This window comes from Zingiber officinale, chromosome 4A, assembly GCF_018446385.1.
Source record: "Zingiber officinale cultivar Zhangliang chromosome 4A, Zo_v1.1, whole genome shotgun sequence".
Taxonomy (NCBI): Eukaryota; Viridiplantae; Streptophyta; class Magnoliopsida; order Zingiberales; family Zingiberaceae; genus Zingiber; species Zingiber officinale.
Window position 1 is genome coordinate 132,977,671 of NC_055992.1, and position 127,525 is coordinate 133,105,195.

Here is a 127,525-nt window from a genome sequence, read left to right on the forward strand (position 1 = left end):
GCTTGCTCTTGTCAAAATTTTTTATAATCGCTATTCACCCCCCCCCCCCTCTAGCGAAACTTCACGATCCAACAACCGCCCCCCTAGGACCTAAGGTTACCACCCCTTAGGATTTTCACCTGCCTAACTGCAGTTAGGACTTTCTTAAAACACTTATTCAAGTACGTTAGACAACAATTAATCTTAACTTTGAACCCTTTACCATTATCAAAACTCGAGTTCAATCGTCGGATGCTTCCTGCACCAACACTAACTCCGGTAGGTTTTTACAGTGCCTTAAAGTCCAAGGGTACCCTTTGTTATCATTGTAAATGATTCTCAATATTGTTCAAAAGGTTAAGAAAGTTTCATATTTTATGCCAATTAGCATGAATCTATAACTTCATATAGGTGACTCGGGACCGGGATTTCTCACCATATCTCCCTTCTACATACTGACCTCTTTCATCTCATTTTAAGTTTTTAGAAATTCGAGTCCCTTAGGTCCATCAATAAGTTTTGATCAAAATCTATTCATAGATCTAGAAAACTTTGATCGAACTAATTTCAACTCTTATGTATTTATTAGGTGAAATCAAGTCTAAATAAATCCTCGTTTACTGTTTTAAGACCCTTCCAATAATGCTCAAAATGATTTGAAATTTTCATTACACTGTGGTGTCGATTTTCGGAAAGCTAACACCGCAACAATATTGGTATGTAAGCTGTGGTGTTGATTCCTGAAGACCAACACCAAAAGTAATTTTTATTAATAAAATCATATTTATTTTATTTTATTTTTATTTATAATTATATATTAAAATATAGAAGATATTAAAAATAGAAAAAAAAAATATTTTGATGTTTTATGAATTTTCTTTTATATTTAATTAATTTTTATTAAAGTTTTAAAAATAAAAATAAATAAATATAGAATGCTGATTAAAGTTAAATTAATTTTAAAGGAACATGAGGGGAAAAATAAAAGAGAGAATAAAGAAGAAATTAAATATTGTATACAAATGAGAAAGAGGAAATAGATGAATAAAAATCTCTAATTATATTAGAGGAGTAAAATTGAAATTAAGTGCGCAAAATAAAACTTAAGTATGTCTTTTGTGTAAAATTAAATTTGAAGTGCAACCTTTAAAAATTTATAGGAAATAAAAAACAATCAAGATTCGGGTCCGGATCTGGATCTGCCAGCCCGCGTCTCTTAACCGGATCCTAATCGCACAAGCGGTCAATAATATTCCAGGTGGATTTCTAGTACCAATAAGATCGACTAAGAGTTATATCCGACTGGACCCCACTTCCCTGCCTCAATTCCCTCCCAAATTCTACGCAGACAAACCGAAAACCAAAGCAGGAAAAAGCAAAGCGAGGTCACAAGACCAATGAACGATGACTTAATTAATTAATTATGTGGATAACAACATATAACATTAGGGGAAAGGCAATACATTAAAAAAAAAAAAAAAAAAAAAAAGGAAAAGCGGAATGAGTTTTTTTTTTTCACCACGATTCATTACTCTTCTCGGAAACGTGCTTTTGTTCGCGAACAAGATCACACATGTAGATTATCCCTTCTAAATGTATGAAAGACGAATTAAAAATAAATACGGTAAAATTTTACAGTAATCTCCCGTAGATCCACAGACGGCAGTGGCAAAAATTCACTATCGAAAGAGTGATCACAAGATCGGAAAGTCCTCCGCAATTCCACAAACCAAATCCCGCCGTCTTAAATGTTCTTCTCTTACTCTCGTCGCACACTCGCAATTTCACACCCTCTGAGATTTGGACGGACCCCTTTTATATAGGGAAATACACTAGGGGCATAATGGACTTTTCCATTATGTGTAGTGGGGAACATGGGCCACGTTCCCCACTATCCCCATTTCCAACATTTCCCACTCGTCCAAGGTAAGTCACTAAGAGTAGTTCATTCAGGTAAGTCACATAGAGTATTAGGGTGCGTTTGGTTCAAGTTATCATGTATAACATTGGTTATGTGATTATCTGATAATCACATAACAAAGGTTATGGAGAATAAAACATAACCAAATGTTGTTTGGTTCAACTTAGGTAATGCAACAAAAAATTATTTGTTTGAAGGTTTTAATGAATACCTTAGTTTAATATTTTACCGTATTACCTTCAGTTACAAAATCAACTATACATATTATTATTATTATTATTATTATTTATTTTTTTATGTTTTTTTTACTTTTCTTTTTCTGGTATATTTTTTTACTTTTTTATGTGTTTTTTTATTTTTTAATATTTTTATATATTTTTTATTAATATTTATATTTTTTTATTTTTTTACATTTTTAAAATTTTAATTTTTATTTATTTATTTTATTTTTAAATTTTTATAAATTTTTTATTTTTAAAATTTTTATAATTTTTAAAATTTTTAAAATTTTTTAAAATTTTTAAAATTTTTAAAATTTTTAAAATTTTTTAAAATTTTTAAAATTTTTTAAAATTTTTAAAATTTTTTAAAATTTTTAAAATTTTTTATTTTTAAAAATTTTAAAATTTTTAAATTTTTAAATTTTTTTAAACATTTTTTTTTTTTTACATTTTTAAATTTTTTTTACATTTTTCCCTTTTTTTCATGTTTTTTCTTATCGGAGGGTATTTTTAGTAAAAAAAATTCGTTAACCCCGGAATCAAGGAAAACCTTAGTTTTCTAAGATTTTCCGATTCCGGGCTGCATGACCCTTTTGCTAACGTGTCGGGCATGAAACATTACTCGGGAATCATCGAATACCTAAACCAAACAAGGTTTTTGTTAATAACCTTGGATGGATAACCAAGGTTATCAAGAATAACCCCGAACCAAACGCACCCTTAGAGAGTTTGGTCACATAGACCATATGAGAACATCCAATCCATACTTAGAGAAAATGGTTCGTGCGACAGCAAGCACACTGAGCGATAGTTGCTAAGAAGATTGTTACACCTTGACTTAGCCGTTCTTTGAGCAATCAATGCTAATAAAGTTGTTACACTTTACTTAGCTGCTCAAATAAATTAGAGACACACTGTTCATGGCACATAGCCTCTTTCCTGGTGGCACATAGCCTTTATCCAGAATTCATCCAATCTTCAAGTGACACACAGCCATTATCTTGAAGATATCCATGTATTGCTATTTACCCAGATTAAATAATTTTCATTTACATCGATATGAACATCTCTAATCCCTTATAATGACCATTATGTCATCAGCATGTTCCATATCCAATATTCACATTCATTTCCGTACATAACAGAAATGGGTCGACCAGTGAATAACAATAAAAGATGTAAATATATTTAATCTTCCTTTTTAGTTAGAATCAATTCATTTTAATCAGTCGCTTTCCTAGTTATGCTCCATAGACCGAATCATCCATAGCCATAGGATACACGCTAAAGTAGCAGACACTGATTAAAACTTAAAGTAAACAGCTAAATAGTCACTAAGGCAAAAATTGAGATTAACATATAATCTCAAAGGTCTCACATAGTAGAGAAATGGGGATTCATTCTCCTACTACCTTTATTGTCGCAATAGCACGTGTGGTATGAATCACATGCTACGATGTTATTCTCTTTACTAAAAAGAGTGCATGTTGTCTTCAAATTTAACATCGTACAGATTTTGATCTAGACATACCTAACGTCTAATCCTGAATTCAACATATGAATTCTAATCTGGCTTTCAACAGGTTCAGTAAATGGTGGGTTCATTTACTTCGATCATTATTTACATATAAATGATCTCATCTTGACACAATTATCAAGGCGACCTCAACTTATGAATCTGTCTCTAATTTCATAATTTCAGCTACGTAAGTTGTTTCATAAGTAACGGTCTTACCCCTATTTGTACTTAACAAACAGAGATGATTGTCCATGTGAGTGGACCAATCTCCACCTGCCAACATGCTCACCGAGATCTTATATGAATGTAACAAATACAACATATACACTGAATAAATTATGACAAATTACACAATCATAACACAAAGTTTGATTGTTATTTCAATATTGTTATATTCTACGAAATCCCAAAGACTTTACATGTTCTTTAAATGACTCTTTAGTCATTGGCTTAGTAAAAGGATCTGCAAGCATAACACGTGTAGGGACATACTCAAGAATAACTTTTCTTTTAGCCACAATATCCCTTACAAAATTATATTTAATTTCTATATGCTTGCCTTTGCTATGATATTTGGGATCCTTGGAAAAAGCTATTGCAGCTTGACTGTCACAGTAGACAGTTACTGGACTCCCACTATCCTCAGCAATTTTCAGATGCTTCAGAAACCTTCTCAACCAGACTGCTTCTTGCACAGCTGCTGAACATGCCACATATTCAGCTTCCATAGTCGACAAAGCTACACAAGCTTGTTTCTTGCTATTCCAGGAGATGGCGCCACCATTCAGCAAGAATGCATAGCCTGATGTGGATTTTCTATCATCCAGGTCTCCAGCCCAATCTGCATCTGAATAACCTTTCAGACTCATATCTGATCCTTGAAAACAGAGACAATAATCTGTTGTCGCCTTCAGATATCTGAATATCCTTTTTACTGCCTTCCAGTGTCTCGGTCCTGGGTTTGACTGGAAGCGACTGACCAAGCCCACAACATAGCTGATATCGGGACGTGTACACAACATAGTGTACATCAAATTACCAATAGCACTGGCATATGGTTTTTTATTCATCTCAGCTATTTCCTCTGGAGTTTTAGGACACATACTCTTGCTCAACACAGTACCTTTCACAATAGGTGTATGTTCTATGTTGCAATTAGACATGCTGAAATGATGTAACATCTTATTTATATAAGACTCTTGTGACAGACCCAAAAGTCTTTTAGGACGATCTCTTATGATCTTCACCCCTAAGATGTATTCAGCTTCTCCCATATCTATTGTATCAAATTGTGATGACAGCCACTTCTTGACTTCATTCACATATCCTATGTCATTTTCAGCTATCAGCATATCATCAACATATAATGATAAAATGACATACTTTCCTTTTTCCAATTTTAGGAAAACACAATGATCCTCATTGATCATCTCAAAACCATAAGATAAAACGACTTTGTTAAATCTTATGTTTCATTGTCTTGACGCTTGCTTTAGCCCATATATAGACTTTCTAAGTCTACATACTTTTTGCTCTTGGCCTTCAGCAATGAAACCTTCTGGTTGAACCATATAGATTTCTTCGTCAAGATCACCGTTAAGGAAAGCGGTTTTTACATCCATTTGATGTAATTCTAAGTCATAATGTGCCACAAAGGCCAAAATAACTCTTATTGATACAAATTTCACTACGGGAGAAAATGTCTCTTCAAAGTCAATACCCTTCATTTGGGTATATCCTTTTGCAACTAAACGAGCTTTGTATCTGTTAATCGATCCATCTGCTTTCCTCTTTATTTTGAGAATCCATTTATTCCCAATAGCCCTTCGGCCCGGAGGAAGATCGACTAAGTCCCAAACATGATTTTGAATCATGGACTCCATCTCTTCAACCATTGCAGCTTTCCATTTTTCTCTAACTCTACATCCCAATGCTTCCTCAATGGATTGAGGTTCGTCATCGTCAATTGGAAGTGTAACCAATGCCTCATTCTCAATATCAAACCTCTTCTTAGGTTTGATCTTACGAACACTTCTCCGTAAGTTGGACTGTTGAGAAGTCAAATCATGACTCGGCATATCACTCCCACTCGGTTGACTAGACTCAGGTATCCCATTTGACACCTCTCTTGTTGATAATATCTCATCCTCCTCAAATAGAGGAACATTTTTATCAACATCACCTCTGATTGGGAACTCTGTTTCGAGAAAAGTCGCATCTCTCGAGTCTATTTTGGAGATGGTTCCATCTAGTTGCTCACTTATGAAAACATAACCTTTGGAGGTCTTATGATATCTTATAAAGATACATTTCTTACCTCTAGGCCCTAGTTTTCCATACTTGTGAGAACTATCATGAACATAAGCAGCTGACCCCCAAGGTCTCAGATTACTCAAATCTGATTTTCTGCCTGTCCAACGTTCATATGGGGTAGATGGAACTGACTTTGAAGGCACTTTGTTAAGTATATAGGCTGCAGTTAATAATGCATCTCCCCAATAGGAGATTGGCAAATTAGCTTGCGCCATCATAGACCTAACCATTTCAAGAAGAGTCCTATTTCTTCTTTCAGATACCCCATTTTGTTGTGGAGTTCCAGGGATTGTTAACTGTCTAATAATCTCTCTATCATTACATATTGTCTTGAACATATCAGACAGATACTCCCCTCCACGGTCAGTGCGTAAAGCCTTAACTTTACGTTCTGTTTGATTCTCAACTTCGTTCATATAACGAATGAAGCAATCTAATGCTTCAGATTTGTGAGAAATCAAATACACATGACCGAACCTAGAGAAATCATCAATAAATGTAATGAAATAGGAAGCTCCATGTCTAGCCTTCACATTCATTGGACCACAAATGTCCGAATGAATTAACTGCAATGTCGATTCAGATCTAATAGCCTTACCAAATGGTTTCCTAGTTGCTTTTCCAGCAAGACAATGCTCACATATAGACAATTGAATCTTAGCTCGAGTGCCCAATAGACCCTCTCTAGCTAATCGATTCATACGTTCTTGTCCTATGTGTCCTAATCTAGCATGCCAAACTTTATCAGTTATATCTGCATCACTAGTTAAAGCAATGTTTGAAAAACAACTATCAATAGCATAATTGACATCTGGTTCTACATCAAGAACCATAAAATCATTTGTTAAAAAACCATATCCGATTGACACTGAATCAATCTTAAGTTCAACAGACCGACTGTAAAAATTAATATAATACCCTAAATCAAGAAGACACGTAACAGAAACAAGATTCTGTCGAATTTCAAGAGCATACAAGACATCATGTAGAAATAAAACTCTACCACCACGTAGGTTGAGTTTGCAAGTGTCGACTCCTTTGACTTCAACTCTTGCATTATTTCCCACATAGATCCACTTGTTGCCAGCTGGTACCCGACGATACTCAACAAATGTAACTCGTTCCCGAGTTACATGGTTGGTTGCTCTCGAATCTATAATCCACAAAGGATAAGAATCAGCTAACAACACTGAACTAGCAACAAAATGCTCTTGAAAAGAAGACACACTTGGATTTACCTTTTTCGGCTCAATGCACTCCCGAGCAAAGTGGCCCTTTTTGCCACAATTAAAACAAGTCAACTTGTTTTTAGGTTTCTTTCCAGTCTTCTCGATTATCTTCTTGATTGGGCCCTATCCCACAACAACAGCTTCCTTCTTCTTTCCCTTCCCTTTCTTGAACCATTTCTTTTTCTTGGATCCATATGATCCTGCAGAACCTACAGCCACATAGGCAATTCTACATGGTGTGAGACATCAGTGAAAGTCTTGATACTCTCACTGTGAGTTAAGGTCTGCTTCATGGTCTCCCAAGAATCTGGAAGTGAACGAATAACTGCTTGAACCTGTTGTTCATCAGTCAACTCATGACCAGCAGTTTTAAGCTCCCAAATCATGTTCGACATCTCCCTGAGGTGTTGAACCATTGACATATTCGGACGCTTTTTGTAGCTGTCAAATTTAATTGTCAGCTGTCGAAGCTTGCTCAGACTTACTCCACTGTATTTTTCTTTAAGGGCAACCCAGACTTCATGAGCCGTAAGATATGACTCATATTCAAAAGCTAGGTCGTCTACCATTGAACTAATCAATATACCCTTTGCAGTGGAGTCCTTTTTCTTCCATGCCTTATAGGCATCAAGATCTCGTCTGTGTTGTGCAGTGGGACCATCTACAGGTACTTCCATAACCTGATTTACAACCTCTAGAACTTCTTGTTCCTTAAGTACATATTGTATCTTGAGGTGCCAGATCTTGTAGTTATCCCCATTAAGTTTTCACCTTTATTGAGTTCAGCTATTATGTTTTTTGTTGCCATAATCTATCATAAATAAACAAATTATTTAGTATTCAGTGTATATCATATGTATGCAATTTATGATTGACTTAATATTACTTTGAGTTGATTTACAAAATCAAGTGACAACTATGTTTTCACTCATCATCCGTATGACCAATCAAATTAATATTAATCAATTCTATTACATACATCCCAACAAATGAACTAATCATTTATAATATCATGAATTCATTAATTAAATGAACTAATCATTTAATATAACATGTTTTTTTAATTAAATGAACTAATCATTTAATACATCATGAACTAATCATGCATCATGTCAAGCAAACAACATAAATAAATGAACATATCATTAATATAAAATTATGCTGTAAATTGTTAACATATAACCAACTGACATGAATGAAATGGACTAACTATTGTTCATACAAAACGACAATAAAAATAACAGAACTCTAATAAACTAGATAGGCAACTACCACTCCCACTATGACAGACACTAGTGGAGTGGCCAAAATAATCTCTCTCAGCCTGGACTCATTTGGGATAATCCCAGGCAGGATAGCTTCAAGATTTTCAATTGGTTCCCACACACACTCTCCCAGATCCTCTGGATCTTCAGGCTCTTCTGAATGCTCTTCAGATTATTCTGGATCCTCCTCTGGAGGATCTTCAGGATCTTCTGAATCCTCTTCAGATTCATCTGGATCTTCCTCTGGGTCTTCAGGACCCCAATAGAGATGAAGCAACTGTCTGCACATCTCTGAATACGAGATGTGTCCATCATAATCATCCCAAAGTTGGAATGCTATCTGCCTAAGGTTTTCTGGCAGTGAATAGACTAGAGCAAATCTTCTGTGTGTGTCTTCTACTGGAAATTCTTCTCACTCGAGTTTCCAGAACAACCGATCGAGCCGACCAATAAGTCATCCGAGTCCTTGAACAGGGTCGAAATCAAGCTCCTTAATCTCCTCCCAAAGCTCATGTTGTCGTAAATCACGACTAGCCATCTGAAAAATTGAAAATAAATAAGTCAGTACAAAACCGACTAACCAGTACAAAACCGGCTAATTTCAATTTATACAGGCATAGTACCAACATAATAAATCAAGAAAAATAAATTTTCTCGATTTTCAGGAGTTAAGTCGACTATTAGAACTAATCTAATTGGTCAGATCCATCGGATCGGTTGATTAGGGATCCAGATCCTAAGCTCAGTCCATTGTCCTTAATTAGAACTAATCTAATTGGACAGGGATTTTGTGCCTATGTTCTGTTACTTTTTCTCTAAGTCCATTTCTATCAATTTCAGACTCATTGATCAAACTCAGATCCATTTGATCAAACCAATGCCCATTGGTTTAAGTCCAACCAATTAGAACAAATCTAATTGTTTTGATCAAATCTGACCTAATAGAACAAATCTGGTCATTTGATCATATTTAGTCCAAGTCCAATTAATTAACCCAAATTGATTTCGGGTTTGGATCAAATTGGTTCGGTTAAACCAACTAATGATTTAAACCTGAACCGGATCTAAGTGGACCATAATTACTCTTGATCATTTATCATTAATGATGAAATTAATTGAACTCAATTTTCAATTAATTAACTAGCGAACAATATTAATGCTAAAGTAGGCATTATTTGGCAAAAGATATATTTTAATTAAAAAACATAAATATATTATGTTTCTTAATTGTAAATGCATGCAGATTTATAATGAAACGTTGCTATTTTTTTTAAATGTATTTTATTCTTCACAGCATGCATTAAACGGATAAAAATTCAGTTTATACCGTGAACTCTAAAAATTATCTTCTGCAACTCCACGTTCTATACCACCTCCGTCCGTTTCTTCGCCACGAACCCACGCCGCACATCATCTCACAGCGACGAACACTGGTTGCCACACACCGCCTCCCCTTTTGTGCAGAAATTGCAAGAGGCAGCCTCGAGTACGCCGCCGGCCAACACACAGAGACAAAACTCCATGAGTGTTCATTCGAGGCATTATAACAGTCGTTGATTACGGCTGCTTTTGATGTCGGCGACTGTGGCAAATTGCAACATGGACGCAATCTTGCTCGGCTACGACAAAACTAGACGGAGACCAACTCCATTCAGGGCAGCGATTATTATCGCTGATCAGGACTTAGTCGTGATTTCGCCCAGTAAAAACGAACAGAACCAAGTCATAATTTTGATTCAACGAAAGGGTAAGGTTTTAGGATTTATCATGCATTTAGAACGAACTACACGCTCTGATACCAATGTAGATTATACATTCTAAATGCATGAAAGACAAATTAAAAATAAATGCGGTAAAAACTTACAGCGATCTCCCGCAGATCCGCAGTCGGCAGTGGCGAAAACTCGCTGTCGGAAGAGTGATCACAAAATCGGAAAGCCCTCCGCAATTCCACAAACCAAATCCCGCCGCCTTGGATGTTCTCCTCTTACTCTCGTCGCACACTCGTAATTTCGCATCCCCTGAGCCTTGGACGAACCCCCTTTATATAGAAAAATACACTAGGGACATAATGAACTTTTCCATTATGTATAGTGAGAAACATGGGTCACGTTTCTCACTATCCCCATTTCCAACAACACAGCGCCGCGATGGATCTCGATTTCCATCTCGATTCCTGGTCCCAACCGTTTAACCGGTCAAGCCGTGACGTTATTTTTATTCCTTCTCCCAATCCAATTCTTCATCTCTCGTTCTTATTATTATTTATCTTTATTATTATCTTCTTTGTTGTTTTTATTCGTTTCTATCATTCATCTCGTATTTCTCCTCATCCTCTCCCTTTTTTTTCGTCCTCTCCTGCAAATTTCGGCCACAAAACAGTGTTAAGTTGCCCTGATTGAAACTATGTCATTCAACTATGAAAAAAAGTAAGAAAAATTCACTAGAATGAACTTCAAGAGATGACAGTAGAAGATGCTCTTCTACTTGACCACGCTCAATCTAGCTCAGTTCTTGACCGAGGACCCTTCCAAGTGTGTTGAGGATATTGATACGCAGACCATCAGTGAACATGAACTCATTCTGAGTTCCTTTGCCGAAACTACATCCTCAATTGTCTTGTCGACTCGTTGTATGCTATGTATAGCATGAATATAACGAATAAGGAGCTGTGGGAGTCCCTGGACAAGAAGTACAAGGAGGATGCAGAGACCAAGAAGTTTATCGTGGGCTGATTCCTGGATTACAAGATGGTTGACTCCAAGACGATCATCAGCAAAGTCCAGGAGCTTCAAGTGATCTTATATAAGATCCACTTAGAAGGGATGATTCTGAGTGAAATCTTTCAGGTGGCTGCTAGCATTGAGAAGCTGCCTCTCGGCTGGAAGGGTTTCAAGAACTACCTGAAACACAAGCGGAAGGAGATGAATGTGGAGGAACTCATTATTAGACTTCGCATCGAAGAAGATAACAAGAGTTTAGAGAGGAAGTTGTTCTCTCAAGCTACTACGAAAGTCAACGTGGTCGAGCATGGTTAAAACTTGAAACGGAAGAACCCTAAGTCTTCCAAAATGGGACCTAGAGGAGGCATCAGTAAAAAAAAAGTTCTCTGGGAAGTGATTCAACCGTGACCGAGTCAGTCACAAATCTTCGAAGTGCAGAAAGCTACAGAAGCAGGAGGCCAATCTGAACGAGGGACCAGAAATGGACAGCCTTTGCGCCTTGGTATCTGAATTGAACCTAATAGGTTTAAACCTACGACAATGGTGGATTAATACTGGAGCCACCAGACATGCCTGTTGTAATAAAAAAATACTCCACAACTTTGCAGATGTTAATGGAGACAAGCTGTTCATGGAGAACTCAGCGACCTCGGACATCATGGGCCAAGGAAAAATGACACTGAAGATGACCTTGGGCAAGGACCTTACTTTGAACAATGTGTTGTATGTTCCCGAGATTCGGAAGAATCTAATATCCAGATCATTATTAAGGAAGCATGGCTTTCACATTGTCTTTGAGTTAGACAGAGTTGTATTATCCAAGAATGGAATGTTTGTTGGAATAAACTATGTATCTAATGGGTTGTTCAAGCTTAATGTAATGACCATTAGACATAAAATAAATAAAAATAAAAGCTCTTCCACTTATATGCTTGAGTCTTCTTATTTGTGACATGGTAGACTAGGACATGTTAACTACGATATGTTGCATAGATTAATAAACATGCACAACATACCTACATTCCACTTTGACCCAAAACACAAGTGTGATATTTGTGTTGAAATAAAAATGACAAGGTCATGCCTTCAACATGTTGAGAGAAGAAATGAACCACTCGGCTAATTCATACCAACGTGTGAGAACTCAAAGGTACTCCAACACGTTGTGGGAACAAATACTTCATCACTTTTATAGATGATAACACAAAATATTGTTATGTGTATCTTCTCAAAAGTAAGGATGAAGCAATAGAGAAATTTTCTCCTTATAAGAATAAGGTTGAAAACCAACTCAATAGAAAGATTATGTTGGTACCCCAAGATAGTTTTGATGTGATCAACCAAGTTAGGTTATGTCATGTTGTGTTTAACCCTGTGTCTAAGTGTTAGGAACTTAGGAGCACAGGACGTCGAGCAAAAGACGCAACTAGCAAGAAGGACGGCACGAGAGAGAGCCGACGAGCTAGGTGCGTCTGAGGGGCGAGGTGCTGCGGAAGAGTACGTGGGCGGACGAGAAGGAGGTGCGTGGCATTTCTGAGGGACGATAAACCGGAGCGGAAGCTTGCTCGAGAAGGCTGAAAGTTGGGTTCGGGTGTGCCCTATTCCGGATGGCCAAAATCACCCAAGTGAGCAGAGTCAGAGCAGAAGACTCAGACCGAGGCGAGTGAAACCCTGGTCCGGGCACCCGGACCAGTCTAGGTGCTCGAACTAGGTTCGGGGTGCACGGAATCGAAGTTTTAGCTAAAACGACGTGGCCAGCACCGTTGCGTCAAGGATAAAGTTTATTTCATTCCAAGCACCTGGAACCCTTTCAAACGCCCCGAGCAGGGCTATATAAGCAGCTCTACTCCCAGAAGCTAACAACAACAAGAAATCTAGAATAACAACACTTATGCTTAAATTTGTTAAAGTTATCTTTGTTTTGTGCACCCGGACCAATCTAGGTGCCCGAACCAGGTTCAGGGTGCACGGAATCGAAGTTTTAGCTAAAACGACGTGGCGAGCACCGTTGCGTCAAGGATAAAGTTTTATTTCATTCCAAGCACCTGGAACCCTTCCAGAAGCCTCGAGAAGGGTTATATAAGCAGCTCTACTCCCATAAGCTAATAACAACAACAAGAAATCTAGAGTAACAACACTTGTTCTTAAATTTGTTAAAGTTTAGCTTTGTTATGTGCTATAAGAGGCTTCTCCGTCCAGAGGAGATTTTAGTGCGCTTTTTCATCTGCCTTGGATTAACAATCTCCCCGGTTGCAACCAAGTAAATCTGTTGAGCCTCGTCTTTCTAGTTTATTTCTTTCTATGTTTATGCAAGTGTTAATTTCTATTATAAAGCAATAAGTCGAGAAAGGTTTCTTTGCTTGATTTGTTGAGAGGCTATTTACCCCCCTCTAGCCGACCGCCAAGGGTCTTAACAAGTGATATCAGAGCGAGTTTGCTTCAGGAGGACTAATCGTCGAACGAAGCACACGAGATGACAGGACTGAGCATCTGCCCACCAAAATTTGAGGGGGAATTCGCGAGTTGGAAAAAGAAAATGGAGGTATTCTTTAAAACCAACTTTGAATTGATTTTAATAATGAAATTCGATTTTGTAGCACCTGAAGGCAATGAAGAATACCAGTGGACGAAGAAAGAGCAGGCCAACTTCGTGGCAAACGATAAAGCAGAGTTCCATCTGCTGAGCCTCTTACTACCATAAGAAGTCAATCGGATCGGCCTACGATTCAGCAAAGGAGCTTTGGGAGAAATTCCTTAAGCTACACGAAGGGGCGTCCAAAGCCAAGCACGTAAGACGGGATCTGCTAAGGAACCAGTTAAGTAACATCAAATTGGAAGCAGAAGAAACCGTTGCACATCTTCACTCGAGAATGAAGGAACTCATCACCGGACTCACGAATCTCGAAGAAAAGGTAAGCAACCGAGATTTGCTAAGGTACGCGCTTAATGCATTTCCTAAAACTACAGAGTGGGCATCATTAGTAGATGCTTACTATATATCTAAAGATTTAGAATTTGTTACCTTAGAGGAAATGCTTTCAACTTTTGAAATTCATGAAACAAGATGTGCAGATTAAAAGAAGGAGTCAAAGCACAACATTGCCTTCAAGACAAAAATGAACGAACGGGATTCAGAATCTTCTCTCGATGATGAAGAAATAACAATGATGGTAAAAAGATTTAGAAAATTAGTTTAAATTAAAAAATCTAATCAAGTGTAGGGTAGAAAGAAAAGAACAATCAGATACTGCCACTACAATGAAGAAGGGCACGTTAAAGACAACTGCCCTAAGTTAAAGATCAAGGATAAGGATAGGGACAAGGATAAAAAGCCCGTTCAAACAAACAAATACAAGACCCTTAAAGCGATGTGGGATGAAACGTCGTTCAAATAAGAGGTAGAAGCCTTTTCTGGACTTGCATTAATGGCAAGTCATCAAGAAGATGAAAACGAAGCAAGCTCGTCCGAAATGAGCATCAAGAGTATCGATAAAGGGGGAGCGACATCGGAAGAAAGCAGCAGTTCATGGGGAGCTACGAATAACGAGATCGACAAGATAAGTCAGGTATGATCTCTTCCTCCCGATAAGTTATTTAAATTTGTTAAATTATTAACTAAAGACTGTTGCAAACTAGAAAAAGAAAATAAAGAATTAAAATTAATTCTAGCCAAATCCTGTCTATTAGAAGATTTTGAAAAATGATAAATTGAAAGTACAAGTAGAAGACTTAAAAAATCGTGCATGCTTAAATGTTAAAAATCAAAATATTAGGAAATATAATAATTTGAACTGGTATATTAATTACCACAAGGGTCAAATTCGGAAAATTTCTCAGAAATATATTCCTAAGAGATTTTTAATCAACCAAGTTGGAAGGAACCTATATTGGGTTCCAAAATCTCATATAAATTAAAATTTTAATTGGACTTAGGGATTTTAGAGAGAAAATTAAATGTTTAATTTCCTTAAAAGGCTTTGACTAGAAAGTAATTGTTTCTCCAATAATCAAGAAGGTCTAGTACCTCACCACAGCCTGAAAGGCAATTAATGAAATAAAATATTTAATTGACTAATTGATAAAACATTTAATGATGATTAAATAATGCTTTAAATAGAAGTCAGAATAACTCAAACATTTTTTAAAATTTTTTTTAAACTTAGATTTTTTTTTTTTTTGAAAAACTTAAAGTTTTTTTCTCTCTCAAAAAAAAATTTTTTTTTTATATCACCTTTCCTTTATTAAAATTTTGGAAAGTATCTTTTTAAAATTCAAAATTTTTTTAAGGACTTCAACTTTCTTATAGTTACCCTTAGATGTTTTGAGGTACCCAATTTTTATGTGATCAAAGGGGGAGAATGGAAGATTAAGTGTAGGGGAAGGTAGTTTAAAATGTTAAAAAAAAATTACTTTATTGTATAATTGTAAATTTATTGTTTTTACTTTATGATTGGTTTACCCTAACTTAACTTGAGTTGCTCACATCAAAAAGGAAGAGATTGTTGGTATCCCAAGATAGTTTTGATGTGATCAACCAAGTTACGTTAGGTCCTGTTGTGTTTAACCCTATATCTAAGTGTGCAAGAATTTAGGAGCACAGGACGTCAAGCAAAAGACACACCTAGCAAGAAGGGTGACACGGGAGAGAGCCGACGGGCTCAGGATGAGGTGCTACGGAAGAGTATGCGGGCAGACGAGATAGAGGCGTGCGGCGTTTCCGAGGGACGAGAAACCGGAGCGGAAGCTTGCTCGAGAAGGCCGAAAGTTGGGTTCGGATGAGCCTTATTCCGAATGGTTGAAATCACCCAAGTGAGCGGAGTCGGAGCGGAAGACCCAGACCAAGGCAAGCGAAACCGGAGCAGAAGGCTAGGACCAAAAAAAGTCAATTGTGTTGACATTCCTAGTCTGGGCGCCTGGACCAGTCCGGTGGCCCAGAATCGAAGTTTTAGCTAAAATGACGTGGCAAACACTGTTGTGTCAGGGAAAAAGTTTTATCCCATTCCAGGCACCCCGAGCAGGGCTATATAATCAACCATGCTCCCAGAAGCTAACAACAACAAGAAATCTAGAGTAATAACACTTGTGCTTAAGTTTGTTAAAGTTTAGCTTTGTTTTGTGAGCTTTGAATGTTGTAAGAGGCTTCTCCGCCCAGAAAAAATTTTAGTATGCTTTTTCATCTACCTTGGATTAACAACCTCCCTAGTTGTAGCCAAGTAAATCTGCTGAGCCTCATCTTTCTAGTTTATTTCTTTCTATGTTTATGCAAGTGTTAATTTCTATTATAAAGCTATAAGTCGAGAAAAGTTTGTTTGCTTGATTTGTGCAAGGGCTATTCACCCCCACTCTAGTTGGTCGCCAAGGGTCCTTACAGATTAAGGCGGCTCGAAGTGATCGAGGCGGTGAATATGTATCACCGACACAAAATAATAGCTCCTTATGCTCCTCAACAAAATGGAATTGCTGAGCGTAAAATCAAACTCTAAAGGAGATGATGAATGCTCTTTTATTAAGCTCCGGACTGCCAGAGTTCATATGAGGGGAAACTGTGTTAACAACTAATTATCTTTTAAATAAGGTGCCTCGTAAGAAAATAGATAAGAGCCCTTATGAGTTGTGGAATGAAAGACAACTGTCCTACAAATATTTACGAATGTATGGGTGTTTTGCCAAAGTGTTGGTACATAATCCGAAAAGGATTGAGATATGACTAAAGACTGTTGATTGCATATTTATTGGATATGCACATAACAGCAGTGTGTATCAATTTTTTGTGTATAAGTCACAAATACCGGATATATACAAGAACTCAATAATAGAATCGAGAAATGTCTCATTCTTCAAGTATGTGTTTCCGTATAAGACCTGAGAGGATGCTAGCTCCTGAAAATGAGCATATGAAATACAAAGCGAAAAAGATGATAATGAACCAATCGAGGTTGAGCCTAGATGGAGCAAAAGAGTTTGGGTGGAAAAATCCTACGGATCAGATTTTATTACTTTCATGTTGGAAAGTCAGCCTCGAAGTTATTCTGAAGTCGTAAGCTCTTCTGACGGACCTCACTGGAGAGAGACAATTGCATCTGAAATAGAATTTATCTTCTAAAATCATACTTGAAAACTTATGGATCTTCCTCCGAGAAGTAAACCACTAAGTTGTAAGTGGATCTTCAAGAAGAAAATGAAGTCAAATGACACAATTGATAAGTATAAGGCCATATTGATAATCAAATGATACCGACAATGAGAAGACCTTGATTACTTTGATACATATTCTCTGGTATTGAGAATAACTTCTATTAGAGTATTGTTGGTCATTACCGCTCTATGAAATCTTGAAATATATCAAATGGATATAAAGTTAGCCTTTCTATTTAGAAGAGGAAATCTACATGGAGCAATCTGAAGGGTTTTCTATGTCAGGACAAAAAAAACAAGGTTTGTAGATTGGTGAAGGAGCCAAGGAGCCACACTTGAAGTTCTACCGTAGTGGTAAGCAGTCCATAGTCTTACCCAAGCCTAAGAGGGGGTGCGAGAATAAGCAAGTACATAGCCTAAAAGGAAATGTCGAACGACGAAGCAAAAAAAAAACAAAAAAAAGGCTTACAAGCAAATATTCGCCGAACGGGCGATTATCCATTAACACTTAAAAGAGGTTTTAACAAGAGAAGGGGCAATACAAAAAGACGTACGCTCGGCCTCACTCCAGGTAATCCAGCACTTCGTCAAGCAACGATTCGGTAAGTTTGTCCAGACTGATGACATTGCTAGTCATCGCGGTTGGAAGGTAGCCGTCGTCCTTCAGCTGGTCGATTGTCTCGTCGATAGTGAGAATGAAGAGGCACAGCGCCCGGTCGGAGAGCCGATCGTTGAAGGCGTCCGAGCGGAGATAGCCCCTCTTCATGATCTCAAATATGCTCGACTCTGCATCTTGATAAGCTTTCGTAGCCGCTCGGGAGGCCTCCTGTTAGAATGTATACTAAAAGCCTAACTTTTGGTATAAACATTTATATAGAAATAAGAATCACATTGGTCAAATGTCTACATTTATGATAAATGTAGTTGTTCAATTAATTTATATTGTAGATAACATGGTGTGTGGTGTCACACACAGAGGATCATGTTATCAGTACCTTATAAATTATAAACAGTAGCTCACAACCAAGATGGAAAGGAACAAACCATTGGAAGGTCGTAGTGTAATTAGGTATTAGTTTATCTTAACTATATAATTACACTAGTACACTTAGAGTGTATTGAGTAGGACCATTAGAGGTCGTTTCTTTTATACTGACTTTATAAAGGAACAAAGACCTCAGTTATTATGGAAGTGTGTGCTCTTAATCCTAATATAATAACAAGCACATATATTTAATATTTATTTCTTTAATTTATCAATGGGTGAGATTTAGTTCGATAAATCAATAAGCCCGATAAGTTGGGAAATGATATCACTTATAGTGTGTGTTGTTGATTATAGAAGGAAACTGTGCCCTAGTAATCTAGGTTGAGAATGTCCCCAAGAGGAGCTTATAAGGATTGTCATGTTAAACCCTGCAGGTGGACTTAGTCCGACATGACGATGAAGTTGAGTGGTACTACTCTTGGAGCTAGATATTAATTAAGTGAGTTGTCAGTAACTTACTTAATTAGTGGACATTTGTTATCTTAAACATAGGGAGACTAACACACTCATAATAAGAAGGAGCCCAAAATGTAATTTGGGATTAGTGTGGTAGTTCAATAATAGTTCTTCAGTGGAATGAATTATTATTGATGAAATTAAGTTGTGTGTTCGGGGCGAACACGGGATGCTTAATTTCATTGGGAGACCAAAACCAATTCGTCCTCTCGGTCCCTATCGTAGCCTCTTGTATATAGAGATTTACACCCACCACATACCCACCTTCTTACCCATTCAATGGGGCCGACCAAGCTAGCTTGGAACCCAAGCTAGGGCCGGCCAAGACCAAGTGGATGAGCCAAGTTGGTGGCCGGCCAAAGCTTGGGTCCCAAGCTTAGGTGGCCGGCCACTAGAATATTAAAAAGGATTTTTATTAAAATTATTTCTTATGTGGATATCATGGTTTTAAAAGAGAGTTTAAAAAAATTAAAAATTTCCTTTTATAGCTTTCTACAAAAGATTAAGAGAATAGATTAATTTCTTTCCTTATTTGTAGATTAAAAGGATGGTTTTAATTTTTGGTAAAAACTTTTCTTATTTGTAAATCATCTACATGTTTAAAAGAGAGTTTAAAATTTGAAATCTTTCCTTATCTGTTGATTAAAAGGTAGATTTTAAATTTTAAGAAAACTTTCCTTTTTAACCATGTTCATGATTTAAAAGAGAGGTTAAAAATTAAATATTCTCTTTTATAAGTTTCTACAAGAGATTAAGAAAAGATTTGATATCTTTCCTTATTTGTAGATTAAAAGAGATTTTAATTTTTAGAGATAACTTTTTTTTTATTCACATGTTTAAAAGAAAGATTTTAATTTATTAAATTTCCTTTTTATAAATCAATCATGAAGGGATTAAATTATTGGAAAAATTTTATAAATTTCTGGAGATAAATTAGGAAGTTTTAATTAATTAAAACTCTCCTTGTTTATAGCTTGTGGTGGTCGGCCATATGAATTGATGAGAAGAAAATTATTTTTAATTAAATAAATTTTCTTTTTTAATGGCAAAAGAATTAAGGAAGTTTTTATTAAATTTTCCTTATTTGCCAAGACCAATGATTATAAAAGAGGGGGTAGAGGAGGCTTCATGGTGAACAACTCTATTATTCTTTTCCTCCCTCTCTTCCTTGATGGCTGGCCTCTTCCTCTTCTCTCTTCTCCTTCTTGTGGTCGAACCATCTTGTTCTCTTGGAGTCCTTGTGGTGGCCGGATCTAGCTTGGAGAAAAGGAGAGAAAGGAGGCTTCGCTATTGCATCCCTTGGAGCTTGGTGGTGGTAGCCGAACCTCATCCTTTCTTGGAGTCATGTGGTGGCCGAACCTTGCAAAGAAGAAGAAGGTACCTTGGTGGTTCTCGTCTCGGAAGATCGTTGCCCACACAACGTCCGGGATTATAAGAGGAATACGGTAGAAGATCAAGAGGTCATTATCTACTAAGTAAGGTATAACTAATATAGTTTTCCGCATCATGTTAGTTTTATCTCCATGTAAAAATACCAAATACAAGAGGCATGCGATTCTAGTATTTCGAATTAGTTTTCGATGTTGTGTTCTTTTGTTTTTCTTTTCCTTGTGATTTGATTGTTCTTTTCGGTTGACCTAAAGTTATTTAAGGAAATTAAATATTAGCTTTCCTTAAAAGGCTTTGTCTAGGCGGTGGTGGTTGTTCTCATATCCAAGAAGACCATGTGCCCCGCCATGCAGTCCTGGAAGCCAATTTTAGAAATTAATATTTAATGGAATTAATAACCTAGGTGATTTGGATCAAACGTGTTAAGTTCCGCAGGAGATCCAAGTCTAAACCTAAAAGAACAAAAAAATTAAACTTTGGATCAAACGTGTTAAGTTCCACAGGCGATCCAAGTTTAATTTAAAAGAACACATGGTAGCTAGGAAAATGTTCAGACCTTTGTACAAAATTTTTGTACAGTGGAACCATTAGATTTTCCGAGTAGCAACCAACACCTCCAACGCGTCCTATATGGTAGCTAGTTCGGCGTCTTTTGTCGAAATCTGGTCTTGCATTGTAGCTTTCTCCGCCTACCAGCTCTCCCACTCGGCGGTCAGGACTTCTTCAGTATCCTTCAATTTCTGGGCTAGAACCCAGGCTTTCTTGTTTTCCAGCTCCAAGTCTTCAATGGCTCGGAGTTTCCTTATGTTGGCCGAGTGGATCTTCGCCTCGAAGGTGCTAACCTGTTTATTCAACCGAGTCAATTGAGTGGCCTGCTCTGTGCTCTTACCCCTTTTGACCTCTAGCAACTCGGTGAACTTCTGCAAATCTACCTTTAGTTGCGCTGATTCAACGGTCAACTGCTCCAGGTGCTCTGTAGAGACTGCGGACTGACTGCTCAAGCACGCAGTTACTGGACTTCGTGCTCCAGAAAGACAAGCCTTTGGCACATGACTAGGTTTTCGATCCAATACTACAAAAGCTAGGGGTTAATAAAAGCAGAGCAAATAATAGACAAGGCAAGTTACTTAGCCTAGTGGTCATCTGGGTATGGCTGTTGGCAAGCTCTCCTGGGGAAACGATCGCCGCACGGGAACGGGCATCGGCCCACACTTGTGCCAACGACCCTTGGATCCTGATCTGGTGCTCGAGAGTGTGGTCCTTGGCATCGGTCGAGCAACCGAATTCTTCAGTGGCCAAATGTATAACAGTCGATATCTGCCTCTAGCCGCTCAACCTGGACAGCTCAGAAGTGGTCTTTCCTTTGGATCTTGGAAGAGGATCCGGCCGGATCGAAGACACCTTAACAACCAGTATAGGAGAGGTAGGGGGCAAGTATGCGACCGAGGGTGCACATATTGTCCCCGCTGGTAGTCCCAACAGAGAGGGAGTCTGATCGGAGGAGACAGAAGTTGGGAGCGTGTCTCCGGTTGCCTCGTGCAGAGCAGGGGCAGAGGCCTCGCCCCGCTCGGAGGACGGGCGCGAGCTGGCTGGGACCAGGATCTGCCAAGCGGAAGTAGCAGAACCAGATGGCGCCTCTTGCGTCGGATCAAGGGCTCACCAGAGGTGGACGACTCCGAGGCAACAACGATGGGTGTGGGTGATGGCTGCTCCGAGAGAGGATCGACCGCGGAAGTGGCCGCCCCCACTGGCCGCTGTCCGACTTGCCTCGTCTTCACTAGCCATTGCTCCCACCTCGCCCACCTTGCTAAGCAGGTCCTCTTGAGAGTCGACCGGCTGCAAACTGAGGTTCTCCAGCTCGGCCACGGTTGCAGCGTTTATCTCTGCATCTGCAAGTTTGGACTTGTCGGCCAGACGTGCACGCAACATGATGCGAGCTGTAAAAGAAGAAGAAAAATCAGTTAGATTCAAAGGTTGGGAGAAGAAAGAGCATACCTAGATTGGTCAGAAGCTTCGTGCGGATCGGGCTCAAGCCGGATACATAAAGGACGCCCTCCAATAGCAACTTGTGAATATGGTACTTCTGACCGGCCAAACTTGAGACTGCCTAGAGGAAGTCCGATCGACTTTTGTATTTTCGGAGTGTGGGCGGGTTTGCTACTTCTAGCTGCCAGCTGGTCGGGAAATCTGGCCGCTCGGGAAAGTGAATGAAGAAGTAGTAGTCTCTCCAATGCTTGTTGAAGGATGTCATCTTATCGAAGAAGACTAAGCTCACTCGGGCTTAGAAGAGAAAAGTCCTCGGCTCGGACAATTTTAGATAATAGAAATAATAGAAAAGCCAAGGAGTCATAGGAATGTCGTACAAGCGAAACAAGACGACAACCCTGCACAGCAGTCGAAAGGAGTTCAACACCAACTGATTAAGAGAGATACGAAAATATTTATAGACTGTGGAAAAAAAGGGTGGATAGGGAACAGCAGACCAGCGGTGAATTGGTTGCTAAAAAACCAGACAAAACCTGGTGGTGGCTCATGTGGTCGATCGAAAGCAAAAGGAAGAACGATTTGATTCCCGGATGGGAATTCGTATGCAACTTTCAAACTCTCAGCATCGTCCCCGTCGAACCTAGACTCGGTGGAGATATACCAGAGCCCAAGGACGGAGACGGGAGGCTGTGAGGAGCTCACCATCGGGAACGAAGAGGTTGATGAAAAGACAACAGAGGGATTTGATTGAAAGGACGAGAAAACTTACGGAGAGGATCGCCGGAGAAGGAGAGGAAGCAGAGCATCACAGGGAAGTTCGAAGATGAAAACACACGAAGCGAGGGAGACTGCGATGCACACGAGGTTTATAAACCTCGTGGTCGAGCACCGAGAGTCGTTTAATCCAGGGTTACGCAAAACTAGGAGTAGATCCAGCCGTCAAATTTGAAGGACCAAAGGTCACATCGCCAACGGATATCTATCTGTTACGTCAAAGGTCTATCCTATCAAAAATGAAGTCGGACGACGTGATCTCTCGAGTCGATCAGAGACTAGGGAATGAGCATAGTCCGATCGGACATGGAAGTCGTCGTAAACACAACTTGTCCAAATTAGTAGAAGCCGTCAATTTGGGTTGGAATTGGATTGGCTCGTCCCTCCAAATAATTTAAGTGGGTTAAGTCCACTACCCATATAGGTCGGCCCGCAATGGGCTTGGGTTAACCAACAAATTGAGAAACACATATAAATCAAGTTTTATACTAATTTATTATTTTTTTATTACAATTTGAAAATAAAATTAATACTTTTCATCGTATATGAGTACTTATTTATATCTATTTACATTTAAAATATTTATTTTTGAATACATTTGATTGATAAAATTTTTCGAAGTAAAATATTGAAGATATAAAACTTTTTTTAATTTTATTTAAAAAATTTTATGAGTCCATAGGTTAGCCCGCCTAATCCCGTAATCCACCTTGAATTGGATTAGATAGAAGATTTTTTAATCTACTAAGATGACGGATCATTCCATCGGCACTGCCAAATTGATGGATCATAACGGACTGACCTGTCCTATCACGGATTGACCTGTCTTATAGCTGGCAGTCCACTCAAGTCTAATCTTTGAATATACAAGGTATTCTTCAAGGTTGAAGAGAAATCACTTCCTCCACTAGGTCAAACATAAGCGAGACATGAGCCAAACCACCAGCCAAGAGATGAGACGTTCCCCTGGGTCATAGTGCCTATCTAACGCTATTCAAAAAGGACGATGATACTCAGCGAGGAGGAAGTAGGAGAAGAAGTAGAAGTTGGCCAACATTATTGCTTGCAAATTGTGATTTGGCAGCGTGCTCCATTTGCAATCTGCCTGTCATTTTCATGGGTCACAGCTGAAAGTGTCTGCGAGGGGAGACCACATTGGCATGCTTCAACTTGTAATGTGTAGGTATAGTGAAGACCAGAAGGGCTCAATGCATCCTCAGAGTGATAACCTTACTTTTAAAGCTAGGCAATGAAACGGATATCTAGAACTTTTCAAGTCACAATGTCAGGAACGAGTTTAAATTACAGGAGGGATCTAAATAAAAAAAAAGTTAGATCAAGCAGAGGAAAAGGATCTAGAAGATTCAAAGCGAGAATTTGTTGTAGTGTTGTGGTCGCAAAACTAGAGGCACAGATGTTTGGCTGTTGCTGCAGTATAGAACTACAGTCATATGACTTTGAATAAGTTACAAAATGCTGACGGCTAATGGTTGCAGTTTAAGAAATGCACTGATAAGGTGACAATGATCATAACTAACACTGAAAAACTACAGTAATCAAAATAAATTTAGAGGCTGTTGAAACTTAACGGAGAGAGAACTTTTGGGCACTTGACAAAAATACTGTGCTCGTCAACAAAAAGTGCCCAAAAGGATCAAGAGCTTGGACAAAGGTTATGGTTTCAACATCTCAAGATTTTTATAATTTGCAATCTTCCTTCCGAAGAGGTAAAATATATTTGCTAAATCCTTTACTAGGGTGGTCAAACTTGTGATAGCTTGTGAAATTACAACACGTTTAACATTATTAATGCTATAACAGACATTTTTATGAATGTTTCATTAGAACTCTCTTTATATGCGCATCTGCATCAATATATTTATATCATAATTATATAATCAAATTATTAGATATATGTATCGACCAAGAGAGTCAGAATTACACAAGACTACTAAGTTCAACAAAGAGTGCCACAATTTATGATACTCGGAAAACACTGATATACCAGTAAAGTATAACAACGAGAGAATTAGAGATCCAATCTAAACTAATAGTGATCCTAAAACTCATCAAGATTTTGCACAAAACAATTTCATTTTTTTTTTTTTCACTGATCTTCAATTCTTGAACAATTATACCAACTTTTCTTTGTTAACAGCCCATAACAGAACAACTCAATTCCGGTACTCATTTCCAGCAATTAACTCTTCTTGCATACAACTACCTATATAGTTGCAAAATTTCATCTCCGAGTGCTCATAATTCATCCTTATGCTCCCATACAGAATTGAGGAGTGTGTGGCATTCCATTAGCCGTAAACAATCACTAGAAATCATCCATCATTCAGTCATAAATTTCCAAGAATAAAGTGACTGCTAGTAAACAAAATATTCACTTCCCAAATCAAAACTTGGTAACCAAATCCTGCAGAAACCCAACTCCCAATTGTTATGTCTTTGTTTACCTCATCATCTCATACACATTCTCTTCCCCCACACTTAATCTTTGACTGTCCCGGCAAAATAACTCATCAAGTCAATCACCAAAATTTTCAAGGAGAAGATGACACAAAAAGTAATATATGAATTCAGAATATTTTGTGGAACATAGAATATACTCTTTATCATCTTAATGCATGCCAATGCTACTATGGTTTCAAAGAGGAGCAAAGCAAATTCTAGAGTTTTAAAATGCATGAGTATCATCACTCTTAAACAAAATCAATACTAGGCTTGAAGTAGTACTAGGGATTTTTTCTAATTCATACTCGACCAACCAAGACAAAATCCACCACCATACTCGGCGGCGGCGGGGTGGAGGGTTTGACGGGATCAGCAGCGGAGGTTGTTGGCGGAGACGACGTCGGGGTCGGCGACGGGGTCAGCGGGGGGACTGTTGACGTCGTCGACGGGGTCGGCGGCGGGGTCGACGACGGACGACGCGGCGGCAGAAGGGTCGCCGAGGGGGTCGTCAGCTTCCGCCGCGTCGTCGGCTGCGTAGGCCGCGGCGGAAGCTGCGTAGGCCGCGGCGGAAGCTGCATAGGCCGAGGCGGAAGCTGCATAGGCCGCCGCTGCAGTTTTGTGGCCGGCGGGACCGTCAGGTACGTAGGCCGCGGCGGTGGTTGAGTAGCTCGCGGCGGCGTTTGAGTAGCTCGCGGCGATGGCTGCGTAGGTCGCGGCGGGTCGGCTGCTGCGATCCATGTTGGTGGACTAGGGTTGGAAGGAATCAAGGAAGGGGTTTGAATAGTTAAGTGGCATAGGGTTTGCAAAGGAATGCAATAATAGAAATTTAAATTGTTTGGTTAATGGATTTGAGGATAATAATTTTGGAATCATATCTCTGTGAGACTTTGAATTGATTCTTATCTCTTACGCGTCTTAATTAAATTAAAGTCATAAAATAAATTAATAAGGTTAATTAAATCCAAATTCTTAAATTAAATTTACAATATATTAATTTTTAAAAACTTTTAAAAATCCTTTTAGAAATTATTTTAAAAACATTTTAATAATTCTTTTTAAATCCTTTTAAAAAATATTTTTAAAACCTTTTTAAAATAATTTTGAAAAAAAAACTTTTAGAAATTATTTTAAACCCCTTTTAAAAAATATTTTAAACCCCTTTTAAAAATTTTTTTAAAATCTTTCAAAATTATTTTTAAAACCTTTAAAAAATCCTTTTAGAAAATTATTTTAAACCTCCTTTAAAATTTATTAAAACACTCAATAAAATACTCAACTAAATACAATAATATGTTTCTGAGTTATTGGGAATAGTAAATAAAAAATAATTATAAAATATCATAGAAGTAATTTTGGAGACAAAATGTATAGAAATTTTATAGAAATATTATTATTTGCTTTAATGGTAAATTTGGTATTTGTTGCATTTGTATTTACAACTCTTTGACAAACCAAACAAATCAAATAACAACATTGAAATGATTAAACTCAAACTCATTCTCATTCTAGTCTACTATCAAATCTATTCTTATTCTTATTTCTACACTCAAACTAAACGTCACATTAATTTTATTTTTTGAATATGGTACAGGTAGATATTGAAGTAAAGAACAACATAAAAATAATAGAGAAAAACAAAATCGAATGTGATGTGACAAAATTATGTGGCTCTCATGTGTTTCGCGTGATTAAAGTTCGTATTGAGTTGATGACTCCCAAATAGTCAACTTAGTCTAAACGAGACTTAAGTTTGACTCGACTCTTTGATTCAGTTTTGGGTCTCAACAACCTCTTCCAGTCTTAGCTCCTAGCCTTGACACAGACAGCAGCCTCTCTCTCGGCTCCCGACCTCAATACAGGTTTCTACCTTGGGTCTCAGCAACTTCTCTTAGTCTCATCTCTTGATCCCAATGCAGCCATTCGCCCTAGTTTGGTCTTAGATTTCAACAACCTCTCCTTGTCTCAAGACCATGTTTCAAGTCTATGTCTTAGGATCACGTCTCAAGATCATGTCTTAGGATCACGTATCAAGATCATTTCTTAGGATCATATCTCAAGTACATGTCTCAGAATCATGTCTCAAGCTAAGACCACCCTGACATCTCTCGATTCCGACAACCGACACTATCTATCCTCAAGGCCACTTCCCATTGACTTCTCCCTTTCTTAACCTCAAAACGAGCCTACACTCTATACTTTTGGAACCCAAGTTAGTTTTGATGTGATTAATCAGGTTAAGTTAGGCTCTATATAATTGATCCTTGTGTCTAATTATGCAGGAGCTTAGGAACACAAGAAGTCGAGCGGAAGACGCAACTAGCGAGAAGGATAGCACAGGAAGCGAGTCAACGGTCTCGCCATCTCGGTGCATCCAAGGGATGAGGTGCTGCTAAAGAGTACGCCTGTAGACGAAAAGGGCGCGCGTGGAGGACCAAGGGACGAGAAGCTAGAGAGAAAGGCTATCGAAGAGAAGGTCGGAAGATGGGTCCAAGTGAGTCTAATTCCGGATGACCGAAATCACCCAAGCGATTAGAGCATCGGAAGAATAAACAGAGTCATTTTGCTACTACCAGACGCCTAGATTGGGTCTAGGTGTCTGGACTCTAGGCGCCCCGCCTGGGATGAACGACCCAGGCGCCTTCATTTCCTTGGAGGTGCCTTAGCACCTTCATTTCATTTCCTTGAGGCGCCCTAGCGCCTCTTGTGGGAGGTGCCTCCTGTTGGGATCTTAGATGGCTAGAGGGGGGGTGAATAGCCTCTTAAAAACTTAAACACAAATTTCTACAAAGAAATTTGTTAGCACATCGGAATTATGAAACTAAAACAAAGAGGAAACAAGCACACTAACACACGGATTTACGAGGTTCGGGGATAACTTGCCCCTACTCCTCGGCGTGTCCGTAAGGTGGATGACCCCTTGATCTTCGGTAGATCACACCCCGGATAAATTCCGGCTAAAGATCCTCCTTCTCGGTGGAGTGACCTCTCCACAAAGTCTCAAGAAATATATATGTTAAAGCACAAGACTTACAGAGCTCGGTGGCAAAGAAGAATGAACTAATGCTTACAACCACGCGAGGATCAGTGGAAACAGAGAACTCACAGACAGCAGTTTCTCACCCGAGAGCTCAAGAACTTAGCACACCTCAACAATCAACAGAACGTTTTGTTTTTTTTCACTTTCTTGCTTTCTTGTTGTTTTTTCCTCTCGCTTTTTACTGCTTCTTAAGCCCCTGTTCTCCGTTGTCACGGATCGTGGTCAAACTGCACAAAATCATCGCTGCAGTCAATCCCTCTTCCTCCTTACCTGGTTCTCTGAACTCACACCAATGAAATCACAGTCTTCACTGGTGTCTTCTGAGCTCGAACCAATCACCAGGAGACAAGCGGATCGCAGCCAGATCACACCAGTAGTCGTTGATGCTTCAAATGCACCATGCGCCGCGAATCACAGCAAAAAGGTCATTTGTCGTATTCCTCTTATGGACTTAATTTGAAATTAGGCTTGGAATGATACCTGTGATCCTGCAAACTCAAAAGCTAACTGCACAGAGGATTATATCACATGAATCAGCCAGATCAAATGCAGTGGAGGAATCGCAGAAACAGCGAACAAATCTGATTGTGTGTGGATCGGTCACCAGACCGATCCATGGACCGATCAGGACATATCCTGATCGGTCATAGCTTGTCGATCGGTCGTGAGACCGATCGATCGCAGTGGATCGGCCGACCGATCCCCCTTCTTTCTTCGAATATCATCTCCTGATCGGTCTCCAAGACCGATCGATTGCACTCGAGTGCTCGAGTGTTTCCTGATCGGTCTACAGACCGATCAGATTGCACTCAGTATGCTACTGAGTGTTTCCTGATCGGTCTACAGACCGATCAGATTACACTCAGTGTGCTACTGAGTGATCCATGGAAACTTTAGTTTCACTGGATCGGTCTGCCGACCGATCCACTGTCTTATGTGTCACCAGATCGGTCTGCCGACCGATCCAATGTACCATGGAATGTCCACTTAGGTCCCTTTCTGACCTAATCCGGAGAACAAACTACCGAGCCCTCTCCGACTTCGTCCGGTCCAGAGAACGAGCTACCGAGCCCTCTCCGACTTCGTCAGGTCCAGAGAACGAGCTACCGAGCCCTCTCTGACCTAGTCCGGAGAACGAGCTACCGAGCCCTCTCCGACTTCGTCCGGTCCAGAGAACGAGCTACCGAGCCCTCTCCGACCTAGTCCGGAGAACGAGCTACCGAGCCCTCTCCGACTTCGTCCGGTCCAGAGAACGAGCTACCGAGCCCTCTCCGACCTAGTCCGGAGAACGAGCTACCGAGCCCTCTCTGACTTAGTCCTGAGAACGAGCTCTCTCCGACTTCGCGTGCCAAGTTTCCAACTTAGACTTTTCCCTTCCACTTGATCAACCTTGATCATTAATCAAACCGAGTTTAATTAACATCTGATACAAACTTAAATCCGTGTCAACATCAAAACAACAGCCAGGTCAGACTGTATCAACAATCTCCCCCTTTTTGTTGTTTGACAACACGATTTAAGTTTAGATCAGAAATGTTCTTATTTTCATAATTTTAGGGGAATCAAGATCCTCCCCCTAAGATGGATACACCACTAAATCAATAACGGGAATCAAGATCCTTCCCGTTATCTTCTCCCCTAAAATCAAGCCTTCATACATCTCTAAACTTAGGTATCCTCTCCCCCTTTGTCAAACACCAAAAAGGTGCAAATGAGGTGACAAAACTCAAAAGGCTTCCCCTTAACCCATACTGTCTTTTTCTTAATGCACCTAGAGTTCCCTCTAAGTGTATTATATGACAGTAAGAAAGAGATAAGATACAATCAAGTCATGGCATAGGAACAGCATATTAATATGAACTGAAGCATAAGAAAAAGCAAGAAATAGACAAATGAATAGCAAAAATATATGAGTAGCATAAGTATCCAGGTCAGACAAAGATATCCAACAAATAGTATCCAACACAGACAGGCAAAGTGACACACAGAATGTATCAATCAATATCCTCAACAGGAGGAACCTCATCATCATCTGCGGGAGGCACGTAACCCTGAGGCGGCATGCTGGAGCTCGAAGGTGGATGACCCGAGAAATGCTGCGGAGGTGGGTAGTTGGCTAACTGCGTAAGTCATCGTAGCGCTGGTCGATCCGAACACGCAGTCCATGGAGCTCAGCAGACAGCAGCTCATCGTGCTGATCGAAGCGGCTCTCTAGCTCAGCGATCTGCCAGCGCAGATCAGGATCGGCCTCATCAGCAGCAGGAGGAGGAGCAGCAACCTGTCGAGGAAGTGCCCGTGGTAACTCTCCCAGACCTCTCCCATCCTTCCACCGAACAGCCCCATTCTGTCCCAAGATACCGGACTTGGAAAACGCCCGTTTCCCAAGTCGGCAATCCTGTCTGACCATCTTCACTATCCTACCCTTAGACACATCTATCAGAAGGGTCTCGAGCCAATCTGTAATTATATGCCCATAAGGCATATAAATAGTGGAGCTGCTAGGCTGAGTATATGAGATGATCGAAGAATAGATGCTCGACATGATATCAAAATCGAGACGCCGACGCAACCCATAAAGCATCAAACAATGATAGGGTCGGATCTCTGCTAGAGGTTTGGATGTGATTGGAAAAAGATAGTTTGTGACTATCTTAAAGAGAATATAGTCAGGAGGAGATAGTCTCAGAGCCGCAAAAGTAGGAAACTCGACATCCAGCTCATCCAGTCCATCTGGTCTAGGATGACCGAAGAAGTACTCATAGATGGAATCAGGTGAGACATCAAATGGAGAAGGTAAAGGATGGGGTAAATCAGGATAAATGGAAAAAGGATCTCCTGAACACATTCGGCAACCTAGATACCCAAAGAATTCTACGATGGAGAAATCGATAGTCCTTTTAGCAACTTTGGTTCTATAAGCACCATCACTGGCCTGATAAAGATTGTTGTAGAATTCAGATACTAGGTCATAGTTGATGTCCCTTTCTAGGTAGACTAACGAGTCAAGTTTATAATAAGCCAGGGTTTCGGATACAGAGGGACAAAACTCATCCATGTACTTTCGATCCACAGATCGACATGGGAGTAGCTTGAATGTCCTCTGTTGAAACGCTTGTTCAAATTGTCGGTTCGGGAATCTCGAAGAAGAAGAAGGTTGAGGTCGGGAGGGTGCCTGGGACTTGGATTTCTCAGCAGATGACTTAGACGTACCCTCACTGGCTGATTTCTTCTTAAATAGGTCAAAAATGGGACATGGTCGGGGCAAATGGGAGTCCACGGGAGCCACAGAGTCGAGAACCGAGACAACACACAGAGATACATTGTGAAAAGAAGCTCAAATGCCAAAAATGAACAGATTTCGGGGAGAAAGGAAGTTACCTGGGCGCCATTTGAGGCTTTCGGAGAAGATGGAGAGAAGAGTCGGGACTGAGGAGTGGTTCGGCTAGGGTTTTCGGCGTGAAATGAGAGGATGAAGGATTGGGGGAAGTTAAAGAGGATGATCATATCATAGGATCGGACGGCTGTCCGAACAGGAGAAATCCTGACCGATCAGGGAACTTCCTGATCGGTCAGGGAGTGTCCTGATCTGTCGTGGAGACCGATCAGGGAACCTCCCGATCGGTCCCCGGACCGATCAGAGGTCGATCAGTAGCTAGTAATACGTGCCAGAACCCCTGATCGGTCTGCAGACCGATCAGATATCGAACAGAAACTCTCCTGATCGGTCCCTGGACCGATCAGTGTCTGATAATCAGTGATTTCAGTCTCTGAAATTCGTATCGAAAGCTCTGAAACTTGGTTCAACAACTTCCAAGTTCAGAACCTAGGATCTGAAGAGCCCACAGATTATATTCAGTGATACCAATGAATATTTCCTAATGATGAGCACTAATGATTTTGAGTTATTTAGGGCTCGAAAGTTTCAGACACTTCATAACAAATGTGTTGAATCTCAAAGTTTCAAAACCAGAGAAGTTTGTTTTGTTTGTTTGCTGAAACTATGATCTATAGTGAACCAAGGTAATAAATCTGTCTCAGGCCATCGGTTCAAAATATATCCTTGCTATGAGTAGTCACAAGTTTGTCAAAATATGTCAAGATTTCTTCACCAACTTGTCCTATTTTCAATCAAAATCAGGAAGGTATCAATCAAGGGTCTCAATCAACACATCAACAAGGTTAGATGATTTCTAGACACAGGTCCAACCATGATTCCTTGGTTAGAATATATGAGTAAGATCTAGGAGCCAAATACACATGAATTATGTAATGGCCTTCCCCATACTCAATTTATGTCTCTTCAACCTAATTATTCAAGGGATGCATGATACATTTTGAATAATGTGGTTGATCCTAGCATCTCACCCCATATTTAGCAAACAAAAACAATTTGTTAAACCTTATAGTTTGTGTGAGATGTCCCCAAGTTGCCCAAATTAATTTCCCAATTTCTCTTGTAGTTTTAGTTGTCCTTATTGATCATGATAAAATCCTAATGGCCTATTGAGCCAAACACATCCCCAATTCTCTCCTTAAATGACTAAATTCATTTTCCGGAAGGGGTTTGGTGAAAATGTCGGCTAAGTTTGACTTTGACTCAACATATGTGAGTGCAATGTCTCCCCTAGCTACGTGATCTCTAATGAAGTGATGACGCACTTCAATGTGTTTGGTCCTTGAATGATGGACTGGATTTTTCGTTAGGTTTATTGTGCTAATGTTGTCACACAACACTTGCACTCCTTTATATGAAAGTCCATAATCTTCTAGAGTGTGAATCATCCACAACAATTGTGATACACTCTCTCCCATGGCAATGTATTCAGCCTCGGTCGTGGAGAGAGCAACACAATGTTGCTTTCGACTTGACCAACTAATCAACGATGAACCTAAAAATTGGCAACCCCCACTAGTGCTTTTCCGATCCAATTTGCATCCAGCATAATCGGAATCGGTATAGCCTATCAAATCAAAAGACTCCGTACGAGGGTACCACAGTCCTACTCTAATTGTGCCCTTGAGATATCTTAGAATTCTCTTAACCGCAGTTAAATGAGATTCCTTGGCATAAACTTGATATCTAGCGCACATGCCCACAGCAAAAAGTATGTCCGGTCGACTAGCTGTGAGATATAGAAGACTACCGATCATGCTTCTATATTGCGTTAGATCAACTGATTTCCCACTCTCATCATTGTCAAGACGAGTGTTTGTCGCCATTGGAGTGGATACTTCCTTAGAGTCACTCATTTTGAATTTTCTGAGCATCTCTTGAGTGTATTTCGTCTGATGGACATAAATTCCATCTCGAGTTTGTTTGATTTCAAGTCCAAGGAAGAATGTCAATTCTCCTACTAGACTCATCTCAAACTCACTTTTCATGTGAGAAATAAATTCATTCAAATAGCCCTTGTTATTTGAGCCACAAATTATGTCATCGACATACACTTGGGCTACAAAAATGTTTTCACCATCTCTACGTAGAAATAGTGTTGGGTCTATTTGGCCTCTTACAAAATCCTTTTCTAGTAAATATGTTGACAACCTTTCGTACCAAGCTCGTGGTGCTTGTTTAAGCCCATAAAGTGCTTTCTTGAGCTTGTACACGTGGTTTGGAGCTTCGGTATTCATAAACCCCGGTGGTTGTTCAACATAGACTTCTTCTTTAATAAAGCCATTTAAGAAGACAGATTTAACATCCATTTGATAGAGCTTGAAACCTCTATGTGCAGCAAAAGCTAGCATCAAACAAATGGACTCTAATCGGGCCACGGGAGCATAGGTCTCATCATAATCGAGACCTTCGACTTGACTATAGCCCTTGGCTACAAGTCTTGCCTTGTTTCTTACAACTTCTCCCTTTTGATTTAACTTATTTTTGAAGACCCATTTAGTTCCAATAATGGTGGTCTTCTTAGGTCTAGGAACTAAGTCCCACACTTGGCTCCTTTCAAATTGACCTAACTCATCTTGCATAGCTATGATCCAATCAGGATCGCGCAATGCCTCATCAACTAATTTTGGTTCAATCTCTGAAATCAATGCGACTTCATTAGACTCATTTCTAAAGAATGACCTAGTCCTAATCCCTTGTTGGATGTCTCCCACAATTTGGTCTTGGGGATGACTAGTGGCTATCCTAGATTGTCTTGGTGTTGGTGGTGCCTCATGAATGGTTTCACTAGGCACAGGCAATAACTCAATATCAGGCAAAGGATCAGATTGAGTTCTTTGTTGCATTTGCTCATCATCATCAGAGTCAACTTCGACTCTTTCTATGTTTTGATCATTCAAACTTAGCCTTCTAAGTTCAAATTGAATTTCTCCTACATCCCTTGATTGATCATTTAAGTTAGGGATTTCTTCAAAAGCTACATCAGAGGACTCTTCAATCAATTTAGTCCTTTTATTGTAGACTCGATAGGCTTTGTTGGTGAGCGAGTACCCGACCAGTATCCCTTCATCAGCCTTGGCCGAAAATTTCCCAAGATGGTCCTTGGTGTTCAAAATAAACACCTTATAACCAAACACCCTAAGATGTTTAATTGTAGGGGGTTTTCCAAACCAAAATTCATGGGGAGTCTTTCCTAAAAATCTATGTATCAGGATTCGATTTTGCACATAGCAAGCTGTATTTACAGCTTCAGCCCATAAGTAACTCGGTAGTGAGTACTCATTGAGCATACTTCGTGCAGCCTCTTGTAAGACTCGATTCTTTCTCTCCACAACCCCATTTTGCTGTGGGGTCCTTGGAGTAGAGAACTCATGCCTATATCCCTTTTCTTGACAGAATTCTAAAAACCTATTATTTTGAAATTCCCCACCATGATCACTTCTAATGGTTTTAATTGTTGTTGATTTTTCATTTTCAGTTCTTCTACAAAAGGAAATAAAAACATCTATGGTTTGATCCTTAGTTTTCAAAAAGAAGGTCCATGTATACCTAGTAAAGTCATCAATAATCACAAAACAGTATCTACTTCCATTTAATGAAATAACACTACTGCAATCAAACAAATCCATATGTAATAAGTCTAAGACAGTAGTTGTACTTACAGCGCTTTTACCTTTATGAGGCGCTTTAGTTTGCTTACCCTTCTGACATGCATCACACAATTTGGTCTTTTGGTACTTGATGCTTGGTAAGCCTCGCACTAACCCTTTGTTGACCAGCTTCCGGATATTCTTCATGTTCACATGAGCCAACCTCCTATGCCAAAGCCACGATTCTTCTTCTTTTGACATGAAACACTTAGCAAGAGAATTAGTAGCACTTTTAAAAGAAACTTGATAAATGTTATCTACCCTTGTGCCTACTAGTACCGTGTCAAGTGTGTCAATGTTTTTAACTAGACATTGACTCGAATGAAACTCAATTGTGTAACCCGTATCACACAATTGACTGACACTTAGGAGATTAAAAGTCATCCCCTTGACTAGAAGGACATTCTTGATTTGGAGATATTCGGATATATGAATGTCTCCAACCCCTATAACCTTAAGGCTACCATTATTACCAAAGGACACATTACCTCTATTTTTATTTTGAATGGTAGAAAATAGTGACTTGTCCCCGGTCATGTGCTTGGAGCATCCACTATCAACAAACCAAGTTGATAGACGCTCCCCCTTTACCAATGCCTACAAGACACGAAAGATAGATGTTTTAGGTACCCAAATCTTGGGACCTAATGCATCTACAATGAAAGACTTAGGCACCCATGCCTTTGTTACCTTCTTCCTAGTCTCATGAACCCTAGAAACATGCGATCTATGAAATTGGGTTCTTGACACTAAAGAAATAAAGCTAGACTCCTTAGGTTGGTATCCTAATCCAGCCTTGTTGTAGACCGCCCTTTGGGCATTTAGAATCATGTCTAGGGTCTTAGAGCTAGTTGAGAATTTTTCAAGCATTTTCTTGAGTTTCTCAACCTCACCCTTCAAGGCCTTGTTCTCATCCTCAAGGACCTCTAGATGTAGGTCATCAACCTCATCTTCCCTAAGGGCCCTCAAGTTTTCTACTTCTTCTTTTAATGATTTATTTTCTGTTTTTGATTTTTGAAGCAAGGTAGACAAATGTGTAATAGTCTTATAACATTTTTCTAAGTGAGAAGAGGTTACCTCTTCATCATCCGAAGATGATGAAGCCGCGGCTGAAGTGCTTGAGTCATCACTCTCGGACTCGAACTCCTCCCTTGCCATGAGTGCCAATTGCCGAGTACTCTTCTCCTTCTTCTCTTCCTCCTCCGAAGAGCTTGAGGAAGATTCATCCCAAGTGGCCTTGAGAGCTTTCTTCTTCTTGGCTCTTTCCTCCTTCTTTTTGGCCCGTTCCTCCTTCTTGAGTTTTGGACACTCACTCCGGTAGTGACCTTTCTTGCTACACTCATAACATGTAACATTAGTCTTATCGATATTTTGATCATTAGGTTTACCTTTTCCTTTGTATCTTCGGCTTCTTCTCATGATCCTCCTCACGAAGTTGGCCATCTCACTTAATGATGATCCGCCTTCATCATCAGACTTGGAGGAGGATGTAGATGAAGAAATCTCTTTCTCCTTCTTCTTTTCCCTCTTTCTTCTTCCATCCTTGTTCTTTGGTCCTGCAACTAAGGCAATACCTTTCTCTCTTTGACCTTTGTTAGCAAGTTCATGAAGTTCCATTTCACAAAAGAATTCGTCTAATTTAACAATGGAAAGATCCTTGGAAACCTTGTATGCATCTACCATAGATGACCACAAGGCATTCCTTGGAAAGGCTTTAAGAGCGTACCTTACTAGATCGCGATTCTCCACGCGTTCATCCACGGAATGTAGACCATTGATGATTTCCTTGAACCTCCCATGTAGTTCACTTACCGTTTCGTTTTCCTTCATGGTGAGATTTTGTAGTTGATTCAAGAATAGGTCCCTCTTGGCTATCCGAGAATCTCGAGTTCCTTCTTGGAGCTCGATAAGCTTGTTCCATAAATCTTTTGCACTCGAGAATGGACCTACCTTGACGAGTTGGTCCTTGGCAATCCCACATTGTAAGGTGACTACCGCCTTGGCATCGGCTTGCCCTTTACGAGTTTGTTCGGTAGACCACCTCGAGAAGTCGAGTTCCTTACCTTCTTCGTCCTTTGGAGGCGTAAATCCTTCCTTTACAGAAAACCACATGGAGATATCAGTTTTGAGATAATACTCCATGCGACTCTTCCAATATTGGAAATCTTCTCCATCGAAGAAGGGTGGTCTGTTGGTGCTGAATCCTTCCTTCATGGCCATCTTCTTGCTCCTTAGGATGTTAGTCCAGATGAAGAGCACCAGGCTCTGATACCACTTGTTGGGATCTTAGATGGCTAGAGGGGGGGTGAATAGCCTCTTAAAAACTTAAACACAAATTTCTACAAAGAAACTTGTTAGCACAGCGGAATTAGGAAACTAAAACAAAGAGGAAACAAGCACACTAACACACGGATTTACGAGGTTCGGGGATAACTTGCCCCTACTCCTCGGCGTGTCCGTAAGGTGGACGACCCCTTGATCTTCGGTAGATCACACCCCGGATAAATTCCAGCTAAAGATCCTTCTTCTCGGTGGAGTGACCTCTCCACAAAGTCTCAAGAAATATATATGTTAAAGCACAAGACTTACAGAGCTCGGTGGCAAAGAAGAATGAACTAAAACTTACAACCACGCGAGGATCAGTGGAAATAGAGAACTCACAGACAACAGTTTCTCACCCGAGAGCTCAAGAACTTAGCACACCTCAACGATCAACAGAACGTTTTGTTTTTTTTCACTTTCTTGCTTTCTTGTTGTTCTTTCCTCTCGCTTTTTACTGCTTCTTAAGCCCCTGTTCTCCGCTGTCACGGATCGTGGTCAAACTGCACAGAATCATCGCTGCAGCCAATCCCTCTTCCTCCTTATCTGGTTCTCTGAACTCACACCAATGAAATCACAGTCTTCACTGGTGTCTTCTGAGCTCGAACCAATCACCAGGAGTCAAGCGGATCGCAGCCAGATCACACCAGTAGCCGTTGATGCTTCAAATGCACCATGCGCCGCGAATCACAGCAGAAAGGTCATTTGTCGTATTCCTCTTATGGACTTAATTTGAAATTAGGCTTGGAATGATACCTGTGATCCTGCAAACTCAAAAGCTAACAGCACAGAGGATTATATCACATGAATCAGGCAGATCAAATGCAGTGGAGGAATCGCAGAAACAGCGAACAAATCTGATTGTGTGTGGATCGGTCACGATCGATCCATGGACCGATCGGACATATCCGATCGGTCGCGTCTCGATCGGTGGAGACCGATCGACGCAGTGGATCGGTCGGCGCACCGATCCCTGCGTTCTTTCTTCGCAATATCATCTCCGATCGGTCTCCAATCGATCGATTGCACTCGATGTGCTCGGTGTTTCTGATCGGTCTGCCGATCAGATTGCACTCGATGCTATCGAGTGTTTCCGATCGGTCTGACCGATCAGATTACAGTGCTACCGAGTGATCCATGGAAACTTTAGTTTCCTGGATCGATCTGCCGACCGATCCATCCACACACCGGTCTGCCGACCGATCCAATGTACCATGGAATGTCCACTTAGGTCCCTCTCTGACCTAATCCGGAGAACAAACTACCGAGCCCTCTCCGACTTCGTCCGGTCCAGAGAACGAGCTACCGAGCCCTCTCTGACCTAGTCCGGAGAACGAGCTACCGAGCCCTCTCCGACTTCGTCCGGTCCAGAGAACGAGCTACCGAGCCCTCTCTGACCTAGTCCGGAGAACGAGCTACCGAGCCCTCTCCGACTTCGTCAGGTCCAGAGAACGAGCTACCGAGCCCTCTCTGACCTAGTCCGGAGAACGAGCTACCGAGCCCTCTCCGACTTCGTCCGGTCCAGAGAACGAGCTACCGAGCCCTCTCCGACCTAGTCCGGAGAACGAGCTACCGAGCCCTCTCCAACTTCGTCAGGTCCAGAGAACGAGCTACCGAGCCCTCTCTGACCTAGTCCTGAGAACGAGCTCTCTCCGACTTCGCGTGCCAAGTTTCCAACTTGGACTTTTTCCTTCCACTTGATCAACCTTGATCATTAATCAAACCGAGTTTAATTAACATCTGATACAAACTTAAATCCGTGTCAACATTAAAACAACAGCCAGGTCAGACTGTATCAACACCTCCAACACTTAGAGGCGCCCTGGACCAAGCAAATACTAGCCGTTAGGCTACCGTTCTGAGAGGATAAAATTTTATCCTCTTGGAGGCACCCTGGATCTTTTTGGAGGCACCCTCAAGTAACGATAATATTTTTTCAGGGGCTATAAAAAGATCTCTGGAGCTAGAAAATGAACAACAACTGAACTACAACAACTGTATTCACTTCCTAGTCTTTCTTTTGAGCTGTCAATGTCTGTAAGAGACTACTCTACCTTCAACAAAGGAGATCTTCTAATGGAACACTTTCAAAGTCTTAGATTAACAACCACCTAAATTGTAACTAAGTAAATCGCTTTGCCTCTTCTTTATTAATTATTTAATTTTTAATTATTGCTTAAATTATTCAGGCTGTAGCACTGTAGCAGTGAGTATTTGGATGATTACTCGGGAAATAATGGTTTCCAAAAACACTGCAGCATGATGTAGCATTACTATAACTACTGTAACAGTGAGTATTTCATTCCAAAAATACCATAGCAGTGTTGTAGCTACTGTAGTAGTGAGCATTTGGTTCCAGAAATACTATAGCATTACTATAGCAATGCTGTATTGTAGCATTTTGAGCACTTAGATTGCTCGGGAAATTAGAATGGTTTCCCAAACATTGTAATAATACTATTATTGTAGCATCACTATAACATCTAAGAATGTGATTGCTCAGGAGAATACTCTAGCGACTTGAGATACTCAGGAATAAATCTAGATACCATCAGTAGATATGGTGAGAAATGTTGATTTAGAGTCTCCTACATGAAGTTATTGGTCCGTGTCAATTGGCACAAAGTATGAAACTTTCTAAACCTTTTGAGCAATACTGAGAATATTTTACGATGATAACGGATGACATCCTTGGACTAAAAGGAACTATAGAAACTTACAAGTGCTGGAATAATTCCAATCCTAGTCCTAATACACATAGACGAAGTTATAATTGCATACCAACTAGCATAGACTATGGTGTTGATTTTTAAAATTCAATACCATAGTGGTGCTGGTCTTCAAAAACCATTACCACAATGTCGGATGTAGGTGAAGCATGTGAGAAGTGGTGGCTTGCTCGATGGCGTTCTTAGTTATGGAGAGGAGCACGACGATGAGCTTTTGCATATGAAAAACATGTGTCATTCCTTAAACAACCTATTCGTTCATTAAGATTGAATCGTATCAAATATTCATATCTATTTACATTTTTTATCTAAAATAAATTATGATGTTCATCTCTTTCAAGTTTACAGCTAGAAGAAAAAAATGGAGGCGAGGGGATCGTTGAGTGGTACACTTACTTTCTATTTCTTGGATCTGGCAGACGATATAGCGGTGGTAGCGCTTTTTATTCTTCCCACTAGTCTACTACTATGACGGAGTGGAGGCACTATTGTAGAACCTTGTCAACGTGCACCTCTCCGCAGCTTAGAATACCATCAAGCAGGCCGCCACTTCTCACATACTTCACCCATAACCAACATTATGGTGTTGGTTTCTGAAGACCAACACCATAGTCTGAGCTAGTTGGCACACACTGATAATTTCACCTACGTGCATTAGGACTAGGATTAGACACCATATATACTATCTACACACTCCACATTTCCATCTAATTGTAAAATTTCGAAAATCGAAGTCGTCTAGATTAACTCATTGATAGACGTAGAGAACTCTTATTGGACGTATTTCAATTCCTATAGGTTTTTAAAGTTCCCTTGAGTCCAAGGGTGTCCTCCATAATCATCGTAAACGATTCTCAACATTGCTTAAAAGGCTTAGAAAGTTCCAGACTTCGTGTCAATTGGCACGTGCCTATAACTTCATATTGAAGACTAATAACTAAGATTTCTCACCATATCTACCTTCTACACACTCTACACTTTCATCTCATTACAAAAATTCATAAATTCAAATCATCTAGGTCTATCAATGTATGTTGGTCAAGACTTATTGATGGTCCTAGAGAGCTCTGACCGGATCCATTCTAACTCTTTTTGGCTTCTACAACGCCTTAAAGTTCAAGTGTGCCCTTCGTTATCATTGTAAAAGATTCTTAGTATTGCTTAGAAGGTTTAGAAAGTTACATATTTTGTGCCAATTAGCATGGATCTATAACTTTGTGTAGGAGAGTTGGGACCAGGATTTCTCACCATATCTCCCTTCTACACACTCACCTCTTTCAGCTCATTTTAAGTTTTCATAAATTCGAGTCCCTTAGGTCCATCAATAAATTTTGGTCAAGATCTATTGATGGATCTAGAGGAACTAACTTCAACTCCTATGTATTTATTAGGTGAAATCGAGTCTAAATAAATCCTCATTTATTGTTTTAAGACCCTTCCAATAATGCTCGAAATGATTTGAAATTTTCATTACGGTGGGGTTGGGGTAGGTTTTCAGAAAACTAACACCACAACAATGTTGGTATTTAAGCTGTGGTACTAATTCCTGAAAATCAACATCAAAATAATTTTTATTTTATTTTTATTTGTATTAATAAAATCATATTTATTTTATTTGATTTTATTTTTATTTATAATTATATATTAAAATATAAAAGATATTTAAAAATAGGAAAAAAAATTTGATGTTTTATTAATTTTCTTTTATATTTCATTAATTTTTATTAAAATTTTAAAAATAAGAATAAAAATAAATAAATATAGAATGCTGACTAAAGTTTAAATTAATTTTAGAGAAAATGGAAGAGATCTGCAAGCCCGCGTCTCTCAACCGGATCCTAATCGCATAAGCGGTCCGCAACATTCCATGTGGATTTCCCACAAACAAGGTCGACTCAGAGTTGCATTCGGTCGGCCCCACTTCCCTGCCTCGATTCCCTCCCAAATTCTACGCGGACGAACCGAAAACCAAATCCAGAAAAAGCCAAGCGAAGCCACAAAGAACCATGAACGATGGTTTAATTAATTAATTCTGTGGATAACAACATAGAAATTAGGGGAGAGGCAATAAATTTCAAAGAAAAAAAAAAAAGCCAGAAAAGGGGAAAAGCGGAAAGAGATTTTTTTGCACCGCGATTCATTACTCTTCACGAAAATGTGCTTTTGTTCGCGAACAAAAAAACACAGTGCCACGATGGATCTCGATTTCGATCTCGATTCCTGATCCCAACCGATCAAACCATGACTTTATTTTTATTCCTTCTCCCAATCCAATTCTTTGTCTCCCGTTCTTATTATTATTTTATCTTTAGTATGATCTTCTTCAATTTGTTGTTTTTATTCGTTTCTCTCACCCATCTCGTCTTTCCCCTCTTCCTCTCCCTCTTTTGTTTTTAATCCTTTTTGCTGTTTTTGTTGTCATCCTCTCCAACAAATATCGGCCAGAGAACAAAGTATTAAAGTGCAACAAATTCAACACCTAAACACTCTCTCCACCCTGATTGAAACAGTACCACCTAAAGACTCTCTCCATCCTGATTGAAACAGTACCAATCAACTATAGAAAAAAGTTAGAGAAATTTGTTGGAGTGAATTTCAAGATGTGACAATAGAAGATGCTCTTCTACTTAATGTCAATATGCTTAAAAGCACTATTTGACTTGTTGTTCTTAGAAAAGAATACGGCAACTTGATTGTCGTGAAATATTTTGAGTAGCCTGGACATAGAATTCACCACTTGAAGCCCTATGATAAAATTTTTAATCTATATAGCATGGCACGACACTTCATAACAGGCTACAAATTCCACTTCCATGGTAGAAGCTGTAATAATCTGCTTTGTACTTTTCCACGAAATAGGTGCTCTAGATAATATAAAACATATCCAGATGTAGATTTTCTAATATCGAGGCATCCTGCGTAGTCAGAATCAGAATATCGAATGGGCTCGAGAAAATCTAATCTCCTATAAATGAACATGAAATTTTTTGTACCTTGTAAATATTGCATAACTTTCTTGGCATTCTTCCAATGATCCAATCCTAGATTAATTTGGTATCGATCAACATGCCAACAATATATGCGATATCTGGACGTGCACATACTTGAGTATACATTAGACTTCCTATAGCAAATGTGTAAGAAAATTGCTCCATCTCATTAAGCGTCAACAGGGTTCTAGGAACTGTGATAAATTGAACCTGTCGCCTTTATAAACCTGTGCAACTGTAGAAGAACAATTATGCATGTTGAATCTTTTTAGAACCTTTTCAATATAGGCTCTTTGAGATAGACCCAACATACCACGAGATCTATCTTAATGAATTTCAATGTCTATAATATAAGAGCCTTCACCGAGATCTTTCATATCAAATTTACTTGATAGAAAATCTTTTGTATGAATATTTGCTCCAATAGATCTTGGAGTTAATTTTCACGGGTGTAAAATTACCTCATTGAGTACTTGACTTCTTCATGCAAATAGTCGCTCTGTTAAGTCGAAATAATATTCTCCGTAATTTATCTGTCTATATCTGAGACTAATGATACTGGACCATTTGAAATGAGCGACATTACCTTTCCTCCAATGTATAAAAATGAATCAACATTTGAACGGAGAAAGCTTGGGATATACTAATTGACAAGTCAAACTAGCCGTCAATTGGTTGAATATCTATCCAATATTAGAGTACATAAGTATACTAACAACAGCTTTAGTCATCTGATATTGGAATCATTAAATGGGCATTATCAGAATTTTCAAGAGAATTATAAGACTATTATTATTGTTTTTACAACATCTTCCTATTCTCAGGGTTTCATAGATTCAATAGATTTTTATTTGAGAGGAGTGCAGGTCTGATCCCATTGTACAACCAGATGGAATTGATACCTACTGTTTTTTTCCTCGCTTGGATTAACTGATTAGTTCAATTTTAATTAGTATGTATATACAGTTCTAACCATAAGATGTCAAACCTTTGGATAAAGAGACAACATTTATAGACTTTGCGCCTACGGTATTACTGGACAAGCCATAAAAATTTCTACAAAAACCTGCCACAGTCCTACCAGCAATTTAGTATAAGAGTCTCTTTAGCTCCTTGTTAAATACAATTAAGATGTGATAATTAATTGTAAATTTCTATCCATTTTATCATCTGTTGATGATTGATGTTATTGGAATAAAGATGCACCTACATTAGTTGACTTTGGAAGCGGTTGGCATTGGGTTTTGAGTTTTTTTTTTTTTTTTTTTTTTTTTTTTGAAATATTGGATGACAATTCTGACATCTGATGCTGTTTCACTAGAGGAACAGAGGGCAAGTATATCAACAAAATAGAATGTACCATTTGCTACCCACTTTTCCATAGAAGGGAATAGCGGGGCCCATTCTTGATTAGAATTGAATGTGAGGTTCCTAGAACAGGTTTCAGCAGATTACTAGGCGTGGCTCATTCTCAGATTTACCAGGTTTCCATTTAAAGTAGGTGGAGACCAGATCCTGATAAAAAAAAAAAACAAATCGAAAGATGGACTGTTTCTAATGATGGTTGGATCATGATATCTTATTATTCATTGTCTCCACCAAATTATAATTTAGATCGAAATAGACGGTCAAAAGTCATTCTCCACTTAGCACCCGATAACTTAAACACTTAGTCCATTTCCGATGACCTCCCAGCGATCTTTAACCGTCCGTCCCGATCCAAATTATAATATGGAGAGGGACTTAGGAAAAGATCATAACTAATTATAATAGGATTATGTTCACGATTCAATTATAATTACGAATGATCCATCTTTTGATTATGTTTTTACCATAATTAGAAATGGTCCATACAAGGAGATATGCTCCAAGTAAGTGTCGGGTCCATGGAGATTTCAAAAATGGTGCAACAGAGGGAAAAAAACACAGATGCCCTGAATAAATAAAAATAACATATTTACATTTTTTTTTAAAATTGTTAAAAGAACGCCCTTCTACAGCTCGTGTAATTTTATTTCAAAAATATCTAAACAGTTAAGATTTACAATGTGTAAAAAACTGACAGGTAGAAATTAGTAGATAACTGTGACACATGATAGAAGTTATATATTAATTTTTATACGTTAGATTATAATTAAATTATATTCATTTGAAATACAATAAGTGTTATAAAATCCTATCATAAAAACTAGTTAATTCCTACGTAGTTCAAATAATGTATATTATAGAAATTAGCAATTAATTTTTATAACAGGTAAAAACTACCTATTAACTTCTATAATTATAAAAACTAATTGTTATTTTCTACACAGTCAAATTATTATTTTAATACAAGAATATTTTAGCCAAATCATTTTAAAATATCAACTTTAATAGAAATTACTCCGCCACAAAATATCTTTAAACAAAATTACATTAACTTATAACAAAATACTCAAAATAATTTTAGTTTAATAATTTTGATCAAATTAAAAACGTTATAATTAATATATGAGTATTTTTTATCAATATTAAAATAATTCTAACTATAATTATTTAATAATTTTGAGTGTATGAAAGTAATTTTGGATGAAACTACTATAACAATGAAAAAAAGACATTTTCAAAATATAATATACTATTTTAATTTTTTTTTCATGGGACCCTTTTAGATGATAATGAAAATAAAAGGGACTTCTGATTTTGACCTTAAAAAATCATACCATTCTTTCACATTATCACATGTGAAAAAATATCTTTTATATATATATAACGAATGATCAAATATTTAACTTATAAATTCTATGGAGAGATATTCTATCCATTGTTAAAACTACAAAAATGTTTCCTGAATTAATCTTGCTAACACACGAGAGGTTAACCTGTTGAGCACTTCAGGTAGAATCTTAGCTGAAATGCCTGGTAGCAAAGGAAGAAGCTCTCGGATATAAGAAATATCAAGATCCTGCAAAAATCATAAATATAATTTAGCAAAGTAAATGCAATCTATTAACTAGTGTGTTTCATATAAACGAAGAAAATTACATATGTAAAAAAATCATAGAAAAATAATTTAAACTATTTTCCACAAATAATCTTTCTTTTATTGAAAAGCAGCCTTTTGTTAAATCAGAGACTAATAATAAACTGGGATTAGCCTTGTTTGGACGAAAGGCTGAAAAGGGTGTAGAGCAAACATCCATATTAACCTGATTAACTATCCCGAGTGTAATCTTCTGCTCGAACCCTTTCCATTTATGTAAACAAACATCCAGTCTAGTATACTTGACTTGTGCATTCAGTACCGCTATCTGAACCCGACAAACATATGAACAAGTCATAATGCCTATTCCAAGCACCGATTGCCTTCGCTAAGCATGATTTGTTCTTGTAGTTCCTGATGTGAGAACCTTACTAACCTTTTCGACATTGGTTTGAATTGGTCAGTCGTCTGTAATGATAGGCAGCAATGGCACAAGCCTCCTAGCAACAATACTGAAAACTCTATGGATTCCCTGAGTTTTTCTAGTATACTTGACTCGTGCATTCAGTACTGCTATCTGAACCCAACAAAGATATCAAGAAGTCACAATGCCTATTCCAAGTACCGATTGCCTTCGCTAAGCATGATTTGTTCTTGTAGTTCCTGATGTAAGAACCTTAATGACCTTTTCGACATTGCTTAGAATTGCTCAGTCCTCTGTGATGATAGGCAACAATGGCACAAGCCTCCTAGCGACAATACTGAAAACTCTAATGGATACCCTGAGGACTGAGTCTAGTATACTTGACTCATGCATTCAGTACCTGTTATCTGAACCCGACAAACATATCAAGAAGTCACAATGCCTATTCCAAGTACCGATTGCCTTCGCTAAGCATGATTTGCTCTTGTTGTTCCTGATGTGAGACCTTTTCGACATTGCTTAGAATTGCTTGGTCCACTGTGATGATAGGCAACAATGGCACAAGCCTCCTAGCAACAATACTGAAAACTCTAATGGATACCCTAAGTTTGTCTAGTATACTTGACTCGTGCATTCAGTACCGCTATCTGAACCTGACAAACATATCAAGAAATCATGATGCCTATTCCAAGCAACTATAAGCGAATACTAACTCGACTAGTATATAAAACACTATTCTGTGCCTGGTATAATGTGTGTGCCCGCAACTATAAGCGAATACTAACTCGACTTGCATATAAAACACTATTATGTGGACCCAATTACTAGATATAGAGATTTGACTTCAAACGATAGAGTAACCATGAATAACCATGCTAAGTGTTTGCTTGAGTTCCTCAAATTTAGATAAAAGGCAAATGCTGGAAGTGTTAGGATAGTTGAAACCTGATTTGTCCTTGAAGTTGCTGATGTCAAAAACTTGCCGACTTTTTCGACATTGTCTAGTATGGCTCTGTCTTCCTCTGTGATCGTAGGCAGCAACGCCACAGGCCTTCTAGCAATCATACTAAAGATTGGGACTGAATTCCCAATTCCTAGAGTTGCAGCGATCTGGACCAACTGCTCTCGGGAGACTGCATCAATTGCTTTAACAACCTACACAAGATTGACAAAACAGTTCAAATTGAAAGCTAGTGTACTAATAGATGATACAATGAGAAAAAATGTATTCAAAATGATATCAGCATCTTCAAACACAACAAATAAATTTAATAGATATAAGTATTGTATCTATTTAGAGTGGAAGGTGGAAGGTGTAGAGGAAGATCAACGAAAATATTAGTAAAGTGAATTTAATTATTAATGAATTAGTTGATTTCAATATTACTAGTGATAATGGCTGTCAATGTAGAGCTAAGATTCATACATCTGATCTGAAATAGTTGGATAAACACAACTTGATGGCATGGACAATCACATGAATGTTAAAACAAGCTTCACCAATTAAAAGTAGAGAAGTATAGCATTCAAGAAACCTAGGAAGCCAACATATTAGCAAGGAGCAATGATCTAAAACAATACTACTCGAGACATAAGTATGGTCATCATATATTTGACTCGAAAAGATGCTTTGAGTAACATGGATTGATTAGTTTCAGTGAAGTCTACCTCATCTAGAATGAACTCTCTGAAGAAATTGCCTTTATCGGATAGCAAAAATATAAGAGCAGCCCTTGTTTTGACAGGCTGTGCTGGTTGAGACACAGCCGATGGAAATATTGGTACAAGGAAACCTGATTGATCCTGCAAAGAACCAAGACCTGCCATATTTCCATTTAGGTTCTCACCACCACCACTTTTTGCAGCGCTGATGAAATTCTCAAAGGCTTGCATGACATCGATGAATCTCTCTGCATTGAAGACTCCACGTTTACCATATATCATATATCGCAGTGCCTTCTTTAACCTTGGCGACTCATCTGTTAAAAGTCTCTGCTCCAATAAAAATGAAAAACAAATTTAATAAGCTGAACTCTCCACAGTTGTATTAAACAACAAAATTAAATCACAAAAGAATGTCGTTCAGGAAGCACAGATTCAACCTATCACCAGATATTGCCATATAGAAAGTAATGCCGAAATAGATAGACAAGATTATATACCTGAGCTAGATATGGATATGCTTCATCTACAATTGCAAAATCCGGATTTCCAACCAGGGCAATCCCTTCTAGTACTCCAATTGCTCTAATAATTAGAGCAAAATATGGTGGTATTCTGAAAGGGTAATCAAAAGTAATTTGAGCCAAATCTGATGCAAATTCCTGAAAGTTAAAGTTTTTTGCACCCCCTCCTTCAAGGGCCTGATCAAAAACTTTGGCAAGCACTGGCAAGATTGGCTCCAAATTGACCCCCTCAGGAATGAAATCAAGCTTTACGAAGTCTTTGACGATTTCATCATAGTCACGATGAATCAGATGTGCTATTGCTTCAATTATACCATACTTCTGGTCATCAGTCAACCTTGTCACAAGGCCTGATAGACCAAAGTCAATGTATCAATTTTTCCCAATTATGGGAAAGGATATTAAAAACAAATCTAAAGCAGGTCCAACTGAAAAAAAAAGGCTAAGAAAAGATGCAGATGACCGCAAAACCAAGTGAATGTGATAGATCAGAACAAAATTGAAACCCCAAAGATTTGGAGTCATCGATATCATAACTCTCAATGTGTTTGTATCCCTAGAACATGTGCTTATCAATAAACCTAATGATTATGTTTCTTATACTAGTCATAAGGAAGTTACTATACCAATGATATATGGTACAAGAATATCTACAAAACTTCCAATCTAGAATAGAAGATTACCAAAGTCAAGTATAGCCAACTTCCCATCCGATGTACGAATCATATTCCCAGGATGAGGATCAGCATGAAAGAAGCCAGTATCAAGCAACTGCCGATCAACATAGCCGTTTATCAATTAAATGCATAACCTATTGAACCATCTATCATATCTCAAACTATCATACCAGCCATAAACTAACCTGCTTTAGGTAGCAAATAACTCCAACACTAACCAGTTCTCCAACATCAGTCTCAGTACTTTGAGATAGTTTTTCTCCTTCAATCCATTGGGTAGTAAGTACCTTCCTCGACGTGTATTTATGGTGAGTCTTTGGTATGACCACCTGAAAAACTAAAAGCATTAAGATCAACTAACCACGTGTTGATTGAGCAATTTGTTGGCAACTGGTAAAAGTTTAAAAATACATTTTTTTAGTAATAATTAAGGCATTAGAAAGCACTGCTTCTCTAAGAAAGAATTGAGCATAAGTATTTCAGACCAACAAACTGAAAAATATTCATCAGTGACGGTATAAATGTTTAAACAAGAGGCTTGGCACCAACAAAAAATAACAAATATAATAAAGATACTATAAATATCTTCTTGAGGCAAATGTCAGAACTTCCACATTATAATCTTTGCACAGATTGGGCTTCTAGGCAGGTCCCAGCCCTACCAGTGGGAGACTGAATACAATGAATGAAGAAATGAAATATGACATGGAAAGATAGGTATGAAGGGACTGCTCCTTCTTTTGCAATAGTACATTGATGAAAGTGAAAAAAAAAAACTAAGATGGAGAAAATAATTTTGGAGCTAAATATGAATTCATATTTTTGTGCAGGGGATTCTTCACGCAACTCAATTAAGTAAATGCAACAAGGTACCTGAGGAAGATCTTCCTTCATCATTTCAGCAAAGCGAGTACCATTTTCTCCCTCATTCACATAATCAAGCTCTTCAAAGAAGCGAGCGGCCCATTCATCAACCAAACCAACAACATCAAGAGAAACCTGAAGGTTAAAAGAAAAGGTAAATACAGTATAATTTCCATGTTTAAATGGAAGCAACCTGAATAGCCACCTAGTTACCTGAGGAAATCTTCGCAAAAACAATCCCAATTTGCGTATAATGAAGAGATCTACAGTAACAGTTTCCAAAACAAAAGGCCTTTGTACTTTGACAGCCACCAAATCGCCAGTTTCTTTCAAACGGCCCTTGTATACTTGCCCCAATGATGCTGCATAATCCCATTACCATATGATAGTTCAATACCATATGTGAAAATGAAGATAAAAGAAAAAGGGTATTGCTACAAAAATTCTTCTCTAGAAAGACAGGAAATTTTGAAAGGGAAACAAAAAAAAATCAAAGCTTTGCATTACCAGCAGCAATTGGAGATGAAGTCAGTTCAGAGTAGATGTTATACCAAGGCTGGCCAAGTTCTTCTTCGATTAGTGCCATTGCTACATCATCAGGAAATGAAGGAACCTGAAATGTCAACAAGAAATATTAGTTTTAGAAAGTCGAGTAAAAAAAATAAAGATATCCAATTATCCATATAAAGGTATCATGAAATATTGGAACAGCTTCGGAAAACAATATTACCGTGAAAACCACAATGTATACCATATAGTTCAAAATGCTCTTGGGAAATAAAATATAAAGTAATTATACAAACTGAGAAGAAAAATGCTATTGAAATATATATGTGTAAATTTTATAACATCTACTGGTACAGATACTAAGCACAAGGTGTCAATGTTCTGGTCCATGATATTTATGAAAGCCAGAATGAATATAACTACATTACCTTATCACATAGCTTTTGCAGCTCAGTCATTGCAGCAGGAGATAATATATCTGGTCGAATACTCAAAGCTTGCCCAAGTTTTATATAAGCTGGGCCTAAAGATGTCACTATTTCTCTTAATTCAATAGCTCGAGCAACCTCATTCTGACAAGGGAAAAAAAACATGAAATGTTTCAGAAACAAACAGTTGATTCAAAAAATGGTGCTTTCTGTGCAAGTACTGAAAACATGCACCAAGGAAGTTAAATGAAACGTTTAGATTTGTCAATGGTTTTACCTCTTTGATTTTCTTGTTAATCAAATCCGAAGCTATGTGAGACAGAAAACCACCGGACACAGATAGAAGCTGCACGATGCGTGTGGCAACTGCTCTAGGGCGCTTGCCCCAGTAGGACGATATAATGTCGGGATCATACACAAGTGGCAATGCTTCACCATTGGTTACATCTGGTACCTAAACAAATAAAACAATAGCCGTTAAAATGATTTCACTGCCATCTCAGTATCTTAAAGAATATAGTTTGATGTTTTTGTCAAGAAGTCCACATGTCTTGACTAAAAGAGAAGTAACAACTTGAGGGTCATTCCTTAAGGATGAAATTGGACTATCCTTGGAGATTAAACAACTTGAAAAAGTACTTATTTTCTTTATCTATGGACAATTATAGTCAGAAGAATAAGAAGAAAATGTCAGAAAGGCAGTTTATGGTGAAATTCTACACCATATATCACTTCTATCATTGCATAGAAATCATAATTTGTTGCTGGTCCAAGGTATCTACAAATCACACACATCTACGATGACCAGAATCACTTGTATCTTGATACTTTTATCAAATTGTATCCCTCCGTTGAGCTCTAAGCAAGCATACCTCACTCCTAATTTCAAATCAATCATCATCATTGATGTTCACAAAAGAAGACCGAACTAAGGCAAATCTCAAAGTGTCGGCCATAGAAAACGCACCTCAACTAATTGAAGCCTGATGTTCTCGTCAGCAAACTGCACATCGGTGAGATTTTGACCTCGGAGTCCTCTCATCAGAGTGGCCAATTGCTCGTCCTCCTCCATTTGCTTCCTCACCTTTTTGATCTCCTCCGATACGTTGCCGAACCTCTACCAATCCCCATCAAAAAACCACAGCCAATCCTCAATCTCCGTGATGTAAAATTAATAAACACAAAAAGTTGAAATCATCTTACATTCGAGGCGACGCCACTGACTGAACCGAGCGAGACGGAACTGGAAGGAGTAGAAGACGAAGAGGAAGGCTTCGTAGCCACGGCGAAGACTCCGAAACGGGGAAGCCCAGATTTGAGATGAACCGGTCGATGTTGGCAGGTCCTCCGATGCGGAAAGGCCGCCGACGACGACGGTAAGCAGCGGAAGGGATCGATCCCGCAACCGGAGAGTTGAATCGACACCTCCATCTGAGAAATCCAAGCTCTCTCTCTCGATCTCTCTCGGAGAAGACAACGTCGGCGGTGCTTCCACCGCAAAGCTAAAGCATCGGTTCGTGCTAACGCAATGGAGCAAGTGCTGAAGCAATACTTTGTCCCGCCGGAACACTTACACTATAACCGCTCCGACCAAAAAGGGCGCTTTTTAAATTTCTATTGTTTACTTCGAGTTGAAGAAGGGAAAAAGAAAAGAATTTCATCGACGGCGGTCATGCCAAAACCGTGTGAGGTGGTCGCGTCATGTAAGGTTGTCCACGTTGATTGCATAGGGCCGCATAGGCTTATAGTGAGTAAGGATGTAAATAAATCAAACGGCTCACGAGTTATTCGGAGTTCATTTCGATAAAAAATTCGTTCGAGTTCGTTTGTTTATCTTATCGAATCGAGCTCGAGCTCGATTTCGAGCTCGACAGTTTTATCGAGCCGAGCTCGAGCTTAAGGATATTCGGCTCATGAGCTCGCGAGCATGTTCATTTATAGGCTCGTGAGTTAAAAAAACGAGCCTTAAACCGAGCCAAAAAATAAGCTCTAAAACGAATTTTAAAATGAACTTTTAAATGAGCCAAAAAACGAACTCTAAAACGAGCCAAAAATGAACTCTAAACGAGTCCGAAAACGAGTTAGACTCGTTAACTTTGATAATCGAACTAATAACAAGCCAAGTTCGAACTGTTCGCGAGCTTGATAATTTTAAAACGAACCGAGCTCGAGCCTTGTGATAAAAGCTCGATTCGAGCTCGAGACGAGCTCGAGCCCGAATATAACTTAAACGAGCCGAGCTCAAGCCTAATACTATTTGGCTCGGTTCAGCTTGTTTACATCCCTACTCGTAAGGGTGAAATCGAGTTGAGCTGAATTAAATTCTTGAATATTTAAATTTAATTTATGTCGAACTCATATTTTATTTAACAAATATATTCATAATTTACAAGTTTATTTAAATTTTTATAGAGTCGATTTTAATAAATTTAAATATTTATTAAAAATATAATTATATATTTAAAGAAAATTATAATATTTTTATTAAAATTTATAATTTATTCTAATGTATAAATTTAATATATTTGTCTATATTTTTCATAAATAGAGTGTAAAATTTATAAATTTAATATCAAAACTATTATTTTTTCATTTTAAAATTGATTCATAAGATTCCTAATGAATATGTTCACAAACTAACGAGTCAAGTATTGTGAAACATAAGCTTGGTTTATTTATTTTAATAAGTCTTATTAAATAAGTTCAAATAAAATTTTATCAAGCTTCGAATAATTCATAAGCGGCTTGATTTATTTACACCCCTAACCTCTCACAACCGGTGTAAGAAACTTTTTTTTTAAAAAAAATGTGAGAAATGAAAGAAAATTAGTTCTATTCTCTTGAATGTTTAATTTGGACGGATAAAAAAATATCTTAAATTTATCTACCAATTATTTTATAATAAATGAATAGTAAAAATATCGAGTAGTCTATTATTCTCTTAAAATGAAAAAAAAAAAATCTTAGTAAATTTTTTTCTCATCCTTCTAAATAATCAGCACGATCCTCTGATTCACAAATTATGAACCCGGAGATATTCATTACATGAGGACCCTTAATTTGGATAGACTCCACCTTTAAATAGGTTGAATACATCCAAATTAAAAGTCTAAAAAAATAGATCATCCTCTGGTCAGTAAATTACAGACCAGAGAATCCGTCCTCTTAAATAATGGGAAAAAAGTTTTTTAATTTACATAGATGCCGATTAATATGCATAAAATTTGGAGTTGTCTTTTAAGATATTCATTTTATTTAAGATTCACATAAATATTATTTTTTAAAAAAAATATTAAAATATAACCCTACCTATTATTTGATATCTAAACAGATTCTTTATTTTTGGCCGATTTAATCCCTTCAAAGTTGGAGTTATTTTGTAGCTAGATAAAAGTAATTTTAAAATGAAACAAAAAAAAGTATTTATGATATTCAATTATAAGTTAAATATTACTTTGATAAATTTTAAAAAGAGAGATATTCTTTTAATTATATGAATAAAAATGGTGCTTTTTGATTATTATTTTTTTCATACTCGGTGTTGAATAGGTTTTCGTAGAGATTCCTCGGGAGTAGAATACCGCTAGGCAGATCCGACGGTTAATAGGAAAAGTATCAATCCGTGTTTCCACTCTACAGCAACAGTCTTGTCCGGATGTTCAAGGCCCAAACTTGCGGCCTTCGCTATTTCTATTTTTTGTCGGAATTATATCGAAAACAAAATTTTTGAATTATATTTGATATTTCCTCTCCTTTATTTTATGTGAGCGGAACACGTGCCACGTGGCCTTGTCCCATGGGAAACACATGGAGAAGCGTAAGTTGACTTGATTGACGACTTAAGTGGGGGCCACGTTGACAAGAGGACCTCCACTGTTCTTGTTTCTTAGTTTGCTGACGCTGGAACTCAATGGCGGACCCGAGTTAGCGCCGCGGATGGTAAACTAAAAAGTAGATTTCCTGTGAATTTTCTCACTCAATTTTCTGTTGTTGACGATTGATTTAATGAGTTGGCGGCCAACCATTGGCCAATGTGATTCCTTAAACTGACTTAGGGCATATCCGGTTAAACCTCTAAATATATTTTTTTTCAACCCACACATCAATACTAGAGGATGATCAATTTACCTACATTAATAAAAATTAACAATTTTATCTATTTTATAAATAGAAATCATTAATTTCCATCAATATATTAAAAGGGATCCTCTTCTAGTCCATAAAATCTCCTTTGCTTGGAAAATATAAAAAATTATTATTTAAAAAAATTCTTTATAATTTTTTCTCAACCCTATTAGAATGAATTCAAAATTTATATATAGTATTTAAACATTCTTATATGCAGCAGAAAATTAAAATTTTCGCGTATTAAAATTTTCTTTTATGATTTAACAATTAAATCAAAAAAGTGTTTGCATGATTTTTTTTTAAAAAAAAATATAAGTATGGTATTTAATCTACGCATGTATTATAATTTAAATATACAAATAATATCCATAATGCATATTAAAGATAAATTATCATGTATTATAATTTAAATATGCAAATAATATCTATAATGCATATCTAAGATAAATTATCAAATTGATTCATCTAATATCAATTTTAGTTTTTTATTTAGACATATAAAAATATTTAATTAGATCATTCAAACATAACCTAAATAATATTATTAACTTAAGCATCAATAAACATATGAATCAAAACATAAGTAAAACATACTTGAGAGTGACCTTTGTTTGAAGATAACACCAACTATTCCAGATTTAATGAAATAGCTCTTTGACGTTTACCTCGAACTCGTGCTTCCTCCATCTACTCCGATCCACGATTAGAGTCATCTTTCCAACACTTGATCGTATTAGAGATCAAGTGTCATTTTTTTTATCGAGAAGATAAAGAGTGTTCGCCAAAAATGAGGAAGAGTTGCCGAATTTTTCCTTCACAAGATGTTGTCCAAAGAGCCCTCAAGAGAGGGGTTGCATCTTTCAAAATCGCAAGGTAGTGGCCGATGACAAGGAGATTAATCCTTCTCGATGGAAGTAGGAATCTTCTATCTTCTACCTTTGAGAAGAAGTTGCTATCGAAATTCTCCATGGAGAAAGAGAGGAAGTGGTTGTCTGAATTCTCTAAAGATAAGGCGAAGAGGTAGCTATTGAATTTTTCATGGAGAATTAGAGGTAGAAATGTTGGAAGGGAAAGTTGAAAAAAATAGCATCCGAAATAAAGCGGAGGAAGGAATTATTGCATAGCAATAACCCAGATGATTCGAATCTGGTTCTCTCTGATATCCAGAGCCGAATATGTGGAATCGAGAAAGCCGTTGCTGAGCAGGGCTTCTGTCAAGTCATGAAAGCTAACTGCCAGGATAAAATCAAATTTGCACCAGGTGAAAATGATCGAACAAGCATTCCGAGCTATACAGTTAGAGAGTTAAAAAAAGAAGTGGTAGAAGCAAGGTTCTTTCTGCATGATAAGTTACCAAGAGACATGAACTCATCTGGCATTTTGGAAGGCCATTGCTCAGATGCAGTGACTCAGATTTTGAAGATGTGTCACCGGGTTTTATTGACGAAAATCCCATTTCAGTGAAGTTCCTGGCTTCTCTAGATCTTGAGCAATGTGAGCCTAGCAATAATGTTGTGAATTCGGCGTCTGAGCATGTGACAGTACAAGCATCTGCAGCAGTATATGCTTCAAAGAATATGGCCAGTGGACTTTCCAAAAGGGAAACTGAACTCAAAGAATTCTTCGACATGGAGAAGAAACCTGCATTGGTGTTGCATGAACAAACCGAGGGATTTTACAAAGATCAGTTATGTGAGATAGGGCAGAAGCCTTCGACTGGTGGATGGTTTGTTTCAGAAGGAGAAGCTGTTCTTCTTGCTCACCATGATGGATCCGATCCTGTTCGTACTACGACATAACTAATTATGAGGTGAAACTTCGAACTTCTAATACTTATAGACATCTTTTATTCCTAGATTTTCTGATACACACTAATATACTTTTCCATGTTTCAGTTCAAGGCTGAATACAAACCACCATTGGGCGTGTCCAACAATTTGTGGGGTGATTGTTGGATAATCCGTGCACCGGGTATAGATGGATGTTCTGGGAAATATGTCGTAGCAGCTTCAGCTGGGAATGCTACTGAATGTAGATTTTGTTCATGGGATTATTATACAAGAGGTAGACAAGCATTTTGCATTGGAGATACAATGAATAGTTCCCCATTGCCATGGTCATCTACGATGCCTCCTGGTTTGATAAATAATGCTGGCTTAAGGTGGAGTAATTTGTGTGCGACATCAACTGTTGGACAACAACAGTGCGGTACAAGCTAATCCTTGTGGTCCTCTCCTCCTCTCTACTGCTACCAGGCAGAAATCTGTGAATGCTTATGATATTCGAGACGGTGAATTAGTGACAAAGTGGGAGAGTAGCAGTCCTGTGACGAGGATGGACTACTCAAGCCCTTTGCAATGGCGAAGTAGAGGAAAGGTGATTATTCTGGATCGAGAGTTCTTGTAATATCAAGAGACCGCCCTGCCTCCTGGAGTTTTGTATCGTGATTAGGATGAATATCTGCTATGTTAGTTTGATCTTTAGTTGTTCTATGAGTGTTTTATTTCGAATGTTTCCATATGTACTCCAAGAATCTAATTCCATACTCCAAAATATTTTTGGAATTATTTCCACCTCGAACACAAATTACTTGGTAACTCAACTCATGTATAGCCGTAAAATTATTTGTCCCGTTGACTCGGTAGATAATTTCTCAACCGCTCTTTCTCCCACTCTTCGCGCCGTGACATTAAAAGTACTAGTTCCCACAAACTAAAATAGCAACAAATAATAAATAATAAAAAACAAAAATCCTTCGATTAATTTGCTTTCTCTTTAATTTAATCACTTAATCTCTTCCTCTAGCAAATCTTTCAGCTTGTTTGAGAAGAGAGATGCCACATTGTGTATTCCATTCTTTCTATTTCCAATTCTTTTCCATTCATTCTAATTGCCAATTATCTAACTAGCTGGATTATAAGTTTTCTTTTGAAGAAATAAATTAAATTGGATTCGGAAAGGTAATTTTGTTTTTTATTCTTCGTTATGGATCTTCATTCGTTGTGTTTTTTTATGGTTAATTGTGTTTAGGCGACATGGGGACCGGGATGAAGATGAAGAATCTCTTCAAGGGTCTTCGCTACCTTTCTCAAATCTTTGGTATGTCTTCATTCGTTATGTTTGTCTCATTCTCGGATCATGCTAATGGGGGACACAAAAGAATTAGAATTAACGGGGCGTAATTATAATTACTTTATTTTATTTGTTCTTTCTCTTTTCTTCCCAATTTTTTCCCCATTAATAATTTCTTTCCTTGATACGCAGAGTCTAAAAGTAAAAGGATTTTAAATTTATCTATCTGTTTGAATCACTATTTTAAATTCTAAGATTATTATAAATATATTTTATAATAGATGAAATTTTACTTAAAGAAATTATTATAAAATAGAAATTAATAAAAATAGACATTTATGATTAATGAGTATTATTCTTATTATTTTCATGATTTGAAGTGATAAATTATGTATGCAGTGCCTGAGGAAGAGGAGGAAGAAATGCAAATTGGTCATCCAACAGATGTCAAACACGTGGCGCATATTGGCTGTGATGGCCAGTCTATTAACAATTCTCCTAGTTGGGTATGTTTTAAGAATCCGTACTATTAATTGTTTTTTTTTCTATTTTTTAATTTTAGCAATAATTTCCTTTTAAAAATCAGAGATATTTATTATTTTTATTTGATCAAAAATTTTAGAAACCCAACTAATTATTAAGAGTTTAAAAATTATCAAAATAGCATACCCTTTTGTTTGATTAGAATCCTTTTAAATTTAAGAGTCCGTTGTCTCAATTTCCAAATCTCTCTATAAATATCTACCAACATCCGATTACGGTTGACCTTACTTTTTCAATTTTAAAATTTATTTTTCTAAATTTCTATCAAACATCCTGTCATTGTTAACTTATCTAAACTTTTCATTCCCTAAGAACCCTCACTTCCTTTTAATGTCACTATTCCGCCCCACATTCATAGTTCAAACTACTTTGATACCACTTATTTAAATAAAAGAATTGATATATTTTCATAATAATATTATATTATACACTTTAGATTTAATCCCTCATAAATTTATTTTATGGCTCTATCTAAAACATCTTATATAAATATCTTGTCTTCTAAATTCGTCGTGTTTGTGTGATTTTAAATTTGAAAATATTATGGAAATTTCTTTTTTCTATGCTGAAGAAAAAAAAAAAGTTTAGATGTCATGAAACTTTACCGTATTTTTCTTCATCCTCCGCCGTATGATCATGATCCGACGATCTAACGGACGTCTTCCATCGCCTCTTCCAGATGACTGAGTTCCGGTCGACGGCGACTTCCTCCACCGCCGCCGCCGCTGCCCAAAGCAACTCCGTATCAGGTTCATTTCTACTCTTTTATCGCACACAAACTGTTCGAGCAATGTCATCGCCTTACCTCACCTCGCTTTCGCCGGTAGATCCCCACTCCAGCGAAGCCCCGCCTCAGGAGCGCTCCCCCGGAGGAAATGGAGGATCCGACCGGAAGCCTCGCCGCCCACAGCGGAACGTCGGTGCCGACATCCGGTCGAGGGACGCGACGTCGGCTGAGGGGGCCAAACCCGAGCGGAAGCACCGGACCGCCACGGCGTCAGCCGCCGAAAGCGCTGAGGATGCTGCGGTCGTCCCCAGGAATCCGCAACGCCGCAAGCCCAAGGGGGGTCCCTCCTCCTCCTCCTCCTCCTCGGTCTCCCAGAACGGCGGGTCGACGCGGTCGAAGGCGGCCCGATCTGCCGAATCCAGATCCGATGCAGCGAAGGCGGCGATAGAGGAGGGCGAAGGAGAAGGAGGAGAAGAGCAATAAGGCTTCGAGCGCCCTTTCGACGGTATTAAGAAGAAGAGATCGGAAAAATGATGAGGATGAGATAGAAGTTACTGGACGATATGTCAGGGAGCAATTTGTAGGAATTAGGTGTGCTAATTTGAAAAAAAAAAAAATTGATCACAGTTTTTTTTTTGTTGTTGTAAAATTATTCACTTATAAAGGATTGTAAATCAATCAAACAAGTGTGACGAGTTTACTTATATTCGTTTAATATAATATAATCAATTAAATGAATAATAAATTAGAACTAAATGAATATATATTAACGGTTCATGAATAATATTTATTAGAAAAAAGATGATATCCTTATAGTATTGGGAGGTCAGCCACCCACTAAGTCATTTTGTATTCACTACGAATAGACCTCAAAACCTATCAAACTAAACATCTATAAAGATATCAACTACGTCAACTCGGAAGAGCTGTTGGATAATATTCATGATTAAAATTTATGAACTATATTTATCAATAAATCTTTCATTATACAATAAATAAATAAATAAATTTTTAAAATAAAAAATAAATTTTATTATCAAATTTAAAATTATAAACTTTTCAAACAATCAAATAAATTTAATTAGAAACACGAAATATCTAAATCACCCAACTGAAACTCAAAAAAACAAATGAAATAAATTAGAATAATTATTTTAACCATTTAGTTCAGTTTAGACTAAGCTTGAATTATCATTAAATTTTACTCCGCTAGACTAGTTTACAATCCTACACTTATTAAATATTGTTTCCCTCCTTTTTATAAGTTAATAAAATAGCAAAATTCAAAAGAGATTTTTTTCCCGTTAAATTATTCTAAAATTTCCATGAAAAGTTTCAACTTTACCATCATTCCCTTTAAAATTATCAATCAACTTATCAATCCACTCAATTCACTATCTATACATAATCTTATATAATTATACCCAATTAAATTATATATATACTTGATTTCAAATATTTTATACCTAATAAAGTGGTATATATATATATATATATATATATATATATATATATATATATATATATATATATATATATATATATATATATATATATATATATATTTAAATATATCTTACTATTTTATTAAGAATCTTCCCCTTTACTAATTAATTTTGGTAAAACTCAAAATAAAAATAAGTTAATATCCTTTTTGTTATTCACACCGAAAAATAATTCTAAGGTTTATTAATAATTTCAACAAACGCATCAATCAATAATCTAGAATTCAAAACTCAACTGCGACGTATTATTGAAAAAATTTCTCATTAATTAATTAAAAATTTAGAGTTCTTTTTAGTTTCACATCTTATAATTGACAATACTACGAGTAAAGAAAGTTCTATAAATACCTTGGGTCGGCGATGTTAAAAAGTATACTTTTCTCAACTTTTTTATTAATATCAAGTATGATATTAAATTAATTTTTTATAAAGAGGAGTCTGCTATAGAAACTTGCACGCAAGCAGGGCGGAGCCACGTATAACTTTGGTACTTTGGTGGAGCAGCTGTTCAATTATAAAAATATTAGAGTATTACCTTGCTAATAAATAAAAATAGGTTAAAATTATTTTTTATAGGCCAATTATTGTCTCTACCTTTATTGACCCACCTGATATAAGAGGTCTAGCTCATGAAATGCGTGTGCAGAGTCACTAGTATATATAAATGATGTTGAATAGTGCTCGGGTAGAAAATATTATATTTTAGTTTAAATGATGTTGAATTTAAAAGTAATTATGTTTCATTATAGACTTTTTTACCTATATTTTGTCATGTACATAAAAAATATGTGCACATGAATGATACTAATTTAAGAGAAATTATACCTCATTATGAATTTCTTGTATTTGTATTTTACCATATATCTAAAAATTATGGGTATGTATACTAGATTTGAGTTTAAATTATGCTAAATTTATGAGGAATTATATCTTATTTTGTACCAATAATACCTCTTTTTTACTTTTTTGCATTTATATGTTGTAATAGTCCCTAAAAATGTGTTTACAAATAGTGAATTAGGTGAATTTGTGTAGATTAAGAAGTCGAAATAAATATTCTCAAATATAGGAATTGATGGTAAAGTTGAAATTTTAGGATAATTTACCTTTTTTTTTAAATTTATATTAGTATATTTCTCATTGCAAACATATTTTTATTTTAAGCTAGAATAATTTTAAAGCTATTTTTAAAATATTATAGCTATACGTTTTTAAAGCTCCACGATGATTTTGATTAAAATTATTTTAATAATATTTAATTAAGTTAATTACTTTTAATTAAATTGAAATAGTTTTAATTAATATTTTATCAATTTTGGAAATGTTAAAATAGATTTAATTATAATTATTTAATAATTTTAAGATATGAGATATCATTTTAATAATAATAAAAATAAAGCTATTGACTTTTTAAAGATCATTTTAACATTTGGGGCCTTCAAATAGGTACAATCACAAAGTATTTCAATAGATTTTTGGAAAATTTCCATTCATTCCCAAAGACAAAACTTCCTACAAATGTTTTTAAGATCAACCAAATATTTCTATGTTTTCATTTCTTTTATTTCATTAGGCAAATGAATAGACTATCACGGATTGACACAGGATTTACATATGGTATTATAGTAATAAATTATGAGATTAATTTTTAATGGGTACAAAATATATTATGGGTCATTTGACTCATGCAAAAGGTCATTGTATTTAGAATCGTTAATTTAAGTTGGGTTTGTCGGGTTAACTCATCTTGTCAAATAATTTAAACAGATTAGGTTGGAATTTTATCAACAAAGTCTATCATGAGTCGACTCTCCTAAGACAGCCCACGATGGGTTTGGATTAACCCACGGGTTGAGAAACACGTGTAAGTCAAATTTTATGTCAATTTATTTTTTTATTTATTATAATTTTGAAATAAAAATAGCATTGTTTAGGTGAAACATTTAAGAAGTAAATGTTGAATATATGATTTTTTTTTTATTTTAAATTTTGATGGATCCATGAGTTAATCTGTCTAACTCGTAATTTATCTTGGATTAGATTGAATTGAGAATTTCTCAGTTCGCTAAGATGACAAACTGGCTTATCTCGTTCCACCATGAGTCAATCCGTCTAACCATGCTAACCTATCTGACAAATTTTATTGAACGAAGTTCGCCATAATTTATTTTCTTTCCAAATAATATAGGATAATTTTGAAGGATTTTCGAGTGACGGTTACCATTTTTTATGACAATTCAATAAGTTGATGGTGTAAGATAGTTAAAAGTTTAGAAAAGGATTTTAATAATATTAAATATATTTTCAAAAAGAAGTGCACTCCAGTATCAATATAAAATGTTCCTCGATTATTTTCTTAAAAAATTGCATTTCACTTCTTTTTCCTTAAAATCCTTTATAAAAACAAATAAATATAATTGCAAAACAAATAATAAGATTGATGGCCATTTTATACTTATTTATAAGTGAAAAATAATTTTATCAGTTAAAAATTACAAATAAAATTTCTTCATATGCGTTGCAATGATAAAACATTGAACAAATAAAAAAAAATCAAATTTGGAATCTCCGACTTGTATAAATTATGTTAAGAATTTAGGACAAATAAATTACCAAAAAGCGAACTTCAAACTGTAGAATTAGCAAAAGAGGCATTTAATTTTTAGATGGTTCAAAAGGTGTACTTATTTTTCATTTATCCCTTCAGAACAATATAACTATAGTGTTGGATTTTAAAAAATAAAAAAATAGTGATGCATTTTAAAAAACTAATATCACAATGGTGTTAATTTTAAAGTTTATGCAGCATCAAAATAAAATGTTGATTTTTGAAATACACTACCACTGTAATATTAATTTTTAAAAATCAAAACTATAATAATATTAATTTTAGAGTTTTTATCCATATTAAAATAATGTTAATTTTTAAAATACAATATTACTTATAATGTTGATTTTTAAAATACACAGTAACTTAATGTGGTGTTGATTTTTTAAAAACAACATTAAGATAATGCTAATTTTTAAAATACAACATCATAGTAATATTAATTTTTAAAATCCAACATCATAGTAATTGGAATGAGAAGTAAAATAGAAAACAAAAGACACCTTAAATCTGAAAGTTGATGTGTTTGTTTGAGAATTTTACAATTTTAAATATACCTTTGATCAATTGCTAATAATTTATTTATTTATTTTTTTAAAAAAAGACTGTTTCCTCAGATTACTCAGGCAAAATCCAAATACCTAATTATTATACAAAATAAAATAAAATTTTAAAATGGAAAACTTACAAAATGATGTACATAATTTCATAATTAACACACTGGACATGTCCAAGAGACAGTGGACCAGTGGCATTAAGAACACTTTCATCAAACAACTCATATTAACACCATTCTCATCAGCAAACAAGTTTTCAAATTTTAAACACAAATTTTCAATATTTCCAGCTTGAAAAAAAGAATGAAAGAGAGAATTATATAATACAAACTGTTGATGTAATCTTCTTATTATGCTTTAGTCATAGCAATCTCTCGGGCAGTCAGTAAATTCGCAACTCCAATCAATCTCTTCAAGTAGAAGATTTTAGTCTGCTGCACCTGCATGAGTACTGTGGGATCGGACCCTCATCGCCAATGACCCAAGGATGCTCTGATACGGAATGCAAAGTGAGACGGGCTTTAGGATCTGTGAGACGAAAAGGATGAATTAGGAGTTGTGAGATAGTTTAGTAAGAAAGTATCAGACAAATGCTAACTAGATCAACCTTTGCATAGAAGGCCTTCGATTAAATTTTGCAGTTGTGGATCTATACCATCGGGAATAATTATGGGGTTGTTGACAATCTACATCAAGAGCTAGATTTTTACAGTTGGGGATGTCAATTGAAGCAAGTTAAGCAAATCATTCGGGAGTAGTTCGTGCACACCTTATCGTATGTGTCCTGAAGAGTATCCCCTAGAAAAGGATACCGGCCGAAGACCATGCAATATAAGGTAACCCCTACAGCCCATGTATCGGCAGCCTTACCATGGTAGGTTACATCTGTGTGGAATTAGAGATGAGACGAAGTATAAATTCCATGTGGGGTATCGTTTGAAAATGATACTGTCATTGTTACCTAGACAGCATTCGGGTGCAGTGAAAACAGGAGTCCCAGGTGATCTTCGGAGCATATCATTATCGTCCTGCAGTTCATCCGGGCCCGTATCAAATGGGGTAAATATTAATGTAAGCACAGCGATTTGAGTTAATGGGTGCCAAAAAGTACCTCAAAAACTTGGCTAACGCTGAAGTCTCCAATCTTTACGTTGTTGCTTTTGGTCACCAAAAGATTATCAGGTTTAATATCTCCATGGATGACATTCTGTGATTCAGAGTATCAACAGTATCAAAATTAAATGACCAAGAAAATGGAATGAATAACCCCCAAACACACACAAAAAAGACTTTCCCATCCTTTCATGACGTATTTCTGTTAGACGAATTAATCTATCAAGTAATGCATGAAGTGATATCATAAGAACAACTATACCAAACCTTTGAACTGTACGTTATCCTTTGGATTGAATTCATTAGACGAAACAAAGCCATCTAACTAAATACTGCTAACTTAGCACAAAAGGCTACACAAGCAAGATTCTAAATCTGGATCCAGTAACCCATGACCTTCACCTAGTACAAAACCTCCATTTGCAAACACTAAATTCAACTTTTTTCATCTTCCGACATAATGGATAGCCGACCCCACCTAATGGGATAAAACTTGGTTGTTGTTGTCATCATCTTCCAACATTATGGATCATAGCTTCACTTAGATAAAGATGATTGGTAAGACATCATTCGAACATAGAACAGAATAATATTCTGCAAAACAAGGTATCTTTTAGGAACCATGATCAGATGAGTAAATTTTGGCCTAAGTTTAATATCACGTAATGAGTTTAATAAAATTGTCAAAGAAAGCTGTCATGTTCCTGACCTTTTAACTACTTGTAAGCATAAAATGCATTATTCAAAGATAGAATTTATTTATTTTTGAGATAGAAAGAACACTAAGATTTTTGTAGGCTGGCAGATGTACAAAATGATTGCACAGTCAAAATGCAAACGTGTCTTATTACAAGTTTTGAGAGCGATAATTCTCAGTTTAGACATCTTACATGAGAATGAAGATGCATCAGACCAGCAACTATGTCTCGCAGGTATCTTCTAGTTGTGCTTTCTCCTAAGCAATCAGCCGCTCCAGAACCCTCAAAAATCCACTTACCTTCAACATATTCTAGCACTGTGAAAGAGTAGATGACAGATAGGAAAAGTCATAATTCATGAAGGAGCCTAAATAAGTAGAAGTAACAACAACCAAATAATAGTTGAAAGAGGATACCCATGTAGAAGTTGTCTGTGTTTGGATCATCAATGACCTCGATGAGATTAACTATATTGGGATGATCCAACATTTTCATGATTGCTACCTGCAGAATAAGCTGTATTGCTAAACAATAGACAACAAATAAAAAGATGTAACTGAGAATAAAAAAGACCACTATCTGGTTGGTTTTAATTAATGCCTTTACTTTTAGGACATGGTAGTTAAGCAAACAACCAGTTGACTTAGAAAAGCCACTGAAAGTTTAGTGCTCTTTTAAGTTTTTGGTTTAACCATCAAAGGCCAAAAACCCAATACATGCATCTCTATAGTTTGATCAAGCTAACAAATAACAGAAAGAACAGTGCGTCTAGAATTAGAAACATTCTGAGAGAATCACACTAACCTCCCGAAGAACATCATTCATTGCAGTTTCATAAGGGGCCACATGCAACTTTAACAAATGTGATTTGTGGAAGATCTGCAATATTGACCTAAGCTTAGGTATACAGGGAATTCAATAAGAAATGACAGAATCGCTGATATTTATCAGAAATCAGCATGCTTAATTAATGCTGATTTTCCATGGAAAATCTGAAAATCATTAGTCCAGAACTGAATGACAAATGATGGAAACATGGATCTTTAAGCTTTCCTCATCAACCCTACATAGAGTAATCTATGGCATAGTTTCATAAAGCGTGGAACAGAGATCAGAAGCAAAAATGTCAACACTTGGAAAGGTTCAGAACATATGAAAAAATGTGATTTTCAGCTAAGATAGCTAAAGCCTCAGATAACTCAAAACCTTGGAGTATCTTAGTTAAGGCACAAATGCCTACTCAGGATAAGACACCACTTTTAAATAGAATGTTACCGAATATGAAATGCTGGGCATTGTATCTATGACCTAGTTAAATTTCTCTGTATTCTAGAAAAGCATGTCCTGAGTCCTGTAACTCTATAATGAGATAAGGATTTCTATTTTCAACAGACAATGCAGCATTTTCCAAAAGGTAATGAACTAGTCATCATAATTTTAAAAGAATTCTGACCTCCAATACCCAATTGAAAGGATTGATAATTACAATTATGGTACCTTGATTGCATATTGCTTCCCATCCTCAGTGCTTCTATATAATACCTGCTTGTTTGCAAAACATTTCTTCGCACTTAAGATCAATTAGCTAAGATACATTTAACAGAATGTCAAGCTTACCACTTTGCCATAACTACCAGAACCAATCTTACATTGCCGAACATACTCGTTGATCATCTTGTCTCCATTATCATCCTAAAGTGCAATAAAGCAAAACAATGTTCAGAGTGCTTGCAAGACAAGGAAACATTAAAAAAAAAAAGAAGAAAAAAAGAAGGTGGAGGTTAGTTGCCATCTTTAATCAGAATCATAGAAGGTTCAGGTTAAATTTTGTTGTCCTAGATATTTGCAGTTAGTGACCTATTTGAATTCATGTAATTCGATAACCTTTTACCAACAATAGCATTGTAACACCAGATCAACTTTTACCCATGGGATTTGGAAGGATTATGATAATGGAAGTGGACTAAATAAGAAAATGTGTCCTACTTCAAGTCCTTCAAGGAGGGAAACAAATTATAGCTGTCACTATACTGAAGCAAAGTTTAAGTAGCAATACTTCCCTAATAAGCAACTAAAGTTTGTTTCCTATAAAGGTGGAGAGGAATCATGTAAAGGATGTTGGTAGACATATATCAACATGAACAAGCTCATTATTACTCTGGGTAACGTTGAGAAACCTATATAGACAGACAAACTTTAAAGCCAAAATTACATTTACGGTCGTCGATTTAACTCTTAAGACCTCCAAAGATAGTAAGTTTAAGGTCAGCATGAAGAACCAAGGAGTAACTCATATGAAGGGAAGAGGGGGGTGGGGTGGGGAAGCTAAGAAATAGAAAAGCTTGTTTGAAAGGAACAATCATCCCTTCCATATCATCATAAAATCTAAATTTTACCTCTGAAAGAATTACCCTCCTAGTTTCCTTAACTGGAACTTCCCTGCATATCAATCCATTATGAAATCTCCATAAGAGAATTTCTTCAGAACGTTTAACAAAATGCTGTGAACCACAGTCACTGTCGGAATGATTGTTCCCATTGTCTCTGTTGTAAAATATACCATCAGGATCATCCATGTCCTGTGGCAAAAGGAAATCTTGGAACGGACCACCAGAGCGTTTGAGAGGGATAAGGGATCTCTGTGGCTTTCTCAAAAATCCAAAGCAACCACAGCAACCCATATCTATTAGGTCAGAAATTGAGAAGTTATTCCAAGAGATGCAGAACTAATGAAAGTAAAGAACATAGACAATGGTGGAAAAGACGATCATATGACAACTACCAACCTAAGATAGCTCAATGGAAGATTATGATAGATACAATTTTATAGTTCCCTTAGCATCAAAGAGTTGAATCTACTCTTCAATAAACTAAGGTATTTTATGCAACAGATAGTAAACAAAAACCTTTTCAAGCTTCAAACTAGAAGGTAAAACTGCACATATTTCATCAACTAGGCAACCACAAGCAAAGTAAATAATCTGCTCAAGCCAGGTATCCTACCAAAAACAAGGGTGTGCTGTTTCCAGTAATTCTTGAACACCTATCTAGGTAAAATTTCCATTTTGCCATTTAAAAACCTTAAAAGAATAGCCTTAAATATTTCATTCCATATTTCACCTTCAGAAGAACTAAGATACACCTTCCATAAGCAATTGTAAAGGGTTAAAGAATGTATCTTTCTCACATGACCAAAAACAAGAATGTATCTTTTTCCATCAACTCAATTAATCAGTGCATTAATAGGGATATGACTAAAAATAAGGTACAAAAAAAGCAAAAAAGTCATGAAAATTCATGTTTAGATTACACATAAAGTCAAAAAATCTTAATCAGTAGTAGATCTTCCAAGATACGAAACATCTAGAGTTCCAGCCACAGCTCGGCTTAAATGAGAATTGACTCATCAAGTTGTTACATTGAACCACCAACCCAAATTTCTAGTGGTTCATTCAGCTATCTACGAACCTCCTGTATTAGCCCACAAATATCATGGAGAACCAAATAAGAATGTCACAATCTCCCTCACTAAAAGGTTTGATATTCCCATCAAGATCCAAATTACAACTCCAATCATAATCATCTCTACTTGATGGCAAGTTAAGCCTAGTGGTGGTTTCACTATCACACAAGATGTCTTTTCCAAATATCTTACCATTCTTAGATTATCACTCTAATAACAAAACGTCACAACAAACTTCAAACAAGAGAGTTAATTTGCTAAAATTGTAAGACTCGACCACCAGTAAAAATGCCTAAGCCCAAGTTAATTCTAAATTGTAATTCATTAATCTAATCCTATAAACTCCTATTAGCCCAGAACTCTCAAGGTGGGAATATACTAGGATAATTCTGTTTGTAATGTGGAAGACTTCTTATAATATGAGAAACATCACTTCTTTTGAGCTTTAAAATTGTTCGCTAGACATCAATGAAAAATGCATGCATGATGATACTACAAAAGTGTAGGAAGAGATCCATCCAATATCATCATACCATTTTTGATTATTTGTGTATATAGCTCAGACTTCTATATTGCAATCAAGTAACAATAAGATCTGAATATGAATCAGAAAAAAGGAACTACTTCCAATGAAAAACCTACACAGTTATGACTTGAATGACAAGGTTGCAAGTTAAATAACTTACCTCTCTGCATGATCAACTGCATATATTGATCTACCTAAATACCACTGTCAAGAATCACCATATTGCATTATTTTAGGAGCAGAAACCATTGATGAAGAACGGTCAATGCAATTTATGGTCAATACTTGTAGCATTGAGAATTACTTGTAACACTCCTATCAGCAAAGTAATCTAAGAAAAACATAAATTAAAAATAATGTGAGCAAAAGAGAAGCAAAAAAAAAACAAAAGGAAGGCCGGCAAATGTCAAACTGAAGACATACATGTGCTTATTCCTATTCACAGTAATGATTATATATATAAATAGGGAACACTATGCATGTTGAACACATTCAATGGAAGCATTCACATATTACAGAACCTAGAAGCAACCACCAGTACAGCCAAGAATATCCTATACAGGCTAATAATATACTTATGAGAAGACTTATAAGTGAATTGCCATGATATAAAAATTAAGATAGTAGGAATCAAACACATCTCTTTGCCTTTAACTACTCAATATTTGAGAAAATTGTAATCAACAAAAGAATCAAAGGAACTTTTACAAGAATCACCATGTTAGAACTTGCTGATACATTCCCAACTATAGAACCTAAATCAAATATAATGCAATAAAGCAACTAACTGAGACATCTAAATTCATCTCTAAAGTACTAAAAATATCTAAGCATGGAAAATGATGAAATCTATACAACACACCAAAAATGGCAAGAGCATTCTATACCAATTGCTTGAAGATGATGACAGGTCGCTGACTTTTAACATAAAATCAATGAAGAGTCCAAGAAGAAAATGGTTATAGCAGTGGGCAAACCATCTACTATAATATAATGACAGAGGAAGAGGCAAAGGAGGAAGCAGAGGAGTCATAGACACCCAACATAATGATTTACCACGAATCAGAATATCGGAAAATTTTGTCATTCACATATGGCCCTATGAAAATTTCAGCAATTTTTTATTTTTAATGTTCCTTTTCCAACTATAAAGCTTTTGCCAGTTTCAATTTCCTACCATTGCACAATGGTTAACTAATCGGAATAGAACAAAAAATGAGATGATCAGACCGTGCAATAAAAAGAAATCACATACATTCAGCCGAACATGCGATAATCTATAAGCCAATCAATTTAGATGAAAATTCAGCATGTTGAATGGCCGTACACATTGATTGATGTTTTCTTGCGTGAAGGCTAAAAAAATGGAGCTTTTATAACTGATTAGAAAGCAGAAAGGAAAAACATTTCCATAGACCAAAGCAAATCTACACGTATACTCTATGCAGAAACAAGGAACAGAACCATAATCCAGATCAGGTAACAACCGAGCAATCCACTAAAAGCGCACAATTTTAGAAACAAACAAACCAATGGAAGAAGGATGACCTAGACCGACTCTGCTGATTGTGCAGATGGATACAAGAGAAGGGAGAGGGAGGGCATAGAAGAGCCGGCATAAGAAGAAGCGAGCAAGGATGACCGGAGACGGAAAATTAGGTTCGTGGGGGGCGTCGGTTCCTAGCAACGAAAAGGTGTGAAAGGGGGAAGGTGAGCGAGGAGGATGGGGAAAACAAGAAGTGCCAGGGAGAGGGCGGTTGCAGAGAGGAGGAGACAGAGGACGAGAGGAGGGAGCATATATGCAAACTGACCTTGGAGACAGAGGCGACGGCGGGCGGTGGTCGGTGGCAGGCGCCGGCCGAGGAGATTCTGGCTATGGGGAAGAGGAAATCCTAGAGAGAGACGAAGAGAGAGAGAGATGAACGATGGGCCGTTGAGTAGACTCGCGTTGGGTTCAAAATGCTCAACCGGTTCAATCTGGCACATCATCAGGACACGCGCAGGCCCATGAACCGACCCGGACCACTATGAGAATTTCTTAAGCAATAGAAATTTAGGAAAAACTTAAAAGGATGCCGCTAATTAAGATTTTCATTAAAAGAATTCTTCTTTATTTAAAGAGTTAAATCAGCACTTTAAAATATTTCTCATCTGAAAAATATCTATTATAATAAAACTAAATTATAATATTTTCCTTTTAATTCAATTTAATTATAATTATTATATATTAAATATATTTATATAAAAATATTTTTTTATCAACTTAAATATTGCTCATTTTGAACCTAAGTCCTCATGATTTTATTTTTGGACTTTCCTCAAAAAATTTCATGCCAATAAAAATATCATTCATTCTTTTAACCCATGATTTTTACTAAATCTTTCTAATATAAAATTTAGATTGAACCCCAATAAAAGAGAAGTCGCTAATCAATTCTCGAAGTAAATCCACAACAGGACAGAAAATTGAAAATCATAAAAGATCCCAACCTTCTTCCGAAACATCAATACACAACCTGCTCATCCTCTGATTATCTGGTGAAAACAAAACATTACAGGAGCATACCCAGAGTTTATTTGGCATTTCCACTGCACACATTGCTTCTACAGCTGAAGCTTACAAGCCTGAAGTATTTCATCACTATGGAAAATGAAAATAGATAGGGAGTGCCTGATCGAATTGATCCAAAGGCTGTACCTATGCTATAGGGTAGGAAAACAAAAGTATTCCATCATTCTCAGAATCAAGCAGCTTACGAACCTGAAGCTTGGGATAGATTGATCCATGACAACTGCAGTTCCAATTCCCCGCTCTCTACATTTTTGAGCCTGACAATAATGTCTTGTACCACTGTGCCATCTCTCCAAACAATAGCGCTCTCGTCGGCCAGGCAGTTGTGTCGGTTGGGTCTCACGGTGGTGATCACGGTGCCATTAGGGATGTTGGATAAGTTCAGCTTTGTTGCTTCTACAAATGAATGGATATCGATCTCTGCATCGCCCATTTTATCATCTCGGCTAAATAGGTCCTTGTCGAAAACTTGCTACAATAACACGTCAATGAGAATCAGCAATCTATCTGCTATGTATCCTATAAAGGAATGTCTAAATTTGAATTTAACTGGGTACAGTAGAAGTAACATTGTTACTTTACATTCATATCAGTGAGTCTATTATGTAGAAAATATGCTTCTCCTATAGACAAAGGAAGAAATATCAAGTTAAAAATAACTATTTATTTGGTTCAGGTAAAGTGATATTGAATTGATATAGTAGTTTAGGCATCACAAGGGAAAGCTTCTTATAGATATTCACCATCCCTATTGTCTAAGAGAGAACAATTTGAAGCCAACTACTTATTTGGTTGACGGGAAGTAATATCAAGTCATTAAGTAGTTTACGTATCACAAGGGCAAGCTTCATAGTAGATACTTACAAGCTTAAGTGGATGAATAGGATCCGAGACCGTGAGAGTCAGATCTTCGTTCCAAACCGGATTAACATTGTTCTTCTTCACACTTGTCTTCAATTTCTGGAAATAAAGTGAATAAACAAACGATCAATGGCAAAAAATGAAAGAAATATTTCATCAATTATACAATGCAACACCCATAATGCAACCCAAAGAAGACTGCTGTGTAACTTTCTTCTTTCTCCACCAACGATCGTAAGGTTACTAACTGTACATACACTCATGAACTAGTAGTACAAGGCAAAACTGTTCTGTCGCACATATAAGAAATTCTGTCAAAATGAAGGTTTTGAGAAACAATTTCTTGAACATCATGCAATAGTGTGTCCATGTGACAAATGACCATCTCATAGGATACTGTTCTGTCTCACATATAGGAAATTCTGTCAAAATGAAGGTTTTGAGAAACAATTCCTTCAATATCGTGTACAGTGTGTCCATGTGACAAATGACCAGCTTATAGGAAGAATCTTTTCGATTGGTGCTCAACAGCATATATAACTGAAAGTGCCAAATCTACTAACTAAATTAAATTGCACGCCAAAACAGGTAGAAGTCATTCATTAATTTCATGATCGTCAGAAGAGTAATATGTTTCCTTTAAGGAATAGAGGTTCAGCCTAAAATGAAATATGGAGGTGTAAAGATACAAAACGAAAGAATGAATTACATCAGCCAAGCGTCTGTTCTGTCCCTAAATCTCTCTCCATAAAGCCATGACAGTATGGAAGAAGCTAGTTCATACCACAAGTAGTTCCTTCAAGTGCTAGAATATTCCTACAAGTCAAAACACAGCATATCTGTGACTTTTCTTTTTCCAATCATTTTGAAGTTATATATACATGGAGATCTGTAACTTGTACGTCTGCCGCTAGTAACCGTCATTCTTTTACATTGAAAATTACAGCTACACTTCCATAAATTGTGTGGAAGTACCCAAATGGATTGAAAATAAACCAAGTTGCCTCCCACATTCTTTTTTATATTCATTCTCCTTTGGCCCTCTATCTGGAGACGATGCAATGCAAGAAGCAACAGCCATGTTACCTCCATTCTATGCTCTTACAGTTGCTGATTCGTCCAAGGCAGTTTTTTCTAGGCCAGAACTGAGGCAGTATTGAAATGCTGATTGAAATTCTAAGGGTCAGTGGAGGTCAACTTATAGCTTGAAACCTGAGCTCATTATGACCGGAAACTCCGGATCCTAACATGATGTAAATTGAGTAAGGTTTCGCTTATGTTTATGTTCTTTTATTCTGGCACATGTTCTGAGTGTTCTTTGTAAATGTTTGTCGGCCATGATATATAAGACAAATTGTTTTGTGGTTATTCAATTTTGAATCAGTGACTAGATTAGAATTTTAATCCATTTGCCTCAAAAACTTTTGGCTTTTTCATATTTTAGTTCAAGATTCTTGCTGATTTGTACTTCAGTTTCTTCAGTGTACCGTGAATGGTCATACCACGAGTTGGAGCTAAACAATTTTGAAATTTAATTTTATCCGATCATACTCACCTTGTTTTTAATATTTACCTTGTTCATTACTGCATTCAAAACGACTGTTGTATCATTTCGAGATGAATCATTATATATTAATTTATTTGCGTTTGAAATGCCCATTGAGAAGCCTCCCTCGTTATAGAATATCTCAAACAATTTACAATGGTTCAACAAGTTGACCTTATAATTAGCTCGTTGGATGTACATAATGCTCAACTAGTTCCTTTTTTCTTTTTAAAAAAGAAAATTTTAAAATAACTTATTGTGCCATTGTGAGTTTAGTAGGGTAATTAAGTATTCAGAATAAATTATTTTTTTAATGAACAAAGTAATCGATCAAAATTTATAATTAAAATTGACTAATATAACATTGATTAATTTAATCATTGAACTAATTAATTTGTTTTCTTAATAATTAATTTATAATATAATATCAATGGATTGTTATGTAATTAATCGATTGCATCAATTAATTTTTAAATTAATTTTACTTTTTAGATTAAGCAATTTTTAAATTTACTTTTTTTTGTTTTTTAATCTGCATTATAATTAATTGATTATTAATAATTTGATTTAATCAACTTTTACATTTTATAATCGAATCAATTAAATCAAAATAATCATCCTTCCAACCGATGTTGAAATGGAAATGAGGACTCTGCTTCCTCTCTCCTCTGGTTGTTGCCACCCGATCCTTCGACTCGGTGGAAGTGGAAGAAGCTTTATTAGAGGTGAAGAACCCGTTTTCGCCGGAGACCTGGCGAGTTCTCCACGACTGCTACGCCGGTAACTCCGACTGCTGTCCATTGACGCCAATTCAACCGTCGCGGCGTTCAACCTCTGCACCACTACTCCCTAGCCGTGGCCGGCTTGCTCTCCGATCCCCATGCGAGTGGACTCACAGCCCTCTCAACCTCTCCTCCAACTGCCTCAATCCCCACCTCGCTAGTGTCGCCTTCAGGCCTCCAGCTATTCAGACTCGGCGACAGCCTTGGGGTCCTACGATCCAATACCAGACTCATTTGGGGAGGAGCTGCAGGAGCTCACCGCCATCGCCATGGTGGCTCACTGCCGAGCGGACTCAAAAGGTTGACTCAGATGCAGAATCTGGTCCCTCCGCCCAGCAGAACCGGGGTTGGCTCACACGGCCGATTTCGCCGGAGCTTCGCAATAGGCCCGACCTCCAAATCCCGAAGCTGGCTGACAACAAACAGCAGGGAGTCGACTCCGCAAGTTAGGCAACTCACCTAGGCCATGCTAAGGAGAGCGGCATGGAACAAAATCACGTCAAGAAGGACATGGTGAGGTGGGTGCAGTCTCCAACTGTGCCATTGGCGAAGACGGCATTTATGCTGGACAGTCCTTCCATGCTTTGATGTTCTCCTAGAGCAGCTCCACTCCCGACGAACGGCCTACCTCACTGGTGTCGCCCTCAGGCCTCCGGCTACTCCGACTCGGCGGCAGCACTGGGCTCCTATGATCGTACTCTAGTTGGTTTTTTTACGGTATTTGCCTATTTGGTAATAATAATAATTAATAATAAAAAACAACAATCGTCTACCATTGAGCAACAAAAATATTTATAGGGAACATTGAACTACCAGGTTTAACCATAATCCGTTCAGAATGCCTGCAAAATGAATCTTTTTGAGGCTAAAACTGAATTTTATTACAAACAACATTGCCTTGAGCAAACGCAGTTGCAGTTGCAGTAACACCAAAAAAAACTCGAGGAAGAAGGCCCCATAGGAACACACATCAATGCGCTAGTCGTCATCATCATCTAAAACAGAAAAAGCAACGAGTTTAATAAAGGCATAAAATTCACAACAGATGTATTACGTAACTTTTATCATTGCACAAGATAAATACTGCACAAATCAAACAAGAGGATTGACTCTACAAAGCTCAGCATCTAAGCCTTGGTTTGGTAAATACTATCCACAGGATGTTACTTCATCGTTACGTTCAGTCAAATTAGAATATTGCATAAAAATTCATGACTTTCTTTTTTTGATAATTCAAGTGTACGAGCTTTGCCCAATTAAACCCTGAAGATAGATAAATTTTAACCTTGATTCATCTATCGAATGAATCTAGAGACAGCTTATGCACACTTAGAAGCCAATCTTTAAGATATTCGTACTTGAATGCTTACATACTGCATCACTCGTGGGGGCTTTAATGGTCATTTTAGCACTATGTATTTCAGAATCTTTGTATAGGTGAGTTCGAAGCAATACAACATCTAGGCGCATTGTATATAGCCTAGTCGTTAAAGTGACATTGCTTGCGCCATGTGGTTCAACTTCTACACCTGAAATAGGAGATCCTATTATCGACTATAAGGTAGAATATTGACCTTGATAAGAACATTAGTTGTTATATGAGGAAAGTTGTTGCACTAAAGTGAAATCCCACACTGTAACACATGTACTACGTGTGCAAATATATATAACCTAGATGAGTCTACCAACATTTGGCTTCAGCTCAAGTATTTTAGATCACTTGATGCAGGCCTATCAAGTTTACAAATAAATTATATCAACAAATTGGTTTTAGAACATTATAAATGGGACTATCCTTGGAAATCTTCTACCCTTACACCCTTCTCTATGCAAAAGCCAATAGTTCGATTCTTCTATCTAGGCACTCACCATGGTGTTATATTTCAATTGGTATTACTTAAATCATTATTCAAACAAATAACTCACATATCGCATGTATAGAATCAATGCATACTACCCGTCGTAGGCAAAACATATCCTTTCAATACACCAGCCTATAACAGTGCAAGACTAGATATTGATGCTGGACCTGAACTTTAAAGCATATTACATTCTTTGAAGGACTTGATCCAATTTTGCCATGGTTAGCCAAGGCAATTCAGATTGAGAAAGAAGAGGGAGTTTCAGATGGAAAAATGAAATGATGGATACACTGCCAGGGGTATAAATTCAGTTCATTGAACAGGAGATTTAAACGGTATAGCAGTTCAAGCCAAGTCATGATTCAAACACCTGTTCATCTGTACAATTTACATATTTTATTGTTTCTCTATTCATATTTTTCCACAATTTCACTTCCAACAAGAACACTAGTAATCTTCTATTATATGCTATATTATCATCATAAAATGATTCATATTTACTATAATATAATATTAACCAGTATTGACTAAAGATAAAGTATGCATATTGCAGCAATTATAAACTATAACAACTACAACATAACACAACTAGTATTGACCAAAGTTAAAGTGTCCATATTGTGACAACTATAAGTCATCGCTCTATTCATATTTTTCCACAATTTCACTTCCAACACGAACACCAGTAATCTTCTATTATATGCTATATTATTATCATAAAATGATTCATATTTACTATAATATAATATCAACCAGTATTGACTAGAGATAAAGTATCCCTATTGCAGCAATTATAAACTATAACCGCTACAACATAATGCTACTAGTATTGACCAAAGTTAAAGTGTCCATATTGTGACAACTATAAGTCATATCTACTACAACAACGCTGAGCAAAACTATTTTCAAGAACAAAAATGAGTTGAGGCAGCATGATCCACTATTTTGATGGTAAATGAAAAAGGGAGGCCTTTTGACAATTTAAATAAAAAAGGGCACCCTTTAAATTTTGCCCTTTTTTTTATCTTCATTTCTACAAACTCTTTTTCCTTTACACACTTGAATCGAGGATCCAAAAACTGAGCAACAACCAGTCCTTCAACTCTTTCGCAAATGAGAGTGAAAGACCAATTAGCAAAGGACCTTCACATCGTTGGATTTCAATAGCTGGAATCTGTCGATGATCTTACACTAATAGCTAATATCACTATCGTCGACAATCTTCACATAGCATTCAACAATACTAACTATAATAGCTGTGTTCAGTCTCTAACATCAAGTGAAACTAACTATAATTCTCAGACGCATGAAAAAAAAGGTCTTAAGGTGCAGAAATCAACGAATAAGCAAGCAATTGAGAAGGAAGGAAGAGAAAAGGAACGGACCAAAGTATCTTCTTTCGTTGGCGGTCTTGGCCCTCTCGATCGTCTTGGCGAGGTCCTCCTCCATCCTCGCTTCCCACTTCACGAACTGGGTGGCGAAGACGACGCCGAGGCCTATTCCCAGCGCGTGCTCCCACGGATCTGCATCGAGGAAACAAAAACCCCAATTGAGTAGGCAGAAGAGATCAAATCCTACACGCTGTCGAGGGTTAGGGTTACGCACGGCGCATGTAAGGCAGCTTGCGGAGGGCGTTGGAGTACACCTGGATGCCCAAGCCCAGAAGGGCTCCCACCATCGTCGCTGTGTTCGGCATCTCTTACGCCTCTCTCGTCCTTCCTCGCTCCAGCGATCTACTCCCCTCGCTCCCCCACTTGGTCGGCTTCAATTGTCGTCGAGGATGGTCCTTGTGTATATATAGCAGATATTTGAAGCTGGATAACGGCCCCAAACTTGGCCCAACCCATTTCTTTCCCAAGTCACGCTTTTCTCATGGGCTCAACTCCATCTTTTCCTTCGCTACCGGCTCCTTCCGCCAGCCCGACTACGGCGACGGACTTGCCTTCTTCCTCTCGCGCGTCCTACCCTTCCATCACCCCCGATAACTCCTCCGGCGGCGACCTCAGCCTCTTCGCCGATGATTCATACGCCACGGTCATCGTTGCTACGAATTCGATAACACCAAGTCGGGACGCCGTGAAACACCGGTATAAGGACGGACGGACGACGAACGTTTGAGTAAGCTACAATTGAACCACCCAGAACTTGAGCGTCACCGGAACCTACAACGACAACCCGCAGCAACTCTCCGCCGCCACAGGGGTATTGAAGAAGGGGAGGTCAAGATCATAAGCCGGTTGCGCCACCGGAACCTGGTGCAGATCGTCTAGTGGTGCCACGAGAGCTGCGAGTTCTAGCTCGTCCACGAGTTCGTCCCGGACGGCAGCCTCGATCGCTGTCTCCCCGGCGAGAAGGCTGCTCGCCAGAAACCTACTTCGAAGGCTATATTTTCATCTAACTCCTCCTATTTTACCTATTTTTAAAATTTTTCCCGATATTTTGTAAAATAATAACGAAATACTCTCTCCTCGTCTTGTGAAGCTGGTTGATGAAGCAAGCGGTCGGCGTGCTGGATTTCGACGGGAGGCCATTGCCAAGGGTTCTTGACTTCATTCTCGTCGAACTTGCTGAAGCAAGGCATCCTGTAGGGTCCATAAAACAGTGTTTGCCTTCCATTTTTACATGCATATCAAGAGGGACACAATGTGAGGGGATCTACAGAAGTTTTATCCCAAAATAATAAGGAATTAATACATTATACTACTCAAGTCTCATACTGTTTATGATGATATGGCTAATCGTAATCAAACAAATTAACTACTACCAAATACACTTCAAAGTCTCGTAAAAGAAAAAAAATACAATCTCCCGGCAGCAATACATACAAACCTGCTACAACAGAAAAGTACGATCACTGGATACTCCTACTTGTACAAAAGTGGTCCTGACCTTGACACGGCGAATCTCTGCAAGGGGCTTGGCCCCTGGCCTCCTCCAGAACTCGACCCCTCTGCGAATTTTACTTTTCTGTTTGAGCTGTACTCTAATGGCCCTGAACTCCTCATATTCCGCAGCTGCTTATCGCTGCGTTTTAGTCGCAGAATATCATCATATCGAGCATCGTCGTGCCTCTGGAAGGAGGGACCAGCATAAGTTGTGTCGTATGAGATTGGTGTAGAATCAGCTCGGGCCTGTGGCTTGGTGTTTGGAGATGGCGCATGGGTCAGCGATATGAAGGGTGAGTGCCTTGGCGATGGCGGCTGTAGTTCTGTTGTCGTACTCATGGAGTTTCCATAGTACTGTCGATGCACTGAGCGGAGAATAGTATAAGGGATATGAATTTCAAGAGTGCTTCTAGGGAGGTACTTGGAGAGTTCGCATAGCTGATCCAAGAATATGAGCTTCGATACAATAAATGCCCTGCAAAACGTACGAGATAGCCTGTTAGTGGGATGGAGTTACCAAACTAGCCCTATCGCTAATTATTCACAACGAATCAACGATTCAAGCTTACTCATAACATAGTCATTGCCACCAGTCGAAATGCTTTAGGGGAAAATACAGTGCAACAACTTTAGTTTTCAAAGAAAAGTTAGTTGCATAGCTTAACTTAGGTGCACATAAATCACAAACAAATTTATGCAATGCATCAATTTTAGACATTAGAAATGTCGATCACTAATATAATAGATTGCAATACTGAATTGATATTACTTTATTTATGAAGCTGAACAAAGAAGTTTGCTTCGATGTGCTTATGTCTATAAGCAAATTTAATAGAAATATTACCTGCTACCATCACTCCATGAATCAAGTACTATCCCCGCAGAACATTTAACAAATATTTGCATAGCAGACTTTATATTTGCCTCAATCGATGTGCGGTTCAGTGTTTCTGGATCTGACATTTCCACAGCATGACCATTAGAAAGAGACTTTTTTTGCTGTGCTGTTCTTTCAGATCTTACATATTCACTTCCTGCAATGACAGCGTTGATGCACCTGCAAAACACAAATAGCCATCTACAATGAACTGCATACAGTAGTCCTTGCTTGCATCAGACAGATGGAACTTCTCAGTAAAATTTGTCAGGATACATATAGGAACTTAATTGTGCTACTTCTATTGTCTACAGTATTTTGTTCAGATAATCTGAAAAGAGACATTTAGTTTTCATTTTGACAAGTAACTTCGACATATATACATCACTTGTTTCAAGTAAAGTCACATCGTTATGACAGTCTTTTTATCGCTTAGACAAGAAATTTTACTTTTCCATGGATATAAGTCAAAAGCACATAAGGGTCGGCGTCTGTACTTAGAAAAAATACCTTGCTAAACAATGAACATTGTTGTTGAATCCTCCAGTGTTTATGTTATAAGTTGTCATGCTCCAGATATTAGATACCATAAATGCAGCACAAAGATAGGGAAGCAAGCTCCAAGAGTTATCACTGCCAATGCCAACTTCAGTCATAATTGCACGAATCCATTCGGTATCATGATCATCATCTGCACCCACAGTATTTGCTAACCTTCTCAATTTCGTGATATCAGCCTTCTCTGGTATATCAGCAGGCAACTGCTTAGCTGTGCCATGAAACAGAGACAGAATAAGAGGTGCTTTTTCTTCGAGAACTGCTCCAGTAGCCTCAACAAGCAACTTGCGGAATGCTACAGCCTGTCCAGCCTGAATACAAAATCCAACCAGTGTTTCTATCTCCGCTATTTGCTTTATATTTGCTTCTCTTTCAATCCGATCGCCATAACTTACACTTCCAGCCACACCCTCAAGAGCTTCACGGTTTGACCGCAGAGTTGTGTCAATACACTTCAATAAAGCAGCTGTGTGCTCCTTTAGCATCCTGTCAATTCGGTCAAATCCATAGCCACCAAAAATATGAATGAGGGCTTTGAGTTCTCGCATATCCGTGTATGATTCTGCTGTGTATGCACCAATCAGGTCTGAGCTCTTGAAGCAATGACGGCTTGGAGCAAACAGTACTCTGAAGTTTGAGATATCCTTGACAAAATTCTCAAGATACCAGTTACCAACAGATTCAATGGCAGAACCCGTTTGCATTTCTGTAGGTTTTACAAATTTCTGCAAGTAAGAAATGGGCCCTGTGAAACTCTCAGCCAATAACACCTCACGGATGCCTTCAGTAATATCCATACTAATATGCTGCTCTGCCAGGTGAATGATGCCGATGTGTCTCTGTATGAGAGACTCTATCACTGATGGACGCTGAAGATAGTTATCCGTTATCAAAACTGCAAGAAGCCTTCTCCTGAAGTTGCCAAGTATACATTCTCTCATGTACTTCACAAAGATGGCATACAAACTGAAGAATCAATAACCTTGGGAGTGAAGTTTAAGCAAAAACATGTAGTGACAGAAAAATAGAACAAGATGGCAATATGACAAATTATAAGGACTGGAAAATTTTCAATCAGGGATTGCGGAGCTGTTAGGTTATGGAAACAAAAACAAGCATCATGGTAAAGGAAACAACGTAGGGTGGAGACCTAGCTATAATTATTATTTTTTTCAAGATATCCAGACAAAGAGCCACTTTGTGCTCATTGTTTTATTTCCCTTTTTAGTAGATAAAAAAAAATGGAATAAGAAGCTTTGACGAATAAGAAGTGTCTAAATCTGCAAAAAAAAAAAAAACTCAAATATTAATTAGTTTAATTTCAATATTTGAAAAAACCATAGATTTGCATGAACAAGATGAATATCATACTAAGCTACAATCCAATTATATAGCGGATGCCAACACAACCTTTCTTATTTCAAATCACAATTAAATAACTTTTAAATCCTCTAGTAAGCACTCTTTAGAAAATTTATGAAAACCTGTTTTACCAATATGTCTGTTAGACGTTATTACTGTCTTTCCTTAGAAAAATGTTCTTTAGAAAATTCATGTTACATCTAAAGCTAATAAAATCAAGGTTTAAAATCTCGACCCGTGCCGAGGTTTCGATCCCGGACTCGAACGACACGGTTTCGGTATCATATCGTGTCATACCGATATAGTTTCAATATTTTTTAAATATAAATATACATGCATAGTAATATTTAATTATTAAATATGTTTTACATATTGAGATGCTAAATTTATATTTTTAATATTTTCTCATAAGATAATGGCTATTAATTTTTTATAAAAAATATTTTAAAAAATAAGTAATTCTTAAAATTCAAAACTAAATTTAAAATTATAAAATTATTTGAAAATTTTAAATTATTTTTTAATGTATTTGTAAATTTTTAATTTAAAAAAAAAATTATTTGAAATGTTTAAGAATTATGTTTTTTTTATTTTTTAGATTTTTTAAAATTTATGTTTATTTTAAAAATTATTTAAAAAATTTGAAATAATTTTTAATTTATTATTATTATTATTAGTTTATTTTAAAAAATAGATATTTAAAAATAAAAAATTAACTAAATAAAAAAATCATGGTTGCGGTGACCTGCGGAGATCATCGCTGCACCGCTATTTATGCAGAGGGTTTTAGGAATATATAATATTTTATTAAAATTTTTATATATTTTTGCGATAATTTAATTAGGAATTTAAAAAATATATTTGATTATTTATTTAAATTAGAGATAATTAGATTATTAAAAAATAATAACATAACTAAAAATAAATAAATAAATAAAATTTTTATTATATTTTGAAAATTAAAATAAATATTTAATTAATTAGATAATTTTATTAGGGTTTAATTAAGTCTCTTTAAATTATCCCTATTCATCCTGGGAATTGTTTTAATTAAAAAAAAACAGTCATTAAAAAATCTGACCTGACCCGTGGCCGCGCGACTCTAGGGTCACGCAGTCCCCATCCACAGAACTGTGAGGGTGCGCGACCCCTTCCGTGCGGTTGCGAGGGTCGCATGGCCTCTGATGCGGCTCCACAGGTCACGTGGCCCCTCCTATGAGGCCACTGGCGTCGCGACGCCCCTCTAGGGCGGCCACGGGTGTCGCGATGCCTTGACGGTTGCCGCTTGGACTGGTGTCGGGTTCGTGCCAATGCCGGTCGACGGGCAGAACGAAATTTTCTGCTCGTTTCGACCAGCTCGGCACAAATCTCAATCCATGAGTAAAATCTAGTTTTCTCAATGCATATTTTTAAGTAAAATTCATTATGTGTGACATTAAGATCACTTGCAATGTCAAGCCTAGCGCACAAGTTTCACTTGCCAATACATGCAACCAAAAAAGATTTTCCACATTTCTCACATTGTTGGTAAGATATTGTTAGCCATCATGACAAAGCCAAGCCCAAGGTATTGATACATTGTAGCAAAGTTAGCATGTGGCGATCGACATGACACACACAATCATGTTATGCCATAAAATATTTGCAAGACCTGATGGCATGACTCATCACTATGTCTTTGTATTCAAATACTAGAACCTAACCTCAAATAAGGTACTGACAAATAGCTAGTACACTTAGGGACGGATCCAAGAATTAGAGTTGGGAGAGCTTGAACTTAATGAGGTGGGTTGGACTTTGGGTGTGGAAGGAATGGACTTGAATGGGCTAAGTAAAAAATTTACATAGGTGATCCTGCTCCGAGATTCTAGCAGGACTCACTGGTGACTTTGCACTCAAAGAGTAATGAGCAATATGTAGGTTCCTCAAGAATTAGAGAGAAGAAAGATAATAACCTTTTCCTTTCTTACTATCCTTTTGTGCATTCCTCTCTTCAACCTTTCCTCTTTCTCATTAATGAGGTGATGTGTATTTATTATGAAAGAGTAATGAACCAATAAGTGGTTCAATAATAAGAGCATTAATTATGAGAGACCTTTCGCCTCCAAACTTTGAATGAAGCTAGGATTGATGAGAACATAATGAATGCATATGATTAACAATTTGACTTTTCTGCCTATTCCCCTTTCTCCCATATCTATAGTCTCATCATAAATGGATACTGAAAATAAGCAGCGTTTAGGCATTTAATACAGGCCACAATAATGCACAGAGTTAATGCAGTGAGTATCACCACTCTGGATTAGCCTCCCAAGCTGATAGGATGCCCGAGTTATTACTCAGTTTCTAAAACCTAAAAAGGGTACTGGAGCACCAAGCCGTAACTCTACGTTAGACCCATTCAGTAAGGCTTAGAAATGCTAAAAGCTTTTCTAGTGAATAAATTGCCCAAACTCAATTAGCGTGATTATTGCCTGAGTGGGATATCTTCACTCTTTGACATTGACTTTGACTACCACCTCACTTGGTATGTTGACTTCTTGACGCCATATGACACCTTCTGTGGATCGCCACATCAATAGGTAATAATAAAAAATAAAACAATTGGACTGGGACAGCCCTAAGCAAGATCTGTCAATGGGTACACTACCAGTATATAATCAGATCATATCGTACAATAAGGAAACCGAGTCCATATATATTTTTGGATAACATATTATATCATATGAAGAAGAGGAGCCTTGGCGCAACGGTAAAGTTGTTGCCATGTGACCAAAAGGTCACGGGTTCGAATTCTGAAAACAACCTCTTGCAAAAAAACAGGGTAAGGCTGCGTACAATGGATCCTTCCCCGGGACCTCGCATGGCGGGAGCTTCGTGCACCGGGCTACTCTTTTTTTATATTATATCATATGAAAACACGTGTCTTCGCAGATGCTGGTATCTATCATGAGTTCCTTTAGCTAATCAAGATGCCACTTTCTGAACTGATCAAACCATTCTTTTAAGCTTAATGATATTAAAATAGTAATAGCTTTTGGATATAGTTGCAAGTAGTGTGCATCATGGAGTCATTTTTGCAAATAAAGATGCCATTTGACCTCCCAGGGTAGGTAACTGCAATATTGCACCCACAAAGGGAGTTTATTCAGTTTTTTTTTCTGAATCCAACCCACAGGCATACAAAATAAATATGCACAAATGCATGCCACATCATCACATCAATTCAGAACGTGATAAGCGCGGCACAAGGTGACAGCTTAGATACCATGCTTCAGCATGATTTAATTAAATGTAGCAATATATGAACCAGCAGTATGTAAAATTGGTTGAAATTGATACCTCACGCAGGACAAAAACATGATTGAGTACACATACAGGTTCCATATCATTCAAGACAGAACAAAGATTAGTCAACCTCTGCAAGGCAGCTTCCAACCTGTAATTAAGAAGTAACTCCTGAGTTATTAATTATTTAAGTATGTCCAACAAATCCAAAATGTACAACTACCTACATTTTCACAGAATTGCTGTTTTCTGGATGGCTCTCATGTCCAGGTTTTTGGATAGATAATCCTTTTGGTGATTTGAAAGAGGCAGCTGAACCTCTTAGCATGTTATTTAAATAAAATGCAGCTTGCTCAGGGATAAGCTGAAAAAGAATAATCAAAAGAATAAGAAAGAGATATGACTTGTCAAAGTTGTAGGGGGAAGTGAATACCTGTGTTTCTAATGAGCCTAATCCACCTTCTGAGTCCAGGATGTTGATAAGACCTTCCAATCCACCCATGATGGACTCAATCAGGGACTCAACATATAATATCGAATCTCTTCCTATTTTATCCACCTGCATTTACAGAAAGTAACTGAGTAAGAAAATTTACAAGAGCATTAGTGATGTCATATAAAAATAAAACTATGCTTGTTGAATTGAATAAAGATAAATGGAGGAAAGCTCAGTGAATGAGGCTCATGGCAATATAAAATTCGGGGACGAGCAATTTACAGTACTCACTCAGTGAACAACATCAACAAGCACTAGTCACTCAACTCCAAGCAGTAACAACATTATGGAGTTAAGGCCACCAATTAGAGTCAAACTACGTGGGCAACGGGCATAATGTTTTGGTCCAAATACCATGAATTTAGCACTGGTAAATCTAGATATATAAACCAGAAAGAATGTTAGAAAGATACAACCTAGAGGTTTGATTCTATCCATTAAGATTATGCAGAAGAGAAATATCTATATTTCATAATGTTGTTATAAGTATGATAATTATTAAATTATAAATCTACAAATTAATTGCTAACAGCTTAATCTTTTGAAGCAAGTGATCATCCAATCAAATCTAGCTCATGCCACATTAATCTCATTATTTGAATTTATTATTGTGGTTTAAAAATGATTCATTGGTTCAGTGTCTAACAAAATTGGACATATCTCTAAGCAGTGGATGGGCATACCTCCTGCCTTTATCTCTGAAGCATAGACATGAAACAGGACAGGTGCACAACCAAAATGGATATGGCGACATTATAATCTAACAAATGTACATTGTGAATATACTGGTATAGAAAATTAGTATAAAGGATTAACCAACTATGGAGCTTATAATACTACAAGAATTAAAATACAAGAAAACGTGCACTAAACGTCAATATAGAACTTAACAAGTCCAAGCTTCTCAGTTGTTACAGACTCCATATATGTAGTTAGCCTTGTACAACTCACTTGGCCAATGTATTCAGTAATTGACGTCAACAAATATAAATAGTACAAAGGTTTATATATGCATGATGTGCATTGATGTGTATTGAATCTACAACTAAATTGGTTACTTCACTTAATCAGCTTTATTCTTAATGGATTTAACCCAAAAAGAGTCAGCCGCTTTACTATTTATCCTCAAATCAATCATAGCTTTTCTTTAATGCTTTTTTAATAGTGGTTAAAAAATTAAGGGGTTTCTAATGATTCAACTTTTCTTTGAATAACCTTCATAACAAAAATTTAATTCTCATTTGCTGAGACGCCTAAAAAAGGTTTCTGGTAATTTCTTCATCAATAATTATTTCAAGTTTCCATTTATGACCCATATAGTATACGAACAATTGAAAAACACTAGACACTTAATGTTAATTGACACGTCTTTAATATGTGCATAAGGACTTTTGGCATCTTTTAACTCTAAAAAGCAGCTCAAATTCAATTTCCAACTCTTCGAACACTTTCATCTTACAAGTTACAACAGAAATCAATATGACGTTCTGGAATGCAAAATCATATTTGGTCTCAACTGGATTCATTTGAATTTTTCGATTCCAGCACACCGGGGGAAAAAATAGAAAAATCAATAGTACCTCATCAGGAAGTATTGCAGAGGCACATTGTGGAAAACTACTTGCAACTCCAAGCCATGCACAGCAATGCTGCGGTCTTCCTTCAGGGCCAAACATTGTATTCCTAAACACCTGTTAAATTTACTTGTGAACATAAAGGGAAAAGTCTACTGAAATGCTACCCATAAAAGAGGGTTCTACATGAAATTTGCAAAATTGATAATCATTAGGTAAGAAGTCTGCAACTTACAACTGTTAGATGTTGATGGTAGAAATACAGTTTTTTAAAGCTTCCGTATCTTAGAAGTTGACTCTCGAGTTCATCAACGCATCTAGGAATGAAAAACTTCTTAGAAACACCAAAGTGAGATGGTAATGCAATTAAGTAAAAAAAATAATGGAATAAGAAAGTAATCAAGCTAAAAAGATAATTATCATGCACACAAATTAAATGGATTAATTTCTTGGTAGTCACTTGCCTAAAATCCCTGATTTCACCTTGATACAAGAAGTTATGATATGAAAAGCAAATAATTCAGACAAGGTAATTCTTGATAAATTCAATATCTTTTCCTCTGAAGAGAAAAATAAAATAAAATCAAAGGGCATTTTGCATACCCTTAGTCCTGATTATATTATAAGGCCATATACACATGGGGTAAATAGTAATGACTCATTATACTCATTATCAACTCGTGATTGTTCCAACTATTTGAGGTGTGCTATATAAATTTTAACCCTCCACTAAGCTCTATGCAAGGCAGGTAAACAGCAACAACTAACATTGAAAGTTAGGCTTATATGCATAATCACAAAAATAATAAACACCTTGACCAGTTATACACAGTGTTTCCTTCTGATAACAACCCTTCCTTTCCAGTGGACACTGTAGCCTTCTCCAAGTGCCTAATGTTTACAGAAGATCGTGAAGATGTAACTATCATTAAGATTGATAACCAGTAGTTGCGCAATTCCTGCAAGCCAAATGTAATGAAATCAATCAATTCCTGGAAAAGATAAATCATATGACCATGAAAATCCTGTGGATACCACCAGCTAAAGAAATGCACCATGCAAAACATAAGCACATACGAAGGATCTTCAATACATACTAAAAGTCAACAACGTGGGGAACTCAACCAATCTAAATCATGCAAAATCCTTTGGTTACATAATCATATCTGACGTACCAACATGCATAGCTGCACACAAAAAACAATTTTTAATAGGATATTCTATATCCATGATGGTAATTGCTCCTGCCCTTAACTAGTACAACTGCTAGTTTTAATTTTAGTAAATGACCACCAAAAAGATTGTTGTTAATAATGATACTTCATGTTGGGGAAACTAATCAGGGGAAAATCATCAAATATTGTTATTCATAATTAGATAGAACTCTCTCCTCATTTCATGTTTATCCAAATTAACATGCTTTAAGTCTCTAAATACTTATTTTCCATCTATTCAGACCTTGAAATCTCAAATTGACGGAATGGGAACCAACCTACAAAAGTTATTAAGGGCTCCTAATACCTAGACATGATCCTTGAAAATCAAAGGTTAACTCATGATAAATCCATATTAGGATAAATAACAACAACCAAGCCTTATCCCACTAGGTGGGGTCGGCTTTATTGATCCTTCTATGTCATTGGGCTCTATTCTCTATTATATTTAAATATATTGCTAACCAAGTCTTTTTTATTTCCTCTTTCTCATTTGATGTATTTTTTGGTTTCCTCTTCCTCGTTTGATATGTATATTTGTTATAGTTCACATTATCTAACTAGAGCATTTATTAGTTATCTAAGTACATGCCCGTATCATCTTAAACGTATCTTCCGGAGTTTTCCCTCAATAAATGTAACCCGACTTTCTATTTAATGTTTTTATTTCTTATCCTATCCATTATCGTATGTCTGCTCATGTGCTCGAGTCATAGAACATTCAACTCTATATAACATAACAAGTCTAATCACCGTTTTGTAAAACTTCCTTTAAATGTTGGAAGTACTTTACGATCACATAGAACACCCAACGCTCTTGTCCATTTCAATCATTCTGCTTATAGTCTATGTAAAACATCTCTCTCAATCCCTCCATCATTTTGCAAAAAAGATCCTAAATACTTAAATCTCTATGTTCTAGACAACATATCTTCTATCTTAACAATTGTCATATTATATCTAACATTGCTAAATTTAAATTTCATATATTTTATTTTTACTTAAATAAGCCTAAACCTTACACTTCCAGTGTTTCCCGCTAAAATTCCAGTTTAGTCCTTCATATGTCTAATCCAACAAAACAAGATCATTTGCAACAATATGCACTATGGTACCGTGTCTTGGATGTGTCAGTGAGTTCATCCATGATTAGTGTAAAAAAATAAGACTTAAAATTAATCATTAATGTAACCCTATCTTTATGGGAAACACTTCGGTTAATCCGCCTAAAGTTTTCACTATTGTCGTTATATCCTTAATTAGTTCAATATATGCTATGCTAACACCTCTCTTTTTTAAAATTTTCTATATAATTTCTTTTGAAACTCTATCATAAGCTTTTTCTAGATCTACGAATACCATGTGTAGATGTTGCTTTTGTTGCCCATACTTATCAATTAGTTACTTGAGAAGATGTCTAACTTGTATTGTTGACCTTCCAGGCATGAATCCTAATTGATTTTCGGTCATCGTGGTCACGTTCCTTAATCTTTTTAATAATTACCCTTTCCCAAAGTTTCATGATATGACTCATTAGTTTAATACTCTTATAGTTTGTACAATTATATACAACTCCTTTGTTTTTACACAAGGGAACTAAAGTACTTACCCTTTATTGATTAGACATTCAATACCTTGTTTTCCTAGACACTTTCATACCTCTAATCCAACTACTTTTCAATTTTGCATCTTGTTCTACATTTGAAGTTTAAATTTTACAATAAAAATTTAAATTTTTACACTACATACTTAAATTACTTAAGTTAAGTTGATCACCTAAACCTTCATTAAAAAGTTGATGAAAATACCTCTTCCACCGCTATTTTATTTCCTCATCATTTACTAGTACCCTATTGCATTCATATTTAATACATCGTATTTGGATAAGATCTCTTGTATTTCTCTCTTTTACTTTAGTTATTCTATAAATCTCTTTCCCCATCTTTTATATCTAATATTCGATATAGGTGTTTAAAAGTTTCATTTTTTTTCTTGATTCACTGCTTTCTTAGCTTCATTCTTGGTTACTGTATATTTTTTAAATTTTTTCTCGTTCTTACAAGTATATAATGCCTTATAGGATGTTCATTATTTTTTCCACTTTCTCTCATACTTTCTCATTCCACTACCAAAATTCTTTACTATTGGTGTATGTCCCTTTGACTCACCAAGTACACTCTTGACTACTATTTTCAACTTTAATATCATCTTATCTCGCATTCGAGTCGTATATTTCTCTTAATACTTTAATCTACCCTCGCCTTAAATGTGTTTTATTTCTCATCCTTTAACTTCCACCACTTAATTCTAGGAGTTGTGCACATTTTTCTTTTATTAATACTATACTTGAGGCGTATATCCAAATCTTTACACCACTTAATTCTATATACTTTATTTTTCACTCCAACATGCTCATTTAGATCTCCTCCTATTAAAACTATTTTGTTTGACTGAATGTTTTGTAATACCTCATCTAGGTCGTCCCAAAACTTAGATTTAGTGTTTTCATCTAATCCTACTTAGATGCATATATGCTAATTACATTAATAGTTTTTTTCACCACTACTATCTTGAGAGCTATAATCCATCCCCATTTCTAATTACTCCTACAACTTCATCCTTTAATGAACTATCTACAACAATACCTACTCCATTTCTTGTTTTACTCATTCCTATATACCATAACTTAAAACTCAAGTTCTCTATTACCTTTGTCTTCTCTCCTATCAATTTTGTCTCTTTTACACACGGAATACTAATTCTTCTCCTAATCATCGTATCTACCACCTCCATTGTTTTACTAGTGAGTGTTCCTATGTTCCATATTACAAATCTTAGGTCATTAATTTTCCTATAATATTTATTCTTATCCAACTTATGATATGAGAACTCTTGCATATTTAACCTTACATCTAAGTTTTCATGGAGATGTAGCAGTCTTTGTTGAAACATTACAGTTGGACACCTTTCATATTTAACACTACACCTGAGTTCTGGAGATGTAGCGATCCTTATCGAGACGTTACAATCAAACCCTGTAACATGTTTATTCTAGAGAATAGTCTAACATTAGTCCAATAGTTTAATCGATCCATTTGTTAAACATTTGTTTCAATTTAACGTTGGTTGACAACCAAATATAACCCTCACCCTTTCTCGTCCAAACTTGGGACCAGCCATCTCCAAAGGAGCATCTAGTAAGCCTCATTAATCAAAACTTGTTTGGGGTGTCAAAATCAATGACGGAAGGGTTGTTGAATGATTCTACCTAACAGTTCCATGTCAAAATAAGTTATCTTTGTAGATTAGGTTAGGGTGCAAGAATAAATGGGGAAGGATTGTTTGTTCTTCCCGCTGTGAGTTATTCTACCTAATAGGTTCCCCTAATGCAATTTATACTTATAACTAAATTGATTGTCAAACATAATCAGCAAAAAGGAAGAAATTGTTGAGACAATAGTTCCTACCTTGTGATCAAGTTTGGCCATGGTATTTTGATGGTTTGGCAAACCTTCTTAAATAGTTTTAACTGCTAAAAAACAACAAATAGGAAGGCATACAGAGAACAGATATGATCTAAAGAGTATTCTTACTTACAGAAAGATCACATGAAATGGATGAGACATTCTCTCCTTGAGGCTTCGGTATGTTTTCGAGGCAATGAACAACTTGCTGAAAGAGGGTCTTCAATGTGGAATCTATGTCCAGAGCCACCATACCAGGAGTTCCAAGTAAAAAGCGTATTCTCCCAGCAGCAGATGACAAATATGAAAGTGCATAACCCTTTATTGCTGCAAATAAGCAGATTTATCAACTAAGACGAATGTTTTCCAAGATATCTAAATGCAAATCGTAATCTGTATAGAAGAAACTTGTTCAAGTTAACAAGTTGCAACATTGAAATCTATAACTTAGATGAGGGAGATGGTTACACTTTAAGCCATATAGCATAGGGGTGGCAATTTCTGACCCGACACGAAAACACGATCCCAACCGAACACGAAAAAATCAGGTTAAGGTTAGTTCTTATTGGGTTTGGATCAGTTTTGGATCGAGTTCGGGTCAATATGAAATGACCCGATTACAACCCGCGAACCCATTTATAAATATGTTTAGGTCGGATTCTGGTTGAGTTTGGGTCATAATAAGCATATTTTTATAAAATGAGTCTTTTCGGGTTGAGTTCGGGTTAAGATGAACATGCTTTTATAAATAGGTCATTTCGGGTCGGGTTGGGTTGAATTCAGGTTGTGGGTCATTTCAAGTCGAATAATTTGACATGAAATATTAATCAAGTCAGGTTCGAATTTTGATGTTCCAACCCGTTAACCCACCAATCCGAACTTGATCCGAATTGCCACCCCATTATAGCATCAACTAAAGCTACAAGATAGGATTCATCTGAGTTTCACAATTCCAAGAATTACTGTAAAACAAACATAGCAAGACCACTAAGTCATACTGCTCTTTGATATAACATGATAAGAAAGACAAACGACAAGATTAGAGGGAACTAAATAAGTTTGGGAAAGCAAATTTTTCAAAAGTAAAAAACGCATCTACAACTAGGATAGAGGATAAAATGTGTGTTGGAAAAAAAAGCATAAGTATAGGTAAGTTCAAAGGACAGAAAGATATCCTGGCTTGGAGGTGATTTAATTGAGATTCATAGCACAAAGAATGAGAAAAGAACTGGAAAAACTTTACCAAGTATAATAAATCAGATATGAAATTAACAAGCATATTAAGGAATGACCATGTAGTCACAAGCATCATAGCTTCTTCTTCTTGTTTTTATAGTGACAAATTATTCTCAATTTCATCATTCATGCATTAAAAAAAAGGGCAGCCCGGTGCACGAAGCTCCCACTATACGAGTTCCGAAGAAAGATCCATTATACGCAGCTTTACCCTATTTTTTACAAGAGTTGTTTCCAGACAATATTAAATGTTAACAGATAGAAGATTGACAATACAATGGATTTGAGAAAAACTTATCTAATTCCAGCAAGAAAAAAAGACAAACTCAATGGTGCAAGATTAGAAGAAGAAAAATCATGTTGCTCACTACTGGACATTACAACTTGTACATCTAGGGAGATACGCATGCATAGTTCAATAGACAATATAGAAGACAAAAAGAAGAAATCCAACTGCTTTATTAGCACATTTGGAAACTACTAAGTAAAAGCATTTTTACAAATGGAGAATTAAATCTAATCACTTAACATCATGCACATTCAATCTAGTGCATAAAAATAACAAAAACTAGATGATTGCCCCTAAGGAAGAACCTGTTCCTATTTCTTGTAATAAAAACAGCTTAAAGATTGTCAATCACTAACCAGCCATATATTTGCGAATTAAATGACAGAGCTTGTCAATTCCATCAAGCAAGAAACCAATAGTCGGGTCCGCTGCATCCTGTTATCAGAAACACAAATTAGGACATCAAAGCAAGAAAATGACAATAATATGCTAGATTGGCATTTGCATGAAATGAAACTGAACTATGTGAAACTTACAATCTCAATCGGTATTGCACGTGCTGCTTTGGGTTTTGGCTGAATTCCAACATGCTGAAAGTACCAAATTACCTCTGACTGGGCCAAAGCAAGAGCAGAAAAGACCATCTGTCCAGCTCATGAAATTTGTTGGATTTAATAACGCATGGGGGAAAACCGAAGAGAAGTTCAAAGAATTTATAAACATTGATGACAAACGTAGTGTCTGAAGGAAATGAAGACATCTAAATAAATTTCTGACAAATTTACTCTCTCCAGCTAATTTATATCTCCAAATGAGCGTGTGAATATGATGCCAGTCTTAGCTGTTAGGGTTACTCCTCTTAGTTTGTTGAGCATTTTATAGTGCCTAGCTGTCATTTATAACAAGTTGATAAATATTTTAAGGCTACTCCAAAACATATTAAATACAGTTTATATGCCTCTGGCTGTCCCTATTCAAAAATATATATTTGTACATTGCCAGAAAAAAAAATCATGTGGATGGTCCTCCCAGAAAGTCACATGAATAGTATACTTGCCATGAAAGATAAAAGAATTACGAGAAGCATTGCAGTTGCATATAGTTTTATAAATTTGACCATTAAGGATTAAATGAACAGAGATCATTTATATGGCCATAATCATCCTACATCCCTACTTATTGCTCAAAATATTAAGATCAACTAGCACTTAACAATTTACACTACACTAGATCAATTTTTTATAATCATGACAAGTGGACAAAGATCAGCTGAATAAAGAAAAAAGCTACTAGTGTGTCATAGACCTTAGCATGTGGGCACAATTACCTGAATGTTAGGTGCTAATAAACTTGGTTGGTCAGTGAAAAAAAGGACCATTCTTCCAATTTCTTGTTTCAGGAAGGTTCTTCTTTCACGATGTATGGCATCACATGTTGTGTATGCCTGTTCATGCACCTCACTAGAAAAATTAACCAGAAATGTCACACAATGTTACCAAGATCATAAATTTAAAAATTGAAGTATTTATAGAAATGAAGATGGCATCATAGTATTTTCTCCTCTATTTGGCAACAGTTGTTGCATGTTTCATAGGAACAATGTGACACCCAAATTTAGTCACACATGGAGTATCATTCCAATCATATAGGGGGGTGCATTTAAATGCTAGAAGAAGACAATATTATGATCCTGAATGTAATTTCAAATTCCAATCATATGAAGAATTTAAATGCTAGAAAATAACAAAATATTTACATGCTAAGATCCTTTAAGTATCTAGAAAAGTACAAGAGTATAAGTTAAAATGCTAGGATATATGAATGCAATTTACCTAAAGTACAAACCTTATCATCTTCTCAACTTGTTTTGCAACATTATATTCCAGATCTGCCTCTTTTTGTTTCGCTCGTCCAGATTTAGCTAACTTTTTGGATTCCAAAATGCTTGGAAGAACATAAAGCTGATAATCTTCATGTAATAGCTCATACTGTATGAAAAATGTTAAAATCTGCTTAGAAATTTTAACCAAAATACACCATAGTACCACACATACCTACCTCATCTCTAAACAAAGTGAGAACCAAGTGTTCCTTCAATACTACCTGAAACAAAAATGATGGTATTTGTTAAGAAAGGGGAAGAGAACATTTATTTTGAAATTGTTTGAACTTGGATGCACTGATAAAAAAACTATAATGATAATAATTAAAGAAAACATAACTTTCTCATTAAGGCATGTAAGGTATATCAAAGTTCAACTTAAACAAGAAAAGAATATTCAGAATAAGAAAAGAATTGGACTAAACCCTAAACCCTAAACCCTATTCAGAATAAGAAAAGATTATGCTACACTCATATTGCCTCATATTAGAACTTTCATGGAGAGGAATATTCAGAATAAGAAAAGAATTAATACCATATGAGAAGCAAATAAGCTACAATGGATGCACATAAGAGATGTCATGTGCAAGAATTTTTTTGTTTAACAAAGATAGATGGTGTTTGTGAATAATTAATTTTGCAAAAACACTATCTTAGCACAAGTTCACTGGAAAATGCATCAAATTAAGAAGTTATATGCTGAAAATTAGAATATTTAAGAGTTCAATATCAAAACTAAAACAGACACTAGTCGTGTAAGTAGGCATCGGATATCTGTTCTATTTCAGATCAAATGAAAGAGCATAGGGGTGTACCATAGCAATGTCGATGCTAGTAGCTCGAAGTAGTTCATCAGGACATACTAGATAGCCAAATAGAACCCATTCTCTGTAGGATGTAACATTTGCCAAGTCTTGGGCCCTCTGAAATACAAATTAGTTAAAAATTCATCTCAAAGACAAAGAAGAAACATAAGTAACATTCCTAACGTGTAAATTTTATCCTAGAGAAATACACCTACCATTGGGTGAGCAGAATTGGTAAGTATGTCGGGATAACGAGGATGAAAGGGACTTAGAAATCCCTCATTTCTCATTTTTCTGGTATCAGTAGAAAGAAAAATAATGGGGCCTACAGCCTCAAGAACCTGCAAATACAAATGATAAGAAATTGAGGTTCAAATATGTTCTAAAGAAAACCTGACCCATTTAGGAAGGAAACAATATATTAGAATACCAACAGAATTTATCATCCAATATCATTCATGATGTATTCTTATGAGCCACCAACCTACCCAAGATGTTAGCGACTTGGGAGAAACACCCTTCTCATAAGGGCCTCAGACTTCCCCAAGCTGACAATCCCACCACCGATTATATTCATGAAAGGTTCCCATCACACTTCCCCCCTTCTCTCAGATCCAACTTGCTCTAGAGCTAGGTTTGCCCTACAGCCCTAGTCCTATAGGCCAAAATTTCAAAATACTGAGATGATAGCTAGCTGGAACGGTAAGGTTATAGTGCCCACTAACCCACCATATGTTGCTACAAGATAGTGCTGGTCGGCACAAATTACAAGGAATTGGAAGAAGAGAGAAAAAAGAAGAGGAAGAGTGAAAAACAAAAAAGGATCCAGAGCTGCTTCTTCACATCCCAGCCTAGGCTTTAACCAGTTCATCGTCGTTTTGCATCATCTGCCTCTAGTTCATATCAGCTCTCTGGTGTTTGCCTCTCCAGCAAATCTTTTAACCATCAGAGATTCATCGTGGTGCTTGTGGTGAGGTGTTAACGGGTATCAGTGCTGGTATCTCCATAGAACAATTGGGCAAGACAAAGTATTTAAAACCATTCTTAGGCCTATGATTATGAAAGTCGGCTTTGACATCAAAATGTAATGGTTAGATAGGATGGAGGCACTCCCTTCACGTAAGGGCCTGAAGAATTCTTGAACCTGACCATTTTGAGTAAGAAATCACCATTTGACTCTCCAACTCCGACATTTGAAACGTAGGAAGCTATGAAAACTAACTGCATCAACCAGGTTGCCAGGACTCTGATGCTAGCCAGGACCAAGTCATTTATGGAACTATAACTGACAACAGAATGAAGATAAATATCCCGTCCATTTTACTAGAACTGTATTGTATTAAAATGATTCATACCCATCTTCTCTGATCTGATGGAAAAGATTGCCACAAAACAAGAAATGATGTGATACATAAATCTGAACTATGCGCATGGAAAAAAGTACACATTTTTGTTTCCTGGTATCATATAAATACTAAAAATATTAGTTTTCAACTTTTCATGTCTTAGAATGGCCATTATGAACACTCACTTTTCTTTTAGCTAAAAGTATCTACACCTACAGGTGTAGCTTCTTCCTGAAGGATAAAAGTATTGGACTATAACAATAAAAAAGATATCATTATGTCCATCAGAGTGCATTGAAACAGCATATGAGGTGATGCATACATGAGATGACTCACAGCAATCGAGGCAAGTATTATCACAGAATTGAACCATAGTAAGGAGCTTGCATAAATATGTAAGTGAAAGAATAGGTTATAAATTGACCATAAAGAAGGGCTTATTTTTTAATGAGTCCTTTTAAATTAAAAGGTGAATTAGAGAATGATAATTGATTGATTGACAAAACAGCATAAACTACTGATTTTTTTGTATTCAGTTATATTGTAGCAACTGACCAAAACTGAGATATCATCTATTTCTTCCCTTACTAATGTACGGATGATACAATGTCATATCTTATACAATGATGAACTTTACTAATAAAAAAATATCAGTGTAAGAAGGCATCAATATTCTACTGCAAGAGTATACAAGTACTCTATTATAAAGCAGGAATGGTAATAGGAACAGGCCAACAACATCGACCTCTCCAATACGAGGGCTAACAAAATTTAGATCTTCTTGCAGTCCTTTCACTGGTGGATCATAAGAGTCTACAAACTGAACCAATCTGTCAAATGGAGAAAGCAATCATTAGATGATCAACCAAGCATCGAAAGTATTTTCTTGCAAATTCAGAAGATGATAAAGAAGAAATAACCATATATACTAGTGCTGTTGAAAAGCTCAAAGACAAGCTAAAAGTTGCCAAAGACAATAAAAGGCCCATACAGTGCACAAGTCCTCAGCCAATGAGAGGTCTGTGGAGGCTCAACAATACATTGCATAGTGAATTTTTCTACCATCATTGGCATATTTTTCTTCCAAACCAACAACCAACTTTTTCACCATGTCAGCACTAAATGGAATAAGTTAGTATTCATTACACTTTGGGGCTATGAGGAAATTATTGTGTTATACATGTGGTTGATTTTCGAATAGTATTCAAAAGGATAAAAGAATGGATCGTTTTGATTTGCATTGGAAGGAGGGGAGGGAGAGAACATAGATTTTTTGATGGGAGAAGCCTTCAGTAAAGGAGAGGGTACTTGCAGCAGATGAACAGAGGGGGAGCACTCAGTAGATAGGGATGGGCACAGTTCAGTTTATCAGTTTAATAAGGAAAAGCAAAACCAATCCAAAATACTTTCAGGTTTTAAAATTCAAACCAAAATCATTTTGGTTTGGTTCAGATTGAAATTGTTGATTAAAAATAAACATAAATAAATCAAAAGCATATTAAAGACTAGTTTCCAGACACTAATTCTATTGAGATTAATAATAAAAATAATCATAAGTTAAGGCTTATGTTGATTAGGGAACACAAAAAGTAAATATCAAAAAGAAACCATAAAAACAACATATTAGTTTATCTATATATATACGCAAATACATATATATTATAAAAACCTTAAAAATTCAATTCTCTTTTAATGGTTCGCACAAGTTCAAGCCAAAACCAAAATAATAAGCTGAACTTTTCCTCATTCAAAATGATAAGTCAAAACCAAAATGTTGCAACCTATCATTTTCCTCATCCACGCTTCAGATGGTGTAATGATAAGCAATATATATAACCAGGTAGTTTTAGGAAGAGAAACTTTTGTTTATCCAAATGGTTCATTGTTAATGTACTAGGAAGTAGGAACTACTAAATAACATCGAGATAAAAGAGTTATGCAACATTGATTTTTCTAAAGCACTTGTAATAATTGGTAGATCCTTGAATAGGAGAAAATCCAAAATGTAGTTTTTTCAACTGATCATCTTCCTTTATGAAATTTCAAGCCTCTTACCTATGGTAGAAGTCACAATCGCGGCCACCTTTTAACATGGCATATAATAAGTTGTAAACCTGGAGCATCATTTTTCTAGGTATCTGAAAGACGAGTGTTTTTAAATAAGAAACAAAGACAAAAATTGCTGAAAAAAACAAGCATTTTATGGAAGTGAAAAATATAGATACTAAAACAAAAACACAAAACTATAAATGGAACTATTGAAGAGGTACCTTGTCGGATAAAAGATTTACTCTTACGAATGCACAGAAGAGATCCATAAATACATGCAAAATAAGAGAATTTTGATGGGGCTGCCATAATGAAACCAGCAACATAAGGTAAAATAAACTTAGACACCAACAGAATGTAATCAATGAAGGGTAAACAAAATCCATACCAGTAATGTGATGACTGTACTGCTCAGATCTAAAATAACGCGAAGAGCTTGTTCACGAAATGCCATTAAGTCAAGCAGTAGCTAATAAGAATAAAGAGATAATAGGGTGTTAACTCCAACAAGCAACATGTTCCAAAAATATGAATACTATCCACATGTCTGATAAGCCCATACCATAACACTTTATCCAATTTAATCAAACCTTCTATGTTATATTCACCAATGATCTTTCACGAACAAATTCAGTTAGATAGAAAAAAGAAATTCAACACTAAAAAACAAATGTAAACTCAAGTAACAAGGATCAAAAGAAAACTGCCAATATATTTTTGAATTGACAGGAGAGTTTTTACACATAAAGTCATTCAATTAATCATAAGATTGTAGTGAACCCACCTTTATAGATCTAAGTATGGAAGAATTAGGAAATAACATGAAACAAATATATAACAAAGAGAAAATACTAAGAGGGTTGTGTGGGGTAAATGGAAAAGATAAAATTTAAAATAATAGCATGTGAGAGTGAATAGGTGTAGCCCTGAGCAATAAGGAGAAAAAAAGATGGGTCAAAATGTTGCATATATGAATAGAGACGACAAACAGAAATCTACATGTATACAAGTTAAATCAATTTAAAGTTAAAGTTGTAAGGGGTCAAATAAGACGAAAAGAAACCACAAGTTAACATGGTTAAAAGTAACTTAAAATATCTTAATAAAAATATTGATGCAGTCTTGCTCAGAATTCAATGGAGAGACCATCATCATCAAATAGGGTTTGTCCCAACTATTTGAGGCAGACTATATAGATCTTATGAGCCCTATGCAAGGCCATATATAACTAGTTATATCCCCAAAAAAAATAATAATAGTTTTTTCAATTAATCAAGATAATTTACAAAAAATGCCGAATGCATTTTGCAAATCAGAAAGTTTCTGAAGCATACATTAACCAAAAAGATAAATACTATGGGAGCAACTTTCCAGTCAAGGAATGGGTAGAATGTAGAAGCCAGAAGAGTTACCATGACCCAAGGTTCTAGTTTCTGCAAATAATCTTCTGCATTTTCACTCAAAGCATCCAAAGCAAGTTTATCAACCTGTGAGATATACTAGACATGTAAACCAAAAACCAAGCTAAGCATGGTTATAAATGACATCAGAAAAGGATATCTTACTCGATCCAGTTGTAATTTGTTAGGATGTTCAGGAAACTTCTTTGACAAAAGTATGCATACTCTGGGAAAGTTTGGAATTATTCCAACTTTCCAAAAAACATCTGAAAACACATGTGCCCCCAGATCTGGTCTGTCCAAGACCCGATTTAACCTGTACATTTTCGCTAACAAACCTTCTGCAACTTTTGAAAGTTGAACCACCCACTCTATATTTATTGCCTTGTGGCCAGTTCCGGAGTTTGGTGGTGCCTCAGAACTTGAATTTTTCCAGCTCATAGATGTTGAAGGAGAAGATTCATCAGGACTTATGTACTCAGACCATCTAGACATGTCCCACTCCCTATTCTTAAAGGACCGTGGAGATGCATCATGAGTAGAAAAATGTGTTCTCGCCTTTGCCATAACTTCAGTTCTAGAAACAAATAAGTGATAACACATAGAACGCAAGTCATTGCTAAACTACAAAGCACCCATATTTTTGTAGCATCTTAAAGCCTTAAAATGCAAAAATTTATCATTAGATATGCAAAAATAATGAAAATATAAGTGAACAATTTATCCTAAATCAACAACAATAGTACAATTACCCAGGATGCATTTCTGTATTTACAGACATCTGATGGTCGATAGGGTAAATGAATAATTTCTCTATTGAAAAGCATTGAAATCTCATTCACTATAGCCAGCTAATCTTCCATTCATGAGAATAAATATCACTAAATAAAATATATTATTGGACGAAAATGCACATTATATTTCTTCATATCTATTTTAAGTTGATCTATTGGTCTTTCCCTTTGATAGCCTAGGTCGGATGATAGGATAATTTTGAGGCAAATCGTTGACAAAAAAATCATCTCAATCCAGGGGTGGACTTGGACAAGAGAATAAAAGGATAAGGGTAGTCGATGCCAACTGATGTCTGGCCCTGCCTGTAAACCTGATCCATCTACTGCTAGTGGATTGCTTACACTTCACTCTAACACAGACGGTTGATCACCATACTAAAATTTCCTTTTGGTTCACAGTTTCACACCCAAAACTCCCTCAAGCATTAAGACCCTTTTTTGCTCTAGAAATTGGCATTATCCAGAAAACCAAAACAATTGCTAGTGCAGCCAAACTTAAAAGTTTCGAAAGTACTTGGGACCTAGGGATCTATAAGTTTTTTTTACCTTTTTTTTTTCTTTTTTTACAGAAAATGAGGAGTTAATCCGACAGGTAGGTCTTCAAGAAATTTCTATCGTAGCAAATGTAAAAAATAGTGAGATTCGGGGGGGGGGGAAAAGCTATTGTATCTCTCAAAGCTATAAAACTCAGTTTATACAAACTTTGCATACAGCAAAATAAGAAGGAAATTGGTGTGAACTTACTATGACAGGAACAAGATAATTATAGGTAGAAAACACAAAAATAGGTACAGAATTATCTCCATTTTTGTGATAATTTTATAATAGTCAATAGTTCACTCTTAAACTGAAAGGTGTCAAAGATATTATTATGTTTGCATTGAACAAAATAACAGCAATCTGAGGTTGAGATGTTTACCATTTACGGAAACTAAACCAGATGGCACACCTTGCCCATGGACAAACACAGAAGGCAATGCAAACAAATGGAGGCAATGCAAACAAATGGAGGCAATGCACGATTCTCGAGTGGATCTGGCACAATGTCGAGTAGCTGGTTCAGCATGCCTACATCAAGAGGCTTTCACACAGGAATCAAGGAGCTGCAGCTGGACCAGTAGTGGAAATGGGCCATGATGCATAAATGAATGTCATTCACTTATGGCTGCAAAAGAGATGAATGGGACAACATAAAGGTGAGCAAGGGAGATCAGCAACTTCGAAGGAGTTGTTGATGACATCCAATGAAGGTAAGAGAGGAGTGGATGGCTCTCTCAGAGAAGTTGGAGGCAGCGGCCAAAAAGGAGCATTGGGTGGTGGTTGATGAAAATGGAGACAAAATTGGGAGATTGGTGTTTCCTCTGATTGCTACGAAGCTAGATTGCTAAAAGGGAGGGGGAGATCAAGTGTAGGGCTGTAAACGAGCCGAGCCGAGCTTTGGGGTGTTCAAACTTGTTTGATAAGGTAACCGAGCCGAGCCAAGTTTAAAATGAACCAAACTTTTGAAATGATTGTTCAAGCTTGGCTTGGTTTATTTTTTACGAGCTTGAGCTTTTTTGAAGCTGAGCTTGAGCTTGGTTCGTTTAGATATTATCGAGCTCTCAACTTGGCTTGAGCTTGGTTCAAGCTTGGTTAGTTTAGATGTTATCGATCTCTCAATTCAAGCTTGTTTGATTGGTTATTGAGTTTGATCATTTAAACTTATTTATTTATTTTAATTTATTTTATTATTTATTTAGCATATTGAAAAGAGTTTTATTAATGAATATGGTTCACGAACATTGGTCACTAACATTGTTCATGAATGTTAACGAGCTGATGTTCAATCTTGTTTGTTTAGTTTAATGAGCTGTTCAAACTTGTTTGTTTAATTAATCTTGTGTATATTGAACGAACATAAACAAGCTCTTACCAAGCAGAACACCAAGCTTGTTTGCGAACACTTGGTTCATTTACATCCCTAATCAAGTGGCTTAAGATTGGCAAAATGAGGTTGGTGGTGGGCAAAAGGAATAGGTCAGCGGAGACGACGCCATTGAGGATTTCCGCATATTCAATCTCAGGAAGAGATGAGCCAGAACAAAAGTCTGCCGGAGCAGAATGGCCGCACATAAGAGATTTCTGCAGTTGGAATGCATTGTTAGAAGATGATGAAAAGGCTGAGAGGAGGATGAGGAAATACATAGCCTAAGAGGTATCGAAGGTAGAATTGAAGGCTAAACTCACAAAAAGGCGTCGACAATGAGGAACTTGACAGAGGCTCTGTTGGACAAATTTCAAATAAATTAATTAAATCAATTAATTTTGTAACTGTCATGTTTTAGTGGGAATTAAATCAGTACAATAACTCCTGTTAGTGCTCCTTAATTCTGATATGAGTTCGATGTGGCTCTAGGCAACATTGGAGGTTGAGAGAAAAAGGTAGAACGAGATTGTAGCTTCATGACAAAGTGGTAAGTGTGAAGTAAGAGTTTATTTATATACTTACCCTATACATATATCATCAAAAAGGATATTATACGCAGCATGTTTAATTACAAGTTTAGTCATTTTACAATCCCTTATAAGAAGTCTGTGTCACCCTCCTCACGATCCTATCCATAGAAAGGAGTCCTAGTCGCACCCACTAAACTGATACATATAGGTAGAAAACACTATTTAGTCGAGCAATTACAAATATTTAGTTGGTACCTGCATGAGTGATTGCTCCAATAGGTCTTGGAAAAAATTTCCAATGGGTGTAAAATGTTTCGTTGGGTGCCCATACAAAGGGGCACTGCGCTAGGGCAAATGCCCTTCCTAATTTACCCCTTCTAGAGAGTGTGAAGCAGCCCTGGAGGCGCTGCTAAGATGACGGTTTCACCTTTTGCTCCAACTACAACTACACATTTCTGAATTTTTATTTTATCTAGCAACTACTTTCTTCATATAAGTTTATATAGATGTTGCAGGTCATACGAAACAGATGATTGATCCAAAATAGGATATTGTTTTTTAACTCAGCCTTATTTAGAATTAATCAAATATATTTCATCCCATGATTCTTATAATATTTGGCGTAGGTTAAAAGGAAGATAATTTGGAACTAATGTTTCAACGGCTCTTGAGAGGTGGGAAGGACTCGATACCCAAAAAATGGCCCAATTTATACAGACATTGCATACAACAAATAAGAAGGGAACAAATGTGATAGTTTCACATTTTGCTCCAACTACAACTACACTACACGATTCTAAATTCTTATTTTATCTAGCAACTATTTTCTTCATATAAGTCTATATAGATGTTGCAGGTTATACGAAATAGGATATTGTTTTCTAACTCAGCCTCATTCATAATTAAACAAATATATTTCATCCCATGATACTTATAATATTTGGCCTAGGTTAAAATGAAGATAATTTGGAACTAATGTTTCAACGGCTCTTGAGAGGTGGGAAGGACTCAGATACCCAAAAAATGGCCCAATTTATACAGACATTGCATATAACAAAATACGAAGGAAACAAACGTGCACATACTAGGACGGCAGCAATACAATTACTGGTATATATATATATATATATAGCATTGTTCACACAGTTCATCGCAGTATGAAATAAAAGGTTCGTGCAGTTAGATCATTGGCCTAATATTGAACAAATTGAACTGACAAAAAAGGCGAAACGGAAGAATCAGAGACTCGATGGGAAGAGGCAATTGGGAGGTACCTCAGTGAAGTAGACGGAGGCGGCGAGAGGCGGAGATCTGCAGATCCGAGGCGTCTGGAGTGAGCTGAGCATCCGCTAGGGCTTCGTTCGAGGGGCAAAGGGAAGGAGGTGGAGAGAAGCGAGGTGACGGTGGAGAAGGTGAGGGATCGGATCGAGATCTGAGAAGCGGGGATGGGAGGAGAAGGGGGCGGTGGAGTCGGCACAACACCAGTCACCAGCTGCCTGCTGCTGCGGTGGTAGTGCGGGGTTTGTTGGTGCTTCCCAGAGTAGAAGGCACGCGAGTGCAACGCACGTCGATAATGAGTAGGCCCCAGTGGGTATTGCCCTCTCTATCTACGTGGCAAACAGTGATTGATGATAGAAGTTAGTCTCGGATATGGGGCATTAGTTCCAGCTGGACCACTGACACCCGGCCCAACTCCGGGCCGGCCTAATTTGGGCCGAGCACATTTACTAGGAATAGGGGTCATGCCCGGCACATGAGCCATGTCATACCCGATATAGACTCGAATAGCGCCCAGTGGGTATGTCACTTTGTCCACGTGGCAAATAGCAATTGGTGGTAGTAGTTGGTTGTAGAAATTCTGCACTAGTTCGAGTTGGATCACTTGTGACCCGGATCAACTCTAACTTCTAATTTGGGTCATGCCCAGCATAGTTTAATAGGAACTACGTCATGCTCAGTACACGAGCCGCATTAGAACATCTATAACGCTATTAATGCGTTTTGGATGTTCTTATACACAACCCAACTCGAATAGGGCCCAATGAACATTGTACCTTCTATCTACGTGGCAAATAGTAATTGATGGTAATAGTTGACTACGGATATGCAGTAGTAGTTGGAACTACACTACTTGGTTAAAACATGAATTACTGTTAACTTAATATTTGATATTCGAATTTTGATATAATTGAGATAAATAAATTTTTTATACATCAGTCAAGGATTAATAGTTATGCGTGAATTTTTTCTTAAACTTGAGACGAATTGACAGACACTAGGATGAATACAGAATCTTTGCCAACCGGAGTTCAGGAGTTGAGCCATGTCCCGTGTCCATCACAATTCATAAAGTATTGAATGTGCCGGGTATATAATTCGTCTCACAGACAACACTGACTCAAATGGAGCCCGGTGGATATTTTATATTTTACTATGCGGCAAACAACAATTGGTGGCAGTAGTGGGCCGTGAAAATGTAGCATTAGTTGGATTTGAGCCACTATGAACTGCCCAACCTAGACTCAAATAAGGATTGAACTATTGATTTTAATTAATCATTAGACGATGGATTATAAATTGACTTTAAAACTTATATTTCTTCATATAATTTACAAATAGAATGCAAGGGATGGAATCATTTTTTTTATTTATAAGTTTTTGAGGTGGAGATAGTTTTTGTCACGTCGTAATGGCTCGACCCTTTTATCACCTGGACCAAATTCATTGATCGATCTCGCCTTGACATGGGTAGTGCTTAGCGCAGCTCAAAGCAAAGGTTAGGGGTGTAAATGGATTGAATCGAGTTGAATATGTTGAAAATTTTAAGATTCGAATTCGGTTCAAAATAGGTATATTCGAGTTCGAGCTCGATTCGAAGCTCAAAAAATTTAAAATTTTGTATTCAAGTTCGGTTCGAATTAGGACTTGAGTTCGAGTTCGATTCGAAAGATTCAAACATGTTCGTGAACTATTCGAATTATTGTTTAAAAATAGGTACTCGAAAGATTTGAAATTTATTTATTTAATATATATTTAACTTATATTAATAAAATATTAAGGCTCACAAACTATCGAACAATATAATTTGGGCTCGAGTTTGATTTGAAAAAAATTCGAACATGTTCGAGTTCGGCTCGAATTCGATAAATTCGAATACGAATCGAATATTTTTTGAGCCGACTTGAAAAACTCACGAACCGACTCGATTTGTTTGCAGTCTAGCAAAGGTAATGTCTAGCACAATCCCTGTGTCGTGTCAAGTCTCTTTGACCAATCTACTAGCTTGGGGCTCCGAAATGACAAAGAAACAAAAAGTTAATTATTTTGTTTCCGCCCAATTTCTCCCCATCAATTATTTGCCCTTAGGCTTGTTTACTTGAGCGAGATGGTGATGGGTGGGGAAGGAAATGGGGAAGAGAAGAAAAGAAGAGGGAAAGGGAATATTTTTGTATGGTTGAGGAGAAGATTAAGAGGGATGAAAAATAGTTAATAATTATGCTAAATAAAATGTTGTTTTTTTTTTTTGCATCTTTAAAAAAAGGAGGGGAGAAGACACGCACTATGTAGGTGAAGTCCTCGATCATGACATTATCTCAGAATTAGAGTGGTGAAAAGAGCAAGTCAATGATTAAGAGAGATGGAAAAAAAAATGATTATGCTATATAAAAATTGTGTTTTGTAAATAAGGTGCATTACTTAGGTCATAGCATCATTTAAGAAAATAAGGAAGAAGACACGCACTATTTTATAAAAGGTGAAATTTATTAGCCTGACACCCCTCCTCCTATGACCGTCCCATATCATTGAAAAAGAGTACATCAGAAAATTGAAACTAACATGAAGAAGATATGCACTAGCACTATATAGGTAATGGTCCTAATCAAAATATCATCTAAGAAGAGAGTAAAAGAGATGTGAAAAAACAGACTAAATTAATGATTATGAAAAATAAAAAAAAAAATATTTTGAATCACGATGTGGAGGTGCACATCAAGAAAGAAAGTGGAGAATGACAAAAAAAAAAACAGAGGAGAGGAAAAATTCACAGATGATTATGCTAAATTTAAGTGTGCCCTATCTAAATCATGACCACTCGCATGGCAACTTCTCAGAAGAGAGTGGAGAAGATAACAACGAAGAAAAGATTAGTTTTAACGCACATGATCATTCAGCTTCATACAAAAACACAACACAAGCATTGTTAACCACTTAATCATTTTAATCACCTTTACAATCCTTGGAAGTTCTGACATGGGTAAGCTTTTGTTGTAACCTTTTATAACAAAAGATAGTTATACTTAATTATGGCTCATTTCACACACTTCTTATAATCCATTAATTATGTGAAGGAAGATAAATAATAAGATTAACTTATAGCAGTCAAATGTCAAATGATTAGGGCTCTTTTGCTGAGCAAAAGGATGGGATTGACTCAATTGATTAATTAAATTAAAAAACTAAAATTATATTGACTAAAATATTAATATTATATAATTTTAACATCAACTTTAGTATAATATAAATACATTACATTAAAAAATTATATATGTTATTAATTTACTCAAGAAAAATCTTGTTATAATGATAAAGTACCGGTGTATAATCTAGAGTTCACATATTCTAATTAAAAAATAGTCTCTTAGAAAATATATAGGGTAAAACTTCATACTATAGATATTTTTTATAGATCCTTTCCTAAGATCTGATATTGACGGTAGCTTCATGTATCCTTTTATAATATGTTTGTGATTTGCCATTCAACTCATTTTTTTACTTATAATAATAGGCGTATATTATTTTAAATTGTTTGAAACCATACTTACAAGAAAAACATGAATTCTATCAATAAAAAGACTATGCGGTCTATCTAATCCTATGAAGACATTCTATCAATTAACCTTGTAAGATATGATTATTGGCGGAAGTTTTCTAACAATAATATTTTTTATGATTTTTTTTTTTCCTGAAAGGATATTCAACTGATAAAAATTTATATTATTATCAAATCAAGATACATTTCCACTGTAAGACAATGAAAATACATCATACTCTATCATACAATGTGGATATGTTAACTTACCAGTCGTGGTCCATCTCGATAATATTGAATATACTAAAAAATTACTAATCGTTCATAATAAGGCAACAAGTAAGGTAAAATTAGTTTTACTTACAATATCATAAGACCAAATAGCTAAAATCTATATGCGATAAGTCTCAATCTTACATTACGTGGTTCCATTGCAAGGGAGAAAAATATTGTGTCAAAATGTTTCCATGCAGGGGAGTCACAAGGATGACACATTATACCTCCTTCATACACATGCTCATGATGTCACTTTATGTGGCAAGCAATTGCGGCAGATGTATACAAGCGTTGAAGTCTAGTAATTAACTGGAAATAATACATAATTTTTCATGCAATATTTTTCTTCTTCTTCTTTAGTATGTGACTATCATGCTTATAATGAGGGTGAGTACAAATTATGCATTTGATCAGTTCACTATCTTCATTTTAAAATATCAAGCAGTTGTTTATATAACAATCAATCTTCTTTATAGATAAATCTAAATCTCTCACCAATTTTTTTATACTATCAGTTATTAGGTGATCAGTATGGAGCAACTCTGACATCAATTAACAAATGTCATCGTAACATCATTCTGAGAAATGATATTCTGTCTTGATGTTTAATAACCTTAAAGTAGTCGATAGTTGGGAATGATAGATACTTTTTTTTACTAGTCTTTAACATGTTATACAATTGTTGAACTTCAGGTGTTGGTATTTTATCTATATTAGAATGATCACCATTGATTACATTGCATTCTCATTAGATGGTGATTCCCCTAGGACAGTTGTGCCAGATGAAGAAGCAACTGAAGTTCCAATTGAATGATACAAATAAAGTTCTCTTCTATGTGACAGTACTAGTTGTAGTAATTTAAAATAAAATTATTTCTATATATATATGCTGGTGTAGGGAGCATTAGATAATAGCAATCAACTTCTAGGGTTTCAATTTTAACAATATACCTAAGTCTGTTCAATTTGACCAAGGGTTGATCCAAACGGGACTTGATATTTAGAAGATAAAAGTCTAGTAAAAAATAAATGACTAGCGAGGAAAAATCCTAATCGAAGGATTATGCACTATATAGGCAATGGTTCTAATCAAAATATCATCTAAGAAGAGAGTAAAGGAGATGTGAAAAAACAGACTAAATTAATGATTATGAAAAATAAAAGGTTTTTTTTTGAATCACGATGTGGAGGTGCACATCTAGAAAGAAAGTGGGGAATGACAAAAAAAACAGAGGAGAGGACAAATTCATAGATGAATATAATAGATGATTATGCTAAATTTAAGTATGCCCTATCTAAGTCGTGACCACTCTCATGGCAACTTCTCAGAAGAGAGTGGAGAAGATAACAATAAAGAAAAGGTTAGTTTTTGTAGGACCGTTAGATTCGATAGAGGGGGGGTGAATATCGATTCGAAAATATCGAGTATAAGCGCAGCGGAAAAGTAAAGTAGACACAGGGTTTTTTTTACTTCGTTCGGAGCCTGTGACGACTCCTACTCGAAGGCCCGTACTCCTTGAGTACTTTCGTTGGGCAATTCACTAGCAATTCGGATAATTACAATTTAAGTACAAAAAGATGCTAATGAAAAGAAAAACAAAGCTGTACCGACAGACAAGGAATTTAAAAGAGCGGGAACGTGTCGTCGGAGCTTTGTGAGCGTCGTTGGAGCGCAGAGCAAGTAATCTCAGAGTTCTCAGATGTGAAAGATGATTCTGAAGCTCCTGCTTGGGGCTTCTTTTATATGTTGCTCCGGGTGCCTAGATTCCTTCCGGGCGCCTGGAATGTGACGTAGCTGCTCAAACCGAGATGCTCCACGTGGTGACGACTTGGCCTGGATATAATTTGCTTTCCGGGCGCCCGGATCCCTTCCGGGCGCCCGGACCACCTTGTTCTAGAAAACTCCCTTTTCCTGCAAAACAAAGTTAGTCCAAGGCAATATATATCCTGCAAAATAGATTGTTAGCACATTTATGAATTAGCACAAATAGTATGACTTAGATTCCGTCTTTCCGAGACCGGAATCTAGTCACGATCTCGACTTAGACATCCGAAATGGATCTAAGCCGGATCGACGCCTAATGTTCCCTTCCCGGGAACGCGTCCTCGCAGTCACTCCCCTCTAGTGACTTACCTCACTTACCTGCCAGACGTCCGGTCAGCCCTTCGACCCGTCTGGACTTCTCGCCAGCTATCCGGTCAGCCCGTCGACCTAGCTGGACTTCTTGCCAAGCGTCCGGTCAGCCCGTCGACCCGCTTGGACTTCTTGCCAGCTATCCGGTCAGCCCGTCGACCTAGCTGGACTTCGTGCCAGACATCCGGTCAGCCCGTCGACCTGTCTGGACTTATCCTGCACACTCGATCAAAGTGTCAGACAACAACAAAACTAACTTAACCTATTTGTCATTTATCAAAACCTAGGTTAGACCGTTAGTGCTACCCGCACCAACAATCTCCCCCTTTTTGATGGAATGATAACCTGGTTAAGTTAGTGAAATGAATAAAACAGGTACATGGTAGTTAGTTTTAGTGTTTTCAATTCAATTTGGTTTAGCTAACTTAACCACCTAACCCTCCCCCTTTGGCATTCATCAAAAATAGGCAAGGATAAACAAGCACAGTGTAGAGTTACTGTAAAAATTTAAGAAACAGCTAATTTTGGAGAATATCTAAGTCTGATTCAAAATTCAAAGATACTGATAAACGCACAATTTAAAACAAAAAAAAATGGTCAAGTTGACTTGGGGGAGTCAAGTTTAAATTTTAAAAAGTATAAGTTTAAAATTTGATTTTTCAAAACAAAGCAAGAATTAAACAAGTAAAATTAATTTTTCAAGAAGTAAAATTTTAGCCAAAATAATTTTGTTAAGGCTAATTTGATAAAAGCTAAGTTCGGAAAGTTTAACTGAATAAGTTTAAATTTGCAATATTCAACTTTTAAAATCAGGTTTAAAAATTAGGTGGGATTAAACTTCCAAGTTTTTCAAACACTTAGTTAATTTTAACTTTTGAAAATTGGTGTTGAAAAATAAGTTAGTTTTAAAATAAATGTCAAAAGCATTTTTAAACACACAAAATTTTAATTAATTTCTCTCCCTGAACTTGATACTTAAAATTAAACAGCTGTCTAACCAATTATTTACTAACTAACTATCAGAAGATAGTAGCTTTCACTTGGTTAGTCAGATTAAGTTGATTATAAGCAGTCAATGTTTGACTTGATTGATTAACTTAATCTGATTAATGTCTGATTTGTATTTAACGTCCAAACTTATGCTGATGCACTGAAATAAGCATCTTAAGTCCAAACAGTTGGCCTATGCATCTCACCCCTTTCTATGTTTGTCAAACACAAGCAAGGTAAACCTAAGGTGTTGGTGAGATGCTCAAAAACTAGTCCTATGGGTACATGCTTTCTAGGGATTCAAAACTAGTTTAAGGCTAAAACTGTTTTTGAAAATCTAAAATTGGAAAGTTTTGAAAACAAACAAGTTTAACTTATAATTTGAAAACAATTATTTTTGGAAACAATTTTGAAAAATCCTAGTCTATTAAGCACATCCCTAATTTTCGACGTAAGTTGCTAAATTCACTTTCAGGGAGTGGCTTTGTGAAAATGTCAGCTAAATTTGATTTGGACTCAATGTATTTGAGTTCAATATCACCTTTAGTAACATGATCCCTGATAAAGTGGTGTCTAATTTCAATATGTTTGGTTCTTGAATGATGCACAGGGTTCTTGGTTAAGTTAATTGAACTTATATTGTCAATTAATACTTTTACATTTGTGATATTTAAGTTGAAATCTTTTAGAGTATGCATCATCCATAATAATTGTGCAACACATTCGCATATAGCTATGTATTCTGACTCAGTTGTAGATAGAGCAATACAATGTTGTTTTCTACTAAACCAGCTGACAAGTGATGAACCTAATAATTGGCATCCACCACTTGTGCTTTTGCGGTCTAATTTACATCCAGCATAATCTGAGTCAGAATACCCTATTAGTTCAAAATTATTTGTCCTAGGATACCAAATTCCTACATTTGTTGTTCCCTTAAGATATCTAAAAATTCTTTTAACTTGTGTCAAATGGGATTCCTTAGCACAAGTTTGGTATCTAGCACACATACTAACTGCAAATAAAATATCAGGTCGGCTTGCAGTTAAGTACAGTAGGCTACCTATTGCACTCCTATAATATTTTAAATCAATTGGTTTTCCATTTGGGTCATTGTCTAAGATTGTGTTTACTGCCATAGGTGTTTTTATTTCTTTTGTATTTTCCATTCCGAATTTTTTAAGTAAGTCTTTAGTGTATTTATGTTGATAAATATAATTTCCTTCATTTGTTTGTTTGATTTGTAATCCTAAGAAATAAGTTAATTTTCCTACTAAGCTCATTTCAAATTCTTTTTCCATTAGATTAATAAATTCTTCTAAAAATTCTGAATTTGTTGAACCAAATATTATATCATCTACGTATATTTGTGCAATAAATATGTCTATATTTAATGATTTAACAAACAAGGTTGGGTCAATTTGACCTTGGTTGAATCCTTTAGATGTTAAGTACGATGTTAGTCTTTCATACCATGCCCTGGGTGCTTGTTTAAGTCCATATAATGCTTTCTTTAACTTAAAAACATAATCAGGGTGTTCTAGACTTTCAAACCCAGGAGGCTGACCTACATAAACTTCTTCTTTAATTAGTCCATTAAGAAAGGCAGACTTAACATCCATTTGGTATAGTTTAAATCCCTTGTGTGCTGCATAACTTAGTAACATTCTAATGGATTCTAATCTGGCTACTGGGGCATAGGTTTCATCATAGTCAAGTCCTTCAACCTGACTAAACCCTTTGGCAACTAGCCTAGCTTTATTTCTAGTAATTTCCCCAGTTTCACTTAATTTGTTTCTGAATACCCATTTTGTTTCTATTATTTTCTTATTCTTAGGTGGTGGTACTAGGTCCCAAACTTCATTACGCTCAAATTGGGCTAGTTCTTCTTGCATAGCTATAATCCAGTCTGGGTCTAGTAGGGATTCATCCACAGTTTTGGGTTCAATTTTTGAAATTAGAGAAATTTGACTTAGGTTTCTAAAGGATGATCTGGTTTGAACTCTCAAGTCTGGGTCACCAATTATTTGATCAGTTGGATGGTTAGGATTTACTCTTATAGTTCTAGGGGGTTCATTTTCTTGAGTGCATTCATCTTCTTCATAGTCTAGGGATTGATTGGTTTCTTCAGAATTATTAATTTTAGTAGGTTGAAGTTGAGTTTGTCCTTGGGTTTCTTCAAATTTTACATTTGTGGTTTCCTCGATTTTTAGCGTAATTTTATTATATATTCTATAACCCCTACTATTTAGAGAATATCCTACAAAAATTCCATTTTCTACTTTAGAGGTGAATTTTCCTAAATGTTCTCTAGTATTTAGGATGAAGGCTGGACACCCAAATACTTTAAAATATTTTATGTTGGGTTGTTTGTTATAAAATATCTCAAAGAAGGTTTTATTATGTCTTTTATTTAATGTTGTTCTATTTTGCACATAGCAGGCTGTGCTAACAGCTTCTGCCCAGAAATATTTAGGTAGGTTATATTCATTTAACATGGTTCTAGAGGCTTCTAGTAAGGTTCTATTTTTTCTTTCTACAATTCCATTTTGTTGGGGGGTTTTAGGACATGAAAATTCGTGATGGTAGCCATTTTCAAGACAGAATTTGTTAAAATTATGATTTTTAAATTCTCCCCCATTGTCACTCCTAATTCTTTTAATTTTAATATCTTTTTCGTTTTCAATTTGTTTGCAGAAGTTTATAAAGATTTCAAAAGTTTCATCTTTATGTTTTAAGAATTTTACCCAAGTAAATCTAGAATAATCATCTATAATTACTAAACAATATAAGTTTCCATTTATAGATTTGACTCCATGGGAGTCAAAAATGTCTAAATGTAGAAGTTCTAATATTGAGTTAGTTTGTGGCTGATTTGTTTGTTTGTGAGTGGATTTAGTTTGTTTACCTTGTTGACAAGCATTACATATGGTTGAATCTAAGTTAGGTAATTTTGGTAAGTCTCTCACAAGTCCATTTAGTTTACTTATATTTCTAAAGTTGGTGTGAGACATCCGCCTATGCCATAACCAAGTTTCTTCTTTTTTGTGTTAAATAACACTTAATGGAAGAAGTGGTTAGGCTGATGGCATAGATGTTGTCTTTTCTAAAACCTTTTAGGCTTATGGTAGGATTATCTAGATGTTTGATTAAGCACTCTGTGGATAGAAATTTAGCCTTATACCTAGTATCACACAATTGACTTATACTCAGAAGATTATATTTAAAATGTTCAACAAGTAAAACATTTGTAATTATAAAGTCTATTTTTAATTCAATATTACCTATACCAATTACCTTGAGTTTGCCGTTGTTTCCAAAGGCAACTGTTCCTAAGCTTTTGTAAGTGAGTTGAGTGAACTTGGTGTGATCTCCAGTCATATGTTTGGAGCAACCACTGTCCAAAATCCACTTGGTTTCCTACAGTAAGTAGGATTTAAAGTTAGTTTTTTTATTTTTGAGCAGGCATTATTTAAGTCAAGTTTTAAAATTAAAGTGAGTTTTAAGTTTGAAATTTTAAAATTAAAATTTTGAAATTAATTTTTAAATTAAAATTATGAAATTAATTGATAAGTTTAAAATTAAAATTTTGAAATTAATTTTTAAGTTAAAATTAAAATTTTGAAGTTAATTTTTAAGTTTAAAATTAAAATTTTGAAATTAATTTTTAAGTTTAAAATTAAAATTTTGAAATCAATATTTTGAAATTAATTTTTAAGTTTAAAATTTAAATTTTGAAATCAATATTTTGAAATTAATTTTTTAAGTTTGAAATTAATTTTTAATTTTAAAATTAAAATTTTGAAATCAATATTTAAGTTTAAAATTAAAATTTTGAAATTAATTTTTAAGTTTAAAATTAAAATTTTGAAATTAAAGTTTTGAAATTAATTTTTAAGTTTAAAATTAAAATTTTGAAATAATTTTTAAGTTTAAAATTAAAATTTTGAAATTAATTTTTAAGTTTAAAATTAAAGTTTTGAAATTAATTTTTAAGCTTAAAATTAAAGTTTTGAAATTAATTTTTAAGTTTAAAATTAAAATTTTGAAATAATTTTTAAGTTTAAAATTAAAATTTTGAAATTAAAATTTTGAAATTAATTTTTAAGTTTAAAATTAAAATTTTGAAATAATTTTTAAGTTTAAAAAATTTAAGCCTTGTTCATCTCACCCGATCTATATTATCAATCAGGGAATCCTATGATTTTGCGAGATGAAATTGGATTTTTAATTATGGAGTTTTGGTTTAACTTGTGTTAGATTCAGATTTAGCTTTGGTCTCCACAAATAGGCATTCTTCGGATAAACTTCCAAGTTTGGTGAGTCACATGGACGTCATTAGTAGTAACCAACCTTTCGAGGTTTTCCGAATAGTCCTATCCACGGAGCTTAGTACTAAATCTTGGTCTAACTGGTTAGGATTCATTTAAGGGTAGCTTCGGTCAGTTTCACTTGGCCAAATGCACCTGATCGAAACTATATCTTTCTAGACATGCGATGCCCAAGTTTCCCTAACGTACTATCATCCAAAAACTTCACCAGTACCATGATTCAAGTTAAACTTGGTCTCTAATCCTAATTACCCTGCCGGGTTAGTTAGTTTTGGAGGTGCCAGCTATTCTGGAGCCTCCCCCTAAATTATTGGCCATTAATTTAAATTTTGGATTTAGGTTTGTGTCGATTCCTTTTATAGTTATGGTTAACTTGATGATAATTTTGTTGATTTTTAAAGTGTTTAAATTTTGAATTTGATTTAGGTTTGTATTTTGGATTTTGGTTTGGTTTATTCGATTTTATATAATGTATTTTTTCTTTAGGTATATAATATTGATTAAGTCCTATTTGCGTGGTTAAGCACGCTTTCGGAACCCAAGCTAGATTGGTTGATTTGTATTGGGTTATTAATGATTTGAACGTTTTATTTGAATTCGACTTATATCCTAGTCCGGTTTTATTATAGCATGCTTTTTGATTATTTAGGATTAAGTCTAGATTTTTTGATCTTATTGTGAATTTTTCTAACATTTCTTTTAAATTGTTAATCTCATTTTTTAATGATAAATTCTCCTCCTCAAGTGTTAGATCTTGAGTTGGATTTGTATTTTCTTTTTGTTCCTTGAGGTTTTGATTTTCCTCAAGAAGTGATTTGTTTTCATTTTCTAGTTTAATCAATTTACTATTTAAACATGAAATAATTCTAAAAAAAAATTTATTTAAATTAAAATCTACCTCATTCGGGCCTTCGGAAACGAGTACGGACTCGTGGCTTGTTTCGGGTTCAGACCCGTCTTCATCTTCCGACTCGTCTTCTGTTTCAGCTTCGCGGGCCATCAGTGCGAGGTGGCTCTGATGTTTCTGCTCTTCTTCCTCCTATTCGTCCGAGGAGTCGTCCCACGTTGCTTTGAGGGCCTTCTTTTTGGTTGACTTCAGTTTGTCGAACTTCAGTTTTGGGCATTCGTTCTTGTAGTGTCCCTTTTTATTGCAGCCAAAGCAAGTCACGTTCTTTTGTTCTAAGGGAGAGCTGATCTTTTGAAAGTCCTTTTTGCTGAAGCTCCTTTTTCTCCTGGTGAACATTTTTCTTACCAAGTTCACCAGGTGTTCTTCGTCTTCGGAGTCTTGGTCGGAATCTTCTTCATATTCAGGCTTGCTCTTCTTTTCCTTGGACGAACCTGCAAATAAAGCTATACCTTTCTCGGCTCCAGCATTAGTTTGTTCATGAAATTCTAATTCACAGAAAAGCTCGTCTAATTTTAACTTAGAAAGATTTTTAGAAATCTTGTAGGCATCTACGATTGATGCCCACAAACTATTACGTGGAAAAACATTTAATGCATACCTTATTAAGTCTCTGTTTTCCATCTGGTGGCCTATCGCATGAAGCCCGTTGAGGATGTCCTTGATCCTCGCGTGGAGCTGATTTACCGTTTCACCTTCCTGCATTTTTATATTAAGAATTTTATTTAAGAGCAGGTCTCGTTTGGTTACCTTGGCGTCGCTCGTTCCCTCGTGCAGCTCGATCAATTTGTCCCACAGCTCTTTAGCGTTTTTGTGTGGACCGACTTTGTTTAGTTCTTCTCTTGTTAATCCGCACTGTAGAGTGTTGATCGCTTTATTTTTTGTTGATGCTTTTTTCTTCAAATCTGCTGTCCAGTTTTCAGGATCCAGTATATTCCCAGAGTTGTTCGCTGGAATTTTATAGGGTCTCGTGACGCTCATCCACTGGTTGAAGTCTGTTTTGAGGTAAACCTCCATGCGCTTCTTCCAGTACGGAAAATCGTCCCCGTTGAAGAGTGGAGGTCGTACTGTGCTAAAGCCTTCTTGTTGGGACATCCTGTACACAAGTAAATAGCCAAAAAAATATCCCAAGACTTGGTCTTGGATTAGTAGTGCGGGAAAAGTAGAAAAATCTAGATTGGTGTTGCACCAATTTATATTTAATTGAAAAAAAATATTAAAAAAAATAAACCAGTTTGGAATAAAGTGTAAAAGTGAAGACCGAAAAAAATAAAAGGTTTCACCCCCAGTCTGATTGGTGGTTGCACCAAATCAGAGCGGTACCCGCTCTGATACCACTTGTAGGACCGTTAGATTCGATAGAGGGGGGGTGAATATCGATTCGAAAATATCGAGTATAAGCGCAGCGGAAAAGTAAAGTAGACACAGGGTTTTTTTACTTCGTTCGGAGCCTGTGACGACTCCTACTCGAAGGCCCGTACTCCTTGAGTACTTTCGTTGGGCAATTCACTAGCAATTCAGATAATTACAATTTAAGTACAAAAAGATGCTAATGAAAAGAAAAACAAAGCTGTACCGACAGACAAGGAGTTTAAAAGAGCGGGAACGTGTCGTCGGAGCTTTGTGAGCGTCGTTGGAGCGCAGAGCAGCAGAGCGAGTAATCTCAGAGTTCTCAGATGTGAAAGATGATTCTGAAGCTCCTGCCTGGGGCTTCTTTTATATGTTGCTCCGGGTGCCTGGATTCCTTCCGGGCGCCTGGAATGTGACGTAGCTGCTCAAACCGAGATGCTCCACGTGGTGACGACTTGGCCTGGATATAATTAGCTTTCCGGGCGCCCGGATCCCCTCCGGGCGCCCGGACCACCTTGTTCTAGAAAACTCCCTTTTCCTGCAAAACAAAGTTAGTCCAAGGCAATATATATCCTGCAAAATAGATTGTTAGCACATTTATGAATTAGCACAAATAGTATGACTTAGATTCCGTCTTTCCGAGACCGGAATCTAGTCACGATCTCGACTTAGACATCCGAAATGGATCTAAGCCGGATCGACGCCTAATGTTCCCTTCCCGGGAACGCGTCCTCGCAGTCACTCCCCTCTAGTGACTTACCTCACTTGCCTGCCAGACGTCCGGTCAGCCCTTCGACCCGTCTGGACTTCTCGCCAGCTATCCGGTCAGCCCGTCGACCTAGCTGGACTTCTTGCCAAGCGTCCGGTCAGCCTGTCGACCCGCTTGGACTTCTTGCCAGCTATCCGGTCAGCCCGTCGACCTAGCTGGACTTCGTGCCAGACATCCGGTCAGCCCGTCGACCTGTCTGGACTTATCCTGCACACTCGATCAAAGTGTCAGACAACAACAAAACTAACTTAACCTATTTGTCATTTATCAAAACCTAGGTTAGACCGTTAATGCTACCCGCACCAACAGTTTTAACGCACATGATCATTCAGCTTCATACAAAAACACAACACAAGTGTTGTTAACCACTTAATCATTTTGATCGCCTTTACAATCCTTGGAAGTTCTGACATGGGTAAGCTTTTGTTGTAGCCTTTTATAACAAAAGATAGTTATACTTAATTATGGCTCATTTCATACACTTCTTATAATCCGTTAATTATGTGAAGGAAGATAAATAATAAAATTAACTTATAGCAGTCAAATGTCAAATGATTAGGGCTCTTTTGCTGAGCAAAATACTAGGATTGACTCAATTGATTAATTAAATTTAAAAACTAAAATTATATTGACTAAAATATTAATATTATATAATTTTAACATCGACTTTAGTATAATATAAATAATTTAATAAAAATATATTATATTAAAAAATTATATATGTTATTGATTTACTCAAGGAAAATCTTGTTATAATGGTAAAGTACTGGTGTATAATCTAGAGTTCACATATTCTAATTAAAAAAATAGTCTTTTAGAAAATAGGGTAAAACTTCATACTATAGATATTTTTTATAGATCCTTTCCTAAGATATGATATTGACGGTAGCTTCATGTATCCTTTTATAATATGTTTGTGATTTGTCATTCAACTAATTTTTTTACTTATAATAATAGGCGTCTATTATTTTAAATTGTTTGAAACCATACTTACAAGAAAAACATGAATTCGATCAATAAAAAGACTATGCGGTCTATCTAATCCTATGAAGACATTCTATCAATTAACCTTGTAAGATATGATTATTGGCGGAAGTTTTCTAACTATAATAATTTTTATGAAATTTTTTTTTTACCTGAAAGGATATTCAACTGATAAAAATTTATATTATTATCAAATCAAGATACATTTCCACGGTAAGACAATGAAAATACATCATACTCTATCATACAATGTGGGTATGTTAACTTACCAGCCGTGGTCCATCTCGATAATATTGAATATACTAAAAAATTACTAATCGTTCATAATAAGGCAACAAGTAAGGTAAAATTAATTTTACTTACAATATCATAAATCTCCGACCCTATATTCCATAATTCATTCAACTCGGTAATAAGAAGTTGTAAAAAAATATCTATCTTCTTTTTCATATTTGTTGAACCTGGAATAAGTACAGTAAGGAGCATAAATTTATCTTTTATACATATTCATAGCGGTAAGTTATACAATGTTAATATAACTGTCCAAAATAAATATTGTTGTCTCAATTGACCAAATGACTAAAATCTATATGCGATAAGTCCCAATCTTACATTACGTGGTTTTATTGCAAGGGAGAAAAATATTGTGTCAAAATGTTTCCATGCAGGGGAGTCACAAGGATGACACATTATACCTCCTTCATACACATGCTCATGATGTCACTTTATGTGGCAAGCAATTGTGGCAGATGTATACAAGCGTTGAAGTCTAGTAATTAACTGGAAATAATACATAATTTTTCATGCAATATTTTTTTTCTTCTTCTTTAGTATGTGACTACCATGCTTATAATGAGGGTGAGTACAAATTATGCATTTGATCAGTTCACTATCTTCATTTTAAAATATCAAGCAATTGTTTATATAACAATCAATCTTCTTTATAGATAAATCTAAATCTCGCACCAATTTTTTTATACTATCAGTTATTAGGTGATCAGTAGGGAGCAACTCTGACATCAATTGACAAATGTCATCGTAACATCATTCTGAGAAATAATATTCTATCTTGATGTTTAATAACATTAAAGTAGTCGATAGTTGGGAATGATAGATACTTTTTTTTACTAGCCTTTAACATGTTATACAATTGTTGAACTTTAGGTGTTGGTAGTTTATCTATATTAGAGTGATCACCATTGATTGCATTGTATTCCCATTAGATGGTGATTCCCCTAGGGCAATTGTGCCAGATGAAGAAGCAACTGAAGTTCTAATTGAATGATACAAATAAAGTTCTCTTCTATGTGACAGTACTAGTTGTAGTAATTTAAAATAAAATTATTTATATATATATATATGCTGGTGTAGGGAGCACTAGATAATAGCAATCAACTTCTAGGGTTTCAATGTTTAACAATATACCTAAGTCTGTTCAATTTGACCAAGGGTTGATCCAAACGAGACTTGATGTTTAGAAGATAAAAGTCTAGTAAAAAATAAATGACTAGCGAGGAAAAATCCTAATCGAAGGATTATGCACTATATAGGCAATGGTCCTAATCAAAATATCATCTAAGAAGAGAGTAAAGGAGATGTGAAAAAACAGACTAAATTAATGATTATGAAAAATAAAAGTTTTTTTTTTTTTAAGTCCTAATCAAAATATCATCTAAGAAGAGAGTAAAGGAGATGTGAAAAAACAGACTAAATTAATGATTATGAAAAATAAAAGTTTTTTTTTTTGAATCACGATGTGGAGGTGCACATCTAGAAAGAAAGTGGAGAATGACAAAAAAAAACAGAGGAGAGGACAAATTCACAGATGAATATAATAGATGATTATGCTAAATTTAAGTGTGCCCTATCTTGTAACAATCCAAATTTACTCATTACGAGTCCTAATAGTAATTAAAAATATTTAGAAATGATTTTTTTATTGTAACGACCCGACCCTTTCGCCTCTTGGGCGGCCCTTGTGGCGACCTCTAATGTCGTCGACCGACGACCCTTTGGCCGTGTCGTTACTCACTAGGACTTTCCATCCTTAGCAGTGGATTTTTACCTCCCACATGATTCAAACTCTAGACCTCCAGATTTAAGTACTAGAGTTTATGAATCCTGGTAGCCAAGTGAGCGGCGCTCACTTGACTACCAGAATTCATAAACTCTACTACTTAGCCTGGAGGTCTAGAGTTTGAATCCTGTGGGAGGTAAAAATCCACTGCCAGGGATGGAAAGTCCTAGTGAGTAACGACACGGCCAAAGGGTCGTCGGTCGACGACATTAGAGGTCGCCAAATGGGCCGATGACATAAGGGCCGCCAGTGGACCGTCGAAAGGGTCGCCCAAGAGACCAAAGGGTCGGATCGTTACATATCTAAGTCGTGACCACTCTCATGGCAACTTCTCAAACGAGAGTGGAGTAGATAACAACGAAGAAAAGGTTAGTTTTAACACACATGATCATTCAGCTTCATACAAAAACACAACACAAGCGTTGTTAACCACTTAATCATTTTGATCACCTTTACAATCCATGGAAGTTCTGACATGGGTAAGTTTTTGTTGTAACCTTTTATAACAAAAGATAGTTATACTTAATTATGGCTCATTTCATACTTATAATCCGTTAATTATGTGAAGGAAGATAAATAATAAGATTAACTTATAGCAGTCAAATGTCAAATGATTAGGGCTCTTTTGCTGAGCAAAATGTTGGGATTGACTCAATTGATTAATTAAATTAAAAAACTAAAATTATATTGACTAAAATATTAATATTATATAATTTTAACATCAACTTTAGTATAATATAAATAATTTAATAAAAATATATTACATTAAAAAATTATATATGTTATTGATTTACACAAGGAAAATCTTGTTATAATGGTAAAGTACCTGTGTATAATCTAGAGTTCACATATTTTAATTAAAAAAATAGTCTCTTAGAAAATAGGGTAAAACTTCATACTATAGATATTTTTTATAAATTCTTTCCTAAGACTTGATATTGACGATAGCTTCATGTATCCTTTTATAATATGTTTGTGGTTTGCCATTCAACTCATTTTTTTACTTATAATAATAAGCGTCTATTATTTTAAATTGTTTGAAACCATACTTACAAGAAAAACATGAATTCGATCAATAAAAAGACTATGCGGTCTATCTAATCCTATGAAGACATTCTATCAATTAACCTTGTAAGATATGATTATTGACGGAAGTTTTTTAACTATAATATTTTTTATGAATTATTTTTTTACCTGAAAATATATTCAACTGATAAAAATTTATATTATTATCAAATCAAGATACATTTCCACTATAAGACAATGAAAATACAACATACTCTATTATACAATGTGGGTATGTTAACTTACCAGCCGTGGTCCATCTCGATAATATTGAATATACTAAAAATTTATACTAATCATTCATAATAATGCAACAAGTAAGGTAAAATTAGTTTTACTTACAATATCATAAATCTCCGACCCTATATTCCATAATTCATTCAACTCGGTAATAAGAAGTAGCAAAAAAATATCTATCTTCTTTTTCATATTTGTTGAACTTGGAATAAGTACAGTAAGGAACATAAATTTATCTTTTATACATATTCATAGCGGTAAGTTATACAATGTTAATATAACTGTCCAAAATAAATATTGTTGTCTCAATTGACCAAATGGCTAAATCTATATGCGATAAGTCCCAATCTTACATTACGTGGTTCCATTGCAAGGGAGAAAAATATTGTGTCAAAATGTTTCCATGCAGGGGAGTCACAAGGATGACACATTATACCTCCTTCATACACATGCTCATGATGTCACTTTATGTGACAAGCAGTTGCGGCAGATGTATACAAGCGTTGAAGTCTAGTAATTAACTGGAAATAATACATAATTTTTCATGCAATAGTTTTCTTCTTCTTCTTTAGTATGTGACTACCATGCTTATAATGAGGGTGAGTACAAATTATGCATTTGATTAGTTCATTATCTTCATTTTAAAATATCAAACAGTTGTTTATATAACAATCAATCTTCTTTATAGATAAATCTAAATCTCTCACCAATTTTTTTATACTATCAGTTATTAGGTGATCAGTAGGGAGCAACTCTAACATCAATTGACAAATGTCATCGTAACATCATTCTGAGAAATGATATTCTGTCTTGATGTTTAATAACCTTAAAGTAGTCGATAGTTGGGAATGATAGATGCTTTTTTTTTACTAGCCTTTAACATGTTATACAATTGTTGAACTTCAGGTGTTGATATTTTATCTATATTAGAATGATCACTATTGATTGCATTACATTCTCATTAGATGATGATTCCCCTAGGGCAGTTGTGCTAGATGAAGAAGCAACTGAAGTTCTAATTGAATGATACAAATAAAGTTCTCTTCTATATGACAGTACTAGTTGTAGTAATTTAAAATAAAATTATTTCTATATATATATGCTGGTGTAGGGAGCACTAGATAATAGCAATCAACTTCTAGGGTTTTAATGTTTAATAATATACCTAAGTCTGTTCTATTTGACTAAGGGTTGATTCAAACGGGACTTGATGTTTAGAAGATAAAAGTCTAGTAAAAAATAAATGACTAGCACGGAAAAATCCTATTCGAAGGAAAGGTAATGGAAATTCTAAGGGGAGATAACGTTAGGTGGTGGAAGTCCTAGTGAGTGAAGATAGGTAGTAAAAATTATAGGGGAAGGTAACCTTAGGTGGTGGAAGTCCTAGTGAGTGAAGGTAGGTAGTGAAAATCTTAGGGGAGGTAACCTTAGGTGGTGGAAGTCCTAGTAAGTGAAGTTAGGTTCTTGTGAATGAAGGTAGGTGGTGAAAAT

General features: G+C 36.3%; 7 protein-coding genes across 8 annotated transcripts; 1 reads left to right on the top strand and 6 right to left on the bottom strand.

Annotated features, from left to right (window-relative positions):
• Positions 1–46,264: 46,264 nt before the first annotated feature.
• On the bottom strand, positions 46,265–53,165 carry LOC121971312 (uncharacterized protein sll0005-like). The gene is made up of 13 exons (XM_042522510.1): positions 52,792–53,165; positions 52,556–52,705; positions 51,866–52,042; positions 51,589–51,732; positions 51,161–51,266; positions 50,867–51,015; positions 50,663–50,788; positions 49,975–50,118; positions 49,796–49,883; positions 49,089–49,462; positions 48,595–48,918; positions 47,872–48,081; positions 46,265–46,484 (listed from the first exon to the last, which is right to left on the bottom strand). The coding sequence occupies exons 1-13, from the start codon at positions 53,017–53,019 to the stop codon at positions 46,353–46,355; spliced, it is 2,352 nt and encodes a 783-aa protein (XP_042378444.1). The 5' UTR covers positions 53,020–53,165; the 3' UTR covers positions 46,265–46,352.
• A 3,157-nt stretch (positions 53,166–56,322) lies between these two features.
• Positions 56,323–60,326, bottom strand: LOC121971315. The gene is made up of 3 exons (XM_042522512.1): positions 60,142–60,326; positions 59,937–60,056; positions 56,323–57,357 (listed from the first exon to the last, which is right to left on the bottom strand). The coding sequence occupies exon 3, from the start codon at positions 57,344–57,346 to the stop codon at positions 57,014–57,016; it is 333 nt and encodes a 110-aa protein (XP_042378446.1). The 5' UTR covers positions 57,347–57,357; positions 59,937–60,056; positions 60,142–60,326; the 3' UTR covers positions 56,323–57,013.
• On the top strand, positions 59,938–60,576 carry LOC121971314 (vitellogenin-like). The gene is made up of 2 exons (XM_042522511.1): positions 59,938–60,080; positions 60,159–60,576. The coding sequence occupies exons 1-2, from the start codon at positions 60,011–60,013 to the stop codon at positions 60,539–60,541; spliced, it is 453 nt and encodes a 150-aa protein (XP_042378445.1). The 5' UTR covers positions 59,938–60,010; the 3' UTR covers positions 60,542–60,576.
• Positions 60,577–64,819: 4,243 nt separating this feature from the next.
• On the bottom strand, positions 64,820–72,478 carry LOC121971316 (serine/threonine-protein kinase GRIK2-like). 2 transcript variants are annotated; one of them, XM_042522513.1, is made up of 13 exons: positions 72,340–72,478; positions 70,689–70,859; positions 68,936–69,222; positions 68,157–68,231; positions 68,037–68,081; positions 67,344–67,418; positions 66,956–67,043; positions 66,732–66,856; positions 65,840–65,935; positions 65,690–65,756; positions 65,498–65,613; positions 65,336–65,414; positions 64,820–65,256 (listed from the first exon to the last, which is right to left on the bottom strand). In XM_042522513.1, the coding sequence occupies exons 2-13, from the start codon at positions 70,708–70,710 to the stop codon at positions 65,141–65,143; spliced, it is 1,191 nt and encodes a 396-aa protein (XP_042378447.1). In that variant the 5' UTR covers positions 70,711–70,859; positions 72,340–72,478; the 3' UTR covers positions 64,820–65,140. The 2 variants fall into 2 exon arrangements, with proteins under 2 accessions (XP_042378447.1, XP_042378448.1); XM_042522514.1 differs by lacking the exon at positions 64,820–65,256 and having other exon boundaries at positions 65,341–65,426.
• A 556-nt stretch (positions 72,479–73,034) lies between these two features.
• Positions 73,035–76,308, bottom strand: LOC121972804 (protein C2-DOMAIN ABA-RELATED 3-like). Its single transcript, XM_042524431.1, has 3 exons — positions 76,135–76,308; positions 73,965–74,060; positions 73,035–73,572 (listed from the first exon to the last, which is right to left on the bottom strand). The coding sequence occupies exons 1-3, from the start codon at positions 76,306–76,308 to the stop codon at positions 73,282–73,284; spliced, it is 561 nt and encodes a 186-aa protein (XP_042380365.1). The 3' UTR covers positions 73,035–73,281.
• Positions 76,309–77,064: 756 nt separating this feature from the next.
• Positions 77,065–79,937, bottom strand: LOC121971319. The gene is made up of 3 exons (XM_042522517.1): positions 79,757–79,937; positions 79,537–79,674; positions 77,065–77,284 (listed from the first exon to the last, which is right to left on the bottom strand). The coding sequence occupies exons 1-3, from the start codon at positions 79,845–79,847 to the stop codon at positions 77,268–77,270; spliced, it is 246 nt and encodes an 81-aa protein (XP_042378451.1). The 5' UTR covers positions 79,848–79,937; the 3' UTR covers positions 77,065–77,267.
• An 860-nt stretch (positions 79,938–80,797) lies between these two features.
• Positions 80,798–107,652, bottom strand: LOC121971318 (probable protein NAP1). The gene is made up of 24 exons (XM_042522516.1): positions 107,382–107,652; positions 103,043–103,454; positions 102,890–102,964; positions 101,866–101,946; positions 101,699–101,779; positions 101,484–101,566; positions 100,174–100,258; positions 98,298–98,423; positions 98,092–98,199; positions 97,453–97,497; positions 97,240–97,382; positions 96,722–96,854; positions 95,931–96,038; positions 95,751–95,829; positions 94,003–94,196; positions 90,005–90,150; positions 89,427–89,508; positions 89,198–89,308; positions 87,555–87,680; positions 87,349–87,485; positions 87,176–87,272; positions 82,424–83,415; positions 81,881–82,093; positions 80,798–81,511 (listed from the first exon to the last, which is right to left on the bottom strand). Exons 2-24 carry the CDS (start codon positions 103,442–103,444, stop codon positions 81,016–81,018), a joined length of 4,143 nt encoding a protein of 1,380 aa, XP_042378450.1. The 5' UTR covers positions 103,445–103,454; positions 107,382–107,652; the 3' UTR covers positions 80,798–81,015.
• Positions 107,653–127,525: the final 19,873 nt, after the last annotated feature.

Excerpts from the sequence above, each read along its gene's own strand:
- LOC121971318 (XM_042522516.1), bottom strand. The coding sequence starts at position 103,444 with ATGGCAAAGGCGAGAACACATTTTTCTACTCATGATGCATCTCCACGG. Across the intron at positions 102,965-103,042 it reads ACAAATTACAACTGGATCGA|GTTGATAAACTTGCTTTGGA; the intron begins GTAAGATATCCT and ends TATATCTCACAG. Across the intron at positions 98,200-98,297 it reads CCAATTCTGCTCACCCAATG|AGGGCCCAAGACTTGGCAAA; the intron begins GTAGGTGTATTT and ends TTTGTATTTCAG.
- LOC121971314 (XM_042522511.1), top strand. The coding sequence starts at position 60,011 with ATGACTGAGTTCCGGTCGACGGCGACTTCCTCCACCGCCGCCGCCGCT. Across the intron at positions 60,081-60,158 it reads CCAAAGCAACTCCGTATCAG|ATCCCCACTCCAGCGAAGCC; the intron begins GTTCATTTCTAC and ends TTTCGCCGGTAG.
- LOC121971316 (XM_042522513.1), bottom strand. The coding sequence starts at position 70,710 with ATGCAGTTGATCATGCAGAGAG. Across the intron at positions 68,082-68,156 it reads CTGGTAGTTATGGCAAAGTG|GTATTATATAGAAGCACTGA; the intron begins GTAAGCTTGACA and ends GCAAACAAGCAG. Across the intron at positions 67,419-68,036 it reads GGAAGCAATATGCAATCAAG|ATCTTCCACAAATCACATTT; the intron begins GTACCATAATTG and ends TCAATATTGCAG.
- LOC121971312 (XM_042522510.1), bottom strand. The coding sequence starts at position 53,019 with ATGGAGGTGTCGATTCAACTCTCCGGTTGCGGGATCGATCCCTTCCGC. Across the intron at positions 50,789-50,866 it reads TTTTGCGAAGATTTCCTCAG|GTTTCTCTTGATGTTGTTGG; the intron begins GTAACTAGGTGG and ends TTTAACCTTCAG. Across the intron at positions 50,119-50,662 it reads TGAAGGAAGATCTTCCTCAG|GTGGTCATACCAAAGACTCA; the intron begins GTACCTTGTTGC and ends TTAGTTTTTCAG.
- LOC121972804 (XM_042524431.1), bottom strand. The coding sequence starts at position 76,308 with ATGGACAGCAGTCGGAGTTACCGGCGTAGCAGTCGTGGAGAACTCGCC. Across the intron at positions 74,061-76,134 it reads TCATTTCCATTTCAACATCG|AAATTGAAGACAAGTGTGAA; the intron begins GTTGGAAGGATG and ends CTTTATTTCCAG. Across the intron at positions 73,573-73,964 it reads CTATTCATCCACTTAAGCTT|CAAGTTTTCGACAAGGACCT; the intron begins GTAAGTATCTAC and ends GTGTTATTGTAG.
- LOC121971315 (XM_042522512.1), bottom strand. The coding sequence starts at position 57,346 with ATGTCGAAGAATTCTTTGAGTTCAGTTTCCCTTTTGGAAAGTCCACTG.
- LOC121971319 (XM_042522517.1), bottom strand. The coding sequence starts at position 79,847 with ATGCCGAACACAGCGACGATGGTGGGAGCCCTTCTGGGCTTGGGCATC. Across the intron at positions 79,675-79,756 it reads CAAGCTGCCTTACATGCGCC|ATCCGTGGGAGCACGCGCTG; the intron begins GTGCGTAACCCT and ends TCCTCGATGCAG.